The sequence below is a fragment of the Argiope bruennichi genome, chromosome 10 (assembly GCF_947563725.1).
Source record: "Argiope bruennichi chromosome 10, qqArgBrue1.1, whole genome shotgun sequence".
Taxonomy (NCBI): Eukaryota; Metazoa; Arthropoda; class Arachnida; order Araneae; family Araneidae; genus Argiope; species Argiope bruennichi.
The window spans coordinates 71,595,480-71,732,317 of NC_079160.1; the positions used below are offsets into that span (position 1 = coordinate 71,595,480).

General features: G+C 28.9%; 1 protein-coding gene across 1 annotated transcript; it reads right to left on the reverse strand.

Moving 5' to 3' along the window:
- Positions 1-1,009: 1,009 nt before the first annotated feature.
- Positions 1,010-73,380, reverse strand: LOC129987588 (retinal homeobox protein Rx1-like). Its single transcript, XM_056095550.1, has 3 exons — positions 73,083-73,380; positions 26,286-26,557; positions 1,010-4,856 (listed from the first exon to the last, which is right to left on the reverse strand). Exons 1-3 carry the CDS (start codon positions 73,378-73,380, stop codon positions 4,344-4,346), a joined length of 1,083 nt encoding a protein of 360 aa, XP_055951525.1. The 3' UTR covers positions 1,010-4,343.
- Between the last annotated feature and the right edge of the window lie 63,458 nt (positions 73,381-136,838).

Consider the following 136,838-nt stretch of genomic DNA (forward strand, 5'->3'; position numbering starts at 1 on the left):
TGAAAACTTTTTTTACCCACTGTATATAGAATTTTTCGCATATCAGAATCGCAAAGGGTTGAGCTTTGGGTAGAACAAAAAATTGGAATGTAATTTCCATTGAGTGTAAAAAGATAACTTACAATGATGAAGTCGCATAAAGTGTTTTTTCCTACCATTTACAAAGGAGCTATGCAAAAATTTAAATTTGTTGTTAGAATCCATATTATATTTAATCTTTTTAGGGTTTTCAAATTTGATTCTAAGATAATTCATTTAAGTTATATTAAGTGGTAATTCTGAGTTCGAAATAAGCTGAGTAAAATGCTCAAGGGGAATTTTTAGATGTAATATCAACAACTGAAATGAGATATCAGTAACTTTCTTACTTATAGCGATATCTTTTTGTTGTGTTACCACGAAGCACGAATGTGGCTTTATAAAGATTTTAAGCCGATACTTTGATATACTCATTTCATTCATTTCATATTTCATCTCATTTTCACATGGAAAAATACAAATGAAAAATACAAAAATTGGAATGTAATTTCCATTGAGTGTAAAAAGATAACTTACAATGATAATGTAATATATATCTTGTCGTTACTTCTAAAAATCGATCCTCGATCCATCAGTAGGTCGTGACCTATAATTTGAGAAATCCTATTATAGAGTAAGAACTAACGGAACTTCCTTGCAATGTTCTTGTTTTGATAATGAATAATTTGGAGATAATTTGTTGAAGTTTAACTTATATTGTTCGACTTTTGAAAAAATTATTGTTATTAATCATAAAAGCAAGGGGATAGTATTGGAGGGCGAATAGAAAAAGAATATGTTCAAATATTTAAAAATAGTCACTTGGATATGTCAATGAATAGTGTATTAAAATAAGCAATAAAAAGTCGAATTTGTTTCACAATGATTATTTATTTCAAAATCAAACGATATTGAAGTTCGAACAAGAGAAATAATTTCTTGTATCAACTAGTCTACATAATAACATTATTTTTTGTGATGAGATTGATGATGTTGAGAAAAATTTACAGATGGTACATGCAAAAAAGGAATTAAGAATAAAGACATTCAATTTCATTTCCAAATTCTGATTAAAATTCTAAAAAATATCACTCGAAAATCAGTTAAAAATCATTCAAATTTTAGATAGCAATTAGGATTCTAAAAAATTAGAGCAGCATTATTTCATTCGAAAAGTTATTCTAAAATGATGTACTTGAAATAATGAAAAAAAATCACCATACATTTAATTTGGTATTTAAATCTAAATATAGTTATAAAATTCCAGAGAGAAAACTCAGATTATTTATCATAAGCTTATACAAAGACCAAGACAGACATTAGAATCAATTCCTGCTATAGAGCCATGTCAAGTGGATTATATTCGCCACTTTATCACCCCAGTCTAATCTTCGAATCCTCTATGTTTCTTGAAGGAAAGAAAAGAATGTGACGTCATAGTACAATTAAAGTCGATGGATAAATAGATATCAAATGTTATAAACGAGATTTTTATATAACTGCATCATTACATAAAAATTGACCCAATCGTCTTTATATCTGAACCTAACAATATGACTTTTAATTGAGTCAGGTCGTTTCAGAATAAAGTAATGAAATGCTAAAATTTTTTAAATATTATATTCAAAGTCAATTTAGATAAAAAAAAAAATAACTGCATTAACAGAATTTGGTTGCAATTATTTATTTTTTAATCAAAGAATAACTGCCTCAACAGTTTTCGTTTTAAATTACATTGAAGGTGAAAAAATTATCTAATTCTGTAACAATGTTTTCCTTTATTGAACAATGAGCGTAAAATATATTTTATAGTATTTCATGTTTATATGAATAAAAGTATTAGATCGAATTCAGAAATGCTATCGTAAAGGTAATAATCTTAAATGAGTAATGAAATGAAAATACATTTAAGTATTTTTCGAAGGTATATAAATTAGTCATTTTCTGCTGAATAAGGGATCGTATGACTCATTAATCAAAACCTCTTTCATCTAATTCAAATACACAAAGTGCATATGCTAGGGTCATGATCACAGGCTTATCAAAGCAACATCCAAATGTGAAATTTTGAATATTACTAGGTAAATATTTTTCAAAGAATTCAATCTGCTTGCATTGAAACAGCAAGGTGTCCAAATAGAATTTATAAATAAAATAGAAAATACAAAAAAGAGTATCGATGATGGGAATGAGAAGTCAGGGCGACCACAACTATCCAGAACTTATAAACAAATTGTCATTGTCTAAGAAATTGTATTTTACTTAAAACTGTTACTGATATTCAAATTGCTATGCTAGAAGTCTATATAATTCGTTTAAAAGTCAGAGTCCAGAACTTTGGAAGGTCAAGTCATGGGTCCTATATGAAAAAAAGCACCGGCTCATAGGACCTCCTTAGATTTAAACTATCAATCAAAATATAATTCGGTGCATCCATAACCAGCTATTTCTGCTGATTTCATTCCGCAAGATTTTTTCTCAGATGAAGAAGTTGATGTCTGGTGTTAAATTATCAGTTAAAACATCATATTCAGGTACTTCCACAACCATTTTATTTGATATAGTCTCATATGTTTCCCTTCGGATCAAGAATTTACCTAAACGGCTATGATTTTCAAGGTCCAAAAAAGAGCAGCGACCGAGACATTTGAGGATGTAGGAAAGGAAGGCTTGCAATCTACATTTACATTACTGTGTGAGCGATGACAAAAGTGTATGTTTGCACATAATAGTTACATCGAAGGAAGCACCAAAGAAACACTTACCATCTATACGCATTCTACCGTAATAAAATAAATCTTGAATATTTTTGAACGAAACGGCTAGTTAAAGGAATTCCAAAAAATACTACGCATATGTTCTTTTGCCAAATATATAAGCATTTGAATATTTACATAATCTCTAAGACGATTATAGGAAATTTTGAAATTTCAAATTTTTGGCATTGGGAACTAGCTTTTATTAATTAATAAGAATGTTGTGAAAAAAAACTGAATGATAAAAAATGGATATATCTAAAGTATATCTAAAGATTGAGAGTTTCCAAAAAACATTAAGTGAATGTACCAGAAGCTTATAATACAAGATAATCATTATTTCTTTTTTATTAACCCTAATAATACAATATTTCAAAAGAATTTTCTGGTAAATCATTATTTTCTTCATTAGAACAAAAGTAATTTTATTCAATTTATAAAAAATATAATCAAATAAACTAATACTGAAAAGAAAAGAAGAATATGAAATTTTTGATTTGTATGATTGACTAAAGATAGAAAGAAAGTGGAGCATAATTGGTTAAAATATGCCAAAAAAATTTATAATAAACTTATTTTAGCTCATTGCCACGTAATAAGTATCCTTAGTTGACGGTTTCCAGAAAAAAATTATCAATTTTATAAAAATTCTTGAAGAAATATATAGATTTTTAACTGCTGGTTTAATAAAAGAAAAGGATAATAATTTAGAATTTCATACATTTTTATATAAATTATTTTTTTTGAATGGATGATCAGTTACAAATGAAGTGGAATTGTACTCTTTAATGATAGCATTTTTTCTCATGAATATTGACATGCCAGTATTTGAAATATCACAGAAAACCTACAGCCGAAGTTTATTAGAAAAGCTCCATGAATCAAATATGCATATTTGTTAAGAATTTTCTCGCGGTAAAAATTATCAAGAACTAAACAGAAAGGAAAACAGATGATTGTTTGTACCACCAAATAAGATCTTTTGCAGGAGTATTATATTTTGTTTACTAAGGCATCATACTTTTAATGATATAACCCTATGAAAAATAAGAAATTATTTTTGCATGATAGAAGTGAACATTCTATAATTTATTATAAAATGTCGACCGTTTCAGAATTTTCAATAAATTTAATATTTTTGCATGCATCAATCCTAGCATATTCACTATGCTTCTAGGAAATATCATTTAATAACTTTAAATATATTTAGGAAGAGTTGGAATAATAGAAGTCTCCACAGAACAATGCACGACCAATCTCATCTGTTCCAAAGTATTAACATACTTTCATTCTAGTTTCTTTATCTTCAATGACAGTTTCTGAAATGGAGTTACTTTATATATAAAACAATTTAAAATGGAAATCATTTATGAAAACTCCAGAAAATTACCATCTTATACAGTTATCTCAATAAACGCTCACTCGATAAGCGTCAACTACTCCTCATTTATTTAATTTTGAATCAAATACGCACCTAGAAGAAGGAACATGTAGTCACATAACACAGTTTATGACATCGTTATAACAGAAGTGAAGTCACAAGAATCGCTTCCACTGTTCTTTCAATTTTCACGTGACATGTCCTTTGTTTAAGACTTGCAAATGTTCTTTTGCTTTATGTCTTAGAGAAGCAATACTTGAGCTTCTTGGATCACACATGGACTTAGACTGTTCATCTACCACTTGATCGTCGCTGTCCATAGTTAAGTTTAAAGGGGATGCTTTGACTTTATTTGCAGATTGGTCAGTGGTCATTGGACCTGTTGTGAGATTAGCTGGTGTCAAATAGCTGGGGTATACAGTGTGCAGCTGAAACCCGGGCAAGCCTGGAAGACGTAGACCCAGCAGGGATGGTGTCAGCCAAGGATCGAACAAGAGAGGAGCATTGGACCCTAGATGGTTTCCCACGGAAGTGACACAAGGGTTGAGAGATGTTCCATTGTTCGAAGTGCCTATGGGAGACTGAGACCGTGAATTAGAGTTGAGGAGACTGGAATTAACGTGGCCAAGGCCGCGAAGAGCGTTTTGGCTTTCTAATTTTTCTTGACGACGCCATTTGGCTCTCCGGTTTTGAAACCAAACCTGTAAAGAGGAAAGAAAAAAAATCAATGGCATTAAAAAAGATGTTTGACCTGTTAATAATAAGGGTTGATTTACAATAAATTTCGAAAAATAGGACAAAGATATTTCAAAATGTTTTATCCCCCCCCCCCGGATTGAGAAAATTTATTTGAAAGAGATTCAGAACTTTCAGTTGTTATAATAAATATTCTCGTATTACTCGAATACAGATTAAGTAATATTTTTTATAATAGCAATGAATTTATCACAAATTTATCATGTATAAAAGCATAATGATGCTAAAATGAAAAGATTTGACTACTGCCCATCGTTTTATGAAATGAATATTAAAATCGTGATATATAATTTATTAAAACGATTAGAAAGCAGTGAGTTTCGTCCGCTAGTACTGCTTTGTATAATTATTGATCAATTCCTTAATTCTTAAACGAAATCTATGAAAAAAATTTAAGAATTTGTTTGGCATTTATTATTAACATACATATAAGATGAGTTTGTTCTTCTCAAAAGTTATTAGTTCATGGAAACTTTTAAACATTTTATTGCTTTAGCATTAAGTTCTTGATACTTTATTTTTATAAAATAAAGGCTTTCCAATAAATTTATGTAGTGAAACCTTTTCCACCACTAAATGGTTTTCTTATTGTTTGGAGAATATGATTTCGCAATGAGGGGAAAAAAAGGTTATCAGTGCCATGAATCTACCTTTCGAAAAAAAATTTGCACTAAACTTAATTCAAACCAAACTCTTAATAAAGGAGAAAAAATATGGATTCAGCATTATTCGCAGATAAAATAGTCCAAATATCACTTGAAGCTTATGGCAACTTTTCTTATTGCGACTGAATTACTCGCTTTCAAAATCTTTGTAATTCTGTATTTCCTGAAGTATCTTTTGTTATCCAATGTATTATAAATCAACATCATATTTTCAGCAGTAAGAAAAGTGTATTGCATTTATTCATAACGTAAATGGTTTTAAGTAAGTGTTTAGAAATGTAACAATCTGTTTCAATGCTTTTAAATACATGGTTTGGGATTTTCAAGTGTTAATATTTAACAACTCTTTCAAGGACGATTTCGGGTTTTTAATATCATCTGAGTACTTTGTTTGCGATTGTTAATCACTAATTACTATTGAAATTGATCTTCTATTGATATTTTTTATCACTTGGCTCAGGATCGAGGATATTCAATTCTTCAATACATTTTGAAGATTTTTTTTAGAATTTTAAATATTAAGAAGATACTTTCAATCCTTACTTTTTTTGCTTAAAATAAGCGATATGTAATTCCAGAGTTCTCCCAATAGCCAATATTCCAAGTATTATGCGGTGAAAAGAAAGAGTAAATTACCACACAAAAAATTTATGAGATATTAATATGTTTTAATAAATGAAAACTTTTCTCAAAGGTCCTCTTCATTTGTTTTAATTTCTGTATTCATGAAAGTAATTATTTATTAAAAATGATATTCTAATTTCGAATTACAGTTTTACAATATATTACCATAAAGAAAAAAAATAAATGAAATTAATTTTTCAAAACTAAATAACTATTTTCCAATTATTGTAATTCATCAACAGGATAAAAGATGAAGTTTATAGTGTTAATCATGAGTTAAATATTGAATACTAAAATAATTTACTGTTTTTTGTTTCATTTAATTTGGATGGAATATGCAATCGAAAAATATAGACCGATATTATGTATAGAGATGATTACTATAGAAGATATAGAGCTGATTATTTAAAAGTTTACCTTACAACGCATCGTGTGGCCATTTGGCTACACGTTTTTATTTCCATTTATAAGCTTCACATGACTGTTCTAAAGGTTAACAGTGAATGTTTGGAAATCGTTTTTTAAGCATTTTTTGATAAACATTTGTAGAAAAGTATATGATGGTGATAGAGGTACTAGAACTAAATTTAAAATGGAAATTTGGAAAAATATCAAGACGGTGTTGCATGAAAAGTTCTACCATTAAAAACATTATCAAAATAATTTTTTTTTGCATTGTAAAATGCATAATGGAAAAAAGGGATATTTATTTTTATTGCAAAATTGTTATAATGTGATCTGTGTGACTGGGACATTGTTTAATTCATAGTCTATGACGCATTTTTTTTTTTTTTTTTGATTTCACAACAAATGATTAAAAAAAAATTTCAAATAATTTTCTTAAATTATATGCAATTATTTAAAACACATATTTTTTTGTAAAAAAATAAAAAGTTATGCATTTTAGGGTTAATGTTATAAAAAAAATGTTACGGAGAATTTTTTAAAAATTAATGGAAAACTATTGATTTTCGTTGTCATTTTTCCCCCGATTTTTAATGCCATACGGAAGCAGAAAATATCGATTGATTTTTACTTTTTTTTATTTCTTGCCATTTTTTGGTAAAGTGGCATTAAAAAATTATTTCTTTTCGCCACACTCTTGTTTTACATGATAAATCACATTACTCCATCCATCTTTAGAATCTGAATTAGAGGAATAATTGTGATATATAATTGCATTTTGTCGCTAAAAAAGTGCTTTTCTTTTACTTAGTCTATTCATTCTTATCATTCGAAAAATTTGGATTTTTCAAAATGATAACTGCTGTTATGGTCAGGAGTTTTTCTTTTATTCTCTACTAGCTGGCTCGCCAAAATTAATGACCCTTAAAGTTAGTTTTAATGGTCCCAGCATCAAAATGTTTTCACACTTTGAATTTTGATAAACTTATCAATTATGCTATTTTAGAAGCTCTAGACCGAACAATTTATTGTGCTTTATATTTCCCTAATTTTCTGTTTTTATCTTTACATATCTAATTTTATAAATGGAAAGGGCAGTCGAATTTAAAAAAAGACTTATTCTGAAAATAAGCTTTAATTGTAAATTAATTTAATTAAATATTCTCTGCTTTTTAGATTTGAGTATATGGAATTTTGTAATTTTAAACTAACTTTCCGCTGATTTGTAATTTTAAGCTACACCGAAAGAAGTTAATATTGCATTAAGTTCTGTGCAATATTTAAAGTTTTAAATCTTCAGCTTATCGAGAAGTCAGTTTAAAATCGATTGCAAAATTTATATCGAACAAATAACAAATTGGCAGACGAGAAAGCAAGTTTATAAAACTGTGTTAAAATAAGTGAAATTTTCATATTTAGATCTTTTTCATCGGGGAATAAAGCCAGGATGAAATATTAGCAGCAACAATAAAAATTACTCTAGTTTTTTTAAACACGCTAATATTTTTGTTACAAAATATTAAGGCTTAATATATTAATTGTTATAAAAATACTTAATATTTTTAACCAGTTAATTGTTGAACTTATTTTTTAAAGTACCTCAAATCCCCCTTTTTAAAGTTAAATAATGACGCATGTACAAGTCGAACGCAATACAAATGACTGCATGGTACTATGATTGTAATTAAAGTAAATAAGATTTCATTTTTATTAACTAAAAAAAATTACACATCCTTCGCGACAAATAAAGATTTGGATTGGCGTGCATGCATATTGAGCGCACTTAATTAGTTTAAAAACTGATTACAAATAGAAAAATATTATATGGGAAAAATTGGTATTATTGAAAATATAATTTTTGGAATTTTAAAATGATTCAAAAATTACCTTTGAGCTATAATATATTAGAAAGTTATTTCAAAATCTCATTTAATTTTTAATTAACTAGAATTCCAATTTGAATCTCAAAAAAATGGCTCTGAAGTGTACATTCTCACCTTCATACATGTGCTAAGTTTGATAACACTAATTAAAACTGTCTGACCTGAACAACTTCAAAAAAAAAAAAAAACCACCTAGACCACATTCATATTTATTTATTCTGTATGCTGTGGTGATTTTTTTCATGTGTATTTTAAACGAAAATATAAAATTGAGATGATGAGAAAAATTTCTATTGACACTCGGAGTGTCAAAAATTGTGAAGGTGAATTACAGAAATTTTTATACATATCTGAATGACATGAATTCACATTTTCAATAACTTTGAAAGACAAATAACGTTTTGAAGAAAATCTACATACTTTTATTCGAAATTTTCTAGGAATCTGATAACAAAATTAATATGTCCTTATGTAAGAGAAAAATGGAGTAGATATAAGGAAATTGTTATTAATTCTAATATCATTTATGATACTTTTTCCTGAAAGAACAAGAATTTCTTCGTCCTAATTCTTTGTGCATGAAAAAGGCGTAGTCCTCTGTGAAGATAATCCCACTCTAAAGTAAATTTCTTCACCACCTAGCAGCAATATATAAAAATAATTAAATTCTTTAGTGTTAGTTGAGGCTTTTTTCAGGTGTAGTTACAAACCATCCAATTTCATATAAAGACATACAAAAAATCAACTTTATGCAAGGTTATATATATATACTAATTTATTCCTATAATGAATCTGTGCAGTGTACTAATTTATATATATATTATTCCCCAAATGTGATTCCGATTATGGGGCTAGAGGTGGATAGCAGCGACATCAATGAGCTGAGTAAAGAACATAGCGAGAACTGCCAAAACACTTATGGAGCTGCATTCTGTGCCATAGCGAAAGAGCTGCTGAGGAGATTTGGTTAGTAAGGGAGAAAATAATACCTTCAACTGAAGAACACTTTCCAATGAAACAAGAGAGGCGCTGGAAGCATGAGAAATTATTGCGTCTTATGTCGAGAAGAAAATCCCTAAAAGCCTGTGCGCGCTGCAAATTCATTTTACAATAATGCTGTGTCTAATTTTCATCAAATTTTAGACAAAGACAAATGTTCCTCTTTGAAGGATTAATTCAAAATATAATACGAACGTACCTACAGTCTTAGTAATAAAACCTATATCGAATTTAATATAAATAAATATTGCGTTATTGTATTGTCGTATTATATTCATATGCACAAGGAAAATAGGTTTCACTTACGAAATGTTCTCAAAAATTCATAGATATCCATGATTTTGTTGGAAAGAATGGATACAAAATTTCTTACAACAAGCTGATTGCAGTTCCCAAGATTTCTTTATCATATAGTTAGAGCAAATCAAAAAATATTTTTTACCCTCACTCCAGATAGGTCTGAGTCGCGGAAATTCATCAAAATTTTAAAAATAGAATTTCTTGGCGATTTCAGAGTGTTTTTATACTTTGTATATGCAGACAGAAAATGATGATAGCATAGTTAGATAAATATCGTCGCTTGTTTATTGAAAAGTTTCAAAAACTTTGGCGGTGAAATTTGGGGCATCTGGAATGCACCTCTGAATTCGCCCCTGTAGTTTATCATCGTTTCGGATATCAGATTAACAGAAAAGGACTCCAGTCGATGGGAAAGTAAGGTTTGGTGAATGAGAATGTCTGTAAGTCGATTTAAGTATATAAACTTTACAGAAAACCTATGATCAGTAGCATAATGTTATAGATTTCAGCATTTAAAACTGTTGGTCGCAACCTCGGATGAGGTCGCGAAAATATTGTACAAACCGTAAAAACTTTTATGGCATTTTGATTTGGTAAATTCTGCAATATTTGCAAATGAAAAATCTAAATAAACTATATACTAAAATAAAAGTAAAAATCTATTTTTACTTTAAAAGTTTATTTTGTACTATTCTGAATTGAATTCATTAATATTTGTCCTTATTGAATGCTCAGCTTTCAAATTTGTTTATCGATTTCGGTATCGTGAATTTTTTTTGTGAAATTTGGGCACTAAAGTTGCAAAATTCAAAAATCCGTGTTATGGATGATGTAAAGATAAAAATAGCCGGAAGTGTAAAAATAAATAGAAAAGTTTGATAATTAATTTTAAGTTCCCATAGCGAATCAATCAGAACTTTTCAGAAACTTACATATAAGGCATATAAATAAGTCGTCGTAATTTAATAAAACTATTTAAAAAATAGTTAAATAATAATAATAATAATGATGATGATAATAGTTAATAAATAAATAATAATAATATAAATTGAAACTTATTTAACTCCATGTCCTCCATTAGGAAAAAAAAAAATCACAGAGCTTTTAACTATAATTCTTTATTTATTTCGAAATGTTTGAAAACGCATAAAACTAAGCTTTTGATCTTATATGGCATAAGATCTTATATGGCTACCTTTTCTGAATAATGGGTTTGCCAGAAATTTTAATTCCACATAATTTAAAAATATTAATTAATTAAATTTAATATTGAAAATACACATTAAACATAAAATATGTCTCTGATTTCAAAAATTAATCACACAAAACAAATTGTATTAAACATATGCATATTGCCTAAAAATTATAAATACCATAATTTTTAATCATTTTATAAATTTCAATGTATTTACAGTTTGAAGAATGTCTAAATGGTATTCTAATTCCTGCCATGTGATGTGGAAAATTCTTGACAGTTAGATGCGGAATGATTGCGATATTACGAGCCAATATAGAAAAACACTTTCCCCCTGATTTCCCAATATATCCAGGAATCAATGGAATCGGGAGTTTCAGACAAGGCGCATCTTTAAGGTTAAAAAAATCTTGAAGATTGCTTTCATAACGATGTTTAAAATTTCTTCGAAGAAATGTCGGATTAAATTTTATGTAATCACAAAATGCGTTTCACTTATCCTCTCAGTAATACTATTTCATTTTAAAATATTCGTTAGAAAGTTTTTAAAGAAAGGTTAAGAAATCTATAAGATTGCTTTCATAACGATGTTTAAAATTTCTTCGAAGAAATGTCGGATTAAATTTTATGTAATCACAAAATGCGTTTCACTTATCCTCTCCGTAATACTATTTCATTTTAAAATATTCGTTAGAAAGTTTTTAAAGAAAGGTTAAGAAATCTATAAGATTGCTTTCATAACGATGTTTAAAATTTCTTCGAAGAAATGTCGGATTAAATTTTATGTAATCACAAAATGCGTTTCACTTATCCCCTCAGTAATACTATTTCATTTTAAAATATTCGTTAGAAAGTTTTTAAAGAAAGGTTAAGAAATCTATAAGATTGCTTTCATAACGATGTTTAAAATTTCTTCGAAGAAATGTCGGATTAAATTTTATGTAATCACAAAATGCGTTTCACTTATCCTCTCAGTAATACTATTTCATTTTAAAATATTCGTTAGAAAGTTTTTAAAGAAAGGTTAAGAAATCTATAAGATTGCTTTCATAACGATGTTTAAAATTTCTTCGAAGAAATGTCGGATTAAATTTTATGTAATCACAAAATGCGTTTCACTTATCCTCTCCGTAATACTATTTCATTTTAAAATATTCGTTAGAAAGTTTTTAAAGAAAGGTTAAGAAATCTATAAGATTGCTTTCATAACGATGTTTAAAATTTCTTCGAAGAAATGTCGGATTAAATTTTATGTAATCACAAAATGCGTTTCACTTATCCCCTCAGTAATACTATTTCATTTTAAAATATTCGTTAGAAAGTTTTTAAAGAAAGGTTAAGAAATCTATAAGATTGCTTTCATAACGATGTTTAAAATTTCTTCGAAGAAATGTCGGATTAAATTTTATGTAATCACAAAATGCGTTTCACTTATCCTCTCAGTAATACTATTTCATTTTAAAATATTCGTTAGAAAGTTTTTAAAGAAAGGTTAAGAAATCTATAAGATTGCTTTCATAACGATGTTTAAAATTTCTTCGAAGAAATGTCGGATTAAATTTTATGTAATCACAAAATGCGTTTCACTTATCCTCTCAGTAATACTATTTCATTTTAAAATATTCGTTAGAAAGTTTTTAAATACGTTCGGTAAAAAAATATTCCTTCTGTCATAATAATTCAGACAAAATTATAGCTTCACATTGTAATTTTATCACATTTTTTGCAAAAATGGTTAAATAGTTATAGGATAACACTTCGAAAAAAATATTTTTTTTTTTTCAGTTTTCAGTTCTGAATAAACAAAAAGTATGAATTCTATTAGGAAGTTGTCGGTAACACTTTTTCTTCAAAAAAATAATAATAATCTTGGGAAAAGTAATGAAAATCTTCATATGAAATTTTTACCTGGATTTTTTCTTATTGTACAAGTTGAAATGAAGAAAAAAATCATGCTTCTTAATTAGTGCAGCTATTTTAACTTTCAACAGTTTCATTTTTTTCAGTTTCCTTTATAATTACATGCTTATTTAAAATTTCCTGCTTAGAATAATAACCTTATATTTAGACTCCAAAATCCATATTTGAACGTTTTCTCCCCTTTCTCATATCCTATCAGATGAATACCCGGATGCAAGATATACTGGCATGATGGCCAATCTAACAATGTTAGACAATAAAAATAGTGTTAAGTATTAAAATTTTTTTTGATAATTTTGCGCCATGTTTTATAAGTCTAAGTTAATAAACGTATCACCACTGTCTATCAAGGAAATTATTACATAGTAGATTCTCAGTTTACGTGATTATTTACGCCCTCGTTCCCCCTGCGTCAAATTTATTTTCGATGCAATGAAACTCGGCTGATTCAAACATTTTTTTAAAATTCAAATTTGTAAACATTTTGAATATCTTTTTTTCTGATCCCTTATATATTTTTGTTACAATAATTCTGAAATATCATCTAAAATTTCGAAATTATTTTGTTAACTTGAATTCAAAAGAATTTCTTAACTTTTTTTGTATTTCAAAATTGTTTAGTTAATTGAAAGCGTATACATCTTATGCCTTAAGTGATCATTAGTGAATAATTTTCAATTCAAGCGCATACTTTATCTCTGCGCAATAAAATTAATTAAATAAGAATTAAAAGTCTTTTAAACCACTTTATTTAAAGTTTCGATTACATACAATTTATTTTGTAATTTTAACATAATGGCTATAGCTGGAATATTGTCTGTAAATAAAGACATACATAATTATGAAATTGCTTTAAAATATTCGGGAAATTAGGTAATTTAGATCTTTGGATCTAAAATTACTTAATTTGGTACGTAAGTATTTGTTTGGTAATAGAAAAGAAAGTGTTTAATTACTCATTAACTTCGAAGCATGTAACTTCAAAAAAAAAATATTTTATACCAATTCAAAAAAGACACTTTTAGGGCATAATATATTTCATTTTCAAATTATTATTATTTTTTTTGCAGTTAAAATAATTTTTGAGAATATATTTGATTATATTTTATAGCAATAATTGTCTTTGTTTTAATTTATATGTTTATGCATTTACGCTTTGTGACCATAGTATATATATATATATATATATATTGCGATGGTTATCATTGCAATGCATTTAAGTAAGAAATTTAAAAAATAAAATATAGACAGATTTCTTATAAGTTTTTAATTCATTTTGTTGTGTTTGATATGTTGGATATTGCCTACTTATAATGTATTTATATTATTAGTTTATATTTATTTTATTTTAAGCGTATTATTTTTTAAATTATTAAAATATTATTTCAATTCAGATTTTAAGTTTTAATTTTTTAAAAAATGTATTTACATTATTTAAAATATTTACTGTGTTTTTTATTAATCAAGCGTTATTTATGCAAAATTATTAAACATAAAAAACGAATCCTCACTGTTATTTTTGATTTAAAAAATTGCCCTCTAATCTTGCTGTATTCATTTTTAAATTCAATTTTCCTTAATTAAAATTCTTATTTTATTTCTAAATAACTTCAAATAAATCATATCACTGTATTATATTCAGTCTTATTTCGTTGATTTCCTCAACTAATACAAGCGTTAGAAATATTTCTTTAGATAAGTCTGTTTAGTCTATGATGAAATAATTTTATTACGAGTTTTACACTCTCAGCAGAAGCATATAACAAACGCAAACAGGCTACTCTTACTTTCCTTCATATGTCGGTAGGCGCATTCGCAAGACTCATTAAAATCGCATTATTTATGAATCGAGCAAGAGTTTTCTCTGTCACGCGATCTCGAATGAGATGTTGCCATCAGAGAAATGAAACACTTCCTTCTAGATTTCGTAAAAGCCGTAATAGGGAAGGATTCAGAATGGGAAAGGGTCGCTTCCCTCATCACAAGTAAAGAAGTTCGACGTTTCTTCCGTTTGATATTTAAATCATATTTTTGACAAAAAAGGAATCAAAGTGAGGTTTAGAAAAAATTTATGACATGCTTAAATAACAAAAAATACACTTTTATTATTATCATTAATAAAAAGAAGGAAATAATTTTTTAAATCCAAAATATGGAAGTCATGTAAAAAGAAAGGTTAAAGTGTGAAATAAATGCTCTAAATAAATTGGAATTTTAATTATATTTATGAAATTTTTAAATTATATTATATTATTAGTATATTAATTATTATTAATTATAATTATAATGAATTATATTTAATTATTAATTGTATTTAAACGGATGATTTAAAATATACTTTTAATGAATTATTTGAAATTGTCTTTTTTCTAACATTGCCATGAAAATACGATGAATCGTGAGACACAATTTTAAAAAAAAACGTTAATTTATTAAATAGAAGCAGCACCAAACTTAAGAGAACAGGAAATTTTTATATTTAAAGAATATTCTTGAGCTATTTGGATTTTCAAAGAAAGATGTAGAATTTCTTAGGACATTTTGAATTGCCAGTATTTTAGTTTATATTTTGCAGCCGATATTTGAACCTCATAAAATAAAACAATAAAAATTCAGTGCTCTTTCAACAGAGAGAACTTGACAGCGGGAGCTTTTCATGAGTAAGATCAAATAATAAACATTGAAGATTTTGACGGAAATGGATATGTTGAAAAAAACCCTCCTAGGAATGCCGGAATGAATCATGCATTTGATATTTTGAAACCTGTTGTGAAGCATCCTACAACAAATTAAAAAAAAAAAAAAAACCCGATACGAGGGTTAGTGATATTTAAGTTAAAGAATAATTGTCGATTAGTAACTATAATAGAATATTTTTAATTTTTATTTTTGAGAAATTTAATATTTAATCCAAAGATAAAAGCTCTTTTCTTTTACTTATGTGATTCCTGTAAGAACCATAAATGTTTTGAGAAAATTGCGTACATTTTATTGAGCACTAAAAGAGCACTAAAAATCCTATAAAATTCAATAGTAGTTCATATATTTCTTCAGTTCAATAACAACACGTAAGAAGGGTAAATTTACAAGATCAAAATAACAAAGAACATCCTAGAAAGGAAGTGAACTTGACTTATTCGTCCATAAAAAGATTAGTTTCTTAGCATTCTTTTCAAACATAAGATTTCTTTTTTTTTCTTTTTTAATATAGTTTTAAATTAACGGTGAAATTTCCAAGTAGCTATATTTGCAACACTGCTCATGTTGTCCTAACAATTTTGTTTTCTATATTTCTATTTAATATTTTTAATTTACAAGATTAGCAAGATATTCAGCAATGAACTTTAATTACATTACGAACATGCTTTATTTTCTCTCAGCGTTATAAAAAGGACAGAAATACGTACTTTATTTCGTAACAAAAATAATTTTGAAGAAAATTCACTCAAATAATGAGAAGAAAAAATGCAAGGATAATCTTAATATAAATGAAAGTCATTGTGTCTATGTATGTATGTTCGTTTCACATCTGTTCCTAAACGTTTAGGTCGATTCAAATCAAATCTATTCATTTGGCCCTTGGCTAAAACCTAAGTAATTTAGCACTGAATATTCGCGCAAAAGTTCTTTTTTCTGGCAAAAACCGTCTTGAAGATTTTAGTATTGACTAATTCTTTTGCCAGCACCAGCTTTTCGATGTCGAATGGCAGTGATTAAAAATCAAAATATTTGAAAAAAAAAATGGAAATTCTATAATGTAAGACTGATTATAAAGCGAAAAAAAAAAAAAAACTAACAGTGGTTCAAAAAGGAAAAATGAAGTCTTCTTTATGTAAGAGATTATCCCCCCCCTATACGTTTCATCTGCTATAATCCCCCCACCCCAAATGGTAGAAGAAAAATTGTATAAAAGAAATCCTTCCTTTAGAACAGGAAGTTTTATACAATGACTCACAATCTCAAGCCAGGTAAGATAAATAAAATAGATCAAAGGTACGAGTTCTTCCAAGAACTTTCACTTGTATGAAATATATAAAGAAAAAGTATTGTAAAACACTCAAAAAATTCAAACTTCAGACTTTGACTTTAATGAATCTCCACGCTTCAAATCTCCTCGAGTTCAAAAATCACATTTTTTAGAATTCTGTCTATTTGTATGTCTGGGAACACGATAATTCAAAAACACTTTGAGCTAGACGTATGCAATTTGGTATATGGTCTTTGCAGCAAATTAGTAGATTCCTATCAAATGTTTGAACGAAATCCGTTCAAAGGAAGTGTGTATCTGTCCGGCTATCCAAATATAATTTAATACCCTAAAAGCTAACCAAGGAGAATTTTCAAATTTGGAATGAAATTCATGTTGGAATGAACCATCCGTTCTTTCATAAACATGCAAACGCAATAATTCACAAAAAAAGAAATGAAATTTGACATAATGATAGAAATTGCAGTTCTATGTCAAATTTTATTTTAAGTCGATTTGAGAAAAAGGTGTCCAAAATACGATTTTCGAATAATTGCTTATTAGCTGCACATAAAGATTTAATTGCCAAAAAAAAATTGCCAAAGTCTATGCAATGGATTTGTTAAAAATGCTATATTTATGCAGATGAAGTGTATTTCGTAATTTCGCCAATGTCATGCAAGGATTTATAACATTACCCAAAGTTCACTATTTTATTCGTAAAGAAAGGATATCAGAAAGTGTGCAAGAAGGTTTTTGAAAGATCACTTTTGCTGATTTTGAAAATTATATGGCTCATTAAAGGTAATACACATGTATACCAAATCTGTCAAGGGAATAATCACCTCTCAGTCTGTACTTTCAGAAGCATGTAAACGCGATAATATGATAAACTACTATGAAAATATCTGAAATTTGGTATTGATTTTGTGACTACAATTGTAGATTTGTACCATTTGATTAAAAAAAAAAAAAAAAAAAAAACTCTTTCAAAATATACATTCGCCGTTCTGATGTTTGTGCGTTAATCGCATCTCAACGATTTCAAAGATTGCACACTAATATGCTTTTTCTCAACTATTGTTCATCAATAGTAATAATAACACAAAAGCACATTTATTAGAGGATATACGAGAAAATTTCGGGACGATCACTTCCGCTTTTTTTGCACTTTTATTTAAATTGATTTCCCTCGTTTTCTTTAGGAAATATTTTTTTTAATCCTCTTTTCTCTCATTTCTAGATGTCCTTGAGTTTTGAAATTTTTTTAAATTTGTACATTAGAATGATATTTTAATAAAAAATTATAAATTTTTGTTTGTAAATAAATAACAATAATAAATTTAAACAATAATAAAATTTTGACGGTTTGAAAACTTAATTATTTGTTATTCAATTAATTGAATTAGATTTTGATTCCATGCGAAGTAATGAATTTATGATAGTGATTTTTCTTTTCCAAAAAAAGGTTGATTATGGTAAAATTTTAGGCTTGTCTTAGTTAGATAATTCTTATTTCAAACAAGTGAGTAAAAAGAAATCGATTGTAGATATATATATACAATGGCTATTAGCCTTGTGTATTGAGTTTTTTAGTTAAGAGATGACCAGAAATCTCCTTTATGACTGCAAATCGTTTCAAATAATATTTTCACGTTTATTCTAATTCTTTGACTTCAACGAAAAAAGCTTATAAAGCAAAAATCTACGAAGCATTATTGAATAATTCTTTAAGTTTGAATTTTCAGACTGCGCTTTATATTCTTATTTTTTCGTTTTTCATCAATTAAATGTGCGTAGTAATCTCTTTGTAATTTTGTATAACTTTATAAGTCTTGTTCTAAGTCTTGTAACAGTCTTCTGAATTTGCAGAGTTTCAATTCAGTTGTGCATTTGAGTATCTGAGCATAATGATGAATGCTATACAAATTATATTATCACTGCAAATCGTTTTCAATCATACCTTCAGGTTTATTCTAATCCTTTGACTTGGACGGAAAAAAATCATAAAGCAAAAAACCTGTTAGGCATTATTGAATTATTCTGTAAATTTGAGTTTTTAAAATAAAGTTGGAGTGCATTTTAAATTCTTATTTTTTCGTTTGCCATCAATTAAATGTGCGCACTAATCTCTTTGTTATTTTATGTAGCTTTATAAGTCTTGTTCCACTTAATATCAGTTTTTTTTATCATGTGAGAACATGAGGTTGTTTTGGTTAGATGACTTTGAAGCCCGAAATCGCGTAGGCAATGAATATTGAAATTCCAAATCGCATAAGCAATGAATATTGAAGTTCGAAATCGCGTAGGCAATAGATAAAGCATAAATGGCAATTTTCATCATTATCTTTTAATCGCATATATTTTTTTACCTGCTTTTATCAATAATGCATTATTATTATTATGTATGCTTCTTTGAAAGCAGATGTGTTTTAAAAGGTTCACCTGCTTTTACCAGTACTGCTTTATTATTACGCATGCTTCTTTGACAGGAGATGCGTTTTTAAAAGGTTGACGTAGAACTATGACATCATAGCTTCATAGTTATTTCATTTCAAAATCGGTCGAGTTCCACAACTTTGTTTGTCAGTTAGAAAAATTAAAAATGAAATTTTAAAAAATTTATATATATATATATATATATACAGAGAGAGAGAGAGAGAGAGAGAGAGAGAGAGAAGTCTTGTGATTGTTTCAAACCGGTTTAAACAGGTTAATGACTTAAATTAATTAAGACAAATAATGACTTAAAATAATAATGTTCTCACATGATAACTTGAAATTTACGATCGTTCTGTTATTTGTTATTTGAATTTGCAGTTTGAATATAATATGTATTTGAGTATCTGAGTATGGTGATGGATGTTATTCAAGTTATATTATTATTTCTCAATTTTCAAATTTTTTAAAGAATCTTGTTATAATTTTTTTTAAAAGAAGAAGAATATATATATATATATATATATATATATATATATATATATATATATATATATATATATATATAGAGAGAGAGAGAGAGAGAGAGAGAAGTCTTGTGATTGTTTCAAACCGGTTTAAACAGGTTAATGACTTAAATTAATTAAGACAAATAATGACTTAAAATAATAATGTTCTCACATGATAACTTGAAATTTACGATCGTTCTGTTATTTGTTATTTGAATTTGCAGTTTGAATATAATATGTATTTGAGTATCTGAGTATGGTGATGGATGTTATTCAAGTTATATTATTATTTCTCAATTTTCAAATTTTTTAAAGAATCTTATTATAATTTTTTTTTAAAAGAAGAAGAACGATTTTACTTGTATTTTTTATACTTAATTAGCGAAACTTATTAGATAAGAAAACTGTATCGATTTCAAAAATTGCGAATATGAATATCTTTATTTATGAATCACTCCCTCTGGGGCACCTCAGAAATGAGGATGATAAACTTATGGTATGGTGGTTGGTTCTCGCTATCTGGTGGGTACAGAAATAATAAAGGTCAGCTACTTCCTATCTATGATGGGACATGCTTCCCACGGGAAGGGTTATACCATGGCCGGGAATGGCTGTTAAAGCTCAACCATTGTTTCCCTCAGTGTTGTTGTCGCAGCGGTTCGGGCATTCAGATTTTTCCGTGTACCTTTGGGCTGGTTGGTGTAGCCGGCTATGGTTATTCTTAAATCAAAATGTATAGTAAAGCGCTGTTTCTATGTCTTTTAAGAAACTGATGTAAAATGATGTTTCAGTGAAGAGACGTGAAATCGAAATTCTAATAAATAATTTTAGTTATCACATATTTTACGTGACTAATTTATTTAAAACTCATAATTTAAAAATTTTTTAAAAATGTGCTGCATTATATTTCTACACGGCATTGCAATGATTATTAAATTTTGAAGCTAAAAATTTGTATTAAAAGCGAGAAATATTATACTTTTATTGGATATTCTGGGCGTCAATTATGTATTTTTTTTAATTTGTTAGTTCTGTTACATGAAAATAGACTTGAATTTAAAAAAAGTATTTGCCAATTTAAGGAATTGATCACGGAGTACTTGACATTCTTAACCTCCGGACATAACAATGTTGGAAAAAAATACAGAACAATTGCAGTTATATAAAAAATGTGGTTAAGAAACATATATTCATTATTCGATGGGCTAATTGTCTTTGAATAATAAATACAGTTTTGTTATGACTCGGAATTCTACTTTCGTTTTAGAATCAGTTTATTTTTGCACAATAAAAGAAAGAGTGCTTCATGAGGCTATTTACATATGGATGATAGAAATTGATCAGAGTATTTTCAGATGAAGTAGACTGAAATTGATCAAATGATTCGTACATGAAAGAGATAAATATTTAATGTAAAAAATCCTTTTCATAAAATTAACACGACACAATTCTGCTTAAATCAAAGCTAGATGCCAGATTTCAAGTAGGAATAAGATATGAAGTAAATTCTAAAATGAAAACAAACAGGAAATATAAAACTTATTAGGAGTGGCAACAAGGATTATCATTCAAAGTCTGAGAATATTTCTTTCCCTAGCATTTAGACCAATAAAATTAGACCCATTACGATAACTCTACAACGATCTTTAACATTTTCTTCATATTCTTTTTTTATCGGCACATAAGTTGTCATCAATAATTTGTTTTTTATTCACTCATCAATAATTTTGACTCCATGAAAGCGATCTCGGTACGAACGTTGAAGATGCCATTTTGAAATATTGAAACTTCACAATATTTGCAACTTTGCAATTCTGCATAATTGAAACTTTGTAATATTTCATCGTTTGGACGATGTACTTTATCATTAAATATTGGCTATTATTTAATCGTGGCAGTATAATAAAGCGTATAAATAAGAAATATGGAATATTGGAAAAAAAATTGAAGGAACATAAATTTAGGCAATGATTTCCACAACATTTGGAAAATAATGAATTAAAATTAGTAATATAATTTAACCTTTCATTAAAATAAAAAACATTTAAGTTATAATAAAATAATAATCTCAAGCAAAATTAGATTCAGAACAAACTTATTCCCCTCACTTTTATCATTTTCTTAATATTACTAAATAATTTCCTTTATTTCCTTCGAAATAATGACATTAGGATCAGTTATAGATAGCTGAATTATTTTTCCTACAATAAATTAAGGCTTCATTCTGCTGCTTTTCCTCATGTGGCAATTCTTTTTTTCTATCTCTTCCAACTCTTTAAAAGTTTCTACTTTCAAGGAAATTTGCTGATAGAATTCTCACAAAATTGCTTATGTATTAATATACTACAAAATCATGTAAACAAACACAGCATATGTAAAATTTAGTTGCAAATGAATTTTTAAAAAACTAAAAATTCAAGCTATTATGTTTAAATAGTTTCGAAGCGTCCCACTTTGAAAACACAAAGTTATGGCTTTCTTTTATAACATTAAAATATTTCTTTGTAAGATATAAATAATAAATTTCTCCTTTTAATGTGTTTGTTATTATTATATACACAGGGTGAAAAGAAATAAGCGCTAGGAACTGTAACATCACGAAAAGCACTGTACCTGAAACGTTCAAACTTTGGGAATAAGCGATACTAACAACCAAATTTAGAATATATATATATATATATATATATATATATATATATATATATATATATATATATATATATTGGAATAAAACATATTTATTCAAACATTTTTTGTTTCATTTTTTTTATTACTTTTGAGGTGCTTTTTTCTGGTAACTTTTATATATTTAGTATAAGATAATTTAACACGCACACATAGTATAAGATAAAGCTATTGCATCTTTATGAAATGCCGAAAGTAATTGGGGAATATTATAAGCTACTTTTGATTCGATTAAACATCACTTTTCAAAGTGCACGTAACTAATTTAAGGGGAAGCTTAATTCTCTTTATTTATTTTTTTATAAATTATTGAAATTCTCTACATTTATAGATTGTTTACAGATGGGAACACAATTTAATCGAATATCCTTAAAAATTCTTTTGAAGTAAATACATTTAAGAAATCAAAATTCAGTTAATTTTTTTTCAATATTCCATATGTCTTAACTGATATTTTTAAAAATTGTTGTTTAAAAGTATGTTGTCAACAAATCTTCGTCTTACTTTGCTATTTAGTTTCGGAATTCCAACGAATATTTTTTATGTACTTGTACTGTATTTAGCAAGCGAGTGTGTGAGTGTCATCTTCATATGAGCTAGAAGTCAGACTTCTGCCTTCGGATCCTCAGCTATCTTTACCCTCAGAAGCTACTGCATAAACTCGGCTTAAACCACTGACTTAGCCAGCGGGCTTGTCTATGACAAGTGCCATAAGAAACAACAACAACTGTATTTAAATTAAATTTTCGAGTTATTCATTCTTGGAACTCACTTCAAACTGTCTGAATGCAGATTCATTTTAATCGTGATCTAAAATGAATGGATTTTAATTTAAAATACGGTGTTCCCAAAGTATGCATCAGCGACCTTTCGCACAGGTGCATCACGATATATCACATCATGTCTATAATTTTATTCACTTTTCTTATTAGAATTTTATTCACTTTATGCGCGACATTGACGATAGTTATAGCAAATTAAGAAGTAATTTGTGCTATTCGAGTCATCTTAACTACAGTTCATTTAAGACAAAATTTAGTTTCGAGCCGAGTTTGATTGTTAGTAAAATATTAATATCTATTCGTAGTTTCTAACCAACTGGAATCGTCTCCCCAAAATTTTCTCGCATACTCTCTAAAAATGAATTATCCCATATAATGCCTTGTAGGGTTTTGGCATACAATAATTAAGAAATATGAACCTTTGGCGTGAATTTAACATTTTTACTGAATTTATCGCATATTCTTCGGTGAGGTATTTGGCGGTTAATCCTTAATGTGCGATTAATAGTATCCGAAAATCAAATTTTTGTTTTGAATGCATTTTTCTTACCCGACTGAAACAAAAATTCGATAAAAAAAATTCACTTGCTGTCATAAAATTCCACGCTAAATTTGATATATTGCATCTTTCAATTATCAAATTTACATGCTTCTGTAAAGCAGACCGACAGATGGTCAATCCCTAGTTGGATTTGGCTCAAAATTTGAAAGGTTTCTAGACTACAGATGCTAAATCTTTGTATCGAATTTTGTACCTAGCTTTATTCGTTTTGTAGTTAGCGGGTTAAATTATATTCGAACAGTCGGATAGACATACTTCCTCTGCTCGGATTTTATTCAAAGTTTGAAAGAAATCTACAAATTTGTATATAAAGACCGTAAACGTCTAGATCAAAGCGTTTTTGAGTTATCTTTGTCACAGACAGACGGACGCTTACCGAAAATGTGTTTTTCCAACTCAGGTAGGCCTAAAACGTGAGATTCATCAAAACCTCGATTCTGAATTTTTTGATGATTACTATACTTATATATATATATATATATATATATATATATATACTACGTATATGAGAAAGTAATATAGGAGAGAACTTAAGTCCATTCATTATTTTTATTTTTGCAAAGCTAGATTTCGGGCGATTTCTGTCATAAAAATCGATTAATCAAGAGAAGGACATGGAGATAGCTATGCCCTGTTAATTCTTCGATTTGAGAGAACGTGCAATAATAAAAAGCTTATCCATATTATTGATTATTATAATTATTAAATTTATTAAAATTTATTTAATAAACTTCTACGGAATCTAAAATATTTATTTTTTAAATCAAAATTATTGATTATTTATCAAAAAAATACTTGTCCAACTTTTACGAAGAACGCCTTGAAAAAATCTAAATTCAGCAAGTGCGCCGATAACCGAAATTGTCTGGGAACCAGTATAATAAGAATTCTTGTTTTAATTTAATTCAATCCCTCTCTAACATTATGATACTAAGAATATTTCAAATATATAAAATCTTTAAAAAAGTTATCGTTTCTAGAAAAGTTATCAAAACATATTTACTCTTCCAAACTCATTAAATATACATTTTATATTATTATATTAATTTTATTATTACTTAATTCATGTATAATTATATATTTCGCTATTAAAAAGTTAAATTAGTAATTTGAATTTTCAGCCGATTGTTGCTAGCAAGTGTATAGTATTTGATCTGCATACACAGTGAAACTAAATCTTTAACTTTTACTCTCTGACACCAAAGCCATGTCCGTGCAAGATGCGATTGCAGTCTTGATGCTTTATAATGTGCAATCGCACTTTCATTCTGCTGAGATATTTTTGAATGTAAGATAGATGGCTATGCCTAAATCACAAGCTCAAATGAGTGATCATTAACACCTTATAAGCCAATAAATATCCCTCCTGATGCTTAAAAACTTCAAATGATTCCATATATAGTTAAATTAATGCCCCATCTCGACGCTGAGGTAACTGCCTATTAAGACGAACCCCTTTTGTACCATCGTAAGATGATGAGTATGATACTTGATGGACAAATCACTTCGCATCGAGGTTGTGATTTATAATCGTTATCAACACTATTTGTTTGCAGTTTTCCTGTGGCGAGAAAGATGGATGAATTTCCACAACAGTAGTTAATACTGCCACAACAGTAGATTTTATTATCATAATAGTAGATCTGTATTACCTCAACAGTAGATAATACTATCAAAACAGTAGATCTGTATTACCACAACAGTAGATCTGTATTATTACAACGGTAGATAATACTATCGCAACAGTAGATAATACTACCACAACAGTAGATTTTATTATCACAACAGTAGATTTGTATTGCCACAATAATAGATCTTACTACTACAACAGTAGATCTGTATTATTACAACAGTAGTTACTACCACAACAGTAGATCTTACTACTACAGCAGTATATCTGTTTTGCCACAACGGTAGATCTGTATTACCACAATAATAGATATTACTACCAAAACAGTAGATTTTATTACCACAAGAGTATATCTGTATTACCCAAACAGAAGATCTTATTACTACAACAGTAGATATATATTAAATATTGGACTAAAAGAGCCGATGGGATTGATTGCCTATCGCTTTTGTCTCTTCATGTACACTAAACACGGTAATTCAAAAACTCGGCATTTATCTAAAAGAATGTCGTATATTGTCCTTAAACGAAAATTGTAAATATGTATTTAATTTTTATCCCGATTGATCAAAGTGGGAAGCTCCAAAATGCATATTCTATAACCTACGAAACTAAACGCAATATGCGCCATATTATGTGAGAAGCCCCGCAAAAAAGCTGTTGATTGTCTGCAAATGTTAATGAACCTGAACCAAGACTGTACTATAGAAATTCTCTGCACTCCTGGAGTCGAACTATAAACCTCACTTAGGGATTTAAATCACAATTTAGATGCTTTAAACACGTACTGTCTATCAATAATGACTTACCTGTACTCGAACTTCTGGCAAGTTGACCTTCACAGCGAGTTCTTCCCTGCTGTAAACGTCAGGGTAATGAGATCTCTCGAACGCCCTCTCCAGCTCGTGCAACTGGTAAGTGGTGAATGTTGTGCGATTCCGCCGGTGTTTCTTACGAAGACTGTTGGGGCGGTCCGTCGAGCAGTAGCTGTCGCAATGGGGCTGATTCACGGGAGTTTCCTGTTTGTCCGAATCGCCACGCAACCAGTCATCCTGTCCCGACGATACCAGACTTTCAGAAACTGGGGGGAAAAAAAGAGAATCTTTTCAAATTTGGTGCATGAGTGAATCCTTTTATTCTTTTATCTTGTAGAACACACACACACACACACACACACACACACACACACACACACACACACACACACACACACACACACACACACACACACACACACACACACACACACACACACACACACACACACACACACACACACACACACACACACACAATCGTTAAACTAAAAAGGTTATATAGATATAAACCTTTATATAATACTAGCCGCCTTTGGCGACCAGCCGGTTCGCCAATCTTAATGTTCGCTAAAATTTTAATAATTAAATATTTTATGCAATTCCAACTTTAATAGATTCTTCAGCAAAATATTTTAAAACTTCAAATTTTGATAGTCATATAATTCACACATAATATTATAAAGGCCTTTAGTCATAACGTGATATGTATCTCTCTCATTTTCTGTAACCCCTCGTAGAATGTATGCTTTAAATTAAAGTGTAAATGATTAATCTGCAATTAATATAATAATATTTTTTTACTGAAATAAAGCATTTTTTTTTAATAATATGATTACTGATAATAGAGTCACTGAGCGTTTAAACTTTATGGGCACTAAAGAATATCTTTCTTAATTTATGTAATATCTCAAGAATTTGTCAACAAAATTTTCTCAGATTCATCATGAACAGATCGATTCATTAACAATGTTTCATTTTAAATGCATCAAACACTAAGAAAATAAAATGAATCGTTTAAAATAATCGGTCTAAAACAGGTTTAAAAAAACTACTTAAAAAACGATGTACTTAAAACTATAAGCATATACAAAAAATATATATAACTAACATAAATACAATTTACTTACAAAAGCATGCAACTAACCTAAAAATAATTTAAATCATCAGTTGATAGTGGTTGTCATGACAACAATCAGAACAATGCGCATGCGTGAATTTTCTTCGCTAGTTAGGTAACGCAAATGCGTGAATTTTTCTACGCCAGTTGGGGTAATGCTATACAGATTATACATTTTTAATTTCCTTTATTCTGTGTTATTTTAATTCAAAAGTACTTCAGAATAAATCTGAAACATGGATTAATTAACAATGTTTAATTTTAAATGCATAAAACATTAAGAAAATAAACAGAATCGTTTGAAATAATCCGCCGAAAAACGTTAACCCTAGCCTCATTGCTGTTGGGAGAAAATAAAACGGTAGCCTTAGTCATTTGGCGGTGGAGAAAATGGAAGATTTTTTTGGCGAAAAAGTTGGCGGTGGGGAAAATGGAAGATTTTTTTGGCGGGAAAGTTAGTTTTTAATTAATAATTAAAATTCTAATTAAAAATTCGAAAAAAGGAACCCCAGGTGCACATTCCCGACCTCCAAGGTATACATGTACCAAATTTGGTAGCTGTAGGTCAAACGGTCTGGCCTGTAGAGCGCCAACACACACACACACACACATTGAGCTTTATTATAAGTATAGAATATAGATAACCGTATATAAATTTACCCTTTCTTACATAAATATGGTTGGTTTCGATAAATTCTTGAACCGCTGACAGTTTATAAACTATATTATAAAATGCAATTTTCTTTAATGTTATTTACTCTATTTTACGGAATTTAAAGCATTCAATCTGACACTCAAACTTCATAATTCGTGATGTTTTAAATGCAGTTGAATAAAATTTTCAAGTATTTGGGGTTCTTACTTTTTTTTTTTATTTCGCATTATGCATGAAATCTCATACAGTGCATACATTTTAAATACAGATATGCTTATGTATGGTATATATGGATAAATTTTTCGTTTTGGGGTTGCGTGATTCAAATATCGATTCCGTTCGAAATTCGTATGCGCTGAGCTGACAGATGTAATAATATCGAAATTTAAAATTTTCATTTAAGTTTACAAGTTACTGTAATAGAGAAGTCCTGCAGTATTGAGAAAAGTGTAAGGAATCTCTTTTGTCCTCTAAAAATGGTTGGTTGTGAGATTCGTTCCAGACATTTTTGATTCTAGGAATTTGTCAAATCAAGTAATCAAGTCTATGAAAAGAGTTAATCATGCGATTGTATTTACATGTCGACAATAACAATAAATTGTGAACATATCATATTTTACCGCAATATTAGCTTATTTTCCACCAATTTCCCACGGTACCAGACTTTCAGAAACTGAAGCTGAAAAAAAAAAGCATCTTTTCAAATTTGGTTCATGTGTTATTATCTATTCTATCTTTACAACTATCTATTCTTTATTCTAACTTTTTATTTTATCTCTATAGAACACACACACACACACACACACACACACACACACACACACACACACACACACACACACACACACACACACACACACACACACACACACACACACACACACACAATCGTTAAACTAAAGATGTTATATAAATATGAACCTTTATATAATATAATCTTATATAAATTTAACCTTTCTTACATAATATAAATTTAACATCTCTTAATAAATGATATAATTTCATTTGTTAATAAATTATGTATATGCTTTAAAAATGATTATAGTTATATAAATAGTATAAGCATTTCTACTGGTTTACAGTACTGTAAAAATTTCCGAAATGCATCTTAGAGTTTTCAGCATAAACTAATAACAAGTTGTTTCTAAATGCTTTAAACTTCCTTTTCAGAAGATAGCTGTCTTTCTGGGATTAAAAAAAATCTAATCTTCCTTAAAAAATGTGTTTAGATACTCTGGTGGCTGTAATGTAGAACTCCGTTAGTTTATCTTTCAGGGAAGCTTTTATCGATAGTAGGGTATAAAATGTCTTCACCAGCGTCGGTGGAGTTTCTTATCTTCCCTTTCCTTCGAAGTTGCTGAAAGAGCGGTGAGATATTGGAGGGACCCACAGGGGCAAGGATTATGCAGCCCTAATGAGTCATCGGTCTCTGAACAATGTGAAATCTGTGGTTATGTATTTCAAAGTATAGGGAAATTTTTTTTTTAATTGGTGACCATCTGGTTCGTCGGAGAATTTAGTTACATTTAATTCCTGTTAAATTATGTAGATATATTTTCGTGTCTCTGATTCTGCTGAATTATTAGGCATTAAAATTGTATTATTATAATTATCCTATATATTTTTTTTTCATTGAGTGCATGAACCTTTCTAAGGGAGTCCAGTCTTATGACTTCATATCTTTAATAAAAATATATGTTCACTCATTTTCTAATTTTCGCGATATAGTAACTTTACGCTTTATTTGTCTTCTAAACTACACAGATAATTTACATAATCCTTCTTTCAACAATGGAAAAAAATAACACAATTTAATCTATACTTACATAAAGCTCAATGTGTGTGTGTGTGTGTGTTGGCGCTCTACAGGCCAGATCGTTCGACCTACAGCTACCAAATTTGGCACATGCATACCTTGGAGGTCGGGAATGTGCACCTGGAGTCAACTTTTTTGAATTTTTAATTATAATTTTAATTAGTAATTGAAAAATTATTTTCCTGCCAAAAAATATTTTTACTTCCCCACCGCGAAATGAGTAAGGCTTCAATTTTTTCCCACACTAATAAGGATAGGCTTAGCATATTTTCGGCCGATTATTTCAAACGATTCTGTTTATTTTCTTAGTGTTTGACGCATTTAAAATTAAACATTGTTAATTAATAGATCTTTCAGATTCATTCTGAAGTACTTTTGAATTAGAATAACACAGACTAAAGGAAATTAAAAATTTCTAATCTGCGTAGCGTGACCCCAACTGGTGTAGAAAATTCACGCATTTGCGTTTCCATAAATGGCGTTGAAAATTTACGCATGGGCATTGTGTTCTAATTGTTGGCAACTATTTTCAACGAATGTGGACTTGATTTAAATTATTTTTAGATTAGTTTTATGCTTTTGTAATTAAATTGTATTTATGTTAGTTCATATATTTTTTTATATGCTTATAGTTTTAAGTACATCGTTTTTTTAAGTAATTTTTTAACCGGTTTTCGACCGATTATTTTAAACGATTCTGTTTATTTTCTTAGTGTTTGATGCATTTAAAATTAAACATTGTTAATGAATCGATCTGCTCATAATCAATCTGAGAAAATTTTGTTGAACCTTCTTGAGATATTACATAAATTAAGAAATATTTCTTTAGTGCCCATAAGGTTTAAATGCTTAGTGACTCTGTTTTCAGTAATCATATTATTAAAAAAAATGCTTCGTTTCAGTAAAAAATATTATTATATAAATTGCAGATTATTTCCACTTTAATTTAAAGCATAAATTCTACGGGAGCTAACAGAAAATTAGAGAGATACATATTACATTATGACTGAGGCCTTTATAATATTATGAGTGAATTATATGACTATCAAGATTTGAAGTTTTGAAATATTTTAATGAAGAAGCTATTAAAGCTATATTATTATTACATAAAATATTTAATTATTAAAATTTTAACGAGCATTAAGATTGGCGAACCGGCTGGTTGCCAAAGGCGGCTAGTATTTAATGAGACAATGGAAACGGTTTGAATTTCAGAACAAGAATATAAGTTGTTGCGGGAAATTAAACCAAAAAAATTACCAAAATTTCAGGAAATAATTTTACGTATATTAAATCAGCATCATTAAAAAGGCAATGTTTTGAATTTTAAGATGACGTAGAACTCAATTTGGTGCTGTATTTTTTTGTAAGTTATTGCGGGTGTGATTTTAATTTTAATTTTTAATTAATTAAAATTGTAACTCAAATTTAAAAAAAATGGTTTTTGTTTAAGATTTTGAGGTGCAAATTTCCACTCTCTAAAATGTACATGTGCCAAATTTGATGGCTCTATGCTTGATCTGTAACTGATTATAGCCAATCCGGATTTTATTATAATCTTTTCTAATAGATCATAACCAAAATTTGACACGAAACTGTAATTATAATCACAAAATCACATACCGAGTTTTATTGATTTAAATCATTTCGTTTATAAGTTACTGCGTCTACGTGCATGCGAAAATACAGACCGGCAGACGGTTAACCCTTTGATAGATCTGATTTAAACTTTCTTTGATGTTAAATCTATTTACCAAATTTTATCTATCTAGCTTTTTATGTTTTGCAATTCCTAGTTCACTTTTACTTCAACAGTGATATTTGTAGCATTTGTGTATATTTACTTCAACCGTGATATATGATATTTTTAAGATTTCCTCGGAGCTGATTTCATTCGAAATCTATAAATTTGATATAAAGTCCTTGCACCAAATTTCACCTGTCTATCTCAAAGCGTTAATGAGTTATCTTGTTCTCAAACTAACAGACATAATACTAAAAAATATGTTTTTCGAAAAGAAGGTTTGAAACATGGATATTATTCAGAATCTCGAGTTCACATTTTTTAATGATTAAAATGTTTTCTTTATACTATGTATACGAGAAAGTAAAAAAAAAAAGTACAGCTTAAAGAAGATGAACATATTTGTAACATGCGTTTTTTTTAATGTGTTACATTGCAACTCTTGTTAAATAAAAATTAGCTATGCACTTATAATGGTACATTTGTTATTTACATTCATAATAACACTCTTTTCGGAGAAAAGATTAAAAATATTTATTTGTTATTAAATTGCAAATCTCTTTCAAAAATATTAAGGTAGCGAAAAATTTCGAGAAATGCTTATATTCCTTCAGAATTTTTAATATCTGTTGGCAAAATCAATTAAGAAAAATTGCTGATTCGAAGAAAGTATGGAAAGTATATTTTACTCTTTAAATCTGTTTATTTATAAATTTTTAAAAAATGTAGTTTTACTTAAATTCCTTCATAGTTTTGTTCAAATTTAGCTTTATTTAATGCTACCCAACATTTCCTTCTAAATTAAAAAGGAATTCCTTCAAAGTTTGTACAGACAGTGATGATGAGCGACGTAAAATATTGATATTTTAGTTGATAAATTAAATCGCACACATACAAGCAATTATAAAGTTATAATAATAATTCAGAAATGTACAGTAAGTAAGGTTATTTAAAATTTAGCTTTCAAACTATTAAAAAATCACAGAAAACAAAAGAACAAACCAGAATCACACTGTTATAATCGCACACATTAAGCGTCCTGTTCAAATAATGCACGACAATCCTTGGCCTATCCATCACCTTCAAATTAAGAAAAACAGCCTATCCATTACTTTCAAATATTTCATATACAAAGTGAATACTTGATATCTTAATATTCTTAACAGTTATATTTCTCTAAATGCACACGGAATTTTAAATAAGTAGCATCCAAACATAGCTGCTACAGTGCTGACTTATTTCTCATTTGGTTCGCGGTTCCAGTTATACTTTTTTACAGATTTTCTCCTCTTTCTATAAAAAATCGATATATGAATTTTATGCTCAGTTTATAAATTCATGTTTACCATCTATTGATTAACATTTAAATGCCCTAAGTTTCAAATTTGACACCGGACTTTTCAATTGGATTGTGCACTTACAGTTGGTTTGTTTTTAATGTTTGGCTATATGTATGTTACCATTGCATAATGTTCTTTTGAATAAAAATATAAAATAAAATTGTAGTCAAAATTTTTCGAATAATATGACATTTTGTTTACCCAAATAAATATATAAAATATGTATTGGGATTTTTTATTATTTTTCCCTTTATCTCTCTATTGCAATGAACACATTGATATTTTTAAAAAATTTAATTTGGAAAATCAGGCTTTTAAGAGTAAAAGATTGTGGATGAAAAGTTATGTATAGCAGTTTTATATGTCTTTTTGAAAGGGACAAAATATTTCTCCATTTTTCCTTTGAATTTTGTAATACTTCAAGAGTGATTTTCATGTTCATGACTTGTGTTGAAAAACACATTATATCTTTTCATAGTTTATAAGTTGAATTTTAATTCATCTTATATACTAATATGATGATAGTTTCCCTTAATAAATACTAGTCACCTTTGGAGACTAGTTGGTTCATCGAGACTAATGGCTACTAAAACTTTCAATTTTAATATTTTGAGTAACTTACTCTTAATGACTTCTTAAGCGAGTTAGGTTTAAACGTATTTTAAAAAGTCAAAAAAGTCATTGTTTTAAGAGTCTTACATTGTATTGTTCATTGTGCTATGCATCTTCCTAATTTTCTATAATGTCACTTAAAATTTGAACTTCTGTTTGGAGTAGAAATGATTAACCTTCAATTAATACAAAAACTTTTTTGCTGAAAATATTTGAAAACAGATGCACTTAAAAATTTTTTTCATCATTGCTTACTTATGAAATTCATCTTTATTTTAAGAATAAAATTTTTTGAAAAGATTATTAAAAGCCCGCTTTGAACATAAATCTAATCATTATGGAAAATAAATTGAATCATCATATCTTCATCATTAATAATGGAAAAAATCCAAGATGAAATATTTGTAGCCACCAAGAAAACGATTTAAGTTTCTTTAATAAATTAAGTAAATAATACCTTTAAAATAGTAAAATAGTATTGTTATAAAATAAGCTTAAAATATTGAAAACAGATAAAACAAAAATTGTTCAACGACTAAATCAGTATCTTTAAAAAAATAATTTTTGAATTTTTAAATGGTGAAAACCTCACAATTGGCTATGAAATTTTTGGAAAGTATGAAGGAAAAAATTTCTAAATTTTGATTAATTTTTAATCAATTAAAATAAAAAAAAAATCTTCGAGAGATGCATATTCTCTCTTTCCAAAATACACCAGTGCCAAATTTTATATCTGTATGTATGACTGTGTGTTCTGCGATATGGCCGGCATTTCAAAGAGTTTTATTTCATTACAGATAATTCATTAATTATAATCGTGAAAATTGATGAGAATTGATGAGATATATTATATGGCTTTGAATATCTTGGAATACATTCAGATAGATTTTTATCCTTAAAAACATGCGAATTTAATGTTCAAGTAATTCATATCGACGACAACGAGGAAAAATCGAAATAAAATCTCTAATAGATATTTTTATGAAATATTATTAATAAAGGGAATAAAAGCAGTTAAATCTATGAAAAAGTTAAGCTATATTTATCTTAACTATAAAACATACCCTATGAAGGGTATGTTTTATAGTTAAGATAAATAAATAAATGTAACAATTTTTTTTCAATGTAAAAAAAGATGTTTTTATTATTCATAAGATGAGGTACACTTTTATTTTCAGAAACGAGAGCAGACAATTCCCAGAATTAAAAATACAAAAAAAAAAAAAAAAAAAAGGAAGAAAAGAAAAGAACTGAACAGAGATTTTGAAATCAAATGACATTTTTTAAAAAAACTTGAAGCCTTGTAACACTGTTATCCAAATAATAATTCTAAATCCGTTAATTAATAAAATGAACGCAAATTTCATTAAATACGCTAATCCTTAAAGAAACAGAAATTTTTTTAAAAAATGTAATAATCCATAATATTAAGGAGAAACGTTTGTCTGGTTGATTTTAAAAAAAACTGCTGCTGAGATTTTTTTTTTTTTCTGAGTTCACTTCTTAAATGCAGGGAATTAATTTCTTTTACTCTATTCTGCAGTTTCTCCCGACGTCTTTAACAAGTCCCAACGGTTTTAACTGAATGAAAAAACTTTTTTGTGTTTTGATGAACGGTTTGTCAAACCAAGTTCATTATCCAGCTTAAACTATGGTTTTTGATTATGTTAAGAATAAAATTTCGTACAATTAAGCATTGAATTAACTTGTAAAAAATGTTTTGATCATTTCAAAATATTGTGGGTGTTCCTTTTATTTATTTAAAAAAAACTGGTTTGGAAGCAAGGGATTTATTTCATTCTCAAAAAATTATAATTCCAGTAACTAATCCTCAGATTTGCAAGTATAGAAAAAAATTAGAAAAAAAAACCTTTGTAGTAGTTTGAAATTTCCAAAACACTATTTTTTTTATTTAAAGTTAAAAAAAAAACTATTTCCTTTTCGTTGAAAGAAAAAAAAAATACATCTTTTTTTCATTCGTCTTAAAAATAATTACTTTAGGAAATTTTTTAAAAAAAATTGAGCGTAGTAGGCTTTTTTTTCACTAATTTCTTTTTTCATTTAGTTGATATATCTGAATATACTGTGTTGGAAATTAGGTTAAATAATAATTATAATTCCAAATACAAAACAAGGGAAAAAAAAAGCTTGTTCATTGACAGTAAAGGATTTCAAAATTCACACTCAGCACATCAAAGCAATAAACAGTTTTAAAGCGATTTTTTTTCAATTTTTTTCCCTGGTAGTTCACTTCATAGTGGTTTTTTTTCCTAAAAATAGTGCACAGGCACACACACACACATTTTAATAATAGTTTGACTTTATTGTACATTTATTTCTACTTTTTTGTCATTTATACAGTGCCCTAAAGAATAATTCTATTTTAAATTTTATAAAAAAATATCCTAAAATGTTATTAATAAAACTTCTTTAAGAGTATCCAAAATGATTTTTTTTTCAGTTACTCAGTATTTTTCCGTTATTCAGCATTTTTTCAGTGCCCTAAAGAATAATTCTACTCTAAATTTTATAAAAAACATGTTGTTGTTTCTAATGACACTTGTCATATACAAGCCCGCTGACGAAGCCGAGAGAGCGTCTCTTATTTTATAGTAGGGCCATCTAGGGCCGAAAGTATGTCTTAGCTACTAACACGTCACAACCTTTTTTACGGGACGGACTAAATTCACTCATCCACAGATCGTAGACCTGAATCAGAGAACGATAACCTCTGAACAAGTACCCCTGGTAGTATTACTCTCGACATGGAGGACTTTGTGACCACGACCGATTTATACGTGCACCAGCCACCACAAACACGGATAGTCTTTGGCAGGCGGGGTTCAAACTCAATAAAATAAAAAAAAAATCTAGAATGTTATTAATAAAACTTTTTTAAGAGTATATAAAACGATTTTTTCAGTTATTTTTTGTCACTTCTTATTTTGAGTTAATATTTTTGGCAACAAATTTTGGGAATTGTGATTCGAAGGAACAATAAAAATATTATTATAGAAGAAACGCAAAAGAATTTTTTTTAAAAATCACTTAAGCGTGGAATTATTTTAAACAATACTCATTAAATAAGAAAATAAAATCATTAAACTCAAACCACATTAAAATACACTTGAGAATTGTGAAATGAAAAAAAGAATAAGGTTTATTTAGATATTTTCAACTTCTCTTTTCCCTTCGGCAAAGTTTATTTAATTTAGTTATATTAACGTCCCATTTTAAAGCAACAATAGGGCTATTTTGGGACGGTCCTCGCCATTTTGAACCCTCGATTTGATGACGAAGACGACACCTGAGCTGGCACCCCATCTCCAAACTTATACACCACACCTCCTTTCAGCAAAAACATATATTAATGTTGCAAAAAGACTGAGTGAATAAAATCAATAAAATACCCAAAAAACAAGACAATCGATAAAACAATGGATAAATTTTTTAAACAATTTTTAACAAAACAATGGATAATTTTTCTCAAATACGAAGTACACAAAGAGAAAATACTGCTATCGTCAAAAACTTCGAACAAGAGATTTTGACAAATCTCTATCTTCAGATATTCCTTAGTCTAAGAAACTTACTTTAGGAATTCAGTTTTTCAATCTATATCTGAACTAAAGACGCTTTAAGTTAGACCGATGAAATTTGGTATACGTTCTTTATATCAAATTTATAGACTTTTATCAAATTTTGAAAGAAATCCATTAGGAGAAAGCCGGTTCAACTGTTTATCAAAATAGATAACATCAAGTCCACATGATAATTACAAAGCGAAAAGAGCAAGATGGGTAAATTTTGGTACACAAATCTATCATCTTAAGTTTAGAAATGTATCAAACATGAACCACATCCGACAAGAGATTGAGCCTTCATTCATTTTTTGATGCATATAAACGCTATAAATTAAAAAACGCATCGACCTAAATGAATGGAAGTAAAATGTGATTTTGTTACTAAAATTTCAATTATAAATCAAATTCTGAATTCATTCGGATGAAAAAAAAAAAAAAAAAAAAAACACCACCTTCAAACTGATTTTTCTGGTATTTTTCACTATACTACGAAACACAAAATATTCGCCTGGATGATTCTGAAAATGAAAATTTAAGCACTCGTGGCGTTCACGAATTTGACTAAGGACAAAAATTTTATTCGAAGATATTATACATTTAATAGGGAACATAAGAGAAAGTTTCGGGTATTCTTACTCATTTAAACAGTATTAAAAATAACATTCAGAGTATAACAAAAGAATACCTAAACTCAGAAAGATTGCATTTCTTAAAAGATTGGTTTAGCTATATTAACGTTCCATTTTAAAGCAACACTAGGGTATTTTGGGACGGACGTTGTAATTTTGAACCGCAGTTAGATGACGAGGATGACACCTGAGGTGACATTCCCTCTCCAAACTTCTGCACCACACCAATGCAAGGACGTTTGGCCTTGATGAAATCCAGATCCACTTACACGACGGTTCTTCGGTGAAACCGGATCTCGAACCTGAAACCTATTTGTGATATATTTAGATTTGCAGTCACATTTTTTGAAGCCCTGCCCGATACCAAGGGATTGTTTTATTGCTGTCTGACCTAAAGATATCTCTACAGTAGGGACATCTATTGTTAAAAATATCTCTTTGCAAACTCTGAATTCAGATCTCGCTTACAACTTTTGAACATTAACGACACGGCAACCGCTAATGTGCGCATTACCTATTTAAAATGCAGAAAACTCTTGATTCCGAAATTTAACGGAGCAAATCAGTTAATCTGCAGATTGTCTTGGTAATCTGAACATTAACGGCTTTCGAACTTTAACGGTAACGCGCGCGCGCGCGCGCACGCACGCACGCACGCACGCACGCACGCACGCACGCACGCACGCGCGCACACACGCGCGCACACACGCGCGCACACACACACACACACACACACACACACACACACACACACACACGAAAGAGATTTTTTTAAAGAATGCTGTTATCACATTAGAATTCTTCACGGAATTAATTCCTTTTTGGGATATTTTCTGCCATTCTTAATTCCGTGATAGAAATATCACAAATGCGATAATCTTATACCACTGAATAACAGCATTATGTATGCAGCATGTCGAAATTTTGAGGCACGATCTGTAGAACTCCAACATACCGTAGCTCAAAATTGTGCTAAAATAATAATTAACTGCAATCTCGATAAAAAAGAGTGCGTCATATGATGCACTATAGTTTCGATAATGACAGTTTTGAGATTACGAGGGCATGATAAGATATCATTATATAAATTACAGCTTCCTGTTTAATCTAATCAAGAAATGACACATCGAAGTCACCTTGCAGACTGCCTCATTTATCAATGCGAAACCGTGTTCAGTAGTCCGCTCTTTATCTGATGTGGCTGTATTATTCTAAGATTAGGTAAGGTTTTGTCTTCTGATGATGAATATAAAAATTCCAGTTGTTGGTACAAGAAAGTCACCTGTGCGAGCTCAAACTTCCGCGTTTCTTTGCTGATACTCTGTGAAGACATCTGTATAATCAAAGATTACCACAAACTAATCATATTCATTGCAAAGTCTAGCCTTAGAGATTGTATTCAAAACTTGATTCCACGGAAGCTCCTTCCTGTATATGAACCTATTGCACATGAAGGATCAATTCGAGTATCAAACATTTTGGCATTCATTAGATATGGAAACTAAGAGGAAGTAATACTTACTTATGCGTCGTCTTTGGAAGTTAATCAAACTGATAGAAACTGACAAAAGTGATTCTGTTTGCAAATAATTTGAAACAGTTATTAGGAAAATTTAATGCTATGAAATGAGTAATACTCAGTCATAATTTTACTTTAATTCTTTGACTATATTGCTTTCTCTATTATATAATTAGATGACACTCTTCCTTTTGTGCATGTGTTGTAGGATTGATTCAAAAATTATGGATTACTCGCTTTTTTTGTGTTGAGATTATAATGTCTACGAACGAAATAATTTTAATTTACAAGTTTAAAAATGACGTAATTTGATGCATAAATGGTGCTGGATACCACAATTGAGGAATTAAAGAGGCTTTTCAAAACGCCGAAACACATTTCATTCACTTAATGATAGTAATCAAAGTTAAAACTGTTAGAATGGGTAATTCACTTGCTTATCAATCAACCCAAACATAGAAAAAAAAATTACTGTGCGATTTCTCTCCCAATCGATTTTCGTATATAAAGGGGCACCAAAATTAACGCAAGATTAGAATTTGCCACCATTCGATCATCATTAAAAAACCATTTGACAGCTGATAGTTTAGGGTTAGTAAAAATGGAATGTTACACGATAGAATAACGTAAATAAAAAACAGTTTTTTCTTTAAATTGTTATATTTTTATTGAATTGTAAAAGTACACATGATAGATTTATTTATGGAATAACACATAGGGCAAATGGCCTCCACTGCTTTTCTGGAATATATGCACTCTTTTGTCGAAATTTTCCATGACCATTTTACAAAAATGGGGCCGAATTTCATTGATGCAGCTTCGAATTTCCTCCTTCAACGCACATGTGCTTGTAGGCTTGTTGGCATAGATCTTTGACTTCAAATAACCCCATAAAAAGAAAATCAAATGGTATTAAATCACACAATCTAGGGGGCTAACTCTGAAATTTTCGAACTGTGACCGCCAGACTTTTATTATTTTTGAAATATTGTTCCACAATGAAAGCACGTTGCTCTATCGTGTAACGCACCATTTTTACTAACCCTAAACTATCAAATGGTTTTTTAATAGTGTTGCCAACACTTTACTGCATGAATGGTGGCAAATTCAAATCTTGCGTTAACTTTGGGATACCCTTTACTTCCACATTACAGTAATTTTCTATTTAGTTTCGCCATGTAATGAAGAAGTTCAAATATTAATTTTGGATATCATTGCTTTGATGTATCAGTCTGAAATTCTTTAAAGGTCTAAAATTTTGGTACGACTATTACATATTTATTTGGCTAGCTTATGTTTTTGAATTCTCGCTTTTAAATGTGCATAGATGGAGTAATCGATAAAGCGTTATTCGGCGCATAAATATGATACAAAATTTGATATATATCTACAGTTCTAATTATAAAGTCTCATATTGAATTTCATATATTCAATGATATATTCATATTGTGTTTTTGAGTTATTTTATCCATATGCTCTCAGGCTGACAGAGTTATTTAAAACTCGACTGAAATCCGTAATTTTTTCTCCTTAATCCATATAACATGCTACATTTTACTTATACTTTTCACAGACGAAGCAAACAAAAAAATTTTAACAGAAGTTTCGATTTCAAGAAACTTAAAATGTTCATTAAAATTTTCTCTTTATGTATTTTCGACGTTTGTTATGATCTCTCTTAATATATTTTATATATCAAAAAGAGTAGAAATATTAACACAAACATTCTACCTTGCGAAACAAACGCTTTGCTTCACAATGTTTCGCCCAGTACTTCAAATCAACTTCATGCAATTCCCCCCCCCCTCTCTTTTCATCGCTTCTTAAACCGTACTCGACTCCGTGTAATCCCGGTTGGAAGGGCACACCGTAGTCGATAATCCGGGAAGTGTGTCAGGTGGCTGCTCTCTCTTTTTTTGCAACCTCCCCAATTAGCATATATGCGCACGTGAGCTGTTTGGTATTTTTTGCACGCATAACCTCCCCGCCCTCCCCTAGCCTATCTGTAACAAGATCTGCATGCGACATGTCTACCAGGGTCTATTGACAAAGTACGTCATCGGAGGGGTATGAATGCTTTTATGTATACGGTTCTGTAGTAGCACGGTCCTATAGTAATAAGTCTTTGCCCCTGGCAGAGTTTTGACAAAAGCGTGTCTGCTCTTTTTGATGCCAGGGGTCTGGGGAAATCATTATGAATGTACGGTAAAAGCTATGGATGGGGTTTGTTTTGTATTATACAAATCCATTTTGTTGCTTGTTTCTACCGATGGGTGTTGTTTGAGCCAGACAGCTTTGTAAGAGGAAAATTTAAACTTTTCATTTTGATGAGCTCTTGACATATGTAAGTCATTTGACGCCAATAATTCCTCGCATTAGTTTTTTTTTTCTTTTTTAAATAGATTTGTTTCTGTAGATAAGGAGGGTAAAATGTAATCCAGTTTAAAACTATATTTTTTCTATTATTTTATCTTATGCAGATATGTCGTAGTTTGAATCGAATTTTGGTGTTATCAGAAAAAAGATATATAAAAAAAGTGGCAAAAACATCATAATATCTTTTTCTGATTTCCCTAATCTATTATTTTTGTGTCAAAGAAATATGATTTTCTTTAATCAAGGATTTAAATAATCTAAAACCAGTATGGAAACTAAAGAATGAATGAATATTTGAAGCCTTTTATAAAAAAATAACTGCAAAATAATAATAAAAAATAAACTAAAGCTCTGTCAATAACTTTTTTCTCATTGTCAAATTTCAATTACAATTTAGTGCCAGAAGTATTGTCTCTTTCTGATAAAAATGTACAATTTATTTCTTTGAATTAAATATTTTTTTAAAGTCAAAATAATTGAAGATGGTAAAAATTTGATCTAAATTCTAATGTAACCCTTACATAAATTGTAATAAAATAAGTAATGAAATTTTTAGATAACAAAAGTTTTAACTCAAAAATTTCTCCTGCTTTTCTTTTTCAACGATTGAAATATGACCTTGATAATGACAAATCTGAAATGAATTTATAATAAAATAAATTGAAATAAATCTGAAAATTTCGCAATGTTTCTTTCTTGAATAACTATACTTGAAAAGATGCCATTTAATTAATTTTAAAACTAGGTTTAGAACTACATTAAAAAGTCGAGTTTTTACCAAAGTATCAAATAATTTTTATTTAAAATTCTTAATTTATGAGCTATTTTCTTCAAAAGATCGTTGAAATTTTATTTCTAAATCGATTCTTTGGAAAGTTACACTAATTTTATATTTGTATAATACCCTTTTTAGAGCTATTTTGAGTCTTCAAATATTTTCTGAAATTCTAACTTTTCGAAGAATTTTTTTACAAAAAAACTTTATAAATAAAAAACTAATGCATATTTTCTATTCAAATTTGGTATAGCAATTTCTCAATATGTTCTGGATTTTCAGACTAGAGAATAATCAATTTAGCACAATCTTTTCGAACCGAATATGTATGAACTTTCTCAGACAATGTAAGACCATAATTTACATTGCTTAAAACCCAGTGCAAGTCAATTTTAGTTACTTTTATATTATTGTATTAAAAACAATTAAATATTATTGTTTTTTTATCATAATGCATAGTATCATTTTGACAATATCAATTTTTCCTTTTATACAATTAGGCAACCCTTTTCGTTTCGGACATGTACTGTCCTATTGATTATCCTATTGGCAGTTCTGTTGATTATTTATTATCCTATTGACTATTCTGTTGATTATTTATTATCCTATTGACTGTTCTGCTGATCATTTATTATCCTATTGACTATCCTACTAAGAATTCGCAGAACACATAATCTGTTTATGGATTATATGTAATTTGTGTAATGAACCATAGTGTCTTAGAATGATGCACGTAAGGGCATAATGGTTAACGGGTTAATAAAAAACGCATGAATATTGTATATACTAACTGACCGGCGTCCTGACATAGGGGTAGCGCATCTTCCACGTGATCTGGGCGCCCCGGGTTCGAGTCCCGGTTTGAGCATGGTTGTTCTTCCTGTTCTATCTGTGAATGTGCCCTCCTGTAAAAAGGGGTTGTGCAAGCGAATGAGTGATGCGTGAGTAGTCAAGTCGTACTCTTGGCCCAAGTTGGCTCTACGATAAAAACAAGAGGCACTCCCCCTTAGACTTAAATCGGCTGTCTTTGAACAGCTGGTTTGTCCGTGGCAAGTGCCATAAGAAACAACAACATATATTAACGGAAATAGTTGAATATCACTTCAATATTTTTCTTATAATATATATATTCTTATTTATATATTTTCTTAGTCTCTAATAGTTTTAAAATATTAATTTTTAAAAGGGGTCAAATTTGGCTCTTTTGTTTCGAAAGCGAATTGATCTCCGAATAGCTTAATCAATTATTTACTTTTATTTGCACACTTTTATTTAACTTATCTTAGTGAAAGTCGAATGTTTTAACCAATCCTGATGTGATAGAAATTTAAAAATTTGTGCATTTACGTTTTCTCGATGACAACACATTATTTTAATATTTTTGGAATTGAATTATCAGACATTTAATTTCATTTTAATTCTATATTAGTAACTCCAAATAGTAGAGTATTTGAAAAAAATATTTATTTCTGGATTCTTTAATATTTATAATAATGAATTATAAAATCAAATACTGAAAAGCGAATAATAATCAAAGAAATATAATCTGCTTTTCTACATTTTAAAAAAGTGTTTTAAAAACTGTTTTTATTAAATTTGTTTTAGCTGAAGGCTTCCAAATTTCCATAAGAAAAATCGCCCTATTTAAATAAAAAAATTTGTAACTACTGAATCCGGTTAAAAAAAAATTCGATGAATTATGTCTACCTGAGAATGTAAAAACACAAAAATTGACGCTTTCTAACTAATGGTTGAAGAAAAATATTTAAAAGAAACTGAAGTAGAATGAGTTATACTACCGAAATTCGATAAACAGTCTTCTCAATTGAAGAGTTTAAAAATTGTAGATTTTTCTCAAATTATAAACGAAATCGGTCTATTGGAAGTTTATTTATATGTTCATCTATATTTATGAAAACACGATATCTCATAGAATAAATGTGTTAAATGGAGAAAAGTTGGCGCGTGATTTTATTATTAGAATTACAACTTCGAATCAAAGTTTGGACAGAAAACGTTTGCTGATTGGCTGATTGTTCATTTTTATGTCTTTTTGAAACAGAACACGATTATTTGAAAACACAAAAGACTAGATTGGTAAGGATTTTGGTATAGATTATCGATATCAAAATTACTAATAGGTTGTAAACAACAAAAAAAGTAAAATTTGTTTTTTTGCCACAATCTTTAAAAGTTTAGCCAGTGTTATCATTCGTTGTGAAAGACAAATTTTTCCAGACACATCGGACATCATAATATGTCTCTTAAAGAGGTGTCTTCTTTGTCCCCGTTTATGCGCTATCTTAAAAATATATATTCACTATCAATGTACAAGCTGTTTTTTTTATACAAATTTAATTCCCATGAAAAAAATTACAAAACAAATAATAGATTTACCAAATTAAAATTAAATTAATTGTTTTCTGTCAGTATAAACAAAATCATTACAATTAAATATTCCTCAATTATCAAAATGACGAATGCTTTAATGGAGCCAGACTCGATTTCGACTCGCCAAACTTTGAAAAAATTAAAAATCACTATCTTGAGACGGAAATAATCTTTACATGCAAACCTTATTTGTTGTTGCTTTTTATGGCACTTGTCTATGACAAAAAGAGTGATTTTACTGAGCGTTGACGAAGTCAGCGATTTTAAGCCGAGAGAGTGTCTCTTGTTTTCAGTAGCGCTTTCTCGAGCCAAGAGTTGAGTCTTAGCTAATCATGCATCACAACCCTTTTTACGGGGCGAACTTCATTCATACATTTTCCTTCACTCACCCACAGATCGTAAGACACACATTCTCTTGCACAAACCCTTTTTTACAGGGGGGCTCATTCACACACCTCACAGATAGAACACAGGGTGAAGAATAAACATGCCCGAACCGGGACTCGAACCCGTGATGCCCAGATTGTGGGGAAGCCGAGCTACCCCTAGGTCAGGTCACCAGCTCAACCCTTATTTTTATGACTTGAAGTGATATGTCAAATCCAAAGAAAATTGAAAGACGCGCGTTGTTATTATTCCAATATTAATTTGAAAACAAACAGACGAAATGCCGAACAGCTGCATTAAAAGTAGACCTTTCACCACCCTGCGAATAAAACTTTCAAATTCAAAATTTAATCAATCAATGTCCAAAATGCATCTTGGATTCTCTTTATTGTGTGATGAAATTAAATGAAAAGTATGCCATATTAAGGAATTAAATGTGGAAGTAAATAGAAAAACATTTCCTCTGATTAGTCTTAAAACGTTTTAGATAATACTTAAATAAAGAATACAATTATCAAATGGAAACATCAATATTATGGATTGTCGTTGATAGAACATCGATGACTATCCATCAGCAGAAAAGTCTCCGAAAATCAGCCCAAATCAGGCTTTTCGATCAGATCAATAGTAAAGACCAGTGCATCAAAGATAATCATTCTTAGATTAATGAAAAAATAACAGTGACAATCCATCAGCAGAAAAGTCATCGGAAAATCAAAATCAGACGTTGCTAATTTCAACAGAGTAGCAACTTTTGATTGCATATCATCCGATATATAGACATAACTATGCATGACCGTATGCTATTAGTGACATCCTGTTGCGAAAATATACAAGAAAGTTGAAGAGATAACACTCGCAATTTTTAATTTCTTGCATATGAAATAAGTAACACCCTATTGCAAAAATATACAAGGAAGTCGAAAGGAGAACACTTGCAGACTTTATTTTCTTGGAGACGAAATAAGTGACATCCTGTTGCGAAAATATACAAGAAAGTTGAAGTGAGAACAATCCTCATTTTTATTTTCTTGCATACGAAATATACACACAAAAAGCATAAGGATATCATATGGAACAGAAAGGAAGTCCCGGAAAAATGGAAGGCAATAAATACGATCCTTATCCTTTTTTCTACTTACCAAATAAGGTCGATTGATATCTCATTATGCTTATTTCTGAGCCGCCATTTCCTAAGCGTAAGAAAAATTGGGTAAAAATTGTGAAGATTTTTATGGCAGACAGATTTTAATTTATAAAAGTTTTACATTAAATATTCACGAAGAGTAACTAATACTATTCAATTAATGAAGTGAAATGGCAAAAATTTAATTAATGAAAACAAAAAGCAACTTGTACTTTCAATTTTTAATGTTAAATATTTGGATAAAGCTGATTGTTCGAAACTGCTCTACTTAAAGAATCTGCTCATAGATGAAAAACAATTATTATAATTGAATCAGCAATTTTAAAAAGGGGAATAAGAGCCAAGGAAATAACATGCACACCTCGGACACAAGATGTATATTAGAGCTTTAAAATGGGAATAAAAGTCATGAAGTTAACTGATAATAAAATATCTCATTTAACAATTTAATTTTAACCCTTTCTAAGGCCGTGTTTCCCACCAAATTTATCAATCTTTGTATGAAATTACGTAGGTTGGTATAAGTTCTGAAAATTTTTTTTAGTAAGTCAGAAACTTAGATGCTTCCGTTCTTTATCTCAGACAAAATGATGTGTCTTGATTTGTTACTTAATTATTAATTAACCAAATTAATTAATTAATCAAATTAAATTTATCTAATAAGCTAAATGAATCCCTTTTCTTATTCTAATTTCAAGCCTAAAAATATTTTAACATAAAATGACTAGAAAAAAATGGCCCTTTAAAGAGTTAAAGAACAATAATAAGAAAAATAAGATTTTTTTTTTATTTCTTAGCAGAAAACAATTTTTAAATTCGTTTTCTTCTCCAAACAACTGATTAAGTTTAAAAAGGTAGGTAACTACGTTAAAAAGTCGATTTTTTGCAAAATTATGAATTTTTTTTAAATTTAATATTCTTAATGTTCGAACAGGTTTTTTTATAAAACCCTTAGAATTTTGTTTCCATTTTTTTGGGAAGTTACTCTGGTTTTTATATTTGCATTTACACACGTTTCAATCCTATTTTCCATCTTTAAATGCTATTTTCACAAATTCAAATCTTTGATAGAATTTTTTTACGAAAAACCTCACAAATTAAAATATAATGTATATCTTTTGTTCAAATGTGAAATAATAATTTCTCAATATGTTCTGCAGTACCTGAATTAGAGGATAAGAAATTCTATTCATTTAGAAATGTTTTCAGTTGTTTTAATGCTTCACAATGTGAAAAAAACCCTGAAAATGTTGTATTATTTATCAGTGAAACTTCAATATTTAACCCTTATTATAATACTTATTATTATATTTAATATAATATATTATATAATATAATATGATAGAATAGAATATATATAATATAATATATAATTAATATAATTAAATAATTATATTAATTAATTAATTATATTAATATAATATAATATATTATAATACTTATTATTATACTTAAGTTATAAGGATTAACCCTTATGTTCATTTTGTATAGTATACCATACATACAACTTTATAAAAATATACTACCACCATAAAATAAAAATATATATGAAATATAAAAAAATATAAAAATATAAAATAAATATTTATAAAATATAAAATAAATATTTATAAAATATAAAATAAGCTAGGTATATACATTTTTTATCCCTTCAAAAAAGCAATCTTGCCACGAAAAGGGTTAAGGAATTAATAGAAACACAGCTCATTTTTTAATTCAGGAACTAAAAAATAAGCCGTGTTTTTATTCATTAAAATGGTGTAAAATCAGTTTATTTAGAAATTTTAGGCAAATAATTTGATATACCACTAAAGAGAAGATTTTTGCTTTATACCTCTTTTTAGTCAAAAAAGCCCTTTTTTCCAATTATTTAAAAACTTTTACCACTTAAATGATATATTTTGGTTTCATAAATATTTTTTCAATCCTTTTTGTGTAAATATTTAAAAATATAACCATTTTCGGACGTTTTTCAAAAAAATTCATCCCAAACGTATTCTTATACCTTATTATTACATTCATTGTGAAATAACAAGATCCATAGGGATATTTTAAAGTTTAAATTTAAATGGAAAATTTGGCAGGACAAATGGTCAGTGATTAGGAATATCTATCTACATTGTCTTTAGAACATAATAAATTTGCCGGCGTCCTGGCGTAGGGGTAGCGCGTCTTCCGCGTGATCTGGGCGTTCTGGGTTCGAGTCCCGGTTTGGGCATGGTTGTTCTTCCGTTGTTCTATCTGTGAGATGTGTGAATGTGCCCTGCTGTAAAAAGGGGTTGTGCAAGCGAATGAGTGATGCGTGAGTAGCAAAGTCGTACTCTTGGCCCTAGTTGGCGCTACTAAAAAAACAAGAGACGCTCCCCACTGGCTTAAATCGCTGTCTTCGTAACAGCGGGCTTGTCCAAAAAGTGGCAAGTACCATTAGAAACAACAGCACATATTAAATTTTGTTTTAAATAGCACTTTTCTCAATCAGCTGGTTAGGCGGGGCTATAGATTGTGTTTAAATTAACTCTTCTATATATAACTTAATGTTCATACTTCTCGCAATAAAGGAAAAGCCCGTCCAATGAATCGAATCGATTACATCATAATATCATTAAAGACTTAATTCTCAGGTAATCTATATTAAATTGCGCTTTGTATGGCAGAGTAATATAATTTCTCTTCCCGATTCAAAGTGCGCTATTCTATTATATAAACTGCGCACATAAAGAGCAGAATCTTTCTTTCTTAACTTTCAACAATGAAAGAAAATCGGGTGATTAAATATTCGATGAAACTATGAAAACTACTTAAATTTTATTGTAAGAATAAAATCTATTCTTAAAAATCATGCAACAAATATTTTTTTGTCAAATTATCAAAATTCAGAAAAAACATTTCATGGCAATTAAAATAGCAGTGCTAGAAAGACATTCATTAATTTTAAAATGGCGTAAAATCAGTTTATTTAGAAATATTTTGGGAATAATATTTTTGGAATTAATCGTGGGAGCACCAAAATCTCACTTAATTTTTAATTCATCAAAAATCTAATAAACATATAAAAAAATCGTTTAGAGATACAGATTCTCATCTTTTTATATTTACCTGTTTCGAATTTTATAGCTCTAGATCTAATAATAAGCGTTGTATAATAACAACATGCACGTTGTATAGTAACACATACACACGCTTACACATATAATATCTTTAATTAGTGAGATTATAAAGGATGAGCCAAAATTAAAGCAAGATTTGAATTTTCCACCATTCTTGCAGTGAAGTATTAGCAAACCTGTTAAAAACAGCTGTATTTGACAGCTAATAAATTAGGGTTAGTAAAAATGGAGCGTTATATGATAAAACTACGAGTTTCCATTGTTGAACAATATTTGAAAAATAATGAAAGTCTGTCAGTCACAGTTCCAAAATTTGAAAATTGGTCCCTTAGATCGAATGATTTAAAACACCATTAGATTTCTTTTAAAGGGGTTATTTGAATTCAAATGTTTTTGCCAACAAGCCCTCAAGCACCAGTGCATTGAAGGAAGAAATTCAACGCTGCATCGATGAAATTAAGCTACGTTTATGCAAAATGATTATGGGAAATTTCGACAAAAGACAGCTAAGAGCGAGTATGTGCCAGCAAAGTCACGGAAGTCATTTGTCCTATGCACTATTCCATACATAACTTTATCTTACGTACTTTACGATTCAATAAAAATATAACAATCTAAGGGAAAAAACCTGTGTTTATTATTTAATTCAAATCTTGCGTTAGCACGTTATTCTGTCATGTTACGCTTCATTTTTACCTTATACTATCAGTTGTCAATGTTTGTAGTTGTAGATGTTTTAATAGTGTTTCCAAGACTTTACGGCACGAATGGTGACAAATTCAATTCTTGCATTAATTTTGGGACACCCTTTATAATGAACTTATATAAAAAATGTATGATTAGAATATATTCCTAACTTAGCTTATTTTACAATTTGAATTTTTTTTAAAAAAGTATGTTTAAAAAAACACAGAATGAAACCTATTAATAAACCTATGAAATATCTGCTCCGCTAGTTTCAATAATTATTTTCTGCTTTTTTTAGGGAACTATTCTCTCTTTCCTTAAATTTGACCTGTTACTGTCATGACTAAGAAAAGCACCAGTTGTCATTAAGTTCCCAGTTTCCTCAATAACTTCCTTCAGTGTTCAAAAAACAAATGCCCGCCCTTAATGAACAGAAATGATCAGCGAGTGACGTAGAAGAGATAATCATTCTGTAATGAACAATATAAGTTAGGACAATTATTTTATATCAAAGTAATTGTTTCTAACTTCTACAGTAGATTTTCAGTAATACGACAGACATCAGGCAAGGAAACTGAATATTGGAAGTGCCATATTTGGGGAGGCTCAGTTTTTATTAGAAAAATCCATATTTATTGAAAAAAATAATAGAAAATATACAACATTTTGCAGAGATTATGTTACGTCTCTATGAATATTATAAGAATTGTATATGAGTGTTTCTGTTACGAGTCAGATTGTTTGACCTAAAACCACCAAATTTGAAATAGATATATTTTGAAGAATAGAAATGTAAACCTAACACAATTTTTTTGAAATTTTAATGGGAATTTTAATTTATTAAAATTTGAAGAGAAAAAAAACTCTCGTCATTTTCCTACTTTAACTTTCCTACTTTACAAAAACATGAAGCATAAAAATATTTCTCTCTTTATTTTATCATTCAAAAATTATCTTTTAATGATATTAATTCATTTATCTTCTAATTTTTCTTCTAAATTTTAATAGTATTATGAAAATATTTTGAATAATTTTCAAAACTACCATTCATTGTTGTAATAAATTCAAATCGTTTTCAGCATTCCATAAAATATTTAATCATGTGATTTTCTTCGACTGTTGAAAGATAAGGAAAAAAATATATTCTGTCAATTATCAGCGCAGCTTTCAGAAGAGATCAGAAAGTGAAATTACATTATTACTGAAGATAACGTCCAAATTGAAATAGATTATCTAGACGGATAGAATACAGATTAAAATTTAATAGCACTAAGATGAAATTGCACATGATATCGTTAAGAAGCTCATGTACACAATAAACAAAACAAGTATGAAACTATCTAAATAACGTGGTGTTAATGACTGTCACGTTTGATGCTTAAAATTGCTTTGTTGAAAGACTCATGAACATCAAATTATGCAAAATAGATTTAATTGAACTAAACACAACCATTTTTTTTTCTTCGAACCATCTAGTCGCCAAAAATGATTATAAATAAACATAATGAAATAATACTAAAAATTTGAGTCGCAACTGTTTATTTGCTTTCTACCTAGTTCACTGAACGCTCTGTGACTTGTTTTCCCTACTCTCTTTCTAAAAATGCCGGACTCCAAAAGGGCCAGACTGGTACCTCCTACGGATTACTAAGAATCTGCTGTTCTTTTTTATAGAGATATATTTATAAAATTAAAACACAAAATATATGTACTTGAAGTCTGATTTAGTTATTACTGTTAGTATTTTAAAGGTATTGAATTGCTTTATACACAGAATTTGGTTAACTCTAACTGATTTTGCATATCTGTAAATTTAGCTTGATTTTCTGAAGATATTTGATAAACGGTATTGCGAAAGATTATGAAATGTACTTCAAAAATATATTTATTATTTAATTATACATTTATATTTAAATAGAAACAATTAAGTCGAATTTATTTATTCAAATAGAATTTAATGAAAATTATTAAATGAGTAATTAAAAAAAACTTTAAAACTAATTAAATGTTTCCATTATTAAATTCATTAAAAATTTTTCTTCGTACAATAATTTAAGTTGTACGTAATACAATGGAAAATCAGTTCTCTGCACATAAATAGAAATGGCATAAAAAAATCAGTACTATCTGAAATTAATAAACTACAATACAAAATTATCAGCACTTTGCCTCAATTGCAAGAAAAAAAAGAAATGTTTAACTTTTCCATTACAAAATTGGATTTCAATGTTCATACAATTTGCAAATTATATAAACCCAATAAAAATTTTGATTGTTAGCCTGTTTTGAATTGCAGTGATTCAGTGAAATCAAATAATTTCGCACACATGAAAGTTAAATAGAATTTTCTAATCTCATTCAGGAACTATTCTGAACTGCAAATATATAAAGATTCGAAGGACAAACTTTGCAAAATGATATCATTAATATTAAACAGGATGTCCTGTAAAATCATGACTCATTAGCTAGAGGTAGATATATACCTACAGTAGGAAAAAACATTTTAAGGGATCCGATTAGGTTGTAAAAATGGTTTTTCCAGAAAAATTTGATTTTTTTTTTAATGATCTGATAATATTCAAATTGGGGATTCTAAAATGGACTTTGTTTTTAATATGTGTAAGATAGAACTATATTTATAATAGTTTCAATAATACACAACAAATAAAAATGAAAGCGGAAACAGTGGCAGTTTTAACCGAAAATGAGTGGTTTATTTTATTTTTACTATAAAATTCTCCAAAATAATATTTGATATGTTTGTAATAACTCTCTATCTACTCAGCCGTTGTTTGCTTATTTTTGGTATTTCTGTTAAAAAAAACGTGAAAACTAAATTTGTTTCCAGCGCATTTGAATGAACTAATTTACAAGTACAATATATAAACTCACTTTCCGAAGAATGAATAGTTCAATGTCATTGATTCACAGGAAACATGATATCACAAAATCAATTCAATAAAATTTCATGAAATTTGATATACATATATATCCAAAACCTTTGAGGGCGTGATAGACTGGATTTTATGATAGCTTAATTTAGACATGTTTCCTGTCTATTTAATCCTGTCTATTGTCTTAATTTAGACATGTTTTCTGTTTCCTGTCACTTTAAGTTCCAAACATAGACAAATTTTGATAAAAAATCATTCATGGCAACTTCAAATGCTCATAAATTTTTTATTTATTAAAATAATTTTAATCTTGTGATCTGTTACATTTTATGTAGTTTGAGCTATATATAGATGAAATAAGAATCAAATATTTCTATTATTTTTTTAAAACTTACTCTGTTTTTCCTAACGTTGAAAATTTTGCCAAATTTTTATTCAATAAATCGTTTTTTCAAAAACCAAAGACAATGAGTGTATTTCTTTTCTTGTAATAGTGACCTCTCAAGTCTGTTTTAGCTATTTTGTGCAATAAAAAATGCACTCTTTTGTTAAAACTTCGTCTCCGAACCTAGTCGAATACCTTAAAGGAAATAAATAATTATCCAAATTATGCAATGTCGTTTGAGTTCACAAATGTAATGATGAAAAAATTATTAAGTCTGAATTTTTATATAGTGTCCTAGTCATATTCAATAAAACAGTAATGAAGCTTTGTATTTTACAATTTTAAGTCAGTAAGCGACCACATCTTGCAACTATTGCCTGTTTGATTGGCTGATTTTCTACGAGGCAGTAATTGAAACTGTTTAAGATAGTGATATTCAAAGCTTCACAATTTAATCATTTTTAATCACAGGACAATGAGATTTCTTTCTTTTATTTGTTAAAGGTGTGATAATCAAGGTGTGTCAAGAATATTTTACTATGCATGGCTAATATATCTGGCTGATTGAATAAAAATTTTGACTTTATAACTTTTTCAGCTGTACATATATTCAGCTGTACAAGCTGAAATATAATTCTTTACTTCAGGTAAAATATTTTCCAAACTGAAGTATATATTAGACGGTTTAGAAATTGAATATTGGCTTACTTTTAAAATGGACATCCTGTAGAGTCTGCGTTGTGAGCTACCTCTTTAACATTCATTCTAATTAATTTCTTTTGTAATTATCTATTCGAATGAAATTATGAAGTCAACTTTTGTTTATACATCACATGTCAAATGCACGTTCAATTCAATTTTTTTTTATCCATTCGCCTTATCATGATTTTCAATTTATTTACTCTTTCTAGATGCCTTCGGCGAACAATTGATAAACTGGAAATATAGTTGTGTTGAATTTCAATTAAATCTTGCATGCACAAATTTAAATCAGTCAAAAAAAGTATTTTTAAACATCGAATCCTGACAGATATTAAAGACAAGTTAATTCAATAGCCTTACACTCATTCTGTTTATTGTGCACATGAGCACAGCTAATGGATTCGGGGTCCTTGGAATCTCTGTGCTGTTACAAACTGCATGTTTTTTTTTCCGGTAACGTTATTTCACTTTTATAATTTCTTATGCAAATTGCTAAGAATAATAAAAAGAGTCTCTAGCTCTCAACAATGAGAAAAAATCACATTATTAAATATTTGATTAAAAAGGGAAAACGGTTTAAATTTTATTGCAATAATGTAAATTATTTTTAAAAATTTAGCGAAAAATATGTTTAGTGAATAGTAAAAATTGAGGAAAAAAATTTCATGACACGTAAATTGATATTACCGAAGAGACAATTATTGAATTTTAAAATGGTAAAAAAAATTATTTTTACATTATTTGATTTTTATAAATTATAGCTAAAGAATATTATCTCGTTTCCTTTTTAATTACTAAAAAAAACATTACTTAATATTTGAAAAAAATAGCTCTCTATGGTACATTCCTTATCCATTCTGTAACTCTAGATCCTGCGGTTTACCCTGCAGAGCACTAACATATACAGGCACACTTTCTCCTTTATTATTAACAGATATAAACATAAAAATTGATAGAAAATAAAAAAAAATCGCAGAATATTTTAGCTTTTTAACATAGAATAAAAATTTCCAATAATTACCTTATAGAATTAAAGATGTTTATTTTACCTCACTTCGTCTAGCACATCTAGACTAGTTTATGAATCATAGTATCTTTATAAAGTGGAAGAATGGCTTTTTCTGATGGTCAAAGTGACCTTGGTGCATCTAGATTTCCTCTAGACTAGAAGCAGGGGCGGATTTAAGTATTCGGCAGCCCTATGCATTGTACATTAAGAGGTCTCTCTTTAACAAGATGGTCAATTTAGCTCCATACTTCAGAATACTTTTAATATGTTAATAATTTATTTTAAGCTAATATTCTTTTATTAACTTAATGAATATGTATTTATTTTTATTTATCTATTATGATGCCAGATTCCTCAACATCTGTAGCATCTTTGTACATAGTATTATTGAAGAAATTACTCAGTTAAATATAATATTGTAATAAACAAAATGAAATATATAAAAAAGCAGATCAATTATGATAAAATATTTATCATAATATGTTATCATTCATAGAATTTTTATTTTCTTACACTCTTATTTATTTGAACAGCTAGGAAAATAAAAGTTTTTAATCGGTCTGCTTGCGGCTCCTTCGCAGTCTAGATGTTCCAAGCCTAGTCTGCCTAATTGGAAATCCACCACTTCGTAGAAATCCAATTTAGATCCAATAAATGACAGTAAATTGCAATTTCTGTGCAACCCAATACCATTTGTATTTCTCTTTTTAAAAAAAGCAAAAAACTCCACTTTCGCCAAAGAAAAAAAAAATCCGTAATAACAACAAGCCCAAGCAACTTTTAAAACATTTTAATTTAAAATCACAGCTGAGAGTTATAGCATATAAGTTTTCTTCTCTGAATCGTGACCTTTTGCTATGCCAATCTTACCTTTTAAGAATATTGATTGGATTTTACAGAATTATTAAAGAAATAGTAAATTTACGAAGAAAACATCATTTTTAAAATGCCCAGTAGAAAAAAAATTCAATGGAGATTTGAGTCTCTAAAATGAAGCATCGTATCAAGATACTGTTTTAGACTTAATTCCTTCGTTTTTATCATATTTTTTAATTTGTTTTTTTAATTATATAGTAGCTATAATGTACATAAGCAAAATGTATTTAATATTTTCGCAACGAACTGCAGTTTAAATACTGTGAGTAAAGCAATCAAAAGTATTATTGTCAAATATACTTAAAAATATTTTTAAATTTAATTAAAATTACTGATAAAACTATTCAGAAAAAAATTAATATAGTTGAAAAACTTATTCTTGGAATTCTAAAATTCTGTATAATTGATGTTGTAATATATTTTGAAATCATTTTGAAAAGTCTTTAATTTGATCAATTCGATTAAAAAAATGAAATAATAATTTCGGAAAAATAATTAGCACCTGCTACCCAAGAAATAACCGTGTGTCAAATTTAGTAGCTCTAGCTTCAGCGGTTTGCTCTTGAAACTATTTTGAATGATTTTTCTTCCACAAATGTCGTAATTTACAGCTAATTTTCCAACCTATAATCATTATCATGTTAAACTAATTCAAACTCAATGGATATATGCCGTATGCGCTTTGACAATTCGATCTTTTAATCACTTGTACATCTTTCAAGAGAAGGAAAGGTACGACACATTCTTAGGATGTTAGGCAGCTCTATGCATGCTATGCTTAGTTAGATGTGTCGAGTGACTCAACTCCATTCATTATTTGTCTTTCGTGTGCTTCGGTGACTGTTTCTCTCGGTGAATTGCACCTTGACGGAAAATCAAGCCAGCTGCCTTGCGGATGACGGGAGTGGCGTTTTGTAGGAATGATTCATTTTGCCTGTGTTATTATTTTAGTAATAGTCAAAGACATTTTAAGATTATAATAGTATATTGTATCGTTTAAGCTGTGTTTGGTTTATCATGAGCTTGTTTTCATTGCTATAATATTTAAATTAATTTAATTTTTTGAAAATAATTGATAAATTTAAATAAAATTTAGTTTTAAACATTTGCATTCTATATTCTTTTCATAGTTTAAAAATACAAATTAATTTAATTTTTGAAAATAATTGATAAATTTAAATAAAATTCTGTTTTGAACATTTACAACAATATCGTTTTCATAGGTTAAATATATAAAATAATTTAATTTTTTAAAATAACTGATGAATTTAAATAAAATGTAGTTTTGAACATTTACATCCTGTATTTTTTACAAAGGTTAAATATATAAATTAATTTAATGTTTGAAAACAATTGATAAATTTAAGAAAAATTTAGTTTTGAACATTTGCATCTTATATCTTTTTCATAGGTTTAAAATACAAATTAATTTAATTTTTGAAAATAATTGATAAATTTTAATAAAGCTTAGTTTCGAACATTTACATCCTATATCTTTTGTAAAAAACATTAAAGTGGGGTTTGTTATCTTCTGAAAATTTTTATTTTGGGACAAAATCTTTTATTCAGTATGGGAGAAACTAATTGACATATTAGAGGTTTTTGTTTAACATTCGGGGTGCAGTTCAAGAAGCTAGTAATGCTATTACACATTTTGTTGTTACTGTTTAAAATTTTAAAAAAATAACATTATGGCAAGAAGGAGTTTTGACATCATTACTATAAATTAGTACAATTAATTGTATTTATTGTAAAAGTTTGAATCGTAACTTTGAAATATGCTTTAAGATAAGGTTAGTTCTACTGTGCAATTAACATGAAACTATCGCACGCCATTTTACTTTCCAGTATACATAGTACAGAAAAAGTATAGGAATTGTCAACAAATTCAAACTCGAGAGTTTGATGAATCTCCACGTTTTAGAGATTTCTGAGTTCAAAAAGCACATTTTTGGAAAATGTCTGCCTGCCTGTGACAAAGTTAACTCAAAGATGCCTTGAGTTAGACGGTTGAAATTTAGTATACGGTCTTTACATCACATTTGCAAAATTCTATCAAATTTTGAACAAAATCCATTCAAAGGATGTTTATCTATCCGGTTGTTCGAATATAAATTAATATGATAACTACATAAGAAAGAGAGCTAGATAGATAAAATTCGGTAAACATATTTAGCATCTATAGTGTAGATATCTATCAAATTTTGACCTAAATTTACTAATGGATTGACCTTTTGTCTATCTGTACTTTCAGAAACACGTAAGTGTAATAATTCAAAAACACAATGAACTTAAAGGTATCAAATATATAGGATTTTATGAATACAAACTGCAGTTTTGTCTTAAATCTTTGTTCCAATTGGTTGAGAAATACGTGTCTAAAACATAAATTCGATTTTCGGATACTATTAACGGCATGTCAGGGATTAATCGCCAAAAACATTCACCAAGGAGAACACGATAGAGTCAGTAAAAAAGCTAAGTTTGTGCCAATATTTAATGTGTCATGTAAGGCGCTCTCCGGCATGACAAGTTTATTAGAGAGGGAGTTTATTAGGGAGACCCGCTGATTTTGCAAGAAGACGCATTGTAAAACTGTTGGACAAATCACATCTTATATTTCAGGATATTAATGAATTTAGCATAAAATGTCACATTTGGTTTTAAATACCTCCGGTTTATTATACATAGACATTTTTTAAAAAATAATGTCTTAAGTAAGTTTGATTGTGAAGAATAAAAGTCGACAAAAATGTCAAAACTATCAATAATAATAAAACTATTATTGCATACATTTATTAATAAAATTTTGAATACGTATTTTTTTAAAAGTGTTTGTTTTACTTTTTCTCCTCAGCCTGAATGTACAACACGGCATGGGACACTTGCATGGATATGAAAAAACATTAATATCGCCTTTTTAAGTGGATTATATCCAGTTTAAAAATTTCTGTAATTAACACCTCGGAAATTTAACATTCCTTAAATAGAGTTTGAATCGTACAACTTTTATAAACTCCACTCAAGTTAAAAAGAGAATATTTGAAAAAAATTGCCACAAAACTTATATAAAAAAGTATTTTTTCTAAACATATTCTACTATTTGAAACTTAAATTACCCGAGGTCTTGTTATTTGTGAACATTTTTAAAGAGTTAAAGATACCTCTAGAACTCAATATTTTATTCATAAATATCTAAAAAAAGGAAAAAAAAAGAGCTGAAAAGTTTAATCTTGTTGTAGAATCTAAAAAAACGAATAAACCGAAATTAAAATTGATACTTCAAACTTATCTTTGGCTTTATATAAAAACATAAATAAGCGAAAAAATAAAAACTAAAATTAATAAATTCTTAAAATAAAAAATTCTGGCATTCTTCTAAGCTAATTTCAGAAAATTAAATTAACTCTCCACCAGTTCAAAACTTTAAAAAATTGTCTTTTTAATGATGTGAATTCTTTTGCTGTGCAGTATTTTTTCTAGATTTTGATAATATTTAAAAATAACTTTTGGAAAACTTTCAACAATAGATTTCATTATTACAATAATATTCAATCCGTTTCCATTGTTTCATAAAATATTTAAGCGTGTGAATTTCCTCAATGGTTAACATCTAAGGAAGATAGATTTTTATTTATTTCTTGTGCAGTTTATATAAGACAATGAAATTACATTATCGCAAATGACAATTTTTAATTAGAAAATAAATGACACGACGATGTTATGGAACTAAATTCCACTTAGACGGCTCCTATACAGAATAAACAGAATAGATACAAGACATTAATATAACATGGCCTTAACTTTTGTATGCACATCATATTATGCACAATAGGTTTGATTGAAATTAAACTCAGCTAATATTTTCGGTTTAGCTAGCTGGTCTTCAAAGGTTGATATTACTAAATAAATATGTATATCAATCCAAAAAATATTCATGAAGGGCGGTGTATATATTTATGAATTATAGGTGCTGAAATTCCTAGTTACAGTTCTTCTGTGCGTCAAATTATTTAATCCAGTGAACTCAAATTTGTTAAGATTGCCTGGAGGGATATATCATTAATTCCTGAAAAATAACGAGTTTTTAGAAAAAAAAAAGTCGAATTTGGGAACTAGTTTGTACCTTGATTTGGGAAGAAAGTAAGTTTTGTTATATTCTATCTTATTTTTTGCTCCAACTTTATTAGCATTATTGCCGTTGGCTACATAATTTTTTTATTCAGGGTCCTTTCCAATCTTTTAATCGATTTTTTACTAGTCATTTTGTTCCTCATTACCACCTAAGAGAATCTTTTGCTAAGTTCTAACTCACGGCTCTGTTTCTATTTTAATACAACAATCATTTGCAATGCTTTGATTATTTTTACTTGGATGTAAAATACCTCGGTTTTGTGAGTGTACGGATTATTGTACAAATCTTAATCTGTTCAGTTTAATATGTTAGTTTACCAGTGCTGAACATATCATAAGACTTTTTTTTTATTTTTTGGTTTTTGAAGTTAATTATATAACTACCACACTTGGCTGCCCGTGATGTGATAAATGAGCAAAATCTAAACAAGAAATATTACTTATTTTCTCTATCTTGATAACGACTTATGCCATATGTTGAACCACAGATAATAGAGAATAGAGCAATTAATAATTAGAGAATAAACAATTTATTAAATGGAAGACATCTTAAAATGGACATTAGGTTTGCTTCAAGCAATAATACTAGAATTTAAATTATGTAAAAAAAAATAATTTTCATCTTTCTTGAGTTCTTTATTTAACTACTTGACAAATCAGCAAAGAAGCATAATTACTTCCTGCGGAAAATAGAAGAATATCTTTAAATTCATTCACAAAATCAATTAATTAAAATCAGTAAAAAGTTATTTTGATGGTTTCTGTTAGGTAGATTCCTATACGAAGACTTCCTAAAGATTACCTATTGCAGTGGTTCTCATGACAAAAATTCAGGAAAATTTTTTAAGCTCTTTACCGACTATGGTCCCTAGAACCCAAAGTAACTTTTTGCCCATGTTATCTTGTTAACAAGATAACTAAAGCAATTTTGTTTGGATTTTAACTGGTTTGGAATATATTGTTAGAAATGTAAAAATCTCGGTCGAGTTCGTAAATAGCCCATCTAGCTCAGAGGGGGTGGAAATAGTGGGGATTTGAAACTTTGATTTCTCTAAAACTTTTGTAATGCTGAAGATAGAAAAAAAACCCCTATTTACCAAATTGGCGCCACATTAAGATGAACAGCTTTTGTTTTTAAAAGTTTTCGATAACTGCAATATCTTAGAAGTTAGGGATTGAAAGGGGATTTTCGAGCCCTTATTTTGACTGTTTCTAACATCAACAATTTATGCTACCTGATAGCAACTTAAATTTAAAAGAATCTACCTTTGCCTTCCTGTTTACTGAGAGCATTATTTTTTAATTAAAAGAGAATTGTTCAAACAATTATTTTAAATTTTTTAGAAATATAACAGCTTTTGAATGTTGATTGCTGGTGTTTTAATTCTAACTTCTAAAAGTGGTCAGGAAGCCGATTATATTTTTTAAAAACAATTCTCAAAATAAATTAAAATATTTCAGACGTTTTGAGCATATTTCATTTGTTTATTTCGATTTTGCACTGATTTGTTTCTACAATATACAAAAATAATAGCAAATACACGCGAAAAATCTTTAAAAAAAATCACCAATCAAATCAATCGTCAATCAAAAGCAATATTAAGCAAAAATACAAGGAAAGAAATCATTCAAAATGACAAAAATTTTAATTCATATATTTTGTGTGCATAAAATTGTAAAATTTGGAATTCTAGGTACATTGAATCTTTATTATGACTGCACGTAATTTCAAAGCTGTAATTGCGTCAGAGTTGTCTGGATGCCACAGACACGCACATAGACTTCCATTTATAAGAAGCATATATGCATTTGTTCATGAAAGTTTGCACAGCTTACAAATTGCTTCAATTTCTGGGCTAAAAATAACGAAGCTCAAATGCCGGCCGGCTTATATCATCAGTTTTGTTATTTCTTCTGATTTGATTCTTTGTAACTTCCTCATGATATCATGCAATCGGATTTCCCTCTAATGACAATCCTTACCACCTTAACAGTACTTCTAGACAGAAAAGAAAATCCATGATTATAAATTGAAATCTGGCGACTATATTTGTAATGTCATAATGCATTTTAAAACAACGTTATAAACCAAGATTTGTGCTCTTATTTTTACAAGAAAGTTATTAAATGCACAAAGATTATAAGTAATCGAAATTCCCCCACATCTACTTAATCAATCATAAAACAAGTCTGGCTTTAAACAGGATTACTTTATATTAACACTTCTGAAATAAAATTATAAGTAAGAAAAAAATTAAAAGTTGAATAAGTATAATTTTAGAAATACGTTAAGTTCAAAATTATTCATTTATTTAAGATTACTTAATGAGATAAATATTAATTAAATCCTTAGTGAATTTATTTATGAATTATTAATGTATTACAGAGCAATTAATCACATACAGACTAATTAAAATTAATCATCCATTATTCATTATTTCAGGAACTTGTTGCCATCTCGACTATATTAAACTATCTCGAACTCGTATTAAAACCATAAATTAACATAAAAGCAGATTAGTACGGCGTCGTAAAGTGATAGAAAGGGTTAAAGCTTAAATTTTTTATCGTGATTTTATTTATTTATATTTCTGTTTTTTTTTTTAAATCCTCAAAAATTACAAATCATCTCAATTTTATGAGATTTTCTTGAATGATAAACTATTTGCATTTTGTTTGTAAAATCAAGCAATATTGGATTGCATTTTAATAGCAGCTTGCTCAATGAGGTTTCAGAGCTTTTGTTTACTCATTATTTCTTTAGATCTTTTAATTTTCTCTTACCAAAATTTTGTGGTTTCCGAAAATACATAATAAATGTATTTATTTTCATCATATATTCAACTTAAAAATATATTTAGATTCCGTAAACATTACCATGATTGGAAATTTCAAAAGCACGGATTGCATAAGGTATAAAATTAAACCCAGTAAAATCCTTGCTTTAAAACGTGGAGAATACTTGACAAAATGTTGTTTAAATGAAGCGAAAAAAGTTTAAATCAAATATCTGACTAACTATATCAAACTCACCAACTTACTTAACGTGAATATTCCTAAAAGAAGTTTTAGCATCTACAAGTAAATATTATGAATGAGTCGGAAAAAGAAAATACACCTCGCATTGAATGAATCTCTCTTGAAGATATAATTTCAAGCCCGAAGAACGAGACGCATCAGATCACAATCAATAATTATAGAAACAGTAAATATTTCATCGCCTTGGGAGAAATCCGTAGCATTGAAGCACTATATTCTTAGTCCAAAAAATCGGAGGGAAGATGTTGTTTGGCCTGACTAATCTGCAAAACAATTATAATACCAGAACTGTTGAATCGTTTTAATCTCCAAAATGATCCCCTTTGACATGAATGTAATAGCATTAATAATGAACACATAATTCTTTCGAGCAAAAAGTATACATATTATAGAGACAAGTTGTGGACTATTCTACAGTTAGATAAATAAGATATCTTCTTTAAAAATGTTTTGGGTAAAATAACTGCAAACCAAACCAATCTGCAAGTTTCTCTTCAAGCACAGAAGCATTTCAATATCTATTAATTTTATTTTCCACATTCTGTTGAGGCCTTTTTCAGTTTCTTTCCTTTATCACCATTCCGCGTTGTGGAAACTGTCCGTCTTATTGTACCTCTTCTTTTCACTGGAACTTTAGAATCTCGATTGTGGACTAAATCGCATCAGCGTAACTGCTTTGTAACTGTCAAATGACTGAAACTTCAATTTGTTCTTGTGTGTGTATGCGCTCTTGTGTTTAGTGACATAAACTTTTTACTATCTCCATCTGGAAATAGGGGATAACAGCCATTGTAGCTATAAATCCCAATAACCTACGTCTTTCAAGCTCAAGTCCCACTCTCCTACTACTTTCAAGTTCAAGAGTCGTCACTTGTCGGTTGTAACGAGGACCAAAAAGTGCCAAGAAAAATTTCGGTTGTAACGGCGACCAAAAGGCACCAAGAAAATTTTCGCCAATTTAGCGATTTTAATAAAACTATATAGCATGTGATTTGTACATGATTTGATATTAATATATTTATATTTAGACACTTGAGCATATTTTTATAATTTGGCAAATTTTTTTCTTCGTGCGTTTTTGGTCGTACCAATGAGCCGCATTAACCATGATAATAAAAAAAGTAAAGCAAATGATTAAAATTTGTAAAATGTAAAGGAATGTAAATTGTCTATATGCATTAACTAAACTATTTAGAGATTAAAAAAATAATTTATCAAGCACTTAATAAGAGTATCTTTAAAGGAAATCACAGAGAATAGTTGCCAAATTTCAAGTTGCTATTTTAGAATAAATTCGTATCCTATGAGCAAATTTGTTAAACGTTCGGGACGCATGTTGAAACGACTTAACGAAGCCATTTCTCAGAGAAAGTATTACGTAGATACTGTTTGAGAACAAGTATTTACTTTTAGATAACTTTAATTGAATATTTTAATAAAAGACTGACAGTCTTTTGCTTTTTTAAAGTAAGTAGCAAAATATGTCTTTAAAATATATTCAAATAAATATATAATAATGTAATTCATTATTTTTAATACATATTTTTTTACAAGAGAGTTGTATGTCATTTGTTTTTACCCATTTCGAAATTTTTGAAAATGAGACATTACATTATCATTAAATAAATTTGTTGTGCTCATGGCTACTTTCTTATTAGAATAATACTTCTTAGTATATGATGTTTTACAGTTTCACATGTATTCGGTACTTTTCTTATTTTACTGGAAAGTGGCTTCTCTGCTAAGTTTATAATTTCCTCTTCTTTAGACAAAATCTCCTCCGTAACGTCTTGCTGTGACATAGAATGCAGTTTCTAGATATACTTGCATTTTTGTTCACATGTTATTAAAATGCTTCTCCTTCATATCGTAATGTGAAATCATAACGTTTGCCAAATTGTGTTGAAATTATTTTTTTGAAGTTTCAATGAAATATATATTTCATACTTCCGCTCTTAATTTGAAAAAGAAAAAAAGCATTAACAAACAAGCGTTCAACACAGATTGATAGCCGAGATTTAGATAAGATTCTCAATGTGACTTCACGATGTCTTTGCATCATTCGTTTTGCGAAACAACGCTTATTAGAGCCTTAATTTCTTATATTTTATTTTGTTCAATATGCGAATTACTCGTTATAAGAGATACTCATTCAGCGATGCTCATGCATATGTATGCATGACTATGGATTAAGATTTGATTATCATATTATACGTATAAGCATTTGAATTTGATTATCTATACATAGTATAAAATGAAGTCACCTGAAAGCGTCTGTTTGTTGAAACCCTAAAAACCGAGAAATACTTAACTAATTTTAGAGATATTTGTACCATTTTGTAGGGTATTTATTGAGAAAGGTTTTAGTATATTGAAGTCATATTAAAATAAAAAAGGAGTTTTATAATTGCGATTTTAATTATTTTCGTACTACGATTCGCGCATGCGTAAAGCAGCAGTATCTATGCTTTGAACTTATCCGCGCGTGAGAGGAAATCTCAAACTTCGCATGTGCAAATAGCTATGGTATTCATATTCGAAACATTTCTTTGTTTACGTCTGATTTTAAACAGCGATTCAAATCTCATTATCCCCAAAAGAAGGAAATTCAACCTTGGGCGGAGCACATTAAATGTCAAAACGCTTCGTTTGTTGTGCGATAACGAAAATGTAGAGGAAAGAAACGTTCGGTTAGCGAATATCAGAGAAAGAATGTCGACACATTCTTCAAAGGAGAGTTCTTCTGCTGAGCGAAATAACCGTCTCTCTTTAAATCGCACTACAATTGAATTGAATTTCGCCTGTCTGCTGACTGAGAAAGACATTTAAATTTGAGACACAGGAGAATAAGTGAAAGAACAAACGTCCCTGATATTTGGTCCAAAAAGGAGTACAACGCTCTGAATTTCGATCCATGTGTGGATTACAGAAATGATGCCTAGGTTTCAATAGGAACAATTTCTATAGTCTGTCCATATTGTTCAGTTTTAGGAACAGCTTTGATATACAGTCAGTTTCAGCCGAAAAGTTTATCGCCAAATTTTAGCGAAATGGCTGAATGTGGCGCGAATGGCAGCAATAGCGTTTACAGTCTAAAGGTTCCGAGAAACGCTGGAGCAAATTAACGGAAATATAGGAAAAAAAAGTCAATAAATGCAGTAAAATAAAATGCATGCAAAAAAAATTTAATCGAAAATAATGAAAGTAAGCAGAAGAAGTATGTGCAGCAGGAAAAAAATCAAGGGAAATGAACAGGAAAGATCGAAATACAGTAGCATACAGTAACATAAAAAAAATGGCGACCATGTAACTTCAAAGTGCCACCGAAAAATTGCTTACCTCGCAAGGCGCCAAATGACTGTATATCAAAGCTTAGCCCTAAATATTTTGTAATATGTGCTATAAAAATTGATTTGATGATTTTTAAATATCTTTTTGATCCTGCATGACATTAATATGCCATATCGTGTGAAGTCTAAACTTAAGTCTAAAGCTAATTTTTCCTCTTAGATGTTATGCCACGGGCAGAGCTGGGCGGGTACTGCTAGTGAATTATTATATGCACATGTTTGTCATAATTCTAAAAACAACTATTTTCTAATCATAAAACATAATCTTCACTTTAATCTCTCAGTTACATGAACTCTTATTTTCCAACAATAGCTTTAAAACGTGCTCCAACAAAAACGCCATTTTAGCGAATTCCTTTCTAAAGCCATTTAAGTTCAAAATACTTTCTTACACTACCATCTTTTTTCAGCTTTTCGTCTTCCTTTTCAGAATGTGTCTTTCCTTGGTCTTGGTTTTCATAAAGGAATCCTAATAAAGGATAAGAATCCAAGTTTTTCCGTAATATTATAAAAAATAAAGAGTATTCTTAAAGAACTCAGAGCTTGTTTCTCCTTAAAAATATTTTCTCCTCTCTCTCTCTCTCTCTCTCTCTCACACACACACACACACATACACGCGCGCGCGAGCGTGCATATAAACTTACTCGAATTGAAACAATCCTTTTTTTCACCAAAAAATTTATAAATTTTTTTTATTTAAAAGAATGTCTATATTATTAAAGAATGAATCATTCTACATAATAAGGTGGTAGAATAATGTCTAAATGGAATAATGCAACAGAAAATAATTACATTGCAAAAGCGCAGCATTAAAAAAAAAGCTATAGACGCATACGATAGAAAGGGATGAAATCGGAATAGTGCTTCATGAAAGGGTTCCAAAGCTTGCTGTTCCTTTAGTATTCAGGCCTACGTTCACTGCAAAGTAGAGTATTATTACAACTCTTTTACATGAAAAGTAAAATAGATTATTGTAAGGGAAGAAGTAAATCTTTCAGGCCTCACCAGTTTACATTTTAATAATACAAGATTTTATATTTCAGTAGTTTATTTTTTACTGTTTATAAAATTCCAGATTGATGATGAAAAAGAAATGATAACTTACATGAACAAAGATTTTATTTCAAAATTTACAATAGGTTCTTCGATAAAATGATTTCCGAATTTCCATTTCTTAAGGGGCGTTTCACTCTTTTCGAAAGAAGCAAATAAATCCAAATATAAGAAAATATTTTTGATCAAAAAACTACACAGATAAAAAAATTTAAATCGTTCAATAAATTAAAAGAGATTTCTTGCAAAAAAAAATATTTACAAAAGATGCACAACTAATGGGAAAGCATTATTCGTTATTTAAAACTTTTATCAATTGAAAGTTTAAATAATTTTGAAAGTCCAAATAACAATATTTTATATTATATTAATTTATATGTAAACAGATGTACAAATATATGAATGTCCTTGCAGTGCTTATATTATGTTTTTAACAAAATGTGACAAAAATAATAAAGTGTTCCATATAACCTTTCATCTGTAGAACAACCTGTGAATATGAAATCTATTATTTAGTTATAGTATAATATTTTTCCTAACTCTGATGACTCAAAAACAAATTAAAATTCTGTGTTAATATTAATTTTTTGATCATGAAACTACTATAAAAGTAGTTTCATTGTCCAAACAGGGAGAAAAAACTTCATTCCTTATCCTATTCGGATAATTGGAAATTTTAAACATGGAACGAACAAGCATGGCTACTTTGAAGCTGAATTGAAGTATAGATGTTTATAAGATTAATCGGCATACAAAATTACAAATGCTAATGAGAAAAAAATGTCAATGCAAAGCAAAGATCAAATATAAATGATCTTGGAAACGCCAAAGGATTGTGCAGACAAGACTAAAAAAATAATTAGCAGTATAAAAAGGATAATTGATACATTAAAATTCGAAAACGTTAAAAATAAATTATGAAAAAATAAACAAATAGAAATAATAATGACATATATGAAACCTAAATGATGAATTGATTGAACCTCCCCCCCCCAATTTTTTAAAACAAGTTTGGAAAGCAGGTTACTGTCATATATATGACGAATTTGTGATGTATTTTAGCCTTGAAAAATTTTTGTCGTCCGCTACAAACATTTAGAATAAAATCTGAAGCTCTTCATGGAAAAAAAAAAAAACCCGTGATAATGTATATTCTGACGTAATGAATGTTAGAGAATATTCCTGCTCAACTACAATTCAAGTGCGATTAGCAGGTTTAATTTATGAAAATTTCAAAAAAAAAAAAAAAAAAAATCCTATACTAAAAAAGAAAGTGACCTTCCACCCCAAGTTAGCCGAGTGGTTCCAAACTTGACAAGAAATGAGAAGAATGAATCGAGATAAATTTCCATTGTTTGGAACTGTCTACCGTCCAGGATAATTTTCTGATTATATCTCTTAATATCTTATAAAAATTGTCAAAGTAATTTGTTTTAACATGTCATTTTTTATATGGCATGACAAGCTCACTATTAAAAGGTATTAATATATAAAAAACAAGAAAAAAAATTTAATAAAAGACAAAAAACAGAAATAGATAAATATATGTGCAGTTTTTAAAACTAAGATACTATCAACAAGCAAGAAAGAAACCATATCTAATTTTTGCATTGCTATTTATATTTTCATGTATGACGTAATAATTTACAGTAAATGAGACATTACGCTTAGATTTAAAAATAAAACTTACATCCTTTTAAGCAATTACATATGTTAATATCAGGAATTTTCTAAAAAGAAATCTCTCAAATTAGAATAATGATCTAGGAAAATTTCACATGTTATATTATAATTTTACATGTAAAAATTTAATTTGATTTTTAAACTTATTATATTCTTTCATAATCGAAGAAATATTCGTGAATTAGATGAATTTAATAATTTTATCTTTAAAGTTTATTTAGTGAACCGGAATGCATAAGCGTTCGCACGCGCACACACACACACACACACACACACACACACACAATACTGATCTTATACTTTCGAATAACGCCAACTGCTATTATTGTGATTAGTTCAACTAATAATAGGTATGGATTATGAGACAGATTTTCTGAAGAACTAAGTAAAAAAGAAGTTATATAAAGCACAGATAAATAACCAAAATATGTTTTAACACTGCGATATTAATAGCAGTCATTTTCATCCATAAATGACCGCAATGTTTCTCACTGATATAATGTATCCGTGCTCTTCAATACATCTCATGCAACATATATCAAATATTTTTTGTAAATTTACTTTCAAAATATATTTGAAGAAAATTTCTACATTTTTTAAATATTTCTCTCTCACATCTCTTTCTACATTTCTAGAAAGCTTTCTTAAATCTCTTGTATTTCTTTCTTTATACTATCTACTTCGAAGCCCTCTTTGTCATCAGTTGGTGATTGAACTAGTACCTAACATATTTATTTATCAGGTCACCAAGTAATGTTGTTCTAAAATGAGAGTGTTATTGACAATTGCTTTGGTATGGAAATCTAAAAATGTAAATGTCATTAGCGATTCTTTTGGTCTATGTTCAAATAAATATATGATTTTTAAATATCATGAAATATTAAATATTAAAAATAATTTTTTTCAAAATTAATTAGAATTATTTTTTACTTTTTTAATTTTTAGGATTCATTTATTCTTCTGCATGCATTTCGCAAAAATTAAATAATAAAAACAAATGCTTTAGTAATAATCGTCGTTAAAGGAAAATTCTTGCCATTAAAAAAAATCCTAGAAGTGCATTTTTCGAACGATAAGAAATCTATAAAAATTATTGATGAGATTTTGCTGGATCATAATTTAATTATAATTTATGAAGTTATTTTCATATTATTATCTTTAACAAAGTAATATCTCTTCAATGATCTTTCCATTCATTATTTTTTATTTAAACATTTATTTAACAAGAACTAGAAACATGTCTAACAATTAATATCAAGTGATAAATTACAGTAATAGCTTGTTTTTCCTAGCAAAAAGAATTATGCATATTTATAAATAAATTTTATAGAAAATCATCACATATAAAATGCATGTCACAGATATGAGATATTGTACAGATAGCCTATTGAAAAAAGGTAAAAGGTGCTGCTAAGATATTTTCCTTTTATCACTAAGATTACAGTGATAGTATAAATAACGAGCAATTACCATCCTTTTTTTCCGGTAAACGCAATTTTCACATCAAATGAAAATTATTAATCCGTTTAAAAATTGATCTTTTGAACTATCCCTACTCGTTTTATAGATTTTTTTAACAACAGCAATTTTTGAAAGTTTCTTTTATTTTTAATGAGAATAGTTCCAAGTAGTATAATAGTATTCAATTCATTTTATTGTTTCATCTATCCATGGTAATCTCAAACTTCATTGTTAACATTAAGATTGAAAGGGTTTTTTATATATATCTTTTGAATTAAATTTAAGAGGAAGCATAAAAAATTATGTTTTAATATCGCAGTAACTCATTGGATGCAGTTTATAATAAATATAAATTTCGATTATTTTTTAAAAAAATTGTTTGGTAAATACTATTTGTATTTTTTTCTTTTCTCGGATTTTTGAATAAATACAAATGTATTTTAATACCTATTTAATATCTTTCAGCAGTTGATGAATTTAATTTAATAATGCAGCTAGAGCATTTATTTTTCCCTTTAAACCATTCATCGTTTTTTATCCCCAATTTTTATTTAATTATATATTTTTAATTTGCAATAATAAATAATAATAATAATACTTTACATTTAGCATGAAATAAATATTTTTATTTTTGTTACAGCATTTTTTTTATTTTGACTTTTTAATGATAAAATTTTAAAAAATTATTGGAATTTTTTTTAATTAATAATAGGAAGTAAACATTAACTTCCTAGCTTCCTGTATGGTTTTAACATTTAGTAGATTTCGATATTTTGTATTTCTAAGGAGTTGTTGCGAATTTATTTTGACTATTCTTTTAGTTTTGTATTCACTTTCGTATATAATATGCGTTCTATACCAAACGGAAAAATATCAACTTTTTAGAAAATCTCAAGCTTAAAAGAAAAATAACCGTTCAAAAGGAACAAAAAGAATTGGTTAAATGACCATGTTCATGCTTGAAATAAAACACCGGTTTTATGTATAATTTTATGAAAACATTACAAAATTATTTATTCAAGCTTTACAACTTTTACAACCTTTTCTGGTAGGTTTTCCATTAGGCTTTGTACGACGCTTTGTATTTGATCTGTAGATCAAATACACTTTGTAATTGACTTAATCATTCGTTGATAAAGATCTTCAAAGTTGCATTACAGGTAATGATACAAAATATTCACCGAAACCCCTTTTCTACTGTATTAAAAGTGCTGAACGCTTTCCAATACGGTAGTTCAGTTCATAAAGTGTTAAGAGGGTCATTATCATGATCATCTATTTAATATAATTTCAAAAAATAAAACATTTGAAATATGCTTTAAAAGTAATATAGTAAAAGCGCCTTTTTAAAAGGAAATTTTGTATTTTTTATTGTATAATAAATTATTAATATAATTTATCATAATGAAAGTAAAAGAAAATAAGTTTAATGTAAAGAATAAATACCATCTTATTTCTTCAATTAAGATTTTCAACAAATACTGCATATTAGTTTCATGATTAATCTTTATGTTAATATCATGCTATATAACAAAATTCTTATAGAAATTTATAGTTATTTGTGTTTTAGTATAGCATTTTATGTAAATTATTTCAATTAAAAAAGCTGAACAAAACCAGTTTATAAAATTCAAAACAAATATTCTTTCTTTAATGCCTAATAAAGTAATTTTTCGAAAATTTTTAAAAGTTAATATTTTATCTTTTACTAATCTGGTATAAATTATGGAAATGTTACAAGTGGCAGGCAACACGAAAATTTTTCCTAATGATTCTTTCATTTACTGTTGTTCATTATCTTGAGCGTAATCATGATTAATTCATTCCCTTGATTATAAATATGATCGATTTGTTATCTTGATGATAAAGAATTTACTTAGCACTAAACTGAGGCTCAATTAATATAAGAATGCTTTTCTACAGCTTAGCTTCAAGCACTAGTTTCTCAATTTTATATGTAATCACTTTATTGATTTTTCAATCTTTTTTATTTGGATTTACTAAGTTTATTCATAGAAAAGAAACATTAGCAAAACGGTAACGTACTAACTTTTCAGGTTTAGCATAGTAATATAATCAATTATAAAGGCTTAATCTAAAATTAGTGGATTTGTTAGCTTAAGAAAAAACACTATAAGATTTAAGTTTCTGGTATAATTGATATTATCTGGTCGAACTTTTCTTATTTCTATAAACAATAATATTAATAAAAATGGGAATTATTCAAATGTTTCAGAAATTGTATAAGATGATATTGATATCTTAAAATTAAAGATATGCTAAAAATTAAATTGAAAAACAAACAAACAAACAAACCGTCACCTTTTTCTCTTGTTTTCATTCGTCCTTCCTCTTCATTTCTGAAGAAGCATAGGCCCCTGTCCTTCTTCTGGTCAACAGTCTCTACATCGCAGAATTCGTCTTCGTACGGGTCCTCTGACGACGGCTTTTCGGCATGGCTGCTGGCATTGCTGGCACTGGAAGCCACGTGAGTTTGATATTTGAGACCCAGAATGGCATCAATGGAATGTGCTGGTACGGTTTTACTTCTCGGTTTGTTGTCACCATTCAGTTTGTTAGAGCTAGAAGAATCGCCACTGTCGGTACATAGCATGCTCGTCTCATCAACAGTTGCAGTATCTCTCAGGCAAAAGAATTGCTCAATATCAAAAGTCTGTATTGTTAATGGTAAAAAGGTTCTTCAAGGATTATTCTCAAGGAGAAATGGAAAAAATTTACAAGTACTTATGCGAAATAATTGTCCGATTCCAGAAGTAAAAAGTTTGCATTAATAGCAATAAAAAGTTTTAAAATGTCACTCTCTGTTAGAGCTGATATAATGTAGCAAGGTGGCGATCACTGAAAAATGGTTACAATTGCAAAAATCACCGGAGTTCCCTTACAGATAGTTTTTGGAAAATAAAACAGTAGAGATGGTCATTACAAGTGAAGAAAAATCAGTTCTATTAGCAGCATTATTTTGAAACAAGCAATCGTATATTTTCAAGAAGACAGAGAGTGAATGTCCGCTGGTCCAGAAATATCTAAACAATATTTACAATCGATTTAACCCAAAAAATCATAACATCATCAGCTCCTTAAAACATGGCTAATAAGAAGATAAGTTTTTCGGTATTAATGTAGACAATTTCACATTGTAAATATTTGCTTTGTCTCATCTCATTTGCTATATCTCTTTATATCGAAATTAGGATTACGCTATAAACAGTTTGAATAATTCTTCAAAAATGCGTCAAAAATATAATAATAAGTTATTTCAAACCCAGTTTACAAAATGAATGATGAAAATGAGAGTCAGTTATTTAAGTATTTTATAACAAATGGTGACTGAAAAAGCAAATGATGAAACTGATCTTCAGTTCCTAAAACTGTATATTCCTCGCATGAAACAAAGGGGGATTTTGTTGTATAAACACAGACAACAATTTTTTTCCTTCACATAATTAAAGAAAGAAAAAAGAATTACAAGTTCATCAAGTTTCTGATCTATATTTTCCTTTCCCTCAATATTTTAACCTTTATAATTGTCCCTCCATTTCTCCCTAAATACTAGAAATGTTTGAAAAATATGGAATTCAGCTCTCTACGTACAAAGGGCACAAATATCTGTGAATGACAGCAAATTCTCTGCTTTTAACTCCAAGATCCCGCGTTCCCCGCTCTCGTTAAAAGCTAAATCACATCCGAACCGCTGATTGGCCGGACTTGTGGGCCGGATAGCTTTTACCGAATTGGAGGCTGTCGGGCGCTTGCGTCCTGCCGTCAGGCAGTCGGACCAATCGGAGAGATTCCCGTGCTCTCAGCCTCCCCCGACTAGTAGCGTTGCTTTAATACGCCGTAATTAAATGAAATGGCGTGAAAAGGTTTAAAAGGCGGGGGGAGGTGGAAAGGAATAACATATATTCTAGGGCTGACCGGACTTTTAACCTGCCGGATTAAGCTTTCCTTCCCGCCGGTGGCTGGGAAGTAAATAGGAAAGGATGAATTTGTGTATATAAAAGAGAGAGCTTTGATTCTTTGAAATGTAGGACATTTTAATGCTTAAAACTCTATACGATTAATTTTTCTCGAGCGTTAAAAGAAAGAATATTTTGTCTTTAGCTGTTGCAGAATTTATATTGAACCTTTTCCTATTGAGCAAGAAGGTTCAAAATTTTATACCAAACAAATTTAGAATCAAAATCATATTTGACAATATGTCAACCTTCGTTTATCAAATTCTCAGTGATTTTGAATTATCGTGTTCATATGCATAATGATAGATCTTCCCTTTACTGGCAGATTTAGTCCGAAATTTTATAACTACAATTTTGGTGTAAAAGCTACAAAAATATGTCATCATTTAGGGTATCTTTTTTTTAGATATTGTCATTGCAATCAAGTACAATTTCAGAATTAGATTTTCCAGACTTCCTTTTTGGACGTTTCAAAAGTCCAAAGCATGAAGGTTTATTTAAATTTCACATTCTTTGACGATTACAATACCTTTTTTTTTCATATAACTCGCATACTAGAAGATAAAACACGCACCGTTGTTGAAAAGGGGAGTTTTTTTGTTTAACAATTTGGCTATTATGCAACTCCCTTGCGACTGACAAACTACCGCTTTTATTAGAATACCGCTTAGAATACCGTTTTTTATTATTACAATTAAGATCTAGCAATTAATGGGTCGTCTAATTAGATGGTTCCAATCACAGGGAAGAGCAGTGGCAATTCCTCAAGCCATTAACAGCTGTTTTTTTTTAAGTTGCATTTTGCTCCTGGAATAGAAAAGAGACTCAGCTAAAAATAATACATATGTTTTTGCTAATAGCTACAGTCGTTAATCCTGAAACAGCAAAAGCAACTCTAAAACAACGAATACTTATGTTCAATAGCTATAAATATGATAAACAAATTTATGATGTTTCTGATCCATGTAAGGAAAATACCAGGTTTGTTTCTTGTGGGTTTCTAATTCAGATTCTCCCACCCACCCCCTCCCTTCTTTTACATAGAATTACGAGAGTGATTTTCTGACAGGTCAGGAACATATTTTTAAAATGTATAATGTTAAAGGCTTAACTTGTCATAATTATTACTCCTGACACGCGATAAGTTTGATGTGCTCAACTTTTTCTATACACTCATTCCATTTCTTTGATTACGAATTTAACGAATGGTAAACATAATATTTGTTCCACAGAAATCTGAACTCTATGTTTCTATCTGTCTTTATAGACCAACGCGCACGTATTAATACGCCTTTCCAGGTATGAGAAGGAGTTTCAAATAATTTTATTTTTCCACCCTCTTATCTGGTCAAGTCAGTATGAGATAGTTGACTATATTCGTTGCAGAATTTCCGATTCGCCAGACATGCAGCTGCCTACAATTAAAAAAAACTTTATTTTCTTGGTCGGCAAATATATAAGTTTGTAGAAATTATCATTCATATGAATTATAAAATATTAAGATAACATTAGCACTTTGTCAAGTATAATTGGTTAGGCTCTTATATGTTTCATTACGTTTATATTATTATTAAAATATTTATACGAACTGAACATCTGCTTCAGTAATACTGCGTTAATATTACTGAATACTCAATTGAACATAAGATGCCGGACAGTCTGAATCCATAATAGATTAAAAAATAAATAATTGTATATTTTCATATAGTTAATAAAATAAAAAAATATTGATATAATATAAAACATTTGCATACTAAAAATATGTTTAAACAAGAAACTGAATTGACCAATTAATTACAATTCGCTATGCATAGGAGTACAAAACGCTGAAATCCATCTTCTTTATGTTTAAATTTTAAAAATATATATATATTACGTGTATTTTACAATAATAGTTGTTATTAATTTAGTTATTTAATTTATATTGACACACGTTGACAATAGTAAATACTTCTTTTGTTCATGCTTTCATTCGTACAAAATTAAAAATAAATGTTAAATAAAATGAAGATCGATGAATTCAGTTTAAACATCAACACACTATGATGTTTTGAACTAGAATTCAAATCGCGTTCAAATATTCCATATAACTAGCAACTCGAATGATAACAGGGCATTTTCTTGTTTTTTTATACAAGGTAATAGCGAGTAATGAGTATTTCGATATGGCATATCTGATGAAAATTATTTAATAATTTTCGAACCTTGCCTGCAATGTGTAATTTTTATATTCCGATAGATATAAAAACACCGTATTTTAAAAATTTATTAGAACGTTTTAAACCCTTAGGAATATGTTTCCTCTTACTAATGCTTCAAAGCAGTAATAATCTTCTCGGATATTATTTGAATATAATGTTCTGCACATCAGTTCACTCGTTCAATATTTCAATTTTACTTATGTGAAGCGGAAATGCAACCGTTTATTATTTTTTATATATTATTTTATAACTAATATTATGCAGCAAACGATTTATAGAAAAATAATAATTTCTTCGTTTTAAAAATTTTCAGACGATTATTTTATTAACGTTTTAATATTCAAGATTAATTTTTTTTCTTTCTGTGTGGCAATCAGGAAAAAACTGGAAATAATATTTATTCTAATTTTAAAAGTCATGATTAATGTGATATACTTTTGATATTTTTAAATTAAGATTATGAGCTTTTAATAATTTTAGGTCATGAAATCATTTATTTGAATTTTTAAATAATATAATAAAAAAATAAAATATTTGACTTCAGAGAAATTTAAATTATAAGACGTTACTGATTAGGAAAGAACGTTATAGATAAAACTACTACGTTCTGTGGAATTCTCAGCTACAGATTAATTTTTACAACGTGCTTCAGTGTTCTGCCGTGAAGTATGTTATGTTGATTGAGAATAATATTCATTTTATTTGGAAGTTCAAAGATTTGTTTGAGCTACTACATTGTTTTAAGAATGAATTATTTTTCCATCGTGAAATTAGAATACAAGTTGATAATTCACCATACTAAAAACGTACTTTTCTATCAAATTAATGGATGCTCAAGTTCCCTTTGTAAGATTTGTTAAGCAGTTACCTAGATCAATTTTTATCAATTAATCAGTTTTCTTACATGAATCGATGAAAAAAGGTTCAAGAAACTGCCCTATGGTCAAAAAAGTTCAAGCTCCTGCCTGATAGTTGAAAAGGTAAGAATTAATATTTACATTAAAATGCTTATAAAATATGATGTTATGGAATATTAATGTAATATGAGATTAAAAAAAAGCTGCGGAATAATTAAGAAACAAAACTTAATGTTATCTTTTTCCTTAAGACAAAATATTTCGATTTAAATATCCTTTTCTATGGACAGCACTTATTTTAAATTTTTTAAATCAACTTTCAATTCACCCACATCTGAATTATTTCAAGTTTTATTGTTTCAATAACTTAGACGTAACAATTATATTCTTAGAGATAAAACTATTTTATGTTTAGAAAGTGAGCATAAAATTATATTGTATGATATTTGTTAGATATTTTTTAAAAGGATGTTTGCAGTATTTTTTAGATGTCTTTTGCAAGGTAAAACTGAAGTTTAGCATTGATATTGTTTCCAAATGTTTTTATTTTCAGTTTAAAATATTTGACAATTTATACAATCTTTAGATGCATCCTATAACTGCAATTTTAGGGGCATAGGTAACACATATGTTAAGAATTCAAAATATAGTTATAAAGTAGTTAGTTACACTGATTATTATGTATGTTATACTAATGGTATGTAGAAGTTCTTCCCTCGGTCTTTTCATTTTCTTCAACATAACAATACCATTTACACAATGGATTGCTTTACAACACATTTTTGAGTAAATTTATTTGTTTTAGGCTTATAAGTATGGTAAAATATATCTTTGCTATTTTGTTTTGACGGAATTCAGATAAAGCATCTTGCTTATGGAAATATATTTATCCAAAGATCCATAAATGAAGCATTTTCCTTTTGTGTGATGTTTTTCAAACTATTAACATCTATGTTTCAGCAGATTTGAGCTTTATATTATGTTGAAATGTATCCAAAATGTGAGAAGATTTACATCAGTTCAGATTGTGAATTAGATAAATAGCTCAAAATTATCTACAAGCATCGAAAACATAGCACATACATTGAAGCACATAGAGGTCAATGAAATGATTAGCTCGGTTTAATCAGAGGTCCCATATATATATAGCTCATGGAATGGTCTCCTCAAAACTTTCTCTCATACTCTCCACTAAAAGTCTTAACCCTAAAAATAATCCAGTCATAATCCGGCACAAAACTATGGACTTTCAGTTATGCCGCGAATGGTTTGTTTGGTATTGACGAACATGCGCAACAAAATACAAATTTTTGACATTTTTACTAAATTTCTTGGGCGAATATGTATTTTGAGCACCTTTTCACCAACCGATTGTATCCAGAATTTGACACGAAAGTACAATTGTATTTATAAGATCGTATATCGAATTTCATTGATTTAAGTCTTTGCTTGCATGAATTTTTGGATTTATAGGAAGAGTTTACATTTTCAAAGCTAAATCTCTGTACCAAATTTTATCTACCTAGTTGTTTATGTTTTGTAGTTATATGAGAGTTTATATTCGGATAGATAGGCAGACATATTTCCTTTAAATAGATTTCATTCAACTTTATTTGAATTCTACAAATTTGTTCTGAAATCTGTATATCAAATTTCATCCGTCTACCTTAAACAGTTTTTGAGAATCCTATACACAGACAGATAGACATAGTACCAAAAACATATTTTTCAAACTCTAGCAGATCAGAAACATGCATATTCGTCAAAATGTCGAATTCGAATGTTAGTGATGATTACAATATCTTCTATACACTTCGTATACGAGAGAGTAAAAATATTCTTCACGTTTTTCTGAGATGAAAAGCTAGCACAATTCTTTGTCAATAAAATGAATCGGTAGCTTCAAGAGATTATCACCATGACACTAAGAATCCTGCATCTATTTAGTATCTAGAACGCAACCATCAACTTACAAATACGGAAACTTGATTGATCAAATCACATTGCTTTTTTCCAATTAATTATCAAGAGCCCTTAGCATATGGTCGAAAATCCAGGTAAAATATTGAGGGAGATTGAACAGTAGTGAATAAAAGTGTTAGTCTGTCCACTGCATAAATTGTAGAATTATGTTTCTAATGTTGCTATCAGCTCTAATACTATATCATTTGCTTAAACGTAAAGACTTCTGCTCCAATGTTATTACACCCAGTCATCCAGCAGACTTAGATTAGTCAATAAGCTATCCTTGTTAGAGATAATACCTTTTGACATACTATACTTTTGAAACATTTTTGACCCTTTAGAGCGCGAATCTGGAAAAAAATTGCAACTTCTGACATGATATACAATCCTACAAAGGAAATTAACAAACATTATATTTTCAAAATAGGTCAGTTCTTGTCGGGTAATCATCAACTCGTTATTCAAAAGTTGTATAAGATATTAAAAAGGGCAAGACTGATAATAATCCAATTCTTTATATCCTTTTAACGAGAAGGTTAAGAGACATCATAAAGGCTTTTGTTATAAAAAACCTTCCTTTGTTAAAATTATACCGTATCATTTAAGCAATGCTTATGATGATGAAACTTATTCAAATGTGAAAGGGTAAATATTCTTTCTCTTTTTAGAATGATATTTGCAGCATAAATGGCATGATCTTTTTTTTCAGTGCTGTTATCTTAAATGGATAATTTAGGATAAGTTAAAATGGTATTAATTAACATTGTTTTTAACCAAAACTGCAAATTACTATTTGATTTATAAGTATAAAGATAAAATGCGTTTTAATACATCTGGGTATGAGGAAAAAGGCTCTGCTTTTAGATTTGTATGTTCTCATGAGAATATATTGTTCCTTTTTTCGTATTAACTTGAGCCCCGTCTATATAGAGGAAATTATTACTTAGTAATTTATTTGTAAATCCTTATAGTCACTTGAGAAAATTGCCTTTAAATCGCAGTAAGACTTATTAATGAGCAGCAACAAACAAAATAATCCCGATTTCTAAGCTATTCAATATTCGGGACTGAAAAAGACCACTGCAAACATCCCAATTAGTTATCTATTGCTGAATGCATTCTTTCGATTTCGAACTCTTTAAATTAGCTTTAAATAATAAAAAAAAACTGGGAAATTCTAGTTTTGATCCATAATTAATGCTCTTCAGAATTTATTCAATGCGAATTCTAACTTTTGACAATATAATTACCCGTCATTAAATGTACTTCGCCGCGCTCTGTCACAAAATAACATTCGATAACATTCCTTACTAAAAGAGTAAAGAATGCCTTTTAAACTGAATTGTAATCTGATCTCGCGACGCGGAATTAACAAAAATTCTAGAGAAAGCGCACAATTAATCTGCCTTTCCATGTGTCTCTTAATAAGTTCCGAAATGCCGGCTGCACTTTTCCATGAATCCGATTCGAAATTAGGAGGATTAAAATGAGGAGCATTTTTGAGGCTTGTCTTAAATACCCTTGGCAATAGCCAAGTCGGTTCTCTTGGAGAGGAACAAAAATCGCAAAATCTTTGCAAAGATTGCTTTTTAATTCGAGTAATTTGAATAGCTTTAATTGAGCCCAGTGGGAATATGATTTATTGGTGCGGTAACAAACAAATCAAATCGACAGGCTCGGTTAAGTTTGGTAGCATTTGCTCCTGGCTATGCTCTAAAATCTGCATACTAATAAGAGGTTTGGAAGTCAAATACTCCAGTGTGAACCACTTCAGTTACGTTATTAATAGAGGCTTCGGATTATAATTAAAGTATCGTCCCCTTTTGAGTAAATTTATTAAGGATGAGCAAATTTATTCAATAGAGCTTCGAAATTCTAGATTTAATAATCGTACGTCAAAAGCCTTCACAAGCTATTCTCTTTTAGTTTATTACATAATACTAATTTCAAATATTATATAAAAGTGCTGGAAAAACACGTATTTTAAATATAAAATATTTATATTGTTTTGTTTCTCTTAATTTCTTATGTGCGAAGTATACAAAGAGAAAATCCTCGTCATTTCGATGAATCTCTCAATTTAAGACATTTTTAGAACAAGACATAATGAATTATGCATTCTTATGCCTTAACATAATAACTCGCAAGTAGAGTAAGCTAGATGAATGAAATTTGCATCAAAATTAAAGCTTTTTTCATTAACTATTTGAAGAAATCCATCTTAAGAAAGTCTGCCTATCTAGTCTATTGATGAAACTGCATTTATTTTTATTGAAGAATTGCAGATTTACATAAAATTTCATTCGTGAGTATACCAACATTATATTTCAAACCCGTAGTAAGCTGGATGAGTGAATTTTATTCATAAATTATTGGATAAAATAGTAGCCAATTAGTAATATGTATCTAACTTTAAATGGAAGCTGTCAAACAATAAACTTAATATCTGTTTGCTTCGCTTTTATCTAAAATCGGTAACTGAAAATAGTAAAATAAATGAAATTGGATTTACGATTTTGGTTCCAAAATATCAACTGCTCTATATAAAACTTCTTAACACGATTATGTTCTCCATATTACTAAGTTTAGCATAAAAGTTAAATTTGGTTAAACATAAAACTAACATGACATTCATTAACTAACATAAAAGTTAATAAGTTAACGAATCATGCAAGCATACTAAAAAGCTTAAAGAACACTTCGCTTGCGCACTTTTTTAATTTTGGGAATATTATTTCCTATTAAACACGCTTAATTTTATCATATATATGTATTTATTTTCTTTTTAAAAATGAATTTTTATCAAGTAATATTACACTAATATCCACTAATTGCAACTTATATTACTAATATTCAACAGTGGTGTTTCAAGGCTAACGAAGACTTAATAATCCTTTTTAATCACGTTATTCTTAAAAAGAAATAAACGCCCGAATATTTTACATTTGTAGTCTCTGAGGCATCTATATAACCTGGCTTTGACGAATTAGTAGGTTAAAGTAAGGATTGAGCAATATTAGACGAGTCTATTTTGATAGGAGATGGGCATGAATCAGTGTTTGCCGAATCGGTTGTATTTCTCTACTTCATAAAAAGCGATTGAAGATGTATTAATAATAAGAAGTAGAGAAAAAATGCACCAAATTCATCGCAATCGTATTTACTACAGCCTTATAATTTCTCCATTCATATTTCTCACCAGTTCAGCAAATACGTATTCGTCTGTCCGAAATCGAGAAATAACTGCCAACTCATCAAACCATATTATACCAATCTACAAAATTTATACTATTATCTAAAAGTTTATTTAATGGGCAATTATTTAATAATAGAACTTTTTGAATTAGTATATGATAAATGTGTGATCTGTTATCCGGTGTGAATTTATTCGTTTTGTTTTCAATCTTCTTACCCATTTTTAGAAATTAATGGCAATTACTTTTGTACTGATTTTGTGTTAAACATTCATAATAATATCGAACAAAAATTAATTTTATAAATTTTTATAAAAGAGTCTAGAGTATAGTAATACATGACTTAAAACAATAAACATTTTTTTTTAATTTTAAAAAACATCTTAAAATCAAATTCATGCGAAGCAATAATAAAATATAATTTTTATTTTCTGTATTTAAAATTTTTTTTTTATTTAAATTGATTTTTTTAATGTTTGTAAAGAAGGAATTTTGTTATCCATCTTTAATCCATCTCTTTCGATATAATCACCAGAAATCGATTTCTTTCATACTTCTTAATGTACTTGAGTTCTGAAACTTTATACTGTTATTTGTTCCTGACGACAGTAAAAATAATTACAATTTAACTATCAATCAATTTAATAATTTTACTTAGATGTTTTAACACGACATTATCTTATAAGGATTTGAAGAAAAATAGACTGATTTTAAGATAAAATAATGTTTATAATAATAAATTTAAAATATATTAAAGAACTAAAAACTATAAAATGCGAAAGATAAAATCTTTGGATAATCCGCAGTCTACTACTTAATTTTTCGAGGCATTAAATTACAATATTGATAGAAAATTAATCTTGTTGCTTCAATCAATGTTAGAATAAGCTATATAATAAGGCCTGAAAGTAAATATTAAAGCATTTGAATATTTAAATATTAAAATCTGAAGATGGAAACTTCTTTTGCAAAGTTTTTTTCTCAACATACATTCATTTACGTTGAGATGATTTTAATATTTTGTTTTGCTAAGCATAGTTGGGTTTGTGAACCAAAAAGAAAACAAATCAAATCCACTATCACAACTCTTAGCTGTTCATGGACTAGAACGTATCCTTTTTATAGAAAAAAAGAAACAGAAAAGAAAGAAAAATGCAAAAAAAAAAAGGTCGAAATGATTTTCAAGGCTTTTTGAAAGATAACATGGTTATAGGGAGCATTTAAGTTATTAAAATTGGGTTATGTTAAGCATTCAGATTACGTCAAGTCTTGGAAGTATATCTTACTAGATAAAATAATAGGTACTAAGACAAAATAGATTTGAGGAAATTAACTGTGATACCAAAGATTCAGGACATGAACATCTTAATGATAAACAAATCTTAGCTTAGACATCGTTAATCATTAGATATCGTTTTGAATCAATTATGAAAGCAAATGGACTATGATGCAGCTCTAACACTCTATAACGTGCTTATTCAATATTTAAAAGAGCAAAATAATGCATTATTTAGTGCTTCCAATGCTCTGTGACAAAATATTAAAAAAGAAAACCTAAAAATAACAAATAAGTAAAAGGAAATTTAATACAAAATATTGATTGATTGATTGATTTTGCAAAAAAGTAAACTGAAAAATTCTTAAGCATAGGAACTCGATTTTTATGTTGTTATAACCGCATTTGTAACCCTCCCTTCCTCAAAATAAAAACTGCTCAAAAGCATTTATTTTGAGCTTGATTTGATCATTTTGCGCATTATCCACATATACAAGAAAGTTTACTGAAATTTTCGAGAAAAAAAATCAACGGAAGACAAATATATTGGAATTTAAAGAAACCTAATCTTATATTTTATTTCGAATCCTTAACATGCGAATTATCATGACTGTTCTTAATTTTAAATTTCAAAGAATAAAAAGGCTAACACATAACATTCCACACATATTCACATATACATACATTAAGTAAATATATTTAATAGCAGTAATAATTTTTAAATAATACAAAATGTATGAATGTTAAATAAAAAGTTACGAAAATCATCAAGTCAGAAACGTAATTAAATTTTTATAACTGTAATTATTAGTTTAAAAATACTGCTTCAAAAAATATGTCATTAGAACAAATTAAAGATAAATTAGGGAAAAAAGAAACTAGTCTATTAGAGTGATGATTTAACAAAATGCTGCTTTCGCACTTTTATTAAAGACATTTTACTTAGCAATTAATTAATTTAAAATAAGGCTCTTATTCTAGAAACAAATTATGACACAAGTTCATGAGACGGATATTAAGCTGCAGCTACAGACTAATTTTTAATTTATTTACACAGCCTTAATGAGCCGAAACACTGCTGTTTTCGAAAGAATGACCTTTTTTTAATTTAAAATATCTTAATTTAATTTTTTATCGTCCTTCGTATATTTTTCTGTTTACTTATTAGCAGTGGAGAACTTCTCTGCTTCGCCTAATTGACAGTTATAGTTACAGTTAGATTTATAAAACCTCTACCGCCTTTCAAATGAAAAATTATTCGAAGAAAAAGAATTTCAGACGAGAAATAGGAGGGGAAAAAACTTAAACTTTTTCTTTAAACGAAACGAATAAAATAATCCTTACAAATATTATTTCTTTTTCGATTGTTTTGCAGTCTTATGTTTCTTTTTTTAAGTTCTTTTCAAATCTCAGATCGCAATTTATTTTTGCAAGGTTTATTATTTTTCCTTAATTAAGCAATATGTCGGTAAATTTTAAGTTTCAAAGATCTAATAAAAACAAGATTATTTTTTTTTCTAGAATTCCATTCGAATGTTAAATTCCGAATATTGTTTTTTCTCTAATTATTTTAAAAAGCTTTGTCGGCGCATGAAGGCAAAACCCCACTTTTTTCTCTGGACTTGTAATGAATTAAATTTAATATATGCTTTATTTATTTATTTTTTCCTATTCTTTTCTTCATTTGTACATTACAAATGAGAGTTATTTCTTCTGTTTCTGATTGTTTTTTTTTGTTGACAGAAACAAAGAATTGCTGTCACTGAGACTTTCATCAAAAGAAAACTATTCATAAAACTATTCAACTTCATATAAGCAAGTATTTATAAGCTGTTCAAGATCTAACAAACCATATAGTCTTTTCAAGATTTTCAATTATTTAGAAAATATATCATAAATTAAGTGTTGGAAAAAAAATTTTGTTGACTTAAATTAACCCAAAATTACATGAAGTTTTATTTTTTGGTATAAAATATACGCTTTCATGAATCGAGCAAAACATAGGGAAAAAAACAAACAAAAAAAAACATTTAAAAACTGAATGCACATAATAAAAAAAATTTCCTTATCAATTCTCTATACGGTTTGTTATATCATCTCAATAATAAACCATTTCAACTCCGTTTTCATTACATTTTAAATAAAATTATCGTTGTTATTTATAATTATTAAAATCTTACACAATAAAATAAATGATATTTTCTATCTCTTGGATCGCAAACCTTTCCAAATCTTTTTAAAAAAAAACGATTTACCTTTCTTAATATTGTTATTTTATCTTCATTATTCATCTCAAAATTTTATGCTAATTATTATTAGCAACTTTCTAGTATTCATTCAACAAAAATATTAGCAAAATATTTTTATGTATAATAAATCCTACTTTTATGTATAACAATATCCTTTTTTTTTGTGTGTGATAACTAACAAGGAAGTAAAAAGGTCATTTCTTGAGTAGACCTTCGTGCATTATGCAGGACTTTTCATTAACATTGCTCGATGATGAAAATTTTGGATTTGCGAAAGCTTTAGGTTCTTATTTCAAATATTTTTTTAACTGGTGTAAATATCAATAGAATTTTTTGTATTTTACTGGGTGTTGTTATTAATTAATTTGCTTTTTCTTGCTTATTTTGAAATTTTGATTTCAAGGCCTTTGATGGAAAAGAGTAAGAAAATTTCAAAAAGTCCAGCTATTCGTGTACTTCATGGTGTTAGAATTTACATGAAAAACAAGAAATATTTAGTATAATTATTTAAACATTACATTGTGCAACAATACGAAGACTATTTTTAAACATATTTCATAATTTTGAACCGAAGTTAGACGATGGAAACGATACTAGACACTCCCCCCCCCCACGCACTTTCTTTCTAAACCCATACCACATGATGCTGGGAATGTCTGATCCTCAATTTCAAAGTGCATCAAGCCCACATGCACTATGGATGTTTGGTGAGCGGATTTTTTATCTGGCATTGTCCATCTTGAATTTGAGTTATCCATCAATACATTTCTTTAGCTCTCATCAAAGGGAACTTGATTTTCAATTGCAATATGAAAGTATTTAAAATCTTAAGACATTTATTTATAGAGCCCTTATTTGATTTTGTGGGAAACAAAGAAGTGTATTAGAAAAAGTAATATGTTCATTTCAGAAATATCAGTTGTGAAAACAGGAATACTATTATGAATTAACGAAACAATAAGATAAAAATTGTTCTGTCCGGAAGACTTTATCATCCGGTCGCACTTGTTTATATATATTTACTATGTGTTTTACAGTATTTGAATTTATGTTAAATTTTGGTTGAAAAATTGATTTGAATCCTTGTTTGAAAAACTTTTAGACCAGATTTATTTTTAACTTTTTTCTTAACTTTTCTTTTAATTTGTAATAGTAGTTTGGCTTACACACTTGATATTTATTTTGTTTATTTTTATTAATATTTTAGATTCATTAGAGATGGCTGTTTGCCATAGTCATATTTTATTATAAATACAAACCATTAAAGTTATGTATCTATGTGTGTTCCACATCTCATCCTAAGCAACTGGACCGAATTCAGACACACGCTTATTATTTAAGACAAGAGAAAGAATACTGTTGAGTTTTCACAGTACAATTAGTATTAAGTGAATTAGAAAGTCATCGAAATTTTCCATATTTAGCTAAATGTCTTCGGAGAAAATCATTCCAGTAAAAATATTTTTACAGCATTTTAAAATTCAAAACTTAACTTTTCAACGATGCCAATTTCATTCTTCTGAAGGTTTTCCTTTAACTGTTATTATTTTTTAATTTAAGGCATATGATTTTGAAATAGGCACTTTTTTTCTAGGTAATAGACTTTTAACTACTTTGTTACTATTTTTAATAAATCTTTCATTTTAAGTATATATTTTGACAACGTTATTATTGATTTTATAGTAATGGTTTAGTTGTGCTTAAAAGTAAGCATATGGCAATTCAAGTAAAGGCAGAAAAAAAAAAAGAAGGAAAGAAACTTCTGCGTATACATAAATGAAACAGATGTTCAATGACAGTAGTGGGTTCAAGCTATGAAAAATTAACCAATTGTTTTGCTTTCTTTAATAATAATTTTGAAAGAAATCATTACTGAAGAAATATTTTTAGATTATCTTACAATTCAAAATTTACCATTTTAACTATATGAAATTCAGTTCTTTACCCGTTTTTCTTCATTGCTATTATTTTTTTTTAAATTTTTAGAGAAGAAATTTAAAATTAAGAAATGTATAAGTACTATTTTGACAGCCAACGTTTAGACTTTGAACAGTTCAATCACTACTTTTTTTAAAAATTTACCTTTTAGTTTGCTCCGATATTTTTTGAAAAATCGTTTGATACAATTGGTAGTCTAGTTTTTATTTATAAAATGTGGTAGACGATAAAAAGGATTTTGTATGTTATAATATTCTGTTTAAGAACAGTTTTTATTTTAAAAATATTATGCATAAAAGAGTTTTTTCTTGAGCAATGCCGAGTAAGGCAACTAGTAGATGATTAAGTGACAGCACAGTTCAGATTTATTAGTTTTCATCTGTGTCAAAAAACCTTACCCTTCTATAAAAATAAATTTTTCAGGGTTGAAGTTCACTTTAAAATATAAAAAATATTGTTTTTAATGTGTTGGTGACATTATGCGTCAGAAGAACGAAAAAAAAGTTTCTAAAAGTAAATTTAAATCTAAAGCAACACCTAAACAACACTAATTCACTCTTTCTGTAGTGACTTCAAAAGTTCAGATCTGCTCAGCAAAAGCACAAAAAATATCTACATTTATTTTCAAAGTCTAATAAAACGCATACTCAAAGTAAAGCCTTCCTTTTCTTTCTTCTTTGGTACGATCCAAAAATATTTTTTTTTCAGAATTGTAAGGATAAAAGATTTCTTCTCGTATGGGAATAAAACTCCCCTCTAAGCCTGACCTACCTACCGTCAAAAGTTTTTAAACGAGCTTACGCCGCCCGATTTCTTATTTTTATTCCAAATAAAATAAAATAAAAACATTGGCTGCCGAGTCAAGTTTAAATGCCAAAAAAATTTTTGGATTTCAAGTGATTTTTCTGTCTGGCTTGATTTGTCTTCTTTCATTCCGTACGTAAGGCAAAGTAGTTGCTTAAGAAAAAAAAAAAATTGTTAACTTTTTTCTGTGCATTTATTTTTATGTTTTCACTATCAATAAATATATTTTGCTGATATTTTAATAGTATATGGTTGAGTTAAGGCTATTATAATCATTTTGTTTTCTAGTTCTGATGAAATTTTATATACTACGAAAAAATATTTCAAGATTTATGCAAAAATATCGCACTGCTTTTTCAGACTTAGAAATTGCAGCTTAATTTGTAATGCAGATGAGAATATCAATGTAAAACTAATGTAATCAGATTGTATAAAATACCAGCCGTCTTTGGCGAGCAGCTATGTTCATAAAATTCTGTTATTTGTAATTATAATTTTTGTGTAATTATTAATACGCTGAACAGTCTAATTAATGGTGTTAAGGCTGCATGTACTCTCTAAACTGAATAGTTTGAGAGTGAGTGGTGAAAACTTGCTTTTCTCACTTCCGTGACTACACCGTGTTAAGCAAGTGCAATCAAGCACAGCTCATTCGTTATTAGTGGCTATGTTAAATGCTATGTATTATCCTAAATATTATGTGATTCTAGTCCATGTTGTGTGTGTGTGTGTGTACGTACGTGCGTGCGTGCTGGTTATATCGAATTGCAAAAGTAAAGAAGCTACCAAGAATTGTTCATGGATAAAAACTTACAGACCCAGCTACATATTGGATGCGCCGATTATAGTGGAACATCACTTATTCCACTAAGGGACAGTCTATTAAGATGATTTACTGGGAATATCAATTTTGAATTATTTCAATTAAATGTCTTATGCATAATATGATGTTCGTAATTACATCAACAAAATATTATTATCAAATAATAATAGATATTTAAGCCGTTTTATTTAAATAGTTTTATACCTGTCCAGTTTAATGTAAGAATGAACTCCATGAAATCAGGATGTTATTAAAAAACACAGATGCTCGGATAAATTATTATTATAAATTATAAATTATTTTTTGCGATATTGTAGCTTCATGTTCTTAATCCTCTTGCGAATTGCACAGGTAATTAAATTCCTCTCCAACTTTCAAGGGTGGAAGTAAAGCGTGAGATTAAATATGTGATGAAACAATGAAAATAGTTTGGATTTCATTTCAACATCGAAAGCTATTGTTGTAAAACTAAGCAAAAAATAAATAAAAATAGCATTTTTAAAAATTCGACATGATTAGCAAAGATTTACACAATTTGTATCATTAAAGCATATTTTTAAAATTTTAAAATGTTGTAAAAATCATTGTGCGACAATATTTTCTGCAGTTATTGCATTAAAAGACCAAAATGTCCCCTTTTGGGCAAATGTTAGAACTTTAATTAATTCAGTTTGAATTAAAGTCCTAAATAAAGTTTCAAAAATATCTCTACATTACATATCTCCATCTTTCAAAGCTTATCTGTGCCATATTTGGTGTAACTTTAACCCAAATGTTTTATCCTCATAAACGAGGAAATATATTCTCATTCTACGAATTACTCTATTATAATTATGGAAATATTCTGTTAATGAAACGATAGATATAAATTTTACCAGAACAAAATTGTTCCTTTTGGTCTCTCCACAAAGTTTTTGATAAGAAAAAGACTAAACAACGATATACACTCTGCCAGTAATTAATGAAATCTTTTTTTTTTCCTTAAATGAAACGTATTATAAAAACCAACTCAAAGCAACACAAAGCTTATTTATAAAAGAAAATCATGTATTTAACCCTTTCTAGTGCCGTGGGAAGTATGCGTCCCACCAAATTTATCAATCTTTGTATGAAATTATGTAGGTTGGCATAAGCTCTGACAAATTTTTTTAGTAAGTCAGAAACTGAGATGCTTCAGTTCTTTATCTCAGACAAAATGATGTGTTTTGGTTTGTTACTTAATTATTAATGAACCAAATTAATTAATGAATCAAATGAAATTTATCTAATAAGCTAAATGAATCCCTTTCCTTATTCTAATTTCTAAGCCTAAAAATATTTTAACATAATATGACTAGTAAAAAGTGGCCCTTTAAAGGGTTAAATAATTCTAAGCATTTTTTTGTAACATCATTAGTAATGAACAACTTCTATCAAGCTGTCAGTATTTCGATGTCATTATATTGAAGTAAATAAGAAATTTCAGATTATCTATACTTATAATAAAGCTCAATGTGTGTGTGTGTGTGTGTGTGTGTGTTGGCGCTCTACAGGTCAGGTCATTTGACATACAGCTATCAAATTTGGTACATGTATACCTTAGAGGTCGGGAATGTGCACCTGGGGTCCCTTTTTTTGAAATTTTAGTTAGAATTTTAATTATTAGTTAAAAACTAACTTTCCCGCCAAAAAAATCTTCCATTTTCCCCACCGCCGACTTTCAGTTATTTTTTTCTCCCAACAGAATTGAGGCTAGGGTTAACATTTTTCGGCGGATTATTTCAAACGATTCTATTTATTTTCTTAATGTTTTATGCATTTAAAATTAAACATTGTTAATTAATCCATGTTTCACATTCATTCTGAAGTACTTTTGAATTAAAATAACACAGAATAAAGGAAATTAAAAATGTATAATCTGCATAGCGTTACCCCAACTGGCGTAGAAAAATTCACGCACTAGCGTTAACGTAACTGGCGAAGAAAATTCACGCATGCGCATTGTTTTCTGACTGCTGACATGGCAACCAACGGATGATTTAAATTATTTTTAGGTTAGTTGCATGCTTTTTTAAGTAAATTGTATTTATGTTAGTTATATATTTTTTGTATATGCTTATAGTTTTAAGTACATCGTTTTTAAGTAGTTTTTTTTAACCTATTTTCAATGATTTAAATTATTTTTAGGTTAATTGGATGCTTTTGTAATTAAATTGTATTTATGTTAGTTATATACTTTTTTGTATATGCTTATAGTTTTAAGTACATCGTTTTTTAAGTATTTTTTAAAACCTGTTTTCGACCGATTATTTTAAACGATTCATTTTATTTTTTTAGCGTTTGATGCATTTAAAATTAAACATTGTTAATGAATCGATCTGTTCATGATGAATTTGAGAAATTTTTGTTGACAAATTCTTGAGATATTACATAAATTAAGAAAGATATTCTTTAGTGCCCATAAAGCGTAAACGCTCAGTGACTCTATTATCAGTAATCATAGTATTAAAAAAATGCTTTGTTTCAGTAAAAAATATTATATTAATTGCAGATTAATCATTTACACTTTAATTTAAAGCATAATTTCTACGAGGGGTAACAGAAAATTAGAGAGATACATATCAGGCTATGACTGAAGGCCCTTATAATATTATGAGTGAATTATATGACTATCAATATTTGAAGTTTTAAAATATTTTGCCGAAGAATCTATTAAAGTTGGAATTGCGTAAAATATTTAATGGTACGACCGGAGTTTAACCCCCTGCTTAGCGCAATTTTTAAAAATCGCCAACAACGGCCTTGCGAAATATTCAAAAGCAAAGGAGCAGATGTTCAATTATAGTGCATAATAAAGATTGCCAGCTTTGGTGCGTTATCGCAATTTGGCGAAAAAGGAGGTTAAACTCCGGTTCAACCTATTTAATTATTAAAATTTAAACGAACATTAAGATTGGCGAACCGGCTGGTCGCCAAAGGCGGCTAGTATTTAAATAAATCAGGAATTTTAGATAAAGTATATTTTAAAATTTCATCAATTATTTTTCAACACTAGTAATTTGCCTTCGCAGTAAATATTACATATTACTATCATTTCGCAATAAAACGATATTTACTCAAAATTTTCACGTCTTCTCCCACCCTATTCTGATTATTTTATTGAAAAAAGAAATTTGCGAAGAGAATTCTACAAGTCCTTAAGCAGTGAACTCAAATCAATTTCTGTATTAAATGCCCTTATTTTGTATCAGAAAATTGCTGCATGTTGGCAACATTACCCATTATATTATTTAAAATATTCTAAACCTCTTAATGACCGCTTAAATTTTGATAAGGCTTAACAGGCTTATGGCAATGCAATCTATCTGCTTCTTTAACAGAACTAAACGCAATATCCCCACACCAGACTCAGACAGACCACATCGCGGACTCTTTCTCTATGTGTGTCGCCTAGCGGTCGTCATGACAACTATACAATCACGTGCTGACCGCGTAATTGGTTACACATTATCTAGGATATTATCTACTTCAAAAGTGCGACCCTCTTGACAGTTGTTTTATAGCGGCCATTACGGGGCCTCCAATTGATTGAATCGCTCTAATGCTAATTCGCTGAGAATTGCTAGAGTGCTTCTGCAGTTCCGCTTTATTTTTAGGGCTGTTGCGTAGCCAGGCAAATCCACGGTCCTGACAGGACGATAAATCGGAACGTCATTGGAACGGTCTTGTAGAATGGGTCTTTTAATTCACGGCAGTATCTGTGGACGTTACTAAATACGATTTTCGATCTTAATAATGGTGATGGGCGTCTCAATTTTTACGCGGAAATTTCTGATGAAGTAATTTATTCAACAGGTTGAGAAATTTGAAACTAATCGGAGTCAAGTAAAGGTAATTTAGACAACTTAAGATTAAGATCTTTAAATTATTATGAAATATTCGCCTCAGACGACTAGTCGGTTCGCAAGAAGTATTGGTTATATTTGTTTACAAATAAGTCGTTTGAATATAATTTCATGTCTATGATTTCTACAAACTATTTGACATTAAAGACGTATTATTTTAAATTTCTTACTTAAGTTTAGTATATTATGTACCCGAACCTCTCTATTTGATACAATCCGATAACACCATAGTGCTATTAAATGTATATGTGACCGATTGAATTTCTCGGTATTGTAACTTCACTTTTTTATTTGACTTATAAACTACACAGATAATAAACAAAATCTTTTATCCTTAATTTTCAAAAATTGAGGAAAATCATGCAATAAAATATTTCAGGAAAACAATTTAATTTATTGTTTGAATTTAGGCTTAAAAACATATATTTGTAAACTTTCCAGAATTCAACGAAAATCCATATGTCTTAAATTGTTACCTTTAGAGTGACAGTTTTTTTTAAATTTTGAAACAGTATAAAATTTATTTTTGTGCAATAGTATTTTTGGAAGTTATCGCGGAAAAACTCCATAAGGAAAGGTATCTCTTCTCTCTGAGTGTGGGAACTTGTAGATTTCAGCAATTTTACAGAGCTTCTGTTGCATTAATTAAATAAAAAAAAAGGTGGAATTGGATCAGGAAATGAGAGAATTATTCTAGAATGAAGCCCATATGGGCCGAATTAAGACAAAACTCCAGAAATCAATTAGGATCAAATTAAATTTATATACATATATATAATATGTCATAATGATTGGATGATGTATTACTAGACAAATATTTAGACAGTTTTCCTGTAATAAATAAATTTGCATTTCTGAAATAAATGCTTTCATCTAAGTCTGTGATAAGTTCCTCTAAATTTAAAAATAAACGTATCTCTACAAATTGTGTAGATGGAAATGTTAAACTATGTGTGTGCATGGATGAATGTAAAAAAAATACGAACTGACACATTTTCTAATATGGCGGAAATATAAAAATTTAATTTTTGTAATTTTTTTTAACTATCCCCTTTACAGGAGCTATAACAGAAACTTTTTACATAAAATTGTCCACCTTATTTAATGAAACCTTGCAATTGAAAGTATATACCTACGTGCAATATTTAGGGAAATAAAAGCTTATTTTATTGGAGACGCTGTATTTATATGATATATGAGCTTCCCAACAATAAATATCGTCATATAATAAATAACTCTCTTATTTTAAATAAACGATTAATAGTTACGAATTGAAACTGGAAAATTATTTTTATTATATGAAAGATTCTTTGCCAAATCCCCACACTTTTCATCATCTGCTAATTAAACTGTAAGGAGATTTCAAATAAGTCTACAAATTAAAAAAATAGTTTATTTCCAAACCAAAAATATAAGCATAAAAACTTCATAAGTTTAAAAAATAATTTATTTTCGAAGTTCACATAGGCAGAAAAATATTCTCAATATTAGATTATCAACTAAAGCACATTTACTAAAAAAAGATAACAAAGTGGTCGTTTGAGTCAATAAAACTCAATCCTCTTTAAAATATATTTGTGCTGGAATAATGCATTTTAAAGACGATTCCAATATCTAGAATTCCTAAATTTGAAATTTTAAATTCACATAAGATTTAGTAGAAATTTATCGTTGAAAACATTTTTATTTCTACTAAGCATCCTTATCATTTAAAGTGATTTTTATATTTCATAATTAAAATCATTATGTATTATATCCATTATCCTTTTGAGAATATTGGATGATTTTTAGGAATGATTTTTTTTGGTTAATTCTGCCACCATCAATTATTTTTCAACGTATATTTATAGACATTTTATACATAGAAATATACAATTTATTAATATAGAAAAATTGTATGCTTTAAATATTTTATGATAGTTAAAAAAAAGCTATGAAGCTGTGTAAATTTCAGTAAAAAGCTATTTATAAAAAAAAGAAAATGCTATTAAAACATTCGTGATCCAATACTTAGAAAAAGCGATTTGTTTTATTAATAAAGAAAAATAAAAAAATGGGTAAATAAAATTAAAACCTAGGGTCTGATTTCCACCAAAAAACTGCATTTTGTCTTTTGGTATGGGTTTAAATGTATAATTAACAGAAAATTAATAAATTCATAAACCGAATCATATATAGGTTCTCTTTCAAAACAATAAAAGGATGTAGATGGCTATTTACTGCCTGGTATCTAAGGTAAATAAAAAAGTTAATTCGCTTATAAGAAGGATTTATTTAAATTAAAAATGTAAAATAATTTTGAAAAGATTTTTTCTAAATCAAAGAGTGATATTATTTACTTTATCATTACTACAAACTACTCAATATTTATTTTTAATTTCCACTTATAGACGTACCAATGAACGTCAGTTTCGTAAAACATCTAAGTTAACTTCAAACGTATAAACACATGTTATCACCCCAAATAATGTTGATGATGTCAACAGATGTTGGTCCACAGTTTATTACAGAAACAAGCAAAAACAGAAACTTCCTCGGAATAAAACTGATTAATGAAGTAACTTCCTTAGTATCATTCTCTCGCCCAATCAAACGCAATATCCCCCTTTCCCAGTGGAATCCACAATAACAAATTGAATCCAGGTCCATCTTCCCATGAAGCAATGGGTACCACAGCATGCTATTCGATCTCACAATCGAAAGAGGGTAGTAATTGCCCTTATTCTGCTTTTTCCTGCCATCATCTGAAGAGCTAATGGGGGTTCGGAGGGGGGTGACGCTGTAATTCAACGATGACTGTTGTGGAGAAGTGCACCAATAGGCGTTAAATCAAGTATCGGAAGTTGCGGATGGGTACCCTGATGTTGTTTCTCCCACTATAAATTGTGTTTACCTTTTAGTCTTGATAAAGGTGTCATTTTTTTCTTCTATTAAGTGCTGTTTACTAGACATTAGGCGCCAATGTTTGCCTAATGAGTAGTGCAGGTTTCTGCATCGATATAATACATGTAAGACCGTTGTTGAGTTTTCGATTACCCAAGCAGAAAAAATAAAAATGTCTCGAAGTAATTAATTAATATAATACAAAATTTAGAATTAATAAAATTATTTTTTGATTTATCTGGTTAACTGCTCAGTTCAATGGTTCTTAATCTACGTAAAGCGTTCCTATAAGAGAGGGCGAAATGAAAAAAAGATACTAAAAAGTGATGTGAAGAGAAGATGAAAATATTGAACGAACGATTGATGAAAATAAATTAAGAAATAGTATATTTCATTAATATAAAAATAATATAAGAATAAATATAAAGAACTTCGTTAATAAAACAGAAATAGGTAGATATCAATAGTAAAAAATTACAACATTAATTGTTGTTTAGAATTTCAGAATTCGTTGAAAGAAAGTCATAAGAAAATCTGCTATAAATAATAAAGTCTTACATACTAAAAAAATTTAAAAATTTCCAATTATCAGATAATTTTATTAATTGAAACCTTAACAATGTATTAGAAAAAACTAATTATTACAACAATATATGATCCTTTTAATTAAATGAGAAATTTAAGGTGTTCACACATTTTTTTTTTTTCATCTTCTAAGAAAAGAGAGTAAGTAATTTTTAATTGCATAGTTTAAGAGTTGAAAATGAAAATAATCAAGCTCCTTACTTATAATCGAAAAGTTCCAAAATATACGGCAACAAAGCAATTATAGAATCATATTATATTCCAAATCTTTATGATGAATATAAAAAATATGAAAATAAAAATATTTTCTAAAACTCATTTGGCATACTAGAAATTTTTTTGAACAGTTCCGTGATGTCGGCAACTATACTCTTTTCTTTTCTGAATATAACAGAAAATTGATTGATGATAAAAATAAATTTACAGGCTCATTCACATAATATTTTATTGTTTTAATAATAATATTATTTATCAAATTCGAAAATGCTACTGTTAAAAATTATTGAAAAACAAATGTTAACTGAAAAGGAGCTTATTCTTTCTTATCCACTCAATAAGTAATCCCCTGTAAACTTTTCTTCTTTTTCGTGTTATCAACTTCTAATGTAAATTTTTTAAAAGTAAAACGTAGATCAAATTGTAATTAGGGATCTTTTACAAGATAGTTACAAAAGTTAGTTTGTTTGCTTGTATATATGCATAGTTAACTTGCATTTTTGAAAACTTGAAAGGACTGATGGTTAAAATTTAATGTTAAATTTTCTGCATATAGGTAGGGAAAGTGCATGCATATTTAACAAAATATATATATAGTAGTGGCCAAAATTGTGGAAAGACTTTGAAATAAACGCATTTTCGAGATTTAATGGCTCTTAATAGTAATATAACACATAAATTTACATAACATGTTAAAGATAATGTAATCAAGAATATAATATAGTAAATTATGTTCAATTATTACTATTATTCAAAGTCATAGTAAAATAAGTGAAACAAAGAAGAATTCAACCAACAATTTGTTTAAGTTGATGTGACATAGATTTTCTTTATTTGAATGTAACCAATGAAAACGGATGTTTAAACAGCTAAAAAAAAGTGTCATCTTGTTATAAGTAAAATTTAGCAATTGACACCATATTTTAGATATGAGAAAAGGTCATTTTTCTGTATTTCTTTGTGACTGCTATCAAATTGGTTATTGTTCGATCTGTTTGTATTATTTAATTTCTGAACTGTCAAAATGTAATAAAAAAATGAAATAGCACAAAGTAGTTTACTCAGTGGGTTTTCTTTGGAATCACTTGAGGAAAATACTCTATGTTTGAGATTGATTTGTTTTATTTTGGTTAGGAAGGGGAAGAAATGGCCATTGCTGACTTCAGGTATGTTAGGAAATTTACTTGCAGAAGGGAAATGCCAGAATTACTTTTAAATTACTTTTGATTGAATAGAGACTTTCTGCCTCAATTTATTTATTTTGTTCTTTCGTTATTTGTGTAGAAAAGGAAATAAAACTTCTGATTTTTGTATTTGGAAGCCTTTTGTATCTTGGAAATTTTGGTAATTTCTATGAACTGTTGTCAGAACTACCACAGTAAGAATGCTTAGCTATGAAATCGTTTTTTATTTTAATTTTTTTTATTTTGAGAGCATTATCTTGTTCAGTAGTTAGCAGAGATAGCACACTTAATATGTAACTTACATTCATTTCTATATAATAAAAAATGAGGTATGTGTATCAATGACGGTTAGCTTTTTTACAATTTTTTATATCAGAATGTAGAATAATCTGTAAAATTTGTAGATTTATTTAAAAAAATTTATAATAGAAAATTTGTACTTGAAAAGTGGGAAAAAGATCCTTACCTTTCCATTTTTCTATCAAAACGATAGTATTTTTCTTCTGGTTCTTTTTTTGTGATAATTGCAGCTGTGGGAAGTTCTTTAGTGATTATTTTTATAAATTTAATAGTCTGTGTTAGAAATGACAAAATATTTCAAGTTCTGCTATTAGAGATAGTGATTTTTTGTAATTATTATTACTTTCAAGAAAACTTTGAAAAATTCTTCTGCAATTTAGCCTCTGTATTTGACATTGGAACGGTATTAAGTCCCTATATTAATTCTCTGATTAGTACTGTGAGCTTGAGCATGAAGGGGAGCATTAATGCAATCACTGATGCAATAAATCAACTTAATCCTAAAGATTAGTATATGTGTAAATAAGAATAGAAATCAATACTAAACTCATATGAAATTTCTGTTGATTGTAAGTTAGAGAATAAAATTTAAATTAACATTAATGAATGGAATAAAAAACAAATTTCAGCAATTCAAAATAAATCAGCAATAATGGATAGTAAAATAGTAATGGTATGAAAAAATGCGTGAAGATATTGCATGTTGTTGATATTGCATAAAGTTCAATAAAATGACAAGTAAGTTGTTTCAATTAATTCAAAGAAAAACTCTTCTCAAATGACTTCCTTTTCTGCAGCGGAATTTCCGAGTGAAAGCTCCAGAAGTAATCTATCATCATATGTATTTACCACTTGCTTTTGTTCCGTTGCTTTGCTACTCTGGTGGAATTTTTGTTCTAATTTTTCATTAAAATACTCCGAACTGTCTGGAAATGTGTCAAAGACTATGTAGCAAAATATAACTTTGTATTCGTATGACTACATAATTTTGTTGGCCTTTTAAGCATATTGCTTACCGATTGTTGTTCTATGCACTGTGGTTTTCCAAAACATCCTTAATAGTTAAGGTAAGAGAGTAATTAAACAGGAGGTTTAATACTCTTGAAAAGATAAAGAATTTGAGGACTATTGACAATCTGTATTTGGAGCAATTCATTGCTCAGTTCAGAAACAGATGACTCGTGTATTAAAAATGTTGAAGCAACTAACATTTTCAATGAGTGTCCTAAAAAATGTTTCTTAAGCTTTAAAGTGGTGAAATAATGATCTAAATCTATTTCTAACAACCAAGGGTTCCTCGATAATATTCATAGCATCTGGAGTTAGAATTTCCCTTAAAAACCATTTTACTTTTTTTCAGTAATATCAGTATACTCTACTATTCCACAGGCAATGGTTGTTTCGCATACTTTTTTTGTTGTAAAGAAAACTGTGAGAAGTCGACCGTCTTTAAATTAACATGAAAGACGACTTTTTTTTATATCCGAGGTTCTGTTAGACAATTTTAAGATTTTGATATTCTATCTTATGTTATATAGAATGAGCAGTCAGCAGTTTTGAAAGAAGAAGCCATTAGATATCCCAAAGCCCTTATATCTTCATTAGAAACTGAAAAAAAAATGTAAACAATTTTATAGATAAGGTTAAATTTAATTTCCATAGAGAAAAGGAAGGAAAGGAATTAAAAGAATCAATGTGCAGAGCAATTATTATCATTGCATATCTTTTTTACTATTGATTTTGATTTTTTTACAATTAAATGATTTATTAGATCATAAATGAGTGGGAAAACATGGTTAAAGGGACTCAGTATTTTCGTTGTTCAAGGATCCACAGATCTAGAAAATCTATGTTTAATGAGTCTAGTAAAATGATGTAGCTACTTACTTTTGGAATTATTTATTATTCTTTTGCTATAATCATAGCTGGTAATTGGTATTTCATTTAGAGGCAATCCACTCCTTTCTTCAAGGACTGGAGAGTTTTATCAAATTCAGTCAATATAAAGAAAAATAACATAAGCGACATAAACCTCAAACACTGAAGCTCTACAAAAGATCTATTGAAAATTCTGATGTAAGTTACCGGAAAAAACTTCATTTGTGCATACGTAAGCTGCAGAAGAAGAATCCCTTAATAAATTTATGTTACGAAGAATAAATTCTTTGTCTTGTGAAACTTTTTCGTGTGTAACAGTTACACATAATTATCAGTAAATAAAACTCCAAATCTAATTAGGATGGTCCTTCACTTCGTCAAAAAGTTAGCAATAACAAGTCGCCGAAGGAAAAAAAAAATCAAGAGGCTTTATTCCTCTAAAGAGGTATAAAGCCTCTTGATTTTTTTAAATTTTTGATAATGTAAACATTATTGCCATGTTTACACTTGGCCAATTATAAGACGGCCAGTAGGCAGCGCATGCGTAGAAAGGCATAAAAATGCTGTTTAGTGGATGGTAAGTAGTTAGTAATTACGCCGACGGAACAATAACATGCCGCAGTATTTTTTTTTTTTTTTCAAATTCAACTATTTTCTCACACTTTCTCTATATATATCTCTCTCTTGCTCAAATTTTCAATCGTTAATAAAATACTTTTTATTCATCCACTCAAGTTCAAATACATTTTTTTAAACTTCTAATGGATGACGCTTGATGTTAATACAGTTTTTTTCAAATATTAATTAATTAAATAAATTTGTCCAGTAATTTCGATTTGGCCCCCAAAGTCGCAAAATCCGTCGCCAAATGGTCGCCAAGTTTTACACCAATTTTGTGATTATTTAATAAAAAGTAACTAAAATAAAAAAAATTGCTGACCTAAGTAGGAGTTGACTTTTTCTTTGTTGAGAGGGATTACGGCTCATTGGGGCCGCAGGCCCCACCATCCGTAAATCTAAAAATGGTTAACTTTGGAGTGATATGAAACTGACCTTAGTAATTACAGTGCATCATACATGGTTTATTTTAGTTTGGAAGTATTGTTTTCTTGTATGTGGAAAAAAAAAGGGTTATGTATTATTTGTCTGCAATTTAAATTGCAAGGGCACAGCGAGGTCTGCGTTTGTTGCAGGTGTCGTTTATATCATATGTCGGTAGATTACTTAGGGTGGGGTTGTCTATATTTATGATGTTTCCATAGAAGTTTTGGGCTTGTTTGAGGATGAATTGTTTGATTGGGGGGATGTTCAGAGCTTTAATGATTTCCGCATTTCTAGGAGTTGACTTTAAAAAAAATCTTGTTTTATATATATATATATATATATATATATATATATATATATATATATATATATATATATATATATATATATATATATATATATATATATATTTTCTTACTGCGCATGTGCTTGAAGAATTTGGCGCGAAAAAACTGATCATTTATCTTAGATTAAGTCCAACATATTTTACTCTTTATTCTTTATAATGCGAGGGTATTTTTTTTTTTTCATTTTTTTCTATGGTTTTTCAAATTTAGGTATTTTGACCTTTTTTTTTATTTTACCATGTTTTTTTGTGTAAATATCCTTTATTATAATACTAATACACAGTGAATTCAGGGATTCAAAACTGCAATTTATAGCCAAGCATAGAATGCCTGAATCTATCTCATGAAATTGTAGCAAACATAAATCAGTCCCTTTCTGCGCATGCGCTCCTACTGACCGAGTGTAAATTCGGCATATCGTTATTCAGGTCAGTCATCTTGACTGGCGACTTGGCATTGTTGGTATCCTTGGCGAAGTGGCGAAGCACCCTAAACTAATTTCAACCCTAATTTCATCTGATTTGGGCTTCAATATATCAAACCCTTAGTCACGAGGGTTACAATTTGTGTTTTCTTAACTGATAGATTTAGAAAAAGTTTTATTAATCCACTAGTGTATCTTTCTCACAGTGGCTCCCTATGAGAATAGCTCAGTCCATTATAACCGCAGATGGGGAAAATGGAGATTGCGCGTGCTGCATGCGTTGTCTGTTATTTGAAAATCAAAACACACGGTTGGTATAACAGACACGATTTAGATAACGTTTTTTCTTGTCCCTGTTTCGAATTCGATTTTTACTCCTGCGTTTTGAAAATTAAGGCTGTGGTAAAAAAATTTTGGTTTCATCTTTTTCTTCTTTTGAATTTTGGTAATCGTGTTTAAAAAATTTTCAACCCGGCACAAATTATGAAGGCTTTTTTACATAAATTCGAGAAAACCCTTCATCCTTTTTTTTCCTTTGGTATGAACTGAGTATACGTACAAGGACTATGGATGCGGATAACAATATGGATCATTTAGTAGTAGAAAGTAATAACGTAGTTGAAGATCCATCGGAATCATCTGGCATTGTTTGCAATGAGTGTGGCGTAAACTTTTCAGCCAGAAAAAACTTGTACCGTCATCAAACGTCTGCTTTGTAATGAAGCGCATAGTTTGAATTCATTTAGCAATGAGTTGTTGTCATGGCTGGTGCTTTACGTCCTTTACACTTGAACCAGAACCCGTTTTTGACGAGACAATTCACGAATATCTTGCATTCGATTGAGAGGTATGCGCGGATACGGGTCGCAGGCATCTCCAAGGATATGCATACTTTTAGACCAAGATGTGTTTACGTTTTCTCAAGAAATGGCTCCCATAAGCTCAGTTTGAAGGAGTTAAAAGGTCTGATAAGCAAAATAAGAGCTATTGCACGAAGGATGGTGATTTTACGGAGTTCGGAAGATTACCTCGATCTTAATCAGGGCTTTCTGTATTTGCGGATGTTTTGTCAAAAGCTACGTCTGGTAACATCTCCAGTATTGAGGAGGAACATCCTGGTTTCTATTTCCGTTACAAGATGAATATCCTTTCTTCTAATGAATTTCGAAAGGAGGAGTTGACTAGGAGTTGTGGTGTTTGAATCTTTGGCCGCCCAAGTTATGGAAAAGATTATGCGGTTTAATTTAAACAGATTAAATTAAATTTAAGCAGATAGTAACTGAAACTATTATGTTTGCACTCTTAGAAATAAATTTGGTCCATTTACATTTTATTGACTCCGTATACCCTTTAAATTTACCTGAGCTGAATTTCACTTTATTTCGATGAAAAATTAATATGTGTTCATTAGAAATTTTGAAAAGCCGGTTCTCATCTCTATAAGTTGAAAACTCTAGCACATGCCGCATGCGCAATCTCCATTTCCCGTTCTTCCCCACCTGCAGTTATAATGGACTAAGTTATTCTCATAGGGAGCCACTGTAGGAAAGATACGCTAGTATTAATCCTACATCAATTTGATAATAAACAATAATGCTATGCAAACGGTCATCTTTTATTCATTTCTACCGCTTTTTTCCGTATGTTCCGTATTCATTTCTACCGTAAAAATTCCTTATGTGTCACAAATTTCTTTTAGATAAATAAAAGATTGGATCATCACCATTGTAAATAATAATTACAGTCATTGAAAAATTATTTACGACTGTCGATGCCATTCGAGTTTGAAGAAAAGTATTCGCAATTTAAAAAGTGAAAGCAAGTTAAACAACTCACGAGCTGTGTTTCAATTTGCATTTTTAACTTTTAAAATCATGAAGTTTGATTATTATATATGTCGTAAGTTAATTTATGGAATAATTCTATATCTTAATTAGTACTTCTGTAAAAGAATGGCAGGTTCGTATTTCTTTGAATAATTTATCCCTGCCCAGTATTTTAAAAACATTTTAATAATAATTTAGTGGTTTATGTATGAGCAGCTATGAATATATTTAAAATAATTCTTTAAAAGTAAACGTTCAGATTCTTCGTAGACTAAATAAATTTTCCTAATATAGAATTTATAAAATTTTGATAAATATTGTCAACTGGAAATAAATTTAAAAACAATATACATAAATTTTGAGCCATATCCAATAAAATAACTTGAAAAATTCATTGCTTAAGAATATCCGGCTACGCTTAAGATTTGTATTATTTTGAGACGATTTCTCGCCAAATGTAATAGTGAATTTTTTTATTGCAATCCTAAAAGACACGCTTGTTATCATTTCTGATATTAATCCAAAATGGCTGCCTTTTGGCTAGTTTTTGGGCGATTTGCACGTTTTTAATTTTCTTGGGGAAAAAATCTTACATTAATTTTAAGTTTTATCGAATTTTCTCTCTATATATTTTTTTAATTTCGTGCCTTACATTTATTCTGAAGTATTCCATTTTTTAAAATAAATGAATAATAAAGAAAAATAATATTCAAGGTAAAATTACTATATCTGATATAAATGAAAGGTTCAATTCATTTTGGTGGCACTTTTTATTAGATAAAAAATAGATCGCCAAACAAAAATCAAACTGTATCAACAAGAAACACTACAAAGTTCTGAAATTAGAAGACAAAAATATCGCCAAACAAATAAACTAAACAAACAATAAAGCACTCCCTGAAAAATAAAAGTTGTGGAAAATTTATTTTATTACTCTCTATATCTTTCAAGTAGATAAAATTATGGTAAGACTTATGGTTAATGTCCGATTCCTTGCCATGCTAGACAAAATCGTAACAATCTTCCAAAAGTCAGTCATCTTGTATGGCTACAAGAAATGATAAGAGGGCTTTTAGGGTTGCAATAAAAAAACAGTTAGAATTACATTTGGCAAAATATCGGCCCCAAAAATTGAACTTCGGCATATGAATATAGATTTTAAGTTGAGCCAATATTACGTGAGGAACAGTAACACTTTTTTCAATAATTGCTACACAATTTTATGATTGCCGGAATAGCCTGGTTGGTTGGCAGTTAGATTTGCATCCCTTGGGTTGTGAGTTCGAATCCCGCCATCCGAAGACTCCCCGTGTATGTGGGTGGCTGTTGCACGTATAAATCTGTCAAAACAATACCACTAGGGATACTGGTTTAGAGGTGAACTTTCTCTGATTCAGGTCTAAATTACGATCTGTGAATGAGTGAATGATAAGCATGAATGAAGTCCGGCCCGTAAAAAGGGCTGTAACACATGAGTAGTTAAGTCGTACTCTTGACCCTAGATGGAGCTACTGAAACAAGAGATGCTCTCTCGGCTTAAAATTGCGGACGCATTCGTCAGTGGGCTTGTTTATGACAAGTGCCATTAGAAATAACATTTTATGATTACATTATTGATGTCTCTCTTTTAATGTTTTGTACTCAGTTTTAAATAATTTGCATCTAGGTATATTTTGTATTGCTTAAAATATATTTCCACTTATTTTTAAGGAAGAAACTATAGCAGAAGCGCCTGCATCAGCATCCAAATAATTTAATCATGAATCTTCCCTATGTAGATCATGTACTTTCCCATTTACAAATTATACAAAGAATTTTTATTGCAAATAACTTCTGTTTTGAAATTTTGGATGAATCTCTGAGTTTTCTGACAGTAAACCCAAAAGATTTTTTTTTAGAATTATGTATTTATGTTACGAACACAATAACGTTAAAATGCAAATTCCTAATTAATTCAGATTTGATATGCGGTCTTGACAATAAAATTGTATCAAATTTTGCACAAGTTATATCTATTTGTGGGAAGTCTGGGAAGTAAGAAATGTCGTCCTTTTTAAATGCATTCTATGTTTTTCAATGCGCAAATGAACAAGAAAATTCAAAAATACAAGTAATATGTGTGGAATTCAATTGATGGTCTTGGCATCAAAATTATAATCTGATACAAAATTTGGATCTAACAGATCCGTGGGAAGAGATCCAAACGACAAACTTGATTCTCTTCCGTCATTCATCAATGCTAAACATAAAATTAGAGGTAGGTTTCCAACTAGGTAGACTAGGCATCATTTTAGGACCGCCAGACTGAGAGGGAACCGCAAGCAAATCTATTAAAAAATTTATTTTCCTGGTTTCTAAATAAACAGGTTGGCAATAAAGTAAAACTTGTCAGATTCTATATGTTTCATAAAATTCACTTTGTTATTAGAATATTTATAAAATCGAACATCTGATTCAATTATATTGTGTGAAAGCTTTGATATCTGCTAATCTGGAGTCATAATTGGTAATTAAAGTACATACCCATGAAGTAAAAAAAATTTTTTTTAATTTTAACCTAAAATAACTTTTATCCGGGTAGGGTGCACCTCAGAAATGAGGATGAGAATCTTTTGGTATGGTGATTGGTTCTTGCCATCTTGATGGGTACAGAAATGGTAGGGTCGGCTACCTTCTATAGATGAGGGACATCCTTCCCACGGGATGGGTTCTACCTTGGCCATTGATGGCCCTTAAGACTCAATCATAGTTCCAACCAGAGTGGTCGCGGCGGTCCGGTCATTCAGGGTTTTAAAATTATACTGTGAATGTGCTCTGTTATGTTTATGTTATTATTATTATGTAAAACGAAATTGGCCATTCTATTACAAGAACGGTCTCATAATGTGCACTTTCTATCCTCAAAATATCTAAGCCCGCCATTGCTCAAATTGTGCTGTGAGAGAATCCAAAACAATTCGAGGGGAAAACACTCCAGCTCTTTCATAATGGGCACTTCGATTCTATTTTAATGGGTATTCATAGTATCAAATAAATGAAAAGTTCTTTACTGTGAGTAATGCTAGCATTTGGGTAAAATTTCTATTGACAATAATGCATACAATTTGCATATCTTCTATATTCTTTCTTTCTTTTTTTCCTTTTTTTTTTTTTTTTTTTCTTTTTCCTTTGGCCTTAAACATACTCAAGACATTTTGTAACAGATGACCGTACCCTAAAACTGGCTGACAGGCTGCACGAAATCGCTTCCATAAACACTTCTGCAAATTTACAAATTAATTGAAAACCCACCCATATAAGGGCATAATTAATTTAGGAACCTAATCAGCGGATAAGGCTACTTGGAACAATGGAGCGGATGACGAGGAAACAGGTACACAAAGTAAATAGCGTGACATTTCCAAACGTGTTGAGATAAACAGTTCCGCTTTTAAAATATAATTCTCTCCAGACTGGTAAAGCCTAAATGTTCCACAGAGCAAACAGCGGAAGGCCGGTTTTAGAGAGCGTGGAGCTCTCGTGTAATTACTCCATAATTCAACTGCCATGTCAGCATCAATCATGGTTAGTGGAATCTGTATTCACCTTAGGAACTCCTGTGATAAAATGACGTGAAAACAGGGAGACTGTCGAGACGTGATTGGAAAGCCAGTGGAGGTCGTTCTTTATGGGTTATTTATTCATGGGCAGAAAAGGCCGTTGTGTTTCAGTTCACAAGAGACTGGAATGGACATCCGAGACAAAGAGGCCGTCTAGGTAGGATTTAAGGGGCAGGGGTCCACTAAATTAACACGCAGTTGAGAAACGCAAATCATGCGAGAAAATATTAACGTATTAACGCAGTAATGTCTCTAGAAACACAATGTGTAATTTCGCTCTTTTTATGTCAGAATTACGAGGTAAAACTGTGAAAAGATTGTGAATGGTATTATGAAATTTATTTTATAATATTCATGTCAAGTGTGGCTTTTAGTTTCTAGATGTACAGAAGCCCATTCTTACATTTTTGTTCGTGTTCCTCTTTATTTTATTATGATCAAGAGTTTATATGCTGGAATACCATCTGTAAATGTGACATATATGACGAAAATGAATGATTCAAAACGCTTTAAAATGCAAATAACTGAGCCTGGATTAACAAATGTGGCATGTAGTTACTTCTTGAACAGTAGGGGCTCACAAAGAAAGAACTTTTTAAAATTTAAATTAGATTTCTTAAATAATCGATCGAAAGTTTAAAGCTTTACCTCCTTTAGAACATGTTATTGCATAAATCCTTTTTTATGGCACCTCAAAATTTAAAAAAAAAAATCTTTTCTTTATTATTAATCTTTAATTTAAAATCTTTTCTTTACATTTTTTTCACTTTACTTTTAATAATTTTTTTTAACATTTAAGTATAATTTACAACATTTCTCATTTTTTAGTGAATGTATTTATTTATATTCACGTCCGTTGCGACGACATTAAATGCATTTTTTTAAGTGTGCCTCTATCGCTAGTATTAATTACAATTAAATTTGAAAAATAAAATGAAGATAGAGTCTAAAGTATTATCATGCTATGATGCTTCAGATTATAGGTTTAAATCTGCTTTAAATTTCTTATATTCGGATTGATTTTAAAAAAATCTTGCAAACTTAGAGCACTGTGTAGGGAAAATTCATCGCGCTATAACAGTACTGGTTGAATAGAGGGACTCCTTTTATAAAAATTTTTCCCTTTGTATTACGAATAATATGGTTCAGTCTTTCTGATATACCAATGACTTATTAGATTATCTCGTTATGGACATTTTTCACTTTCACTTTTTTACATAAGATGAATTATCTTTGTTAGTAAAAAATCAGGAAGATGTGCAAATTTTCAAAGACACATATCTATTGATTTAGAATCTTCACTATTATAGAAACAGGGATATGTGTAGCTTTAAATTACTCAAAAGACGTACTTGTAAGATATTCATCGATTAGTTTAATTTCGGAACTAATCAGTGATATTAGTAGACCGAATTCGAGAATTTAAAGTGAATTAAAATACGGAGGGTGATACCTGAGCTTGCATCCTCGATATCCGAATTTCTATACCAAACTAGAAGATTGATGTTAGAAAGTGAGGGATTCATCAAGCATGAATACCGCGTTACTGCGTATTTCTTGAGGAATTAAACCTCAAAATCGAGTTTCTCTAATTCATTAAGTCGAAATTATATCACTACGCTATCACATCCCATTTCCTGTATATAACGGTTAGACATTCTTTTATAAAAATAAATAAATGCTTATTATTTTTTCGTGACATTTAACTTACAGAAAAGTCTGAAAATTTTAATTATTAACTTTCATTTTTAGGACAAGAAAATGAATACTTTTTTTCAAAATGAAGCATAATTTCGATTTCATCGGCATTATGAAAACTAGGCCACTAGCCATTCTTCCAATAGTGGTCTAGTAGCTTGTCGATACTGCTACGTTCAGTGGTGGCGGGGTGGTCGGCTGTATGCAAGAAGAAGTGGTCTAGTAGCTACTGTCGATATTGCTTCATTCAGTGATGGCAGGGTGGTCGGCTGTACACACATAAGAAGTGTTCTATCAGCTAATTTCTAAACTGTTAGAGATAAATATCCACTTTCAATTGGAGAAATGCTTCGAATGACATGAAAGTATTGCATTTAATGTTAAAGTAAAATATTTTTTTTTAAATTTCCCTTAGTAAAATATATAAATTTTATATCATTAATATTTTACAAAAAAAATGCACTATTATTAAAACTGACTGAGTTCTGAAGATTTAAATATTATTATCTTAAAATAATTAAGAGAAGTCTCGAGAAATGCCGTTGATTAGAGGATTTCTCTTCCAGGAGATTGTTGAAATGGCCTAAAAGCCATATAATTCGATCAGCCTTGATAGCAGAAATAAAAGCCTTTTGTTATTTAAAATATTATGTCCAAGAAATAATTGACTTATTGTGGTTAATAAAACAAGAAGATTGTAAAAAAATTAATAATTTTTTTAATTAATCATAATTCATACTATAATTATTAATCATTATAAAATCATAATTTTTTCTGCGGTTTATTTATTGATTCAAACAACATAAAATATAACTACTTACTTCATTTAAAGCACTTTTTTGACTTGGAAATAAATCTCCATCTCTAAATATATAGAAATTAGCTATCTAATCCCTCTTAGACTTATATAGATTCAAGCTCTTCAAACTATAAAAAAAAAAGAACATCTCCTACTGAAAGATAACTTTTAAGTATAAATTACAGATACTATTTTTTCTTTTTTGGCTAATAATAAAATTTAAAAAAATATTTTAAATTGATTTTGAAGTTGAAAAAAAAATCGTTTAACTCTTTTCTGTTTGTAGAGCTTCCCTCCCTGGATGATTGCAAAATGGAATGCTGGAACTGTTATTCAGATTTATTTGTCTCGTTTAAAAACTCAGTGTCATGGATGATTTTCAAGCTGATTCATTTAATTTGCGCATTTGTCATATCTGTGTTTTTACTTCGTTCAAGTAAGTCACGCTATTAAAAATAATGCAGATTAATTCATTGAAATAAAAAAAATACCTTCGTTTATCCATCATAAATTGAGTTTTCATCTTAACGTCGCCCATTGTACTATTTCGAAGGGTAATACACTAGAAGATCCTACTTTGAGAAATAACGCTGCATTTAAAATATTAGTTACTTGAATTGTATTGGCTGATTTTTTTTTTGCTTTGTTCCTCTAGCTGAAATGTTCTTAAAAAACTAGCTGTTCCACTAGCTGAAATGTTCTTAAAAAACGATGCAATAAAAAAGGAAACAAATTAAATTATTTATCCAAAATAGATTCTTTCTCAAAGGCGAGTATATTAGCCCCCCACTCAAACCTCATTTCTTCTCAAAATAATTTTTGCTTAATGAAATAAAAGTAATATAAAAAAAAGATACTATAACAAATTTGTAATATTATTTTCCCAAAATGTGAATACCATATCTGAAAAGAGAGATATACAGATATTATTAATGGGTCATGAATAAATATCAATAACTCCCAATCTTTGAGATTTTGGTGACAAAAATGTTCTAGGAAATACAAGAATTTTGGCGATATCTCCATGAAAGATTTTTAGATTATACTGAAGAATAAAAAAAACTGGTACAGCTAATATCATGTTTTGTGTCCTGACCTCGATTAAAGTCTGAAGCATATTAGAGGGAATTGTATCATGAATTCTTTAGTGCAGTCTATAAATCTATAGGAGTGCGATTTGGTGAAGGTTTCTTCTGAATAGTAAGACACCACACAGATATTTCAATAATGTTTCTGTTTGGGGATTCAGTTGACCAATAAAAGCATATCAAGTCAGAAAAGTATTCCTGGAGCTATTTGGTACCATTTCTCAGCATGTGGATGTAGTATTGTCCAGCTAGAATTGTAGAAATCCGTCGAAATACAAAATGTGCATGAATGCGTGTAAGTGAACGAACAGGATCTTGTGTACCTCTTACTTCTTAAATCCATCTTGTGATATAATAGAGATTCCATATCACAACAGCTGGGCATCCCCACATCATCTCAAAGGTTCCACCAGACTGAAGGCTTCAAGTTGTCATGTTAAGTACGTAGATTCTTGAAGGTATTTCCAAATTCATACACATCCATCCACCCGATACAATTGGGAACGAGATTCGTCAGACCAGACTGCGTTTTTCGAATTTTCAACAACCCATTAGGTCCTAGGAAAGGCGTAAATATTTGTGATGGGCTATCAAAATGGTACACGAGTGGGCTTTCAGCTCCTGAAGCTCACATTAGTGATGGTCTTTTAAATATATCGCATGTCAACACTTATTGATGCTCCAGCATTGAAATCCGCTGCAATTTGAGAAAATGGGCATCTATCTGGTTTATGGATTCATATTAGTCGTCAGTGATCCCGTTCTTCACGATCTTTTCTCAGCCGTACTGATGTCAGAAATTTCATGTGTTATCCGATAGTTATTTTAAACCGCATAAATAGTTAGCTATCGAATAAATAATTAATTCGTATATGATTTAATTCTAAAATAACAACTAAGTGACAACATCTGCACTCTTAATTCAACAGCCGGTTCACAATATTCAATACACAAGACTGTAACAAAGGATCTCCTGAAAGCTCTGAAATAGAAAAGAGGAACTATGTAGTGAAATGTCTCCGTGTTTTATAAAATGCTTTTCCTGGCAGATCTATAAATTGAACAACCATAATCCATTTTAAAAAGTGCAGTAACCTGGTATATTTTAAACATAGAGTTTCTGTCCGTTCCTTAAGCTATAGTTGATAATATTTTTAAAATATTTACCGAGTTTTCACATTTTTTTCCTTAAAAGTTTTATATGAAGGGAGATAGGGTGTGATCTTTTTATCAAAGGTAATAGCTAAAAATCAAATTACGTCTTAAAAAAGGTATTGTTTCATCATACAATTTCAATTCAAGATCAAAATGATAGTTACGTCTCAGACAGAAACGGAAACCAGCCGTTTTAAGTATCTAGATTTTAAAAATCATTGATCCAATTGGCTGCAATCTGATATCGTCAATGAATAAAATTACAAAGCGTTTTCTATTGCAATAAAAATGGCGAAGCATTTGATGAACAAGTGATATCGATAAGAGGAATTGAAATTGTGTAATAATGTTTCTTACTGCAGAACTTATATTAACTTAAGTGCCATTATATATTTCATATCACTTTTCCATTCATAGATATTATCAGGAAATTGGAATAATACTTTAAAGCAACGATAATCTTACCGATTTACCTACACAAAAATGTCCTTATCTGTATAAATAAGATGCTTTAAAATAATCTATCTATTAAAAGTTTAAAAAAAGGACTTCATATATATTTCAATCCAAATGGCGTTTCAATAATATCATTGCAAATTACCTATTATAGAACATATTATAATTTCACGAAAACTCAAGTAAACAAGAAATGTTAATGTAGTTAGTTCTCAAAAGGAGATTAATTTATAAATAATTCTCTTTTTTATTAGTTCATTCACTAAGAAATTGGAAGCAGCATTTTCATGCTCGACTTGTTGAAGGCCCGAAACGCGTTGAAGAGTGGCATTTCAATAACCCAAAGTTTTCATGTGATGAATCAGAATCCGAGTAAGAAGATATCAGATGTAAGCTTGTGAAAACTAATCAGGCATGATGTGATTCATAAATTTCTTTTTAATTTCACCTGATCACTAAATTTATTCATTCAGATTGAAAGAATTTCTCTAGCCGCAAATTATGTTTGATCAAAAATCTTTTATGAACATAAATAGTATTTAATAAAGGAATTCAATTTTCTCTCAAAATAAAGCCCAATTGATTTTTTTATATAAAAAGAAAATGTTGCTCAATATTATTTATGTTAGCATAATAAATAAAACTCTTAAAATAAGTTAGGAAAATTAGAAATGAGTAAAAATTAAGATTGTAATTTTATTTTATCTTGATGAAATTTCGATACTTAAGTAATATTATGACAATATGACATTTTAATTTTCTGAAATAATATACGGAAGTAGCAAAAAAATCAAACATATTTATCTTTTTCATTTTGATTGTTTATATATTCGTAATTGCATATTTTATGCTTGTGAATGGTAAAAGAAACGACTTAAAAATTATCAAAATTAATTATAATAATCTATTACTTTCTCTTTTTTTTATATTTCTAAATATTCGCATGAAATAAATATTTCATTCAATACGTTCGGGTATTCTTAATCCAGAGCTGAAAAATTCACCAGACTAATTTCATATTACATGAAAGGTCTAAAAAATATTCTGGAGAAATTATTAGCAGAGAGATTAAGTATAACTAATAATGGTAAATATATGCTTCTTTTTATCTTTAATTTTTTATGGTTAAATGTAATAATGTCTGATGTTTAATTCCAGATATTTTTTATAATTTATTGATATAGTTTGTATATACAATGCTATTCAAGATTAACTCCATATAGTATAATTAAATAGTTCAGATGTTTTTTTGAAAAACAATTGAAAATGGTCATTGAAAAATTGATATAGTTCTGTTTAATATAGTTTGTACTCGAATACAAACTTTGCAATTGAAAGGTATTGTGATAATCAAAAAATAAATAAATAATTCAATCTCTAAATTTTGATGAGGGTATATGTTTCAGATGTCTCTTTATCCGAAGAAGTTATTTTTGTAATTACAGTTGTCTATGTATTTATTGATAGGCTGTCTATAAGCTTCATAACTCAAAAACTAAATCATATAGACAAAATTGAGCATATAATTTTTGCACAAAAATTGCAAATTTCCAACAAATTTTAGATCAAATCCATTTTCAGAAATTTTTTTGCCTGTCTATGTGCATGTCTACACGATCATTCAAGAACTCAAAGATTTAGAGAAATGGAATTTTGTTTTACCTTCAGAATTGGTTATGTGTATTAAGTTTTGATTGAAACCTCACAAAAAATTGACCGTCTCTATATTTGCGTATATGTGACTGCCATGACTCAAAAATATTGTGAGTTAGATGAATAAGATTTGGTATGTGATCTTATAACCAAAAGTAAATCTATACGAAAAATTAGATCGCATGGCGTGAAAGGAAGAAGTCCAAAATGCATACTTAATATTTTTCTTTATACTACAAAACATGAAGCGCATTATATTATGTCTGAGACGGGGGAAGGGGGGGGGGAGGTAGAGAATTCCTTTTGCTGTTGAAATTGGATATCATATGCTTATTAAGTTATCCCAGCACTTGATTAGCATGAGGGCTTGACATTTTCTTTATCATATATTTCAGGTGAAAATTTTTTAAAGAGAAATATGTGGAGTGTGTCATATTTGTTAATATATTATAAAGATCGACTAATTGTGTTAATTATAACACTCATATTTAGCGGGAGAATTATGAATGCCATGCTCCCCCCTTAAAAAACCTTAGATAATATTTTGTAGTCTAAAAAAGAACAATATTTGAGCAACTGAAAAGCTTATGTATGGTTATTTGATTTTTTTTAAAATTTGATCGAAACTAGTTAGGTGAGCGAATAAGATAAATTAGTTTTATTTTTTATAATCCATTGTTTCTGTGGTCTTACGTATCTAATCTTTAAAAAAATATATAAAAAGAAACCTTTATCAATGAACAGTCAATTTACCGTCGCGGACTCTCATATAAAATGACTGTTAAGAGTACTAGATGTAATACATTCTGTACAGTCGTGTAAAGGCGACATAATAATTAAGTAATATTCTATTTTTTTTATTTTGTTTGTATTTTCTATAATTGAATACTTATAAAAAAAGTTAAGTATTTTATATATTTTATATAAAGTATGATACGATCGAAGCTTGAGATAAATTTAATGTTGGCGGTTGGCAACCATTGAAGCTTTAAATGATGATTTGCCCTTATCCTTCCTTTTAATTCCTAAGAAATTGATTAAATAAAGTTTGGAAAGATCAGCTCTAATTTTACATTTAAAATAAAGTCATATGGCTTATAATGGCATAATATAGTCCCAAATGCTTTATTTCTCAGCTGATATAGGACTAATTATTTTAACCCTCAAAATTCTCCATGAAATTTCCGCATCTAAGATTATATTTTTGAACAAGACCCCTTACCTAAAATGTTAGTTTATATCCGACCCCTCCAAAATTTGCATAAAGTTGTGTTGCTAAATCAAAAATTTTCTACCGACTTAATATCACATCCTTGACGCATTGGGTATATAACATTTTATCGAGCTAATTAATAAAGAATTTGCTGTTCTTCTAAGATGTATTCGTCCATTCTCAAATAAGATTTATACTTAATTTACTTAAATTAAGGTCAAGTATGATATTTTGATTTTAAATGAAGCTGACTTAACTGACAAAGATTTATAATGTTTTTGCGGAATAGAAAATGAATGCTGTTTAACCTGTAATTTTTTCCAACTAAATAAAATATAATTGCAGCAAAAAAATTTATAAAAGAAATACCATGTAATGATCTAAGCACAAAAGACAAAAATTATAGACAGTCATACTTTCTTGTATTAAAAATATCAGAAGCAAACGTATTGAACCATATGAATTATTTATGCAGTTTAAAAACAATGAAAAAACAAATCTTAACGAAGACTCGATCTTTCGTTTATTTTATTTAGTTTACAACATTTATGAACGTAAAAACAATTCTTCTTGAATTATCTTAACATTGACAATTTGATTTTAAAATTAAAAAAAAATGTAAAAATTCATTTATTAATAAAAAAAACATAAAAACTGAATTTTTAAAAGTCAAGGTTTTTATTCCCTTAATCTCTCGAATGAAAATAATTTGAAAGTATATTTATTTAAAACAATGAATAACAAGTGTTTGGATCTGTTTCAGAAAACCTTAACAAACGACAAATCTAAAACCCATCGGACTTTAGAAGCCTCTATAAAAAATATTAAAAAATGATCTTCTTTCCGAAACCTCTCTAAATAAATGCCAAATTTATGAATTTTAATTATGATACCCATCTGCGAAAGGGAATGAAACTTTAAATGACATTTTCTTTAGCTGCAAGACACCTTTAAAACTCTCCTGAGTTCATATTTAATGATTTAAAAATATTTCTCAGGATTAGCATGATTTTTTTTCTTATTGTTTTAAGTATTCTCTTCCAAAAAAGAACAAATAAGCACATGCACATACCATTATAATTAAACCCTGTCCGCCAAGTTAACAATACAAAAAAGTTAAAGAGGAGGATAAAAAAGAACTTCTAACAATGTTAGGTCGCTCTAAATATTCAAATTATAGGAGAGAAACAAAAAAATAAAATTAAGTTTTAAATGCCGTCCTTTTTACACTCATAAAACAAAACATATTGCTCTAGGCATTTAATAATTGCGAAGCCCACTTCATCATTGTTATTTTTTGACATTTATTATCACGCCTTCATTTTGCGCCGGTTTTTTTTTTTTCTAAACTGTTATTATTTTTTTCCTTTCCTTTCTCTCCTCTCTTTTACTATCCTATTCCAGCTGTTCTATTCGTTCCATTTTCTTCTTCTTCCCGCCGTTTCGCTGGCCGAGTCGAGTTGAGAGGAGCGAGTCCTGTTAATTAGGCCCTCTGACGGCCGCGATTCTAAGCTTCCGAGTGACGTTCCAGTGCCAGAGGATTTGGCGCAATCCGTGGGCTCATTAACTCGACTTCACAATACAAATCATATCAGTGGAAAACGCTCAGTAAATTGCCATAATCGGATTGCCCGCCGAATTCCCTGATTTCGCCCCACTTAATGCAATAGGATTACTTTGCGCGGGCACCGACATGTCAACCTAGCAGATAGTAGGGGACGGGACGGGACATGGGAAGGAACGCTAAAGGGTGAAGCATGATTCGCTGCTTGCTTGGATGCAGCAGGCCTTTTTGGCGGCTTGCCTTTCCCGCCTTTTAAAGATTATTTGTCGTTCGATTAAATGCATTGGGGCTGTGGAAACATAAATTGGACAGGTCGTCTGTCTGCCTCGTTGGGTTGTTATTACTATCAGAATCTTAATTATGCAGCTGGACCAACAGGGAGAAGATGTGACAGATTTTAAATAAATTTCAAGATACTGGAATTAAGTCTTAATTAGGAACTTTGTTTTAAGCAGATTCAAATGATGTTATAACAAAAGCGAAAAATATATATTTGAAGTAGCTCTATTTAAATGAATTCACTAATCTGATTAATAAAATGCCAATAGATCTTAATAATTATTCAAATTTTTCCCTAGGGGCTGAAATTTTGGATTAGCTTTTTCTGTATTAGAATCGAATTATTGTAATTCTTAAAATTTTTATGAGAATACGAATGCTTAAATAGCATTGTCTTTCGACTGTAATTTTATTTTTCTGTCAATCATTACTGGTAGAGGATTTCTGGAGAACAAAATGTTATAATGATTTATAAAAATTTTGATTTTCAGAGATATTGCCGGATTTTTTGCTGTACTTTTTCTTTTTGGTATAAACTGACCATATCATATCCTTGGCGCAATTGGTATATAATTTCACTCTATCGAGCTAATTAAAAAAAAAATTTGGTTCATTCTCCAATAAGACAGATTGATACGTAATTTATTTAAATTAGGTTGAATATGATTGCTGCAAGTATTATCATAGATAAAATAGCAGTCTCATTTTAAATTGTATTCACACACAAATGTATGAAACCTCATGTCAGCTTCTTGAAAAACATTTAAAAAAACAAATTAGCCGTAAATTTAAAATGGTTTTTTTTTTTTAAGATGAGAAAATTATATCGAATTTTACTGCTTGAGACCACTTTAACAAAGATTTGTAGCTCAGGAACAGAGCAGAGATTTTAAAATTTAATTATTGCACTTAGTGATATATAATTACGAATTTCTTTGAGATTTCTAAATCTTAGCTAACAACAGAATAAATTCGTGATAAAAGAATAAATTACAGACTCATAATAAAAGTAACTGTGTACATCATTTACATCAAGTTGGGATTGTCTTACAATCTGGGATCATTGTTTCTCTTCTCTTGGATTCCAAAATTAAATTAGCGTGTATGACTTGAGCAAAAATTTCTTCCACCATTCTGAAAATTTAACATAGAGTAAATTTACAGTTTATCACGTGTTTGGGATCAAGGTGCTATTTGTCACATTTCATGATGGACTTAACATGTCCAAAAATTTCCAGAAGTCTGATTTAGTTTAGATTTATCATCCTCTTTGCTGCATTAGTGAACCATTTTATAATTTTGTGGCATATGAACAAATTGATAGATGGTTTTATAGAATCATAATAATAAAGAACTGGGATAAAAAGTATACTGAAAGAAATTATATATATATTAAGAATTATATATATAAAGAAATTTTCCTATCTGGAAGCTAACTTATTAGTGAAAAACTCACTCAAGAATTGCTGTCATTGCTAAGACATTTTAATATTCCTTAAAATGGTTTTATAATAATTTTTTTCTAATCTTCATTAACAAATCATTTACATTGCAATTTATCATCATTTTCATCTTATCATAATTATACAACTTTATTTTATTAATTACAGGAATTGTATGTTTATCTTAAGATTTTGCGTAAATTGAATTCCCAAATATCTTTTTGAAATGGGAACATTGGCGAAAGAAAAAAAAGGAAGCATTGTCCTTTATTTTCCCATTATTCGAAAATAAAACTTCGACCACCCCTCATCCTCCTCCTTCCTATAGGATTACCTTTATCTCTGTCTCTCTCTTATTGTTCATATAGTTCGAATTTCTGTCCCCCCCCTCCATTTTTTCACTCCGTTTGGAAATAGGATAAGATTTTTTTTTACTTCGATCAAATTTAAGAACTCTTCATTCTTATCTCCCATCATTAATAATTAGTGTTCGCTCATGTGATGATATAACAGGGAAGCAATGATTAGGCAGAGCCTATATATTAGCTAAAAGTATTCAAATGTCTTAGATGCCGCCGAAAAACATAACTGTTGTGGTAAGGAGAATATATCCCAATGTTCGTTATTTTTAGGTTATATTTTAGTAAAAGATTTTTCCCAGTTATAGAAAGGCGACACCGAATATGAAAAGTTGTCCAATATGTATGCAGACTCTAGTTCTTTTAGAGCATATTAATGGTAATGTAGTTGTTTAATGATCCTATTAGCAATGACAGAACTTGGTTCACTTTTAAGAGTTATAAACAAGGCTTTTTATTTATTTATTGTATTTTGGGAGAAAAGTTTCGTCATCAACTTGTGCTCATTTCTAAAATAAAATAATCCCTAAATTCGCTAGCACTTCCCGAATTGGGAAATATACCTAAGACAATAAAAATGAAAATGGCTATGGAAAATATAGAAAAAAAAATACTTCAAATATCTCGCTGTCTACCGTCAATACATTGAAAATTAAACTAAATGTGGTCGTATTTTAAATTGAAAATATGTAAATCATTTTATATATTTCTCTTATTTGGATAAAATATAAATTTTACAAAATCAGTATATCGATTCACTTGATATAAACTGTATCAGCTACTAAAATTTAAATAAAACTACTTTTCATCGAAATTTTGAAGAAATAATTTAAAATATAATCCAATAAAATCTCATACTAATTTCTTTTTCTCATTAGAATTGTTGATAACTCAAGTGTACAATGCGTAGAAAGGTATGAGTTGCATATTGCATACAGGCTAATAACATAAGAGTTCCTAAAAGCCCTAGACGTAATTCAGTGAAATAATGTTTTTTTAATGTGGAGGAGTATTTTCCTTTACACAAAGTATCAATTATCGGTACATAAAATTATATAATTTCTAAAAACGTCAATTACTTACAAATACTACAAGATAGTAATCAGTTATTTAATTGAATGTAGTGATACACTATAAAGCATTCCTCTTGTTCTTAACCAGAACTGTAATTGATTTAAAAAGTTATCTGAAAGAGAAATAGTATTTTGTAGTAACTTCTTTGGTAGTCTATCGAATAATGCAAAATGGATAGTCCCTTTGCGTGGAGTTCAATGGGGTTTTGTGCACAGACTTTCAAGTATATTGTGTGAAAATTTCGAATACAAGTCTGCCGATAATTCATATAGTATTAGATAAGGTTTGCCTGGCAAATTAGAATACTTTATTATTGAATATATATTTGTTAAGCAGCTTATATATTAGACAACTAAAATGAAAGTATTTCTATTCAGAACATCATAAATAAAGAAAAAATCATTAAGAATAAAATGTCATAAATGATAAAATATCCTAAAGAATAAAAAAATCATAAAGAATAAAAAAATCATAAAGAATAAAAAAATCATAAAGAATGAAAACCTCAAATATAAAAAATATACATTCAAAAATGCACAATAAGGCGAGTCTGTCAAAAAGTTTCAAATATGAATGTAATCTAATCACTGCCGTATAATTATTCGTTCCCAATCATAATGTAGTGTATATCTTACTAAACATTGTCAGCATTACTGGACACCATGTCTTTACTGGAATCAGCACTATTAATTTATTCTAAAGAATATAGTAATTCTATTGAATATAGTAATCAGTTATTTAAAACAAGTGATAAGAATTTAAATAATTAATACAATGACAGATTCAAATGTAAAATACTAATTTGTTCAGTACTCGAAATGTAATATACTTTTCATAAGCATGTTCCCGTTACTTCCTCGTTAACATAATTATGTAAATAAATTTTTATAAGCTTTTCAAATAAATTATTTCTTCTTCTTCCTGAGAGCATTTCCAAGCACTTTCAATCGATTCATTTGGGCTATGAACCGATTTTCTTTCATCATTTCGAAGATCTTAAGCTGCATGATTGATTCATGTATAACTCATTAAAAGGAAGGTTTACACCAAATCACAATTTATTTGTGTACGTTTGGAAAATGAAGTTAAGTTGCCAAATATACCAATTATTGTACCTATTGCGATATCCTATATCTAAATAATGTGTTTTTCAGGAGCAGCACAAGTTATATATATATATTGTAATTATATAGATTTATACAGATTGTAAACATTATAGACATCTATATAGATTGTAAACAAAACAACTGCGAGGTACCCTAGTTACTGACACTTGTTTTATTGATTCAAATATCGAGTCAGCATTTCTAAAAGCAAATTTTTAATGGTATATATGTTAGTTTCAATAAGATAAATCAGTTATTATTGATATTCGTTTTGGTTATTATTATTAATTCATCGTTTCAGATCAACTGGTTCGCTGAGAATATTGTTTGTATTGTTATTACTGATAAATTGATTATATAGCTTCATGTCCATGATTCTACCAAACTGTCTGACATTTATGTCATGTTATTTTAATTGTCTAAGTTTTATTTATAGTGTACATGGACTTCTCTAATGGATACAGAACCATTATATCATAACTATAATAAAAATGCATTTATCGGTTTATTTGTGTTCTAAATTTCACGATATTGTAATTTCATTTTTCATTCGACTCGTAAATTACACAGATATCAAACAGAATCCTTCTTCTTAAGTTTTAAATAATGGAAGAAAATCACACGATAAAATATTTAACGAAACTATGAAAACGGCTTGAATTTCAAGGCAACAATGGCAACTATTATCGGAAATTAGGCAAAAAATATTTTTATAAAAAAATTGTTGATTTAAGAAACCTATTAGCTACTGTTAAATAATTATCATAAAAATGATATTTTTTGAAATTTTGAATGGTCTAAGTTTTATACTTGCGCTGTAATATTTTCTGTTGTAGAATATTTTCTGTTGAAAAATGTCAAAATTCAGTTTAATTTTTAATTATTTAAAATTTCAAAAAAAAAATGTTCTGAAGTGTAGATTTTTGCCCTCCATGAAAGTGCATATGCCTGAATTCGGTAGCTGGAGGTCAAATAGTTGGGTCTAATAAGAGAAGTAGACTAATAGTAGAGAACTAATACACAAACACACGCACATTCATCTTTTTTTTTAATAAAGATTACTGATTTAAAAATTTGTTAAGCATTAAGTAATAATTGGCTAATTTAAATATAGTTGGATTAGTATTTGGCTATTATTGATACTAACCACAATTATTATTAACAATAACTTATTAATAATATTTATCAAATTATACACATTAAAATTGCATCTGAGTTATATTTTAAGTAGTGACGATTTCTCAAAGTTCGGAAGAAAACAAGAGAAATTTAATTTTCTACTTTCGATATTTTAACCATTAAAGAAAATTTTTCTAAGTTAGATTTTGGCAAATAAATTAAGAAATTTTGCATCTTCAATTGGATTCAAAATATTTGAAAAATTATAAATAAATGAAAATTTCTTGATTGGTGCTTTTTTTAAAAATTTTAATACGTATTGTAGAGAAATTAACAAAACTGTAAATGAGGATTAATTTATCACATTATATATATGAAGTTATTATTACAACTTCAGAATTTCCAACAATTTCCAAATCAAAAATGTAACACATTTCGCTGTAATTTGTGCGATGATTTCCGGTTTAAAATAGGAAACAAAATACATTCTGTTAAACACTGTTTGAATATAAATTATGTAGAATAGATTTATCAGTACCAGGACGTCGGAGACATTTCTTAGCAGAGATAAAATAAGTCGATCATAATTAACATAAACGCTAATTAGACATCCAATTGAAGCTTTGACAAATAACACCGAACTATAATTTATTAAACAATTCACTTTGAATATCTCGGGATACTTGTTATGCAGCACATTTGAAGTAGATTTCTAAGCAACCAAAACTCATAAATAATATCATTGCACTTTAAATGAATGCATTTGATAAGGCTCTTTTATATAAATTAAATTCTTTTATTTAAATATTTATGTTAAATTTTAGTTTTCCATCTCTTTTCAATTCCATCTTCCTTCTTTTTCTAATTCTATAAAGTAAAGACCTTTTAATAAAGTTGCTTAACGTCTCTGATTATCCAGCACTTTACTGAATTTTGTCCCAGTTTGATGAAATCTACCAAATTTACAATGGGTATGTTTTAGTAAGATGTTTATGAAATTTTTGCTTATAAAAAAGTTCATATTAAAAATATAATTGATAAGACTTAAGATTGCTGTCTAGTTTCTCGCCGAGTGCAATATAATCGCGTCAGAGGTACAAAATATCGTGAAATGTCCGCCATATTTAATGATTACAAGAAATGCTAACAAACGGTGTTAAGAGTTAGAGTTAAAGTGACAGGATTATCACATTTGACAAGAAAACACTGTAAAAAAATTCAATTTTGGAGAACAGACATAAGTATATGCCAAAAGTATAAAGTAAATGCCAAAATATTATAAGTTCCATATGATTAGAAGATATGTAAATCTGTATTATTATTTTCAGTAAATTAAAATTTCAGATATTATTTTCAGTAAATTAAAATTTCAGATATTATTTTCAGTAAAATATTCTTTTTTTTTCTTTGAATCATACTCAGTAAAACATTCTCGATACTCTAAATTTTAAATCAAAAACTTTTCAAACTTCTATGAATAAATCTGGCCGAATTATGAAGCTTTGGATATCATTATTTTAGGAGAACCAACTATTCATTCTTCTGGGCCTAACAGCCTTGATGAAACTTTGGACTCTGATTGACGCATCTTCGAGACGGTCAATGGAATGGTTCAAATTCGCGCATTTTTTAAAATAGTGATATTCAAATTTTCATAATTCATTCAGTATTAACAGCAAAAGAATGGAACTTTATTTTACTTAAAATGTTACTTTACGTTACTTTATTTTACTTATTTTACTTGAAAATATTTTATTAAATATAACTCATAGAACGAAGGATCTGTATGAAAATTTAAAATTCGTAATTCATCAGAACATTTATTGATTCAAATCACATAAAATATGATTATTTTCTTCATTTAGGTCATTTTGTTTGCAGATGTATGCATAACAATGATTATTATTTTTTTTTTTTACTGTCTCAAATACGGAAAATAGATAAAGTATTGTAATTGGCCACAAAAATTCGAACTCGAATGGTTGACAAGTCTCAGACTTTTTTGAGTTCGAAAAATAAATTTTTGCCATCATACCTGTCTGTGAACACAATAACTCAAAAATATCTTGAGCGTGATTAAATTTGGTGTGTGGACTAAAGACTTAATTTGCAGATTTCTATCAAACTTGAACGAAAACTAATCACAGGAAGTCTACATATGTTCAATTATAAGTGAATTTGATAATTTAAATATGCAAAAAGCTAACTAAATAAAATGTAGTTCCGTGTCAAATTTTGAACGCACAAAATATATATTCACACAACAAATTTAGTAACGATGTTAGATTCATGCCAAAGATATATTTTATAACTATTGTTCGCTAATACTGTGCAAAACATTTGCTGTCTTACCTAAATCCTATAATTTTAAGCGGGGAAAGAGGATAAGAACCTTAATTGAAGAGTATGAGACAAACTTTCAAAAAAACCGCCAGTTTTTTTTTTTTTTTTTTTTTTTTTTTAAACACACGCATAAGACAAGTATGCCTTTTCAACAAGTTTTGTGCCTGTAAAAGGTATTCAATATTTTATTGTTCCAACGTTAACTGTTAGATATCTTCTTCCATTGCTGTTAATTAGGCTTTCGACTTTTATAACTTTTTCTTTTAAATGAACTTTGAGAAACAAAATTCAATATCTTTCATGTTGTTTCTGCCATTTCTAAAATTACTTTCGCTTATCCCTGAACTGCTGTTAAAGTACCTCTAGCAGCAGGCATATTACGAATAGAAAACCTCTAAAGTAAGTAATACTACACAATCCAATCAAATGTTATCTCGTTTTCTTTCCTTTCTTATTCTCACAAATCTGCCAGTGCGTTTAACCTCGTGTTAAACTCTTGTTTCTTGGTATCGGTAACCATTTCCAGACAATTCCTCATTTCTTACAATTCCATTACCATAAAGAGCTACAAAAGCAGCGAAGAAGGTATCACGTAATTAGAACCACCAATTATGCAGGCAGTAAGCGAATTACCGCGAAGATACGATATCGCACTCGCGAAGCGGAACGTTTCCATTCTAATTGTCCCAACAGTAAAACGGATAAATAATTCAGTGGCTGGGCGGTTGGAGGGCTGCTCAATAACTCTTCTGCAAATAGAGCTCGGTACATTATTTTTCTTCTCCTACCTCATGGCTACTGTCTATCAAGTGCGTAGGAGGGGAGGGGTCCCATTCCAGACTCTTCGTTATCTTTTAATCCTCCCCTCCCCTCCCCTCCGGGCGGAAGTACAGGTGCCCGTCTGTTTAATAATCAATTAATTAGTACTTCTCTTAATCTAGGATTAATTGTGATGCGCACTAATCCGTTGTGACATCTTTTCGAATTACGGCCTTCTCCAGACCTCCGTTAGAATTTCTGATCATTAAAACGCGTTCATTTTTACTAAGAATAGTTATTTAATTATCCAATGCATTCATTAGAGGGCGCCTTTTATTTTTTAAAGGATTGCGCGTGTTGTCTTCGACTGTGTCGTCCGTTCTGTTGTGCTTAATATTTATTAAATTTTGATCAATAGTTTCACTTTTTCATTTAAAGCAAGTTAATTTAAATTCATTTGTAACATTTTTAGTAGTTTCAGAATATAAAATTTCAAAGCAGTGAAGTCCAAATTGCTTACAAGTTTTAAAATAATTTAAATTTATAAAAAATTAGGGTCATAAATTTTGTAAAACGTAGCGATTTTGTGATGCTTAAAGAAGATTTTGGGATTCGCACCAGACAATCCCAAAAATACTTTTCTATTTTCACACTTAAAAAAAAAAAAAAAAAAAAAAAAGTTTTTTTTTTTTAATGAAGCATATTGGTGAAACAATTTAATGATTAATTGATAAATAAATTTTATACAAACATTGTCACAAAGGAGCCCATTAGGGAGTGACATAATGGTCGAGTATTTTTCTCTTTAAATAGCGTTGAATTAAGAGGAAAATACAGAGCATATCTATGTATATATTTAAAATTAGGCGTTTTTGGCGACTTATTGTTTGACCGAGATTACTGATTACAAAACATTCCAAATAGGCATTTTGCATACTTTGGATTTGTACTTGGTCTTAATGGCTTTGCCAGAAAATATTTATAAATTTGAGTAGACAAATAATTTATATTATTTTAGAAACCTTCACACCATTATGTTCATTATGCTATATATTTCCCCAATTTTCTAATATATCTTTATATATTTTTTATATATTTAATATTATCGCTAGAAAAATTTCATAATGAATACAAATTTTAAGAAAAAAAATCCTTATTGATTAGTTTTAAAGTAAAATCTTAATTGTAAGTATAATAAAATTTCAAAACTTTTATAAAATGCTTGCTTAATACTGAAGCCGACTGAGCACAGAAAAATAAACCAAATCCTCATATCTTGATCATCGACGAAGGGGAAAAGCCAAGATTAATTATTGGTAGTAATGATGAAAATGATTTCCATTTTAATAATCAAAGATATTGATGTAAAATATGCTTAAAATATATTTGAAATATTAATTAGAAACGGTAAAAAGATATACTAACAAAATGCTGATATCATTGAAAAGATATATATTTAATTTTAAAATGATGCAAAATTCAATTTTGTGCTGTAATATTTTTGGAAATTATAAAGTAAAAACATAAAAATTTCGATTAAATTTTAATTAAAATTTTTATCAAAATTTCAAAAAGAAATTATGCATATTTCTACTCTTTAAAGTATATGAACTAAATCTGTAAACTCTTGGACAAACAGTATGATCTTTAGAAAAATACACACATATTTATCTTTATTATTAATAAAAAGAGATAATATAAATACTTAAAGAACCAGTCCTCTAGCCCAACCACTGCCCGATTATGCTATTTTTTCCCTTTCCTATGAAAACTAATGACCTTTAGAGCTGTCATCAGTTATCATCTGCCCTACTCCATCCACTGTTTCCAAGAAAAATTTTTAAAGTTTTACTTCTCTATACATGTTCTCTATAGGTGGGAAAAGACACAACAGAGTTCTTCACCCAAAACTACGGTACCGATTTCGATAATTTTCATTTCATACGAAAACTAATTTATCTTAGATATCATCAATGATGAGCTATCCTGCACCATCCTACATTTTTTTAGAAAATAAATTTTGATACAACCTACAGTTTCAGAAACTGGACAGATTTCGCCATTTGTTTCTATAGCTAACAATCAGAATGCTTGATATTTGCTGTACAAATATAATTTTAACCAAGATTTTCATTTGGTGTATTAAGATGTAGTTCATCAATTGACTTGAATTACATCCTAAATGAATGCTTTCAATATCCTAGATAAAGAGTTGTTCATCGAAGGCGGCTGGTGTGTTTTTTATTTTATGTTTTTATAAAATTGCGCGAAGATATAAGCTACATAATATAAAGTTACAAAGAAAAACGTGGAAAAAACGAGTTTTTTAAAATCATTTTTATTAAATAAAACCTATTATTTCGTTAGCTTTAAAGAATCCTCTTCTGACATATTGTTAGGATTCATTGTTGAGCCGGGTTATTTAATCTAAAACCTCTATCTGCACATTTATTTCGTTTGGTGTTGCAGATATCACCAGTTTCTTCGATGGTTTTCTGGCATAAATTGTATGCAAGTGAATTTTTAAAGAAATTTATTTTTTATTTGGCAAACCTCTTGCGTTACAATCTCATGGTGGAGGGCATAGTGCATATGTGGATGAGCAGTCACCAGATAAATAAGCGAATTCTCCGGGAGTATAATAATGGTGTGGGATTAAAATTACATCCACTTAAATGACGGGGCATGCCTTTTAAAGGAGAGTTTGAGCCGTGATTATGATGATCATTAGGACTCTAGTTTTCAGTTCCCGTGGTGATATCGTAACAACTATCATTCAAATGCTCTTAAATGCCTGTGTAGGTGTTCAGTTGGGGTTATACGCAGACCGCAGTAGATGAAAATTTCAGATATTGAATAATTTTCTGTATTTAACTGTACTAAACCATGGAGGCCTGATGGTAGGATTCAACTTTAATTTAATTCTACCAAAGCCAAATAATTCGGTCTTGTACATATGTCTGATGTTTAGAGAAAACTTCCTCCTGCTGGCGTTCCAAGAAATTTCGGAGAGGGACACTAACTCATGTGTCGGTCTCTTCATCTAATTACTATTTAAAGTTACAAGGTATGTCCAAAATAGCCCGTATTACTTCAAAACGGGACGTTAATGTAACTAACTAACTCAAAAAATATAATTATTTAAAAAATTTGTAAGGATACCAGTTTAAAAAATAATTAACAATAGATTCGTGACACGAAAATTTACATGTATTATAATTCATAGAAACTCATAGTTATATGCTACTCTTAGTTAACATTCTTTTGAAGAAAGTACTAAAATAGAAATTTCGAGATTTTCAGATACATATGGATTATTCATACATATTATACATACATAAACTGCATTCCTTTATAAAAAATTTGCTAATGCAATTTTAAAATAAATTAATAAACAATTCTTATAAACTAAGTTTAGAAGAACATTAAACAGTTTGCTAAAATGTTCTGAGAAAACTAGTCAATTCACACTCTTTATTTATGACTTCAGTCTACTATTAATATATAGAAATTTAAAACATTTCTTTTATTCTTTTACATTCAAATGCACTGTTCATTAGTGCCAATTTTTTTTCAATGCTTCCAATACAGCAATACTTTCTCTATATAAGTTTTGTGTAGAGGAGCTGTCCATACTACAAGTTTTTTTATATATATATATATTGAGAAATTTAGCACATTTGTTCGAATGGGTTGTTTTTGTAGAATTCCGGCATTATAAACTAATTTTAATGGTTATAAAATGAATGGTAATTCTTTTTATTTGATGCAAATTTGGAATTAAAAACTTATGTGTAAAAAAATACCGTGTGTAATTTGCAAAGTGAACTATAAGGTAAAATTGACTTTCAAAAATGTTTAAGATGTCTTGCTTCTAAATCAAAAGGGTTTTTTTATTTGTTTGCATACTCCAGATCTGATTTTTACTTTCTCATATAAGACGAACAGAAAAAGTATTACAATCATTTTTAAAAAAAAAATCGAACTTGAGATTTTGATGATTCTTCACATTTCAGAACTTCCCTGAATTCAAAAAACACATTTTTGTCATTATTTTTATCTGTCTATGACCACGAGAATTCAAAAACTGCTTTCAGCAAGACGAATGAAATGAGATATATGGTCTTTACACCGCATGTTTCTGTTGAATTTTGAACGAAATACATTCAGAGAAAGTTAATCTATCCCGCTGTTCGATTATAAATTCGCACAACTACTAAACAAAAAAATTTAGAAAGCTAAAATTTGGTTCACAGAATTTTACATCTAATGCGTAGATACCCATCAAATTTGAAACTAAATCCATCGAGAAGTTGACTGTCTCCCGGTCTGTACTTTCACAGGTATGTAAACGCGATAGCTCAAAAACACAGTGACTTAAATATATGAAATTTGGTATGTGATTTTGTAAATGTAATGATAGTTCTAAAAAAAATCGGTTGAAAAAAAAATTGGTTTTTAATCAGCTGAAAAAAAGTGTCTAAAATACAGACTCGATTATTGGTTATTATTAACCACACGTTAAAGATTAATCTCCAAAAAAATTAACGAGAGGATCGCACAATAGATTCAGTGAAAATGTTAAATTCCTGCCAAAGATCAACGCTTTGTAACCACAGTTCGCGAATGTTATGCAAGGCTTTCGCGAAAACTTACAGATTCATATGGAGAGGGGGTTGGGGAGAAAATACTTTTATTAACCATTTCTAGGGCCGTGGGACGTATGCTTCCCACCAAATTTATCAATCTATCAAATTATGTAGGTTGGCATAAGTTCTGACAAATTTTTTTAGTAAATCAGAAATTTAGATGCTTTAGTTCTTTATCTCAGACAAAATGATGTGTCTTGATTCCTTACTTAATTATTAATTAATTAATCAAATTAAATTTATATAATAAGCTAAATGAATCGCTTTTTTTATTCTAATTTCAAGCCTCAAAATATTTTAACATAATATGACTAGAAAAAAATGGCCCTTTAAAAGGTTAAAGATGATGCTGAAAAAGTTATGGGATTATTTATTAGTAGTATCCCCCCCCCCCTCCTTCTTTAGTATACTGCTGTTGTACCACACTTTCCCTTTTATTGCTTTCAACCTTTTTTCCACATTTGATTACTGTAAATAAATTTCACATTTCAGAATTTCGATAGTTTACTGATTTAAGGATTTATGTTGTTTTTCTTGGATGTAAATTTTACTTATAATATTCTTGATATAAATCTTAATTAATAACTTCTCCTTAAAGTTTTTTTGAAAGATGAAATATTTTTTAAGAAAATATTCCAGATAAAATAGTTTTACAGTCCAAAACTAGTGTTTCTAGTTTTACAATTTCAAATTCCTATTTCATATAACTCATAAAAATAGTTAAACTTCTGGAAAAAAAATCAGAAATCTGAGCGAAATTAAATCAACTTAATAAATAATTATAAAAACATGTATTTTTAGATCAGATTGTGATGTGTAACAACTTTAATAATACATTATTTTAGTTTTTAGTCCATTTTTTAGGAATCTAAGCATCTTTCATGGATTACTATATTTTTAAAAAACAGTCACTTTATCTCAAACATTCTTGAAGTGAGGAAAATCCTAATTACATCTTCATTGAAATTCTTGAAGAGATGAAAATCTTAGTTATATTTCCATTAAATAATCGAAATTTCAAAAAAATGATAAGTTTTGCAGTTTAAAAATAAATATTTTTAACATCTTCTTCAAAATTTAATTTTATATATGTAGGTTCAAGTGAAATGATACTATATAATAAAATAAAATGATAGGCAATTTTATTGATAAAGAACCAGTAAAATAATAGTTTATTGATAAAAATTATACCTTTATGAGTAAAAGCGTTAGTTAAATAGATGGTATGGTCACATAATCAATCAATTAATTAACTTCTGTGAAATACATTCCAACTTTTTAGTTCATTCCGCTTAATTATTTTTTGCAGTTAGCATTCAATCAATAACAAACTCTTTTCGAATATTTCTTTAATTTTTCGTAAAGAATAATCACTGCATTCAATACCCCAGAAGTGGTTTGCTTATTATATCACAATTGCCGAACAATAAAAAAACGGAGCAGTTAATTTTCGAAGATTCCGCAACCACGAGAAAAGACGGTTGAAGAAATCATTATTATTTCCTTACGCCTATTGCTCGAGATGGCAGCGACCAAAAAGTAATCATTAAACAACTCAGGGAAACTGGCATCGGGGGAAAAGACCAGCTAATTGGAAAGATACCTAAATAGTTTGGTTGGCTGGGCAGCTGTTTTCAGAGCAGCTGCAAGGAAATAAAAACTTTACTGCATACGTATTATTATCAGCGTCTTCAAGTCATAGTTCTCTCTAATCATCACAAATTATTAACAACGGATCAGGTAAAAAGAAAATTTAAGAACTTTAAAAATAAATAAATAATAAAAGAATGGCGAGGAGTCGCTGTAACCGCCACTGTCACAATTGGAAGAATATTTTTCGTTCCAAATGACTCTTCCAATAATCTGAGACGAGACATTTTGTTTTTGTTCACAGAAACGCTCTTTCATTTGATATTTCTTTTATTAAACTTCTTACTGGGTTTGTAATAAGGTATTCTTGTTTTCGAGGAAATATAATCCGCTTAAATAACAAGTAAATATTGAATAGGAAAATCATTAATAAACTTTTATTAGGCGACTGATTCGCTTTATTTAGTTTGGCAGAGTTCTCTTTTAATAAGGGAGAAAGCTTTTTTTTCTCTCTCTCTCTCTTATTTTAAGAAAGAGATGTGTTTTCGCATGCACCGTAAATTTCCATGAAAAACAGATTTTTAAGAATTATAATTGGTCGTAAAATAATTTCTTTCGTTGTTTTAATTGATTGAGCAGCGCCATTTGATCGCATTATACGCGTTTGAGTTGAACACATAACTTAATTAAATGAAATTAAATGACTATCGTTTTCTTTTACGTTTTGACGACAGAATTTATTTTCTATAAATTCGTTTGCTCTTTATTTTTAGTCTCTGTTTGGATGCGAAAAGAAACTGACAAATAATTAAGACTTTTTAGAATTTTATTCTGCAGTTAAAAGCAATAAGGTAAGAATTTTTATTCTCAAATTTGATATTGAACAAGGCTTTTAAATAATTTCTGCAATAAAAAAAGATCTTAACATTTATTAATAAATATGAGTTGATTTTCTCAAGAAGGAAGAAAAAAAATTTTATTTCCATGACTTAGCAGAAATATACAAGCGAAGTTGGTGTTTTCATTAGGGGAAAAAGTGATGGAGATTTGAACTTCTAATTCGATGTATCATAGCATGATAATGTTTTGAAACTGATTCGTTTGCATTCGTTGAGATACAAAAATTTAATCTCAGTTATAGCAAAAATATGATGCACATATACAAAAACCAGTGGGAGTGGTCTTCTTAAAACTTTCTCGTATACTCTCTTATAAACTTGTCCCTCCAGAATATGCCTTATGGCATTGGTGTGCAAAAAATACGAAATAGTAACTTATGTCGTGGACTAAGCAATTTTACTGAATTCATCGTGTCATCGTAGGCGAGTATTTTCATAATTAATCCCAGTATCCAAAAATAGAATCTGTGTTTTAGAAACGTTTTTCTCAACCGATTAAAATCACAATTTGGCACAAAATTGCACTTATAGTCAGAAAAACTTATGCCAAATGTGATATATTAAACTCACTACGTTTTTGAATTATCACGTTTACATGTTTTTGAAAGTACAGACCGACAAACGATCATTCCCTGCTGAGATTGGATTCAAAATTTAACAGGTGTCTACAATATAGATGATAAATCTGTCAATCGAATTTTACATATATAGTTCTCTTCGTTTTGTAATTATCACGATAACTTTTAATCATACAGCCGAACAGACGGATTTCTTCTGAACAGATTTTACTCAGAAATTTACAAATTTGATGTAAATACCATGTACCAACTTTCAACCATCTAACTCAAAATGTTTTCGAGTTATCTTTGTCACAGATAGACAGACTGAGATTTAGCTAAAATGTGTTTTTGAACTCAAAAGGATCTAAAATGTAAAGATTCGTCAATCTCTCGAGTATGAATTTTTTGACGATTACTATATTTTCTCTATACTACATATACGAAAAAGTAAAAATTATTTAATATTCATACAATGCTAGTTTATATGAACCCAGGAGTTAAAACAATAAAAAATATTGCTATAAAGTATACATAAATATATAAATAAAATAATCTAAATAAAAAGTTATTACATTTTTATTAATTAAAGAAAAAAAGTGCGGAAATAATTTAATATAATTGGAAAGCTTATTTTTTAAAACTGTATAACATTGTAAAATAGAATTTATGCTAGAATATATTCTGAAGTTACTGAAGGAAAGCTTTAGCAATTTTTAAAATGAAACCTAAGTAAAATTTTTGAAAGTATTTTCTTTGTGAGCATCTTCAACCTAATAAATAATTATCTGCTAAATTTGGTCGATCTAATACCAATTATCCACTTTGACCGCGTTTCGTACGATTTTTAATCATGCATGTCGCATCACCCATGATATATGAAGCAGTTTATAGATGACTGATTTATTGGTTTAACGACACAAGAACCAGATTTGGCTATGTAGCACCAATTTACAGATAATATGCCTGTAAGCATCATTATATTAATATTTCTGACAAATAAATGCTATTAACTTGTGAATTGGCAAAATATATTAATTGCAAACAAATTCCACTGAAACTCTCCAAAGGAAACACCGTGAAATTTTTCACGCTGAATAGAAATACTAGGATTCCCTACAGAAGATAGACATCAGGCAAGTCTAGTTACAAGAAGCTTCATGATGGTATGGTAATCATACGTTGACTACTCCGACCTGCCTATAGGCACACGGATAAGCCTGAATGACCGGACCGCCGTCCGCTACAGCATTGGAGGGAACTAAATTTATATTCTAAGGTTCATCACCGCTAAGCTTTTAAACTTTTAAAAGAAAACATATTTCTCATAGAAAAGGAGTTCTTGGAATGTTCTTTATGCAACTTTTAAGTATTTTAAATCCTCTTGCGCATTCATTCTCTGGCACCATTCATTCAACATACGACTTAAAAGTGGAATTATGTTTTTACTTAATTTTCCCTCTAAGAAGTCACCTCTTTATTCAAGGTCAGAAATAATATTTAAGAACAAGACTTATAATATCCACTGTTGAAGCCCTAGCTAGCTGGCAAGCATATACCTTCTTTAAGACACTCTAAAAGAAAGCAAACAACCCTTTCCCGTTTTCTACAGTGTTATTTTCTAACGTTTGTTTATTTTAGTTATAACTACATTAGAAAAAAAAAGTGAAACTAAAACTTTCCCAAGCGTTATTATTCATTCCCTACATCGGTTATTTGAAAAATAAGTTACAAAATTATTCACCTCTTGGATCTTCACCTTGTGTACAGCCAACCACCCTGTCACCGTTGAACGAAGTAGTATACATCTTGTATCTGTAAGGGATTGGATCTTGAATAATTATTCCACATCTTGGATATGTAATAATTATGCACTTACGAATAAGATTCAAGAGGATTTATAATTTCAACTGAATTCAATAAGATTTTGGATATTCTCTTGAGAATTAAGGGGGTGATCTTAATTACCCCTGACATAAGTTTTATTATTATAATAAGGCTATTTATAATAATAAAAACCTTCACTTTTAATACATTAGAAATAATTTGTTTTATTTCTAATATTAAATCCAAGAATTCAGTGGCCTCTCGATCCACCAATAAGGTTATGTCAGCAACTGAAATTTTCAGTCTTCTCCGTGATCTACATACAAATTAGCTTTCATAAAGTTGGTTCTTAATAACTATTTGAGACTGTTTAATAGAGGGAAGATTTACGCTTCGATGGATTTTGCGTGAATCAGATTTATTTAGAAGGTGGTTTTTTTGATAGAATCGGATCACTAATGTTGAATCTTCCGAACTCGAAGCGGAGACTTAACCACCAAGTCTTGGGGTAGCTCGGAAGAAATGATAAAATAAATATTGTGACAGTTAGCAGTATTTTTCATGTTTTCAAATACATTGTCTTTAAATCAAATCATTACCGTGCTCAGAATTCAAAACTCATGTTTCCAATTAGCCCATATTATCTGTGGTAATTGGGGCGTACCAGAACATTTGTAAATATCACTGTAAAATTGGCTGATTAATAAAGTAATTTGGAAGAAAAGAAACTATTTAATGAACCATATAAAATAGAATTACGCAATCACATAAACTGTAGGCGTATTTTCCATATCTTAAAATCATTTCAAATCAAAGTAAATGTCGGAGTCTGCAAAGTTTGTTCCCAATTACCTTAAATGACCCAACCTAATAATTTCGCTCCCAGAAAAAGTGGTCTTATTCTCAACATTGGCAATCTTTCCTGAAAAATTTCTAACTTGATTAAAAATTGAAAACGCAACACGGTACTCATCGCTGATTTGATACTG

Coding starts and splice junctions, on each gene's coding strand:
- LOC129987588 (XM_056095550.1), bottom strand. CDS start 73,380: ATGCTATGTACCGACAGTGGCGATTCTTCTAGCTCTAACAAACTGAAT. Junction 26,558..73,082: donor AACAAGAGAAAAAGGTGACG/GTTTGTTTGTTT, acceptor TTTTCCCCCCAG/TTTCTGAAAGTCTGGTATCG. Junction 4,857..26,285: donor TGCCAGAAGTTCGAGTACAG/GTAAGTCATTAT, acceptor TCCTCTTTACAG/GTTTGGTTTCAAAACCGGAG.